At 33.9% G+C, this 140237-nt stretch overlaps 19 protein-coding genes and 1 long non-coding RNA gene across 29 annotated transcripts; 15 read left to right on the top strand and 5 right to left on the bottom strand.

Annotated features, from left to right (window-relative positions):
- The first annotated feature begins 1310 nt into the window (after positions 1 to 1310).
- Positions 1311 to 3551, top strand: LOC11407573 (rRNA methyltransferase 1, mitochondrial). Its single transcript, XM_003630661.4, has one exon. The coding sequence runs from the start codon at positions 1478 to 1480 to the stop codon at positions 3194 to 3196; it is 1719 nt and encodes a 572-aa protein (XP_003630709.1). The 5' UTR covers positions 1311 to 1477; the 3' UTR covers positions 3197 to 3551.
- A 3496-nt stretch (positions 3552 to 7047) lies between these two features.
- Positions 7048 to 10179, top strand: LOC11414374 (uncharacterized). Its single transcript, XM_024772612.2, has 8 exons — positions 7048 to 8017; positions 8271 to 8331; positions 8637 to 8753; positions 8865 to 8942; positions 9153 to 9215; positions 9290 to 9386; positions 9772 to 9850; positions 9923 to 10179. Exons 3-8 carry the CDS (start codon positions 8652 to 8654, stop codon positions 10158 to 10160), a joined length of 657 nt encoding a protein of 218 aa, XP_024628380.2. The 5' UTR covers positions 7048 to 8017; positions 8271 to 8331; positions 8637 to 8651; the 3' UTR covers positions 10161 to 10179.
- Positions 10180 to 17103: 6924 nt separating this feature from the next.
- LOC11414375 (uncharacterized) lies at positions 17104 to 24849 on the top strand. Of its 2 annotated transcripts, none has more exons than XM_003630663.4 (14): positions 17104 to 17386; positions 19143 to 19198; positions 19288 to 19462; positions 19894 to 19995; positions 20223 to 20294; positions 20600 to 20716; positions 20824 to 20901; positions 21259 to 21321; positions 21396 to 21492; positions 22132 to 22210; positions 22284 to 22495; positions 23076 to 23221; positions 24171 to 24293; positions 24388 to 24849. In XM_003630663.4, the coding sequence occupies exons 1-14, from the start codon at positions 17309 to 17311 to the stop codon at positions 24547 to 24549; spliced, it is 1560 nt and encodes a 519-aa protein (XP_003630711.1). In that variant the 5' UTR covers positions 17104 to 17308; the 3' UTR covers positions 24550 to 24849. The 2 variants fall into 2 exon arrangements, with proteins under 2 accessions (XP_003630711.1, XP_039684658.1); XM_039828724.1 differs by lacking the exon at positions 17104 to 17386 and adding an exon at positions 18321 to 18983.
- A 261-nt stretch (positions 24850 to 25110) lies between these two features.
- LOC11414376 (senescence/dehydration-associated protein At4g35985, chloroplastic) lies at positions 25111 to 27336 on the top strand. Its single transcript, XM_003630664.4, has 5 exons — positions 25111 to 25879; positions 26122 to 26252; positions 26366 to 26532; positions 26659 to 26743; positions 27053 to 27336. The coding sequence occupies exons 1-5, from the start codon at positions 25301 to 25303 to the stop codon at positions 27216 to 27218; spliced, it is 1128 nt and encodes a 375-aa protein (XP_003630712.1). The 5' UTR covers positions 25111 to 25300; the 3' UTR covers positions 27219 to 27336.
- A 2660-nt stretch (positions 27337 to 29996) lies between these two features.
- LOC11413684 (F-box/kelch-repeat protein At3g06240) lies at positions 29997 to 30674 on the bottom strand. The gene has a single exon (XM_024773155.1). The coding sequence runs from the start codon at positions 30672 to 30674 to the stop codon at positions 29997 to 29999; it is 678 nt and encodes a 225-aa protein (XP_024628923.1).
- A 3176-nt stretch (positions 30675 to 33850) lies between these two features.
- Positions 33851 to 36683, top strand: LOC11409612 (U3 small nucleolar ribonucleoprotein protein IMP3). Of its 2 annotated transcripts, none has more exons than XM_003630666.4 (5): positions 33851 to 33977; positions 34196 to 34338; positions 34444 to 34551; positions 35275 to 35349; positions 36296 to 36683. In XM_003630666.4, the coding sequence occupies exons 2-5, from the start codon at positions 34205 to 34207 to the stop codon at positions 36525 to 36527; spliced, it is 549 nt and encodes a 182-aa protein (XP_003630714.1). In that variant the 5' UTR covers positions 33851 to 33977; positions 34196 to 34204; the 3' UTR covers positions 36528 to 36683. The 2 variants fall into 2 exon arrangements, with proteins under 2 accessions (XP_003630714.1, XP_024627721.1); XM_024771953.2 differs by having other exon boundaries at positions 33857 to 33977; positions 34178 to 34338.
- A 929-nt stretch (positions 36684 to 37612) lies between these two features.
- Positions 37613 to 41328, top strand: LOC11412196 (uncharacterized protein C3F10.06c). 3 transcript variants are annotated; one of them, XM_039828813.1, is made up of 8 exons: positions 37613 to 38073; positions 38270 to 38433; positions 38864 to 39206; positions 39300 to 39497; positions 40050 to 40150; positions 40236 to 40344; positions 40733 to 40792; positions 40935 to 41328. In XM_039828813.1, the coding sequence occupies exons 1-8, from the start codon at positions 37776 to 37778 to the stop codon at positions 41114 to 41116; spliced, it is 1455 nt and encodes a 484-aa protein (XP_039684747.1). In that variant the 5' UTR covers positions 37613 to 37775; the 3' UTR covers positions 41117 to 41328. The 3 variants fall into 3 exon arrangements, with proteins under 3 accessions (XP_039684747.1, XP_003630717.1, XP_039684748.1); XM_003630669.4 differs by having other exon boundaries at positions 37615 to 38073; positions 38864 to 39497; XM_039828814.1 differs by having other exon boundaries at positions 37858 to 38073; positions 38275 to 38433; positions 38864 to 39497.
- A 226-nt stretch (positions 41329 to 41554) lies between these two features.
- On the bottom strand, positions 41555 to 49703 carry LOC11408102 (protein phosphatase 2C 56). 2 transcript variants are annotated; one of them, XM_024773524.2, is made up of 5 exons: positions 49073 to 49703; positions 44338 to 44373; positions 43893 to 44180; positions 43363 to 43468; positions 41555 to 42172 (listed from the first exon to the last, which is right to left on the bottom strand). In XM_024773524.2, the coding sequence occupies exons 1-5, from the start codon at positions 49697 to 49699 to the stop codon at positions 41847 to 41849; spliced, it is 1383 nt and encodes a 460-aa protein (XP_024629292.2). In that variant the 5' UTR covers positions 49700 to 49703; the 3' UTR covers positions 41555 to 41846. The 2 variants fall into 2 exon arrangements, with proteins under 2 accessions (XP_024629292.2, XP_003630720.2); XM_003630672.4 differs by lacking the exon at positions 44338 to 44373 and having other exon boundaries at positions 49073 to 49700.
- An 8982-nt stretch (positions 49704 to 58685) lies between these two features.
- LOC11416728 (E3 ubiquitin-protein ligase ORTHRUS 2) lies at positions 58686 to 64135 on the top strand. 2 transcript variants are annotated; one of them, XM_024773441.2, is made up of 9 exons: positions 58686 to 59376; positions 59675 to 60342; positions 60461 to 60560; positions 60684 to 60745; positions 60864 to 60966; positions 61216 to 61366; positions 61520 to 61737; positions 62321 to 62575; positions 63576 to 64135. In XM_024773441.2, the coding sequence occupies exons 1-9, from the start codon at positions 58963 to 58965 to the stop codon at positions 63582 to 63584; spliced, it is 1980 nt and encodes a 659-aa protein (XP_024629209.1). In that variant the 5' UTR covers positions 58686 to 58962; the 3' UTR covers positions 63585 to 64135. The 2 variants fall into 2 exon arrangements, with proteins under 2 accessions (XP_024629209.1, XP_003630722.1); XM_003630674.4 differs by lacking the exon at positions 63576 to 64135 and having other exon boundaries at positions 58687 to 59376; positions 62321 to 62890.
- An 870-nt stretch (positions 64136 to 65005) lies between these two features.
- LOC11426494 (2-oxoglutarate-Fe(II) type oxidoreductase hxnY) lies at positions 65006 to 67758 on the top strand. The gene is made up of 10 exons (XM_003630676.4): positions 65006 to 65183; positions 65307 to 65595; positions 65685 to 65736; positions 65976 to 66097; positions 66204 to 66304; positions 66387 to 66445; positions 66657 to 66713; positions 66882 to 66927; positions 67161 to 67240; positions 67482 to 67758. Exons 1-10 carry the CDS (start codon positions 65025 to 65027, stop codon positions 67564 to 67566), a joined length of 1050 nt encoding a protein of 349 aa, XP_003630724.2. The 5' UTR covers positions 65006 to 65024; the 3' UTR covers positions 67567 to 67758.
- Positions 67759 to 70852: 3094 nt separating this feature from the next.
- LOC11412374 (NADP-dependent malic enzyme) lies at positions 70853 to 75512 on the bottom strand. Its single transcript, XM_003630679.4, has 19 exons — positions 75252 to 75512; positions 74567 to 74687; positions 74393 to 74467; positions 74090 to 74241; positions 73891 to 73996; positions 73471 to 73536; positions 73258 to 73353; positions 73069 to 73140; positions 72899 to 72982; positions 72720 to 72818; positions 72528 to 72575; positions 72364 to 72417; positions 72162 to 72260; positions 71993 to 72082; positions 71818 to 71895; positions 71638 to 71712; positions 71465 to 71555; positions 71213 to 71341; positions 70853 to 71106 (listed from the first exon to the last, which is right to left on the bottom strand). The coding sequence occupies exons 1-19, from the start codon at positions 75401 to 75403 to the stop codon at positions 71018 to 71020; spliced, it is 1776 nt and encodes a 591-aa protein (XP_003630727.1). The 5' UTR covers positions 75404 to 75512; the 3' UTR covers positions 70853 to 71017.
- Positions 75513 to 78588: 3076 nt separating this feature from the next.
- Positions 78589 to 80009, top strand: LOC112417277 (protein MAINTENANCE OF MERISTEMS). Its single transcript, XM_024772709.2, has 2 exons — positions 78589 to 79313; positions 79435 to 80009. Exons 1-2 carry the CDS (start codon positions 78744 to 78746, stop codon positions 79924 to 79926), a joined length of 1062 nt encoding a protein of 353 aa, XP_024628477.1. The 5' UTR covers positions 78589 to 78743; the 3' UTR covers positions 79927 to 80009.
- An 8421-nt stretch (positions 80010 to 88430) lies between these two features.
- Positions 88431 to 91547, top strand: LOC11412880 (pentatricopeptide repeat-containing protein At1g10270). The gene has a single exon (XM_003630680.3). It carries the CDS (start codon positions 88520 to 88522, stop codon positions 91274 to 91276), a length of 2757 nt encoding a protein of 918 aa, XP_003630728.1. The 5' UTR covers positions 88431 to 88519; the 3' UTR covers positions 91277 to 91547.
- A 1782-nt stretch (positions 91548 to 93329) lies between these two features.
- Positions 93330 to 95359, top strand: LOC120577692 (uncharacterized). The gene is made up of 2 exons (XR_005643654.1): positions 93330 to 94207; positions 94815 to 95359. It is a non-coding gene; the product is annotated as an uncharacterized lncRNA (long non-coding RNA).
- Positions 95360 to 95671: 312 nt separating this feature from the next.
- LOC11412375 (uncharacterized) lies at positions 95672 to 96639 on the bottom strand. The gene has a single exon (XM_003630681.4). The coding sequence runs from the start codon at positions 96450 to 96452 to the stop codon at positions 95907 to 95909; it is 546 nt and encodes a 181-aa protein (XP_003630729.2). The 5' UTR covers positions 96453 to 96639; the 3' UTR covers positions 95672 to 95906.
- Positions 96640 to 105966: 9327 nt separating this feature from the next.
- On the top strand, positions 105967 to 110170 carry LOC11411146 (pentatricopeptide repeat-containing protein At1g52640, mitochondrial). 2 transcript variants are annotated; one of them, XR_005643680.1, is made up of 2 exons: positions 105967 to 108187; positions 108871 to 110170. XR_005643680.1 is itself a non-coding variant. In XM_039829564.1 (1 exon), the coding sequence occupies exon 1, from the start codon at positions 106461 to 106463 to the stop codon at positions 108021 to 108023; it is 1563 nt and encodes a 520-aa protein (XP_039685498.1). In that variant the 5' UTR covers positions 105967 to 106460; the 3' UTR covers positions 108024 to 108272. The 2 variants fall into 2 exon arrangements, 1 of the variants encoding a protein (XP_039685498.1); XM_039829564.1 differs by lacking the exon at positions 108871 to 110170 and having other exon boundaries at positions 105967 to 108272.
- A 10208-nt stretch (positions 110171 to 120378) lies between these two features.
- On the top strand, positions 120379 to 121752 carry LOC112417115 (uncharacterized). The gene is made up of 2 exons (XM_024772046.2): positions 120379 to 120511; positions 120833 to 121752. Exon 2 carries the CDS (start codon positions 120837 to 120839, stop codon positions 121551 to 121553), a length of 717 nt encoding a protein of 238 aa, XP_024627814.1. The 5' UTR covers positions 120379 to 120511; positions 120833 to 120836; the 3' UTR covers positions 121554 to 121752.
- A 578-nt stretch (positions 121753 to 122330) lies between these two features.
- LOC25502266 (uncharacterized) lies at positions 122331 to 123914 on the top strand. The gene is made up of 2 exons (XM_013591860.2): positions 122331 to 122487; positions 122975 to 123914. Exon 2 carries the CDS (start codon positions 122979 to 122981, stop codon positions 123600 to 123602), a length of 624 nt encoding a protein of 207 aa, XP_013447314.1. The 5' UTR covers positions 122331 to 122487; positions 122975 to 122978; the 3' UTR covers positions 123603 to 123914.
- Positions 123915 to 125108: 1194 nt separating this feature from the next.
- On the bottom strand, positions 125109 to 126953 carry LOC11408103 (pentatricopeptide repeat-containing protein At1g77170, mitochondrial). The gene has a single exon (XM_003630689.4). The coding sequence runs from the start codon at positions 126761 to 126763 to the stop codon at positions 125420 to 125422; it is 1344 nt and encodes a 447-aa protein (XP_003630737.1). The 5' UTR covers positions 126764 to 126953; the 3' UTR covers positions 125109 to 125419.
- Positions 126954 to 128950: 1997 nt separating this feature from the next.
- Positions 128951 to 133695, top strand: LOC11413686 (protein phosphatase 1 regulatory inhibitor subunit PPP1R7 homolog). 3 transcript variants are annotated; one of them, XM_039829285.1, is made up of 7 exons: positions 128951 to 129312; positions 129404 to 129634; positions 129718 to 129864; positions 132412 to 132554; positions 132644 to 132758; positions 133243 to 133367; positions 133478 to 133695. In XM_039829285.1, exons 1-6 carry the CDS (start codon positions 129022 to 129024, stop codon positions 133321 to 133323), a joined length of 1008 nt encoding a protein of 335 aa, XP_039685219.1. In that variant the 5' UTR covers positions 128951 to 129021; the 3' UTR covers positions 133324 to 133367; positions 133478 to 133695. The 3 variants fall into 3 exon arrangements, 2 of the variants coding, with proteins under 2 accessions (XP_039685219.1, XP_024629644.1); XR_003008153.2 differs by having other exon boundaries at positions 128952 to 129312; positions 133243 to 133390; XM_024773876.2 differs by having other exon boundaries at positions 133243 to 133695.
- The last annotated feature ends 6542 nt before the right edge of the window (positions 133696 to 140237 follow it).

Genomic DNA, 140237 nt, shown 5'->3' on the forward strand with positions numbered 1-140237 from the left:
GAGAGGATAGTTCATTTCATTTCATCCAGAATAATAAAGCCAATACAATAAGGAGGACGGATGAAAATACTGAAACTAACATGTAATATAATCACTCAAGCAAGATTATGAGCGACTCTATTAACTTGTCTCATAACATAAGCCAGAGCATAACTAGCATTAGAAAAAAAAACAACGCCATACAATTAGAGAGTAAACCTTCATAGTCATTAACATATGAGCTATTACTAAGGACAACATTCAAACTAACTAACATTTAATTTCAAAAACTACCCGATTGAGAGCAATTAAAGGGCTTGACAAACATGACACACTTCATCAATAGGAAATGGTGAAATTATAACGTGAAATCTAGGGATAATGCAACAATCTACTGACGACATGTGTTGACCTAACACATCAATAGAGATAGGGATAGCTAGAAGAAAATCTTAAACATATGATACTTGGAGACATCCTAAAACTATCTTCTACTCTTGTGGTCATGTCAAACACAACTTCCATATTTTAAACACTTTTACTCATAAAGGCACTCGTAAAAAAAAAATTTGTGCTTTAAAAGGGATGACGTCCTCTTACATATTCTCATTTACTACCTCCGGTAGAGACAATTTACTTTTTAGATACATTGAATAATTTATGTATTTGGTTTAGGTTCTTGACTAGATACATACATTATTCAATGTATCTAAAAAGTCAACTGTCTCTTGTAAATAGGACCGGAGGAAGTATTAATTATTAATTTTTAGACAACGTCCTCTTCCATATTCTCATTTATTAATTATTAATTTTTAGAAAATGTCAACGAGTGCCTCTCGAACACTCTTTAATAGGTTTAAATAATAAGTTTTTATAGAAATTTGTGCAATCAATGTATTGAAAATTGATTTTTTTTGACAAAAGCAAAATGATATTCATTCATTCAAATCGAGAGATTATTCAACACCGCTAAAAACGTAAATGATGAATTTGCGAACATACTCACAACATCCAAGTTAATAACATATAACGGCATAATGCCTACGAAAATATATGATAAAATTAAAGTGACCAGAATATACATGGCTTCCGGATCTGAAACGTTGACGCCCAAATCTTTGATTGAATAATCGATCTTCACTATGAATCAGATGAACACGCCAAGTCAGACATGAAGTGGGGTCAGTCATCTTTTTCAAACAAATACAAATTTTTTTCTACATGGATGTATTTCTAAGTTTTTTTTTTACATCGACGAAAATCAAAACTGGCCCAAAAGACGATTATCTTATTTAAGCACGATAATAATTAAAAAGAACGGAAGGAAACGAAACGAGGTCGTTTAGCTGAGTTCCATTGTTTCTGAAATCGATAACTACTCGCCGTCAATGGAGTCTGTAAAATGCCCTAATTTCACTTGAATGGAACGAAGATAAGACATTTCCACTGAAACTCTCATTTCAACAATTCATACTTCTTCACTTCTTCTTCTATCTCAATGTATACCAATATCTCCAAAACCCAAGCATTTCCACTCGTATCCAAAATATCTTCGCAACCCAAATGCTTTAATTCACTCTCCACCTTAAATATCCAATTTTCACCACTTTCCTCTCATAATAAATCCATCTTTACAAACCCCAGATATGGATTGATGCTAGAAATTGCTAGGAGGTACTGTGCCGCTAGAAGTGTCGAAAAACAACTTCCTTGGCTAGAAACGAATGAAGTTAAGGAAGATAAAAGGGTTGAGAGAGCAAAAAGGAACCATGTTAGAAGCTCTATTCAAGATGATTCAGTTAAGAAGGGGAGTGTTAAGTCCTCTTGGGAACAATCAGTTGATAGGTTAGAGATACCAGCTGTTTCAGAATTTAAGCCTAGATCACGGGAATCAGCGTTTTCTGCTAAAGGTGGTGTGTCTAATAGGGAAAGGAAGAATGGTTTGGCTGATAATGGTAGAGAGCCTAGAAACGATCGTGGTAGTAGATATGTTAAATTTGATGATAAGAGGATTGCTAGCAATACACGCTTTGGCAAATATGGTAAATTTGATGATAAGAGAAGCGCTAACAACACACACGCTGATAGATATAGTAAAGTTGATGATAATGTTGAAGAAAGAGTTGATGATGAAATGGAGGATGAGGTAGAGGAGGGTGTTGATGATCCAAGGTGGGATAACATAAAGAATAGGTTTAAAGGGGTGGTTGGAGGTAGAGGTGGATTGGAAAAACTGGAATATCGAAGATGGGATAGGAATGAGAATTGGGGTAGTAGAAAGACATGGCAAGAGGCAACTGAATCTACTGTGCCTAAGATTGTTGGTGAAGGAATTTATGGGGTTGGTCCGGTTTTGGCTGCATTGTCAGCTGGAAGAAGGGAATTCTATGCATTGTATGTGCAACAAGGGTTGGATTTGAGTAGCAACAATAGGAAGAAGAAGGATAAGAAAGGGTTTGAGAGGGTTCTAAAGATGGCTGAAAAGCTCAATTTAAGTATAAAAGAAGAATCAAAGCATGATCTGAATATGGTAACCGATAACCGACCTCATCAAGGTTTAGTTTTAGATGCTTCGCCACTCGAGATGGTGAAAATACAGGAATTGGAACCTGTTTCTACTGAGGAAGGAAAGGGTTCTCTTTGGGTAGCTTTGGATGAGGTGACTGATCCTCAGAATTTGGGGGCAATTATTAGGTCTTCATATTTTTTTGGAGCCGCTGGTATAGTTTTATGTGCAAAGAATTCAGCTCCATTGAGTGGTGTTGTTAGCAAAGCAAGTGCAGGCTCACTTGAATTAATGGAACTTAGATATTGCAAGAACATGATGCAATTCTTAGTGTCTTCAGCCGAAAATGGCTGGCGAGTTCTTGGTGGTTCTGTCTCCTCTAAAGCGATTTCATTGAATGAGATTGAACCTGGTCCGCCGACTATTCTTGTTTTGGGCAGTGAGGGCACTGGTTTGAGGCCTTTGGTGGAGAGATCATGTACTCAGTTGGTTAAAATTGCTGGTAATATTCCTTCAGACTTAAGTACCGGTGATGAATTAGAAGGTGAAAGTACCGGTTTAAATCGCGAGAGCCCTGGTAAAGAGTTCCTTTCATTTTTGGCTGTGGAAAGCTTAAATGTTAGTGTAGCAACAGGTGTGCTTCTTCATCATTTAATTGGTAAAAGGTCTGTAGATTCTTTGCCGGACGCGAATAGACAGATTTCTGAGTGAAACTACAAGGCCTGAATTTATTTAGTTTGTTTTCTTGGTGTCTCATGCACTGTAGTTTCTCCTTTTTTATTTTATTTTTTTTATTTTATTTTTTATCATTTGATCAAGAAATAATCATATTAACTTGATGGTTCAGTATATTGGATTAGTTGGTTCAATAATTTGACCGCATTTTAACTTGATGATTCAATATACTAGATACCAGTTTGCAAATCGAAGAGAAAGAATCACTTAATTTGTGAGTTGAGGTTGAGGCTTCTTTTGGTTATCATCAATTTGAAGTTCTATTGGTTCATGGATTTATATTGTGTTAAATTCTAGTTGTATTGGTTTAACTTCAAGTTTCTGATGTGAATTTTTTAGATTTATAACATGAAAATGCATAGTCTGTCGTTTTATTTATTTGTTGTTATTTAGTTTTATTGTGGTTACAAGATGAATCTATGTGCTGAAGTTTATTAGCTGGTTCTTTCTTGTCCTGAATTTTGGCAATTGCCTCTATATAACATGAATTTAGCTGCCTGCTTATTGTCCTAACTTTAGCTGAATCCCTTGACTCTATCTAAGCATGGTTTACTTGCATTTTTCCTGTTCAATCAATTGGCTACACTTAGATTTCTGAGTTTCGATAGTCAATAATTTGAAGGGTTGCCTTGGTGCAAGTGTTGGAGTTATTATTGTGTGATCAACCTGCCCTTTTTATGATAAATAATTTATTTGTTGATTCATTGAACACTGCATCGGTAGAATTGTGACCAGAAACCTATGTTGTCGATGACGGATAACGTAGAGAACACAGGAGAAACTCTAAGAATCGAACTCATGTTCTTATACAGGGTTGGTCTACATCTCAAATGACTGACAGTAAGAATCAAACTCATGCTCTTTTTTTGAGGGAGAGTCATGATACCAACTCTCCTAATTTTTGAATGACTTGTTAACTTATATAGGAATGATATCACAAGTGTTGTGTAGCCCATTTTCATTCCTGATCCTTAAAATAACTTTTAAAAACAACTTCTGCGTGTATTGAGCTACAGTACAAGCTACCCTTGGTGAATTTACACTTTATATTATTATGGAACTACTACAGTCTAAGCCACCCTTGTTGAATTTGTCTATATTTTTCCCCGGATAGAAGATTCAGCACCTTCACTGTCCATCATCGTAATAGAATATGACCTTTATCATCATAAATTCATTAAAATAAGCCAACATTTTCTGATTTTGCTGTCTCTGATTCAATCTCATTCATATTAAAATTACATTTTTTAAATGTCAAACTCTCAATGATAGTTTGTTGTCCATTTAGATCTCACAAAACTTGAGGTATTAGTCTTTACATGTGCAAATGATACCTTGTTAACACCAAAAAAGATCATACATTTTTCAAATGCCTCCTTGAGTCATTCCCCGCTGACAACATTTTTGCCTCTTTTTTTCTTTCTTCTTTCATGCCTTGTTTTTATTGCATTGTCGCTACGAATAAAGGCGAGTTTTAGCATGGGGCAATTGTGAAATTGCCCCATCTTAGATCAATTTTGTTTTATTTGCTGTTAGATGTACACCCTGCATTTTATATTCCAATTTATAGCCATACTCAATTATAATTTGATTCAAATTAATTTACTTGTACTTGACCAAAAGAAAAATAAAAAAATTATTTGTAAATACATTATTTTTGATTTTTTTTTTTGTCAGATTGCCTACTGACTAGAATTAAGATTTTTCAAAGTGAGTAAGTGGGGTGTTTGGGGTTTGAACCCCGACTCCTACATAATAGTGCATATCCCTGCCAACTGAGCTATGCTCACGGGAACTGTAGATACATTATTTTTTAATCTCCCGTTTAAAAATCTAATAGGTCCAACTCATTCTCAATAATTTTTTTAATTTGAAAACGTAGACATGTTTAAATTTGGGCTAAAAAAAAAATATGACGTAAATATATATTTACTACATTATTTAGAAAACATAGACATGTTTAAATCTGGGCTAAAAAAAAAATGACGTAAATATATATTTACTACATTATTTATAAATAAATAAATTTAGTTTGTATCTAACTTTGTAATATTAATCCCTTCCATAAAACTTTTTAATATTAATTAGGATTAAATATATTTTTGGTCCTTATAAATATAACGAATTTTGTTTTTAGTTCTTATAAAAAGTGACATGTTTTTGTCCTTTCAAAATATTTAGTCCCCATTAAATTAAAATTAAAATTGATATATTATAAATAAATATGGCTAGAAATTGAAATATAAAAATATAGAATGGACAACTAATAGCAAATAAAATAAAATTGATCTAAGATGGGGCAATTTGCCCCATGCTAAAACTCGCCACGAATAAACTTGCTTGCTCAGCTGCACAGGTGGTGTTATGGATGAAATATTCTTTAATATTTGCTTGCAACGATTTTTTATTCAATGATTTTCTCAATTTCTTTCTTGATATATATCATATCTATGTAAAATACATTTCAACAGATTCATCAGTTGTTATTCAATAAAAATATTGACATTACTGCAAATTTACTTTGTCCAAGGTCTTGGTATGAAAATTTCGGTTTTTGCTGAGAGGGTCATATGTTAGTCAAGATAAGTGGGATATTTGAAGTGGATAATGAGTGCAACAAAGAGTAACGCTCTAGTCCAGACCTCATGTTGTGAAGTTTTGACCAAATTGTCCTCTATTTATAGTTGAAATAACAATTGTTTGAACTTTGAACCCAACAAGTTAATGAATGCATCCATTGGAATAATTCGAGTTCGATTCTTAAATTGAACAATATTTATGCGATTATGAGTTGTTAAAAGCTGATTTTTTTTTAAGAAAACTAACAAACTAAACAAAATCATTTGCGTGTTACCATGTACTCATTCCGGTCACTATTATAAACAAAACATTACTTATTAGATACATTGAATAATTAATGTATCTAATCTTTTTATTATTAATTAGATACATTAATTATTCAAGTATCTAAAAAATGAAGTTTTGTTTATAATAATGACCGGACGAAGTATATCTTTTTAGCTATAAAAGAGGTCATAAAAAAAGTTACAAAAAATAATATCATAATTTGATTAAAAAACACATGTTAACTTTCTTTAATGTTTTTAATAATAAAATGATAAATTATTTTATACCTTTTGTTGTCAAATGTTAGATAGTCTAGTGTCTACAAGGGCACGCATGAGATGTGGAGAAGTGAAAAATTATGAGATTTGAATCCAAAATTAAATTAACGTCTTTGCAGTTATCAAGTGAATTAGACTATATATTTAAATGAATGAAATTATTCGAAATCATAATACACATTTTAATATAGGCCCAGTTTTCTTTCCAAAAAAATATATATATAGGCCCAGTTTGTTTTGGATTTTTTTTTCAAAATAAAATCTATTTTTTCTCTTCAAAAAAGTCACTTTTTTCATTTTTAAGTGTTTGTTTAGAATTTTTAGAAAAATCATTTTATAAAAAAAAAAAAGATTTTTACCCTAAAATGAAAAGCTATTAGGATTAGTTTTTCTTAATTTTTTTTTTTCTTCCAAAAATAAGGAGGTACCACATGTACATGGTAAAACTCATTTTTTCGAAAATGGATTTTTATGGGGTAGTAGGCAAACAAAAATAACTTCAGATTTTTTTTTTATCTATATTTTTTTTTAAGTTAAAACAAACGCACCCATAATAATAGTAGTAAAAAAAAATTGTTCAGGTCGGCTTCATAGGCCAAAAAAAATTGTTTTGTGGCCTAAACCTTGACTCTCTTTTAGCTAAATAGACTTTTAAAAAAGTCTTAGTCTTATCTAATCAATAAGAAAAAGTCTGAACTGGACATAGACCATGCCGGTCAGTCCGACCTATTTCCACCCCCTTCTACACAAGTGAAACTCTTGGGTAGACAATTTACAATTGTGTTTTTGGTTTGACAATTTGGGGTTGTTAGAGTACACAAATTATAGTTTCTTTCTAAATTCCTTTTGATATGATCGCTGCTTCCTTGAAAAGTTTGAATGAATGGTATTTAGCTATCCTTAAATGCAATGAGATTTAGCGTGCAGTCTCTACTTTTTAACTGATTTAACTCCCCATTTTATAGTTGATGTATCAGCTTGGCTTGCTTTGCTTCCCATCTGTCACGTGCACAGATTTGACATCCATAATTCTTGCATTGAGATATCATGATATACTTGCAACACAAGAAACATTGTAGGAATAGGGAAATCTACATTGTGTTTCCTTAAATATTGCTTTGTATTCCTTGGCTTTTGTTGTTTTTAGAGAAATATCATGATACATAATCATAAATCTGAATATTTTGTTTGCTCTGCAGGGATATTTTATTTGCTTAACACTTGCTCTTGGGTATGCTCTTGCTTCTTATTTTAGGTACTCATTACTTAATAATGAATGTCATAGAATCTGGAAACGCTTCCGTTGTCATGCGCCTATGAGAAAGACTGCATCTTCCCCCTTACAGGAACAGAGCGATCAAACAAATGAAAGATGCTATGAAGAATGGCAATAGCCTTTCTTTCCTTTGTCATGACATAAATGAGCTTGAGCACTCCTATCAGGCCAATCTTCCAAGAGTAACAGTAGTCATATAGGACACATTCCCCTGAAAAGGTTTGGTCTGTGCATCTCCTTTAAATAGGAAATTTTCATTACGATTCTTTTTCTTTTTTTCTTTTAAAAATTCAGATAACAACTCTTTATGGCGGCCCTATAGAATTTATTTTCGTGTTAGAAAGCACAGAGGATCCGGCTTACCATCCTATATCACGACTAATATCAGAATTTGAGGTATAATAAAGTCCATATTTCCTCCCATTTCTGCATTCATGTTTTTAATCATTTGCTATTAAGCTTTGCAACCTTAAACTCATTTTAAGTTTGGTTTTTTATACCCCGTTACCGTGATGGAACCAGCAAAACTTCTGTGTCAAAGTCTGTTCAGTTCCTTCTGAGCCCTTTCATGAATTTCTTCCTTTCTCAGGTTGTATATTCTAATCTTGTCGGCATCCCACTAAATTGGATTTATGCTTGATGTATGCAGGATGATGTTGATGTTAGGATTGTTGTAGCTGGTATATCAACAACTTGTTCACAATCAATTGGTATGGTATTTTACTGACGTATATTTTGATAGTCTTTTTAAATATAAATTACTATTTTATTGACAATTCCTTACATTTATTTAATGTCAATTTAAATCTATGTTGAAAATGGTGATGATCTTTGTTGTTTCATTGACTAGTGGTCAGATATAATTTCATTTCCTACCATAACACTTGCAATCTAAATAGAAATTTGAAGCACCTATCTTAACTTGTTGATAACTTGATATCGAAATCGAGTCATTCATATTCTTGCCTTGCTAAATGTGTTTAAACTACGCTAGTATTTATTGGCACCTTGGCAGGTTGGGGTGGAGAAAATGCACAAAGACACAAAGTATGTATTGTTTTCGGATGACGATGTTAGGATACATCCTGGATCAATCGGAGCGCTCACTCGTGAGATGGAGAAGAACCCTGAGGTGTTACTTCATTTTTGTTTCTTCTGTTATATTTTTAGTTAGGTGTTTAATGAGAATAATTATAATTCTATTTATCTGAATTATGTTTTTAACTGTTTTGGTGCTTCACAGATATTTATTCAAACTGGATACCCTCTTGATTTACCATCTAGAAGTTTATGGAGTTACTGCATCTATGAATATCATATGGTACACATCTACCTCTTTCTTTTTATTCTCCAATCTCTGTAGCAACATATGAGTTTGAGATAGTTTTCTTTTTATTTTCTAGTTTTTTTGAAACAAAGTGTGACAATGAAGCATAGTTAGCTATTTGAATTAAGTCACAACATTAATTAGAGAACTTTTCATTTAGGCTTTTGATAATGTATCATTATTAAAAAGGGTTTTATTGTACAGCCTTGTTCGATGGGCTTTGACACTAGTGGAAGAACATTCTTTCTGTGGGGAGGCTGTATGATGGCAAGCACCTTTTGCCTTTTCTTAGTTGTCACTTTAAAGAAAAACTTAATTTTAACATGTTAGTTTTTCTCCAGATGCATGCCGATGACTTTAGGCAAGATCGTTATGGTGTAGTCTCGGGACTTAAAGATGGTGGATATTTTGATGATATGACTCTTGCAGCCATAGCTGGTACATCTTTGGTTCTCTTATCAAATTTCTTTGATGCAATTAGCACATTGATCATATAAATATGATGAAGATGAACATTACGAAGGAGTCAAACAAACGAAACACGTGAAGGTTTTTTTTTTTTTTTTTGCGCGCCTACTTGTGAATTCCGCCAAATGCGTTTGACTTCTTCCTAGCTAACATTTAGCACTCCTAAATATTTAAACACAGTGATCATCATATTTAACTTCTCTATCTGCACCATTGAAAAACCGATTACTTGATAATTGATCCATAAAAAATCTGATTCTTCATAGGGATTACGCAATTGTAATTAGTAAGAGCACTTTCTTCTAGTTTCTTAATGCTTATTCATGTGCAATTACTATAATGCTGTCTTTTGCAGGGGCTCATAAAAGACTTATTACTTCTCCCCCACTTGCTCTCTTTCCTCACCCCCTTGCTACTGATCTTAATTTTGGAAGGTTTGTGACTATACTCATCCGAAAATAACACTTCATTTCACATTGGATGATTTAGTTTTAAAAAACATGTAGATACTGGAATTACTTGAGGAAACAAACATTCGCTCTGGAGTCATATACAACAAACATTAATTGGATGATGAACCGTGCATTGTCTGGTGTTCACTGCTATGTGTCATGGGCATTGGTAGCATCATTCTTGATGGCAATGATTCATCTTGCAGCAGTATTTAGATTTTATAGTAAGGGATACTCACTTGAAGAAATGGCCTATTCTGCTGCTGGTGAGCACAATAATTTTTCTTTTTAGGTAGGTTGTTAGTGTTGATTCATGTGAACATTTTGGCAGAATTCTGATGCTGAATTGGGTTATTTTTCAACTTAGCTGCAATGTTAGATTAGAAACTTTAATGTTCTATTCATGATTATGTTCTCAAGTTATCATTAGTGTGGAATTATATTTGTGTAATATGAAATTTGTAAACAAGTAGTTTGTATAATTTTAATCATGTTATCATCTTGAGGGATGTTAAAATAAAATAGACAAAACAGGTTTGTCTGTAATGATCACAAGTGACATATAAATCCAAAAATAAATTATATTCCGCATTGTTACAAGTTGCATCTCCACCACTGACATTTATGCGTCTAAGATGAATAGATATGATTTGTGAAAATAAACATTTTCATTTATCAGTTCTTTCATCTTGAAGTGTGGGTTATCACAAGTGACCTTCCTAGCCATATGTACTTTTGTGGTACTTCTTTCAATGTGGAACTTGACAAGGATAGAAGAAGTTCAACTATGCAACATGTTGTCTCCAGAAGGACCACAACTTTGTCTCGCTACCTTTAATTGGTGTCTTATATATATGTCATCTTGTACATTTCTTCAATGGCATTGACATTTGTATCCTTCTGAGTAAATCTTTCTATATGCATGGACTTGTGTAAATATGTATTTGAAAAACATGTTCGTAGAAAAACAAAATGTATTGAAAAAACATATATGGAAATATAAATAAAAATGTTATTCATTCCACCAGGGACTTGAAATGTGCTTGACTTCTGGTTGATTTTTTTGAGTAGGTGTTCATTGCATTGCTGGTGAATAACATTCTATACCCTCTGTCTGCGATTAAGTCTCATTTTTCTCAATCTATCAATTGGTCTGGTATTAGGTACTACTTAAAACATGGAAAAGTTATCAAGGTAAGTTGGTCATGGCTTTATGTCGTTATCTCTGACTTAATTTCTTTATATAGTTGTTTTCTCAACCAAAAAGTATTTGAATGTATACTTTGCAGATAGAAAGAACTGAAAGAAGCAAAGATATGAGTCCAATTTTCACAGATTTGGGAGGGAAACATTTATACGGGAAAGAAAGGGATGCCTGCCAGAGGTTCATTCCTCAGTTCTTTGTCCAGAAGTCTAGCAAAAAGCCAACAACCCAAGAAATTTGATAACCAGGAGAAAGCTTCAAGCTGGCAGCTTTCAAATTCAACCTATTTGTTGGATTACAAACTTGATTTGGTCCATTGGCCTAATCAAGTGTTGGATCCATTTTGGATTAAGTAATGTAGTCCAAAGAAAGTTCTAGAGAGGCGTAGAACAAGATTGGTAGTAAATAGTATTGCATTTTTTTTTTTAAGGAAGAAACGTTACTACAAAATACCTCCTTTAATAGCATTCATTTGAGCGTTTAATAGCGCTTATGAAGAGCTAAGAAAGCCCCCATTATTATAGGTCAGAATCTTATAATAGCGCTTTTAAAAAGCTATTAAATAGCAGTCTTTTAATAGCACTTTCAGAAAAGCGCTAATAATTTTTTTTTTTTTTTTTCTATTTTGAAACATATGTTTCTTAGCGTTGGAAAGCGTTAACTTAATTATCCTCTCTTTAATAGTACTTTCAGAAAAAAGCTAATAAAAGTCCTTATTTTTTTTATTTTAAAAATTACATCTACAACTAAAAGCATCATAATAAGATATTGACCAGACAAAAAATATATATACTTATGAGAAATACTAGTCATCCATTAATAGAAATAAAAATCAATAATGTATTGTTCAGACACTTAATTACAAATGACATTTAATGTACACTTGTATAAAATTCAAATTTTGTGAATATGTATATATATGAACGATGACAAACATAAAGTAACTAAAAAAACCTCGGCTTTTTTCTCCAATTTTCCATACTAATTGGAACCTCCCGACTAACGATGACCCCAATATAACTGACAAAACTCTGGCTTTCTTCCCCAACTGGTTGACCTCGAACATTCTAACGAACCTAAAGTAAGATTACATGATATACAAAATGAATTCAGGAATGCATTAACTGATAAAAAAATCTCCATAAGGAACATGCCATAGTAAACAAATTCCGTAAAGAATAAATTATTCACATGACATAGTATTTTTAGTTAAGTGACATGTTCACCGCTAAGCTTTTCACAATTGGCGTATGTATACTACCTAAGAAAAAGGGGACGAGTCATCTATGTTTCAAGGTACTGGGTCACTTAATTAAAACTTCAACCTTATTCACAACAAACCAAAGTAGACACGTCACTTAATTAAAAATATAATAACAAGCACAAATGTCTCTTTTTTTTCTTTGCTTTCCCACACCGTAGATAATGGGGAAAAAGTTTAGATAATTTAGTAGTTGATAACTAAGTCAAGCACAAATGAATGAAGTTATTATAAAACAAATATAGAAAAGACGTATAAAATTATATAGAAGTCAACTTTACTCTGAACTGTGTTACCAAATTTTTGTGTTAAAAAAAAAAAATAGAAGTCAACAAAACTGCAAACACATGAAGACAACAAAACTAAGAAAAATAGGTTATCTTATGTTCGACAAAAATCAAAATAGACAGAAGCAAATAAATTTTCGTTCAAAAATTTAATGAAAAAATAGTTGAGTGCATTATGGGAGTGTTTGGCCCAGCTTATTGCCGACATTTTCTACTCCTTAAGAGAAGTTGTGTCAAACAATTTTTGAAGAAAGCAAACTAGGCAAGGTTGGCAAAATAGATGAAACGGCATCAAAATATCCTATACGAATCAAGTTGAATGATACACCATATTTAAATAGTATTACATGTATGCAGGACAAAGAAGTATGTAAAATTCTCTCTTAAAGTGTGTAAAATATTATGTAATGATACGATCTAGAACTCTCTCTTAGAACCTATACAAAGGGGAGAGCTTGTCATTTGTAAATCAAACATGTAGAATGAAAAAAAAAAGAAAAAAGAATCAAAGCATTCTCTCAAGCAATAGAAATTGTACTTCTATCATACATTATCTCCTCCTCAATTCCTCACAAAATCTCACTATGGCGTTCTCCTTTTCTAACAATATTCCCCTCACTTTGGAAGCATGGTGGTTGGTAGATCAAATTGATCTAATTTATTATTCTTTGGTGCATTTTTGGTCGAGTGTTTTAAATGGTGGGAGGAATCCTAGTTCCATTTTTTCATTGCCCATTCAATCCATTTTATTTTTCAGTGCAAACCTTCCTATGGATTCATTGTAACAGTTATGTGATATAATTTGGGTTAAATATTCTAACTTTTTATTTTATTCTTGCTTAAAAACTTCGACTTTTATCCAAAAATTTTCAATCATCACTTTTATTTCATGCTTTTAAGCTACACATGTGCATCATTCAAAAATATAATTTTTTTTTTCTGTTTGCAATCATTTTTTTTTGTTTTGAATCTTTTCTATTTTCAATCATGTTTAGATTATTATTATAAGAATTTCCCAAAAATAAGAATTTTTTTAAAAAGATTTTGGCATTTAATAATTCATATTTTGTTAAAAAAATTCTATTTATTTTAGAGATTCTTATAATATTGTAAAAAAATTGCATCATTTAAACACATGAGTCTACTTAAAAGTTGCGATTCTTTAAAAAAAAAAAAAAAAACTTAAAAGTTGCGATAAAAAATAGTAATAATTTTTTTTTGAAGAGACCAAAAGTCGAAGAAAATTCTTATGAGGATTAAAACGAAAAAAATTGAATATTTTTTTGGTCAAAAATAAATTGAATATTTATATAGACCTGAAACATATTTAATCTTAAAATTTATGCAACAACATAGACGCAAAATGAAAAAAATTAAACGGAATTTCAAGAAAAACATGTAATTTCAATTTCACAGCTTGTTGGCCCTTTCTTCCATCAAGCATCATGACATGTTGCCTCCTTCCTCTTGAAAAGCATCATCAATTTTTAAGGTTGTTAATCACAACAGGTTCTTTCAACTACATAGCAGCCATTCATTTCCTTTCAGCTACATACATAACCACCATCCCTTTTCAACCCTCTGTCTATGTTACATGTTTCTTTAATTTAAGGTGTTTATCATTTATGTGCTGTCGACTTTTGGTTGGATGTGCCCATATGTTACTCCTTCTTGGGTTATTATTGCGAATAAACACGTGACACCTTGCATGCATGCTGTCATTCTTCAATCTTCTCTCCTGCTAAGCAACCACCAATCCAACGACTGACTTAATCATAAAGAAACAGTAAAATTCAAATTCAAAATTTCATTATAATCATAAAAAAGCGACATAAACCATATATAAAACAGAAAGAGAAAAAAAACATTAATTTTGTATGGAAAGAATACTTTATTATGCCTCTAAAAAAAGTACTTTATTATGAAAGGGAAAGGAAACGACTTTAATCGTTAACATGCACGTATATATCGTGGAGAATATTCCTATTAAATTCTTCAATAAAAGACATATGAGAGTATTTAGATCTTTTTCTTGTTAAACAAGAGTTGGATGACAGGATAAGACTCACTCTCCACTTGTATCTATTTGTCTACAAATAGTCTCAACATTTATAGTTTCAATCTAGACAGTAGAAAAAAAGTAAAAACAAATAGGTAGGAGGGAGCTTTGCTTATTCATCGAGCTCTTGTATATTCATAAGAATATGTCATACTCTATCCAATCTTAAATATAAATAAAAAAAATCAAATAATGTTCATGTATCTGACTCAAAATTTATTCAAATATATTAATTTTTTTTAGACGAAATGACAAAATCATCATAAACTCACGCATATAAAGTGGAGGTGTCGGAGTTCGAACCTTAGTATGACGTCCGACCTAACAATTTCGACGTTTCTGTCAATTGAGTTAGGATTTATAGGACTCCAAATACATTAATTTTATTTGACTTTTTTTGCTTATATTTAATATCATAGGGAGTTATTTAGGTAACACGAATGGACACAAACTCCTCTCGCATTAAATTGAATTGAGTTTGAAGTTAGGATTTTGTTATTGATAGATTGTATATTTGTATTGTAAATCATATGATAAGTTGAGTTGGTGGTTCTCTCATCTTTGTATCGTAAATATATGATTGTACGTCAGTAAAACCTGATTTTTTTAAGAAAACTAAACAAATTGAATGAAATCACATGTTACACTATAAATATTTTAGGTTATAAAAAGGAATAATATCATGTTTTGTTTATTTATTGATGATTTTCTTTAATTTTTTAACAATAAAATGATAATTTATTTTATATCTTAACATATAATTAAAGTATTTTTGAATTGTAGTACTAGTTTGTATAAAAAAAATCAAATTTAAATAATAAAATAACTTTTTGACCAATAATTAAGATTATATTTAACTTTGATGGGTTAATCTAATGATAAAAATACATGTCTATTTTTTTTTTTAAAAGAGATAAAAATACATGTCGTTGTCTTGTATGTTGATGTTTCATATTTGAGTCGCATATATTAATCTATGAAAATAAATGTAAATCTCTTTGAACCTTAAAATTTTTCTCTATCTTAGTTTTTTGTTTTTCAAGTTATCTATCTTAGTTTTTTAATGCAGTCCTATAGACTTTTTTTTGACAAGTGTGGAGTCCTATAGGCTGTGTTTGGTAACACAAAAAAGCTAGCTTATAGCTTGTTGGACTAGCTTATAAGCTTGTTTTGATAAAATGAGATGTGTTTGGTAAAAAACTTTTTTCACTAGCTTATAGCGTTTTTTAAGAAGTTAATCCAAATAGCTTTTTAGCTTATAGCTTTTTATACTTTCTTCCCATTTTAACCTTTTCTTAATTTTATTTTATTTTATTATAATAAAAAAAACTATCTACTATCTTCTTAAACTAACCACGTTTACCATGTATGACTTTTTAAATTTTCTTGTCAACTTTTTTGTTTTTTTTTTACTTTGCTCATAATTCATATAATATATAGTTTTATATAAAATTTATAATAAATAGTGAAGCAAGTTTAGTTAAATAATATTCATAAACATAAAATAAAAATTGTTAAATAAAAAAATTTGATTGAATTCATAAATACATTTATTATTTTGGAGATGAAAATAATTTGAAATATATTTAAATATTTAAAAATAAATGCGTTAAGTAATAAAAATTATATATATGATATTAAACAAACATGTCCTTTTATGTCATTTTATATTTATAGTCACTTAAAGAGCTAATTTTACCAAACACTTTTAATTTTAATCATTTTTAACTATAAACTATCAGTTATCAGCTAACTTTTTAACTATAAGCTATCAGCCATCAGCTATAAACTTGTTTTTCAGCTAGCTTATCAGCTATCAGCTAACTTATAGCTTTTTTTTTACCAAACACATCCATAGACTATAACACAAATTTTTTCTATTTTTTTTTTAAGGGACAAAAACTTCTTGTATTTCATGCTCCGCAAAGCCATTAAATACACCAATATCCCCTAAAATTAGGTTATACATAATTTATTTTATGAGACAGTTTAGTGGTTATAAATTCACATTCAAAATAAATAAATAGAATGTTTAGGATTTTTTTTTTTTTAGGGAGTAAAATTCTAGGATTTAAACATTGATCCGATCCGACTCATACAAACTGACTTAAGCTCACGGAGATACACAAATTTATTTTCAAATATTATTCATAAACTAAATACTAGATTTTGCATGATTTTTTTTTTTTTTTTTGACGAATTGATTTTGCATGATTGTTTGCTTAAACTGTGTGACATCAATTACGCCCAAATCCTCCAATGATCTGATCCTCGTTAGTCAAAATTAAAATAAAGAATTTCTAGAAAAACGAAAGACCTGCTATATTATTTATGTAAAAAAAAAAAACTAAATTGGAGAATATTATTAGCATAAACGGTAAGTAAATAAATTGAAAAAAATAAAGGTTTCGTGAAGCGTTACAAAATACACTCTGTTCTGGTCTGTTGTGTTGTGTTCGGTTTCTCTCTCTTGTGTTGCCAGCTTCTTTGTTTCTCTCACCGAATGCCGCTCTTGCCTATCTGAATTCATTTTCAACTCTTTAGAGAGAGAGAGAGAGAAATAAACGTTTCATATACGCACAGAATAGAACAACAACATAGAGAGGTTACAGAGTTGCACAATACAAAAATGTCTTCATTGGATATGTTCCTCTTCTCTCTCAGCAGAACTTTTTGTAGTCCCTTCGCCGTCTACGTTCAGATCCAGGTTTTTTTTATTTTTTTTATTTCTCTCTTCTTCATTCTATGCTCTCAATTCTTCAACATAATTACTCTCACTTCTACTCAAATATTATTCTATTCAATTCAATAATAGTACTACTAATTCCCTTTTTATTATATTCAATTACTGTAAAGTTTTGTTTAGAGTTAAATTCATTACTACATTGTAAACTTCGTTGCTTTTCACTTCTACTTGGCTGGGTTGTAGCTGCCAATTATACTTTTTTTTTTTTTTTGATGGGTAGTCAAAGTGGTGACTTCGTTGGGATCTGATGTCTGAACCAAGTACTAAAGGGGGGGTACTTGAGGTTGCTGGAAAGATGGGACCGGTGGAGTTGCGAATTCACCCACTTCCACACATTAATTTATCACTGCCGTTGATTTGATATTGGACGGTCCGTAATATACGGTTGGTTTTATGCGGTTTAATGATCTTTGCCATTGATTTAAAGCCGATGATTGACAAATTTGACTGTGTCATGTAGTTGCAACACCGAATCCAAATCCGAAATTATGCTAGTCTGAGCTAGGTTTTGCAAGGGCTAAGTCTAATCTGATCAAGAAACTCAAGGGCCAAGCCTTGTTTACTTGTCATAGGCTTATTTTATGACATGGGTCCGGTATTTTTGAAATCCTATTATTGCATGTTAGTTTACTTAAACACCTATTTCATATTAACCATTTTAAATAAGTAACCAAACCTATCTTTCGTGAGACTTACGAGCTAATCGGCCAATGACCATAAGTTAGATTTAACATGACATTTTAGATAGTTTGACTTTATATGACATCCTATTTCAATTATATTTTATAACAGTACATTTAAATGTGCTAAAATTATTGTAAGCTAATATGCTTAAATTAGGGAAAATGGTTCAACAGAAATCAAATTCTAATATAATAATAATGATAAAGATAATAAAAAAAATATTATTCACTGCTGAAATTGTTTTTCTGCGGCCTAGAGCTTGGTCCCTTTAGCTAAATAGGCTTCTAAAATGTCTCGACTTGGTTGGATATTGGTGAGGCTGTAGGTTCCTATCAGTCAGCTTGGCCTATTTCCATCCCTTGCCACACAAGTGAAGATCTTGGGTGGACAATTTGCAATTGTGATTTTGGTTTAAAAGCTTAGGCTTATTGGAGTACATTAATTATAGTTTCTTTCTGAATTTCTATTGATATGGTTGCCACTTCCATGAATTTTTTTGAATGAATGATTTGGCTTTGTAGGATATGCATATTTAACTATCCTTAATTAAATGCATGAGATTTAGCTGTTCAATCTCTACTTTCTCCCAGGGATCTTTTTAACTGATTTTATTCCCCAGTTTTATAGTTGAGGAGGTATCAGCTTGGGGTTGCTTTGCTTCCCATCTGTCATGTTCACAGATTTGACATCCATAATCATTGCAGTAAAAAATCTTGTAGGCTTTAATTCCACATATAGAATATACTTGCAACACAAGAAACACTGTAGGGATAGGGAGTTCTACAGTGTTGAAGGGGTTTTACTGATGAGTTGCATATCAAATTGAAATTGCAAAATTGCATGACTATTGAATGAAATGGAATTCATGAAGAAGGTAGTAAATCTCAAGTATCAGAATACAAGCTTTGTATATTAGCATGATAGTTATTAACATGTTCCCTTGAAATCTCGTTTTGTATTCCTACACCTTTGTTGCTTAAGAGAAATATCATGGTAAATAATAATAAATCTGAATGTTATGTTTACTTTGCAGGGATGTTTCATTTGCTTAACACTTGCTCTTGGGTGGGCTCTTGCTTCTTATGTTAGGTACTCATTAGTCATTACTCAATAGTGTCAGAATCCAGAAACACTTTCATTGTCACCCCTATGAGAAATACTGAATTTTTCCCTTACAGGAACAGAGAGATAAAACAAATGAAGGAAGCTATGCAGAATGGCAATAGTCTTTCTTTCCTATGTCATGACATAAATGAGCTTGAGCACTTCTATCAGGCCAATCTTCCAAGAGTAACAGTAGTCATGCCCCTGAAAGGGTTTGGAGAACACAATCTCCACAACTGGAGGAGTCAGGTAAGAACTCACAGGATAAATTCCTCTGGATATTATTGGATGTTTCTTTTTCTTCTTCTTTTGGTTTACCTGTCGTGCATGTCTTGTTGGTTCTTCCACGAATGATGCATTAGACTTGGAATTTTTAAATTTAATTCAATTGTATGCGTGTATATCTATTTCACATACTTTCTCTTTTATTTTCCTAAATTTCAAATTCTAATTTGAATTGTACGATTTCTTGGTGTTTTGGGCGTACTGTTGATTATTATTCACATTTGCTGCATAGTAAACAATAATTGCTTGTAATTTTGAACATCTATTTAAGCTAATACTTGAAGATTATTTTGTTATCAATTGTTCTACCATTTTTTCTTTTTGGTTTGAGCATCTCCTTTTAATAGGAATTTTTTATTACAATTCTGTTTATTTTTATTAATTTTTAAATGCAGATAACATCTCTTTATGGCGGCCCTCTAGAATTTCTTTTTGTGGTAGAAAGCACAGAGGATCCTGCTTACCATGCTATATCACGACTAATATCAGAATTTGAGGTATAAATAAGTCCACATTTTCCCCCATTTCTAAATTCACTTTTCTAATCATTGCTATCAAATTTTGCAAGTTTTAACTCATTTAAGTTTTGCAACCAGTGAACTTTCTGTGTCAAAGCTTGATTTGTTCCTTCTGACCCCTTGCATGAATTTATTCCTTTCATAGGTTGTATGTTCTAATCTTATCGGCATTTCACTAAATTGGATGCATGCTTTGATATATGCAGGATGATGTTGATGTTAAGGTTGTTGTAGCTGGTTTGTCAACAACTTGTAGTCAAAAAATTCACAATCAATTGGTATGTTATTTTACTGACATATTTTGATACTCCCTTCAAATACAAAGTGCAATTGATCAGGATACGGTGATGATCTTAGTTGTTTCATTGATTGGTGGTCACTGTCAGGACATAATCTCATTTCCTAGCATAACACTTGCCAGTTAAATAGAAGTGTGAAAGCACCTGTATTAACTTGTTGATAATTTGACATCAAAATTTCGAGTCATTTAAATTTTTGTTTAGTTGTTAGGCTGGTAAACTGTCCTTGCTAGATGTGTTTAAACTACACTAGTATTTATTACGTAGTATTGGCATCGTGGCAGGTTGGGGTGGAGAAAATGCACAAAGACACAAAGTATGTATTGTTTTTGGATGACGATGTTAGGATACATCCTGGATCAATTGGAGCGCTCACTCGTGAGATGGAGAAGAACCCTGAGGTATTACTTTGATTTTGTTTCTTCTTGTTCTAATTTTAGGCGTTTAATGAGAGTAATTCTTCTAACCTGAATTATTTTGTGGTTTTAACTGTTTTGATGTTTCACAGATATTTATTCAAACTGGATACCCTCTTGATTTGCCATCTGGCAGTTTAGGGAGTTACTGCATCTATGAATATCATATGGTACACATCTACCTCTATCTCCGATCTCTTTAGCACAAATCTGTCTATGAGATGGTTTCCATTTTATTTTCTAGTTGTTTTGAAACAAAGTGTATGAATGAAGCTTAGTTAGCTAATTGAACTTGAATTAAGTTGCAGTATTAATTAGATAACTTTTTATTTAGACTTTTGATAGTGTATCATTATTTAAAAGGTTTGGACTCGTCATTTATCTATTACATGCCTTTCCTTGCATTTGCAAGAGGCTGATTCCACATCAACGTTAACCTGTGTCCTCCAGTCCCTTAATATGTCAATATTTAATTTAATTATACAGCCTTTTTTCCTTAATCCTTTTCCTTCTGTTTTATTATACAGCCCTGTTCGATGGGCTTTGCCACTGGTGGAAGAACATTCTTTCTTTGGGGAGGCTGTATGATGGCAAGTAGCTTTTGCCTTTTCTTAGTTGTCGCTTTAAAGAAAAACTTAATTTTAACATGTTAGTTTTTCTCCAGATGCATGCCGATGACTTTAGGCAAGATCGTTATGGTGTAGTCTCGGGACTTAAAGATGGTGGATATTCTGATGATATGACTCTTGCAGCCATAGCTGGTACATCTTCGGTTGTCTTATCAAATTTATTGATGTAATTAACATTTTGATCCTATAAAGTTTAACCACATTGGTCATCGTATATAACTTCTCTAACTGTATCAAATGATTACTCGATGGTTGATCCATAAAAAGGTGATTCTTCGTAGATATCCGACAATCGTAATTCGTACAAGAGCTTTCATCTAGTTTTATTTTAATACTTATTCATGTGCAATTTGCAGAACACTTGTGTTTTGTGGAAGTAATTTTCGTTTCAGTAATAAAAAATTGTGTCTTTGATATTTGTGATCTTTGTACCTAAAGGTGATACAATGAGTTTCCAGTAATTTTACTAGAATAGACCAAATTTTTTCTTGCTATATACTTAATGCCCATTTTTTATAGTCTTTTGTTCCTATTTTGCATGTTGTTAATTATTGCTGAAATAATAAAGATAACATGGAATCCACTAATTGCCATATTTAATTATAATAATACTAATCTTTTGTCAAAAAAATAATAATAATAATCTGGTAAGCCACTATTATAGTGAATTTTATTATATTCTCAGCCTTATTAGACTACAAAAACAATAAGTCTCTTAAAAGAATGATAATCCTAATATTCTAACAATTACTATAATGCTGTCTTTTGCAGGGGCTCATAAAAGACTTATTACTTCTCCCCCAGTTGCTGTCTTTCCTCACCCCCTTGCTACTGATCTTAATTTTGGAAGGTTTGTGACTATTAATCATCTGAAAAATAAAGTTTCCTTTCATATTTGATGATTTAGTTTTTAAAACGTGTAGATATTGGAATTACTTGAGGAAACAAACATTTGTTTTGGAGTCATATACAACAAACATTAACTGGGTGATGAACCGTGCATTGTTTGGTGTTCACTGCTATTTGTCATGGGGATTCGTAGCACCATTTTTTATTGCAACGATTCATCTTGCAGCAGCATTTAGATTTTATAGTAACGGATATTCACTTGAAGAAACGGCCTATACTTCTGCTGGTGAGCACACTACTTTTCCTTTTTTGGTAGGTTGTTAGTGTTGATTCATGTGAACATTTTGGGAGGATTCTGATGCTGAATATGCGTTATTGTTCAATTTAGTTGCAGTGTTAGAAGCTCTAATGCTCTGTTCATGATATGCTCTCAAGCTACATATACAAATTGAAATTTGTTGTCGGTTTCGTTCGCTCAGGAATATCACTAGTTTGGAATTTTTATGTTATATAAAATTTGTAAATAGGCAATTTGTATAATTTTAATTATGTTACTATTTTATTACCTTCTGACCTCATGTGGGTTGTTAAAATAAAACAGACAAATCGGGTCTGTCTGTAATATATGGCATGGTTTGTTTGTTTCAATGATGTGATGATCACAAGTAAAATTTTAGTCCAAAATAACACTATTTTTCCCTTTGTTACAAGTTGCATCTCCACTACTGATATTTATGCATCTACGATGAATAGATAGGGTTTGTGAAAATGAAAGTGAAAATAAAAATGGGGTAAAATACTGAGATGAGCTTTTCCATTAAACTTGCATTTTCAGTTCTTTCTTCCTGACGTGTGCCTTTTTTCAGGGTTATCACTGGTGACCTTCCTAGCCATATGCACTCTTGTGGAACTTCTTTCAATGTGGAACTTGACAAGGATAGAAGTTCAACTGTGCAACATGCTGTCTCCAGAGGCACCACAACTTTCTCTGGCTACCTATAATTGGTGTCTTGTAAGTACTCTTTTCTTGCTTGTTTTTTATGTGACTAGATGTTAATAATATTTATCCTATGCATGTCCTGTACATTTATTCTATGGTATTGACAATTGAATCCTTCTGAGTAAATCTTCATTGCCTAGTATACCTATATCGTGTCGGTAATTATGGTGAGTCAAGGTGAAGAATGTATTGCTTTATGATTCCATATATTCTAAATATTCATAAAATGATTAAGGCTTAAATATGGTTTTAATCCCTGCAAAATTTTCTGACATTTTAAAAAACGACAACTTTCAGCCCCCTATAACTTTTTTAGGTTATCTGGCAATGACTTTGCTAATAGAAATACACACCATTGTATAAACGTTGAATTAATAATGCCATGTGTACAGAAACGACAGCAACTCATCACCATAACTCCTTCAAGTCTCCCATCTCCTTAGCCTCCAACTCTTCATACGGTCGACTCCCTATTATGGTGTTGGTTCAGTGTAAAAGTGAGTTGGAGTCCATATGACATTATTAATTCTGCGTGGTAACAATGTTGTGTATTTCCGTTAGCCATATAAGCATGAAATAAATGAAGATTGATGGTAGAGACTAAAACAAATGATTTAGTAAATGTTTGGGACCAATGAAGGGCATAATTTTGCAGGGACTGTAAGTGGAAATACCAGGATTTGCAGGGATATAAAAATATATTTATGGCAAAAACTAAATTGAACAAAACTTGGCAAGCATGAACTGACACAGGTTGTACATGGGATACCTACCACAACAAGGGTTGACATAAACATGTTGAACTCCTAGGTTAAGTGTAAATAATGCAGAGACTTGCGTAAATATTTAATGGAAAACCAATATGGAAATATAAATAAAAATGTATGAGAACAGGGAGGTGCAATGTGCTTGATTACGAGTTGCTAAAGTTAGAAAGTAAAATTTTATTTTTTTTTAACAGGTATTCATTGCATTATTGGTGGATAACTTCCTATACCCTCTGTCCGCGATTAAGTCTCATTTTTCACAATCTATCAATTGGTCTGGTATTCGGTACTATTTAAAACATGGAAAAATTATCAAGGTAAGCTGGTCAAGGCTTTATGTCGTCATCTGTGACTTGATTTCTTTTAAAGTTATTTTCTCAACCAAAAAGTATTTGAATATATACTCTGCAGATTGAAAGAACTGAAAGAAGCAAAGATATGAGTCCAGTTTTCACAGATTTGGGAGGGAAACATTTATACGGAAAGAAAGGGATGCCTGCCAGAGGTTCATTCCTTGGTTCTTTGTCTAGAAGTCTTGCTCAATGGCATCAACCGAAAAAATTTGATAACTAGGAGAAAGCTTCAAGCAGCCGTCAAACTCCGTCTCTTTCCCTCACTTTGGAAGCATGGGTGTTGGTAGATCAAATTGATCTAATTTATTCTTTGGTGCATTCTTGATTGATTGATTGATTGTTTTAGATGGTGGGAGGAATCTTAGTTCCATTTTTTCATTATCCATTCAATCCATATTATTTTTCGGTGCAAGCCTTCCCATGGCTTCATTTTGTAATTGTATGTAACAGTTATGTGATATATGCAACATTGTACACAAAATTTGCAAAGTTTATAAACAGATAGTGATTCACATCATAACGCTTACTCATGGACCAAACAAATCACTCAAGTCAGAACAGTTAAGAAAAAAACGTGAAATTTGGACATGAATTATTTCTGCTCCCAGACATGCATTAGTCCCATGCAAACAAGAAATTCAAACAAAATTCAAATGTAAAATTTTCAAAATAAAAGTCTTTGATTTCACACTGGGCTCAGTGCAAGCTGTAATGCTATTAGCCTCTATGACAATTATTACACACTTTTCAATAAGCTCTTGGTTTTATTTTACTTTTCTTTATAATACATTCCACCGAAAGTGATAAAATATCAACTTAACGCCATTCACTAGGAACAGAATAAAGCAAAGGACAAAAGAATCCATAGCAGCAAAAGCTTCCTTCTGGCCTTTACCTTTTTCTCCAGTTCCTCATTAACATTTCCACATCCACTCCGTAGAAAAAGAAAGCAACAGCACCAAAGCAGGGATATGAGTTGCTGTTTTCATGGTTCCACAGTTATGCAACCAATGGAAACCTCCATACCCAGAAGCAGTACTATTGAAGACTATGCAGGACACAAGAACCTTAGACAAGAAGTTCTGATACAAATACCAAGATGCAAAGTTCATTTGATGGATGAAGGAGAAGCTTTTGAACTAGCTCAAGGCCATTTCATGGTAATCAAAACCTTGGAGGAAAATGTTTCTCTTGCTACAGTTATAAAGGTAGAAGAAGATCTTCAATGGCCTTTAACTAAAGATGAGCCTGTGGTGAAGCTAGATGCTCTCCATTACCTGTTTTCGTTGCCCGTGAAAGATGGCGAGCCTCTTAGCTACGGCTTGACCTTTTCAGAAGATAGTTATGGAAGCTTGAGTTTACTGGATTCGTTTTTGAAAGAGCACTCTTGTTTTTCTGGCTTGAAGTTGAGTAACAAGAATGACCTTGATTGGAAGGAGTTTGCTCCGAGGGTTGAAGATTACAATCATTTTCTGTCAAAGCTTATTGCAGGAGGGACTGGTCAGATTGTGAAGGGTATCTTCATCTGCAGCAATGCTTACACCAACAAGGTTTTGTTTTACTGTCAAAATATTAATGGAGCAATTTTTTTTGTTTAGCTTTTCACATCTTGTTTTAAGAAGCATGAATAACATTATAATTTCCTGAGGCTACGAAATGCATACAATGTGTGTGTGACACTGGTAAGAAAGACTGATAATGTTGAATATAAGTGAAAACAGAAAGACCATGAAAAAAGTATCGTTTGGTGACACAGTAAACTAAGAACATTTAGGGATGGAAAAATCACCAGGTTCAAAAAGGAGGAGAAATGATCCTAAATAGTCATGCAGATAAGAAAAATGGTGTTGTGGCCTGGGAAAGTAAGAGCAACAAGAATGTCGGTGCCTCGAAGAAGAACAAGATCAATAAAAACCTCAAACGGTATACAAAAATGACACTGAAATGCACAAATATATAACGCAATAATTTATGTAGTGTACAAGTGGATGATGGTTATGTGTTAGTGATAATTGTCTTTTGTATTTGCAATGTAGTGTGCGGAAGTTGTCCAAGATGACAGAAAAGTTAAGCAAATCTTTGCTTAGTGGTGTTGGCATAGTTAGCGGAACAGTGATAGGCCCTTTGGTTAAATCCCAACCAGGAAAGGCATTCCTAAGGATGTTGCCTGGAGAGGTGTTGTTGGCTTCCCTTGATGCAGTCAGTAAGTAAAATAAAACCAAGTAAAAAGACTATGACAGTACCCTTTATGCTCAATGTTGTTGTTCTCATCTTGATGTTGCAGTAACAACATCATCTTGACTTTGCAATTTCTCTTCTGATGTTGCAGACAAAGTTCTTGATGCAGCTGAAGCTGCTGAAAAACAAACTCTTTCTGCCACCTCCAAAGCTGCATCTAGAATGGTCTCTAACAGGTAAAGGCTGGACTTAATCCAAACAGCTGATTCTACTTTTCCCTTTGTACCCCCTTTGAAGACAATAATTTAAGACACATAAATACGACAACATTTTACATGGTTAACGGAGTTCAGACACATGGCTAACACAATTCGTTGGGTGGTTAAACTGGTATCAATATTGGATAACTCATTAATCATCAACTAAATTTTATTATACACAAATTTAAAGGTTATTAACCATTACTCAGGTACTCCAATTCCAACTACATACACATAAGTTTGAACACCTGAAAATTGCAGTTCTTGACGTTTAAATTCGTGCAGGTTTGGGGATAATGCTGGGGAAGCTACAGAGCATGTGTTTGCAACTGCGGGACATGCAGCTAACACTGCTTGGAATGTTTTTAAGATAAGAAAGGCCATCAATCCAGCTTCTTCAGCATCCAAGGGCGTGCTGAAAAATGCTGTCAAAAATACCAAGTTTTATTAAATATTTAATTTCAATCAAGTTTCTTTGTACTTGGTTGTCAAAAAATGAAGTGGTGGAATTAATTAGTACTTGTTATATTCATTTCAGTTTCAAGCTTTCATCTTTTAAGAATCGGTAAGAACTATGCTTTGAATTTAACAGAAGGTGACTTCAAATTAAAAAACATCAAATGGAAATGATTTCATTTCATGTGGGCACATGAAAATGGAGGCAATGTTTAGCATGGGCAAATTGATATATTTCCCTAACTTAAGTCAATTTAACAAGGGTCATTGATTTAATATTACTAAATATCAATGGATATGATTGCTCTAGAATATTTACCTAAAACTTGAATGAGATTTTAATATTAAAAAACTAATGTACACTTTTTGAAATTGTATAAATCACCTAGTTTTTTAAAGATTTATAGATTTGTAACATGTAGAAAACGGTGTTATTTTATTTTCCGTTACTATGTTGGTAAAACAATATTTACTCATTCGTTCGAATTTAACTTTTGAATCTCCAACAAATTTAACTCTTACTAATGATGACCGTAATAACTATTTGGCTTAATTGCACTTTTCCCCCTATATTTTGTTAATTGTGCGATTTTGCACCTCCTCTTTTTTTTTTTGAGCGATTTTGCACCCTATCTTTTGTCAATTGTGTTTTGTTCAAAATCATCATTAAAAGAGGGGAAAAGGGGCAAAAGATGAGGTGCAAAATCGCTCAAAAAATATAAGTGAGGATGCAAAATCGCACAATTAGCAAAAAGATAAGGGACAAAAGTGCAATTGAACACAAAGATGGGGTGCAAAATCAGAAAGGGGACAAAAAGATGAGGTGCAAAATTGTTAAAAAAAAAAAAGAGGGGGTGCAAAATCGCACGATTGACAAAAGATAGGGGGAAAAGTGCAATTATTACCAATAATATGATTTTTTTGAAAGACTAATAATATGAATTTTGATGATGTAGATTTTATCATTTTTATGAACCAGGTGATATTCATATAAAAAAGTATAACCAAGAACGTGTTTTAAGAAAAAAAAATTATAATTTTCTAAAAACATAATATTATTTAATTATACAAAGATTACTGTTTGAAAATGGAATTGGGTAACAGGTGTTAGACTTTTCAACAGAGGAGGGTTAAAAAAAAAAAAAAAATCTACCTGTAAATGAATTAGCCAAACAATTGAGGTTAAATTATTATTTTTAATTAGGGTCTGATTGAAATATAAGAAAACAGAGGGTACAAATAATAACAGATAACAACACAGCGGTACAAGTAAATAACACAGATAAAACAAAATTGGTATAAGATGGAGAAATTTAACAATTTCCCCATGCAAAAACCCGCCGAAAATGGATCAATTTACCTTTGGCAGAAAAGTCACAACCTATAGTGCATTTCACGAGAGAGAGCGAACTAAAAGAAATATGACCATTGCAGTATACTCCGTGGGAATCCTTAAGAAATAGCGTATTAGCATTGCTTTCAATACTGACACATTGCAAAATAGAATAAATCCTTTGTTTAGGATCAACACTCATGCTTTAAATAAATAAATAAAAATCGTATACTAAGAAATATAAGTCCTTAAAGAGAAGGGAAAAGAAATAAAAGGGTTAGTAAGATGGAGCAGTGCAGTGTAGTTCAATGGTTTGCTACCTACCTTTGTACAGCAACGCATTGAACAGCCAGCTCCACTATCCAATGTTCAATAGTTCATTAAATTACTTATACGACGGCAATTTATTGAACAAGTCCTTGAATTACCAACACAGGTTGAAGTAACTTTTGCGTTGGAGTAACTTTTGCTAATCTAACAACGGCCTTCATATCAAAAGGAATCATCAGCTTAGGATTCAAAACATCACTAAATCTCACTGCACCAAAAACACTACATCACATCTTTCACTTCCAACATAATCAACCCTAACCAATAAACACCATTTTCCTTAGAACCACCACACCTCCCCGACCTGCTTTCTAATATTCATCATCCATCTGACCAACTATCCCTCTTACTAACCCCAAAAAATTCAAGTCCACAATCAGAAATCCTAGCACAACAAATTAGAGAACTTAACACAACCATATACAATATTTGATGAGTCTAAATGAAGCTAAGGTGTTAGTAACTAAACAGATGGAGGAAACACCCGCTTTTGCTTAAGAAACTGTGAAGAATCCTTTGAATGTTCTTTATAGTGAGGAGTGAAGAAGATATGGAAAAAGTCCTATATATACCTCACCTTTCATCTCAGGTCCCAATCATTTATGGATCCTCATTGTGTAAGCAACATAAGTTACATAACAAAGCCAAAATAGAACACGACAAGCATTCAAACATCTTACACAATTTCAACAAAGCAAACATAAAGAAAGCATTATCCATTCCAGCAAAATCAAACAAAAAACTAATCAAACAAACAACATTCAAATCAAATTAAAATCAAATGTTCAAGAAAACATAAATCAACAAAACATAGAGTGGAAGAGATTAAACAAACAACTGGAAATGAGTAAACGAAATTCATCTTCGCTAAGGAGCTGCAAGGAAGAAACGGCAGAGCTACGCGATTCGTGAACCAACATTTGAGCTGCTGATAAAGATCAACTCTACTCTCAATTATGTTATGTCTTCTTGCAATTTCACTATTTTGCCTATCACTTCACATGCTTTATGATTCCAACCAAGAGTTCATGATACAAGATAGATATCACTAAAAAGGTAAATATGAATATTTCACAATCAAATTCTTCTAGTTTGTTATCACTGGTCATCTTAAGCTTGCTCAGTGCCATCAGGGAGTGAAAGCAGAGATTCTGTATACACCGATATCTGCGATCTTACAAAGTGACAATCACCATAGGAGTGATACTCTAGCAGGCCTCCTTTGTCATCAAGCTTCGCTAATCCACCATCAGCAACTGGTCCAACAATATCACCACCATTTGTAAAGCATACTGGGGAAAAATCTGGAGCAGGATCAAAAGAAAAATCAAAAGTCTTGGTCCAAGATGAATGCACAGCGTATTCTTGCATTACCCATATCTTAAGTGTAGACATCTCCATATTCCATACGCTGATAAGTCCGCGAAGTACCAACAAATCATAAAGGTTGGGAGAAAAATCACTATAAAAATCATCTGGAAGAGCAATCTCTGACATTGTCTTTTCCTTTAAATCATAGGCAATAATAACATCTATTTCAGTCTCATAATTATAAACCAGCCAATGAATAGAACCATTCAAGAACGACCCGACTCTGGGAGCACCTTCAGGTCTTTCAGTATTCCAATAAGGCAAATCAGAATCAAACTCAATTTGTTCCCATTCATTAGCTCTCAATGAGAAAATCTCCAAGTCAATCGAACTAGATACCAATGGATGATATTCATAGGACCCCAAAACTACCGTGTAATCATAGCTTGACACATCGTATCCGAAACCATGTAGCATTTTGAAAGTATCCTTATTGGAATTGGAGACAGGTATTTGTTTGTGGATGCCTGTGGATGGATTCCATATGTAGAAGTCTCTGTAAGAGTTTAAAAACAGAAACCCTCTACAAATTCAGGACGAGTTTGGGGATGCAAAAACTCAGGCCTTGGTGAAAATGCAGAATCATCGTCAAGCCATGCATGAAAATCTATGGATAGGGTTTCAGAATCATGATAATCTATAAACAAAAGTCTGGGTGATGCTGCAGCAATTTGAAAATGTGAAGCTGCAAAATGAGGACCATAACTTACAAACACACCTGCAGCGAAGTAGAGTCTACACCGGCAACTTCAACAGGATCTCCGTTATTACTTCTACCGGCAGATGCACTCTCTTCTTCGTCATCTTGCCGAGGAAGATGCAAAGAACGAAGAGAGAGAGAGAGAGAGAGAGAGAACCTAGTTACTTTTTTGTTTCAATTTTGTGAATTGGAAAAAGGATGCACTCTCTTCTTCTTCGGCCACCTTATTTTTTGTTGGGTTAATTAAGTTTTTAATCCTTAAAAAATAAAATCACACTTTTTAGTTCTTAAGCATTTTAAGAATTAAAAATGCTAACAGAAATTTTTTAGGGACTAAAAAGTGTGATTTTATTTTGTAGGGATTAAAAACAAAACTGTGAATATTTATAGGGACTAAAAACTTAATTAACCCTTTTATCTTTAAGATTTTAAAAGATTGTATTGATTCTGTGAGATTTTAAAAGATTTTTTTATGTAAAAGACTTTATACACTCAAGATTTTAAAGGATTTATCACACTGACTTTTAAGGATTTCAAAGGATTTTATGTGATTTTAAAATTTCAAAGGATTTAATGAATTTTATGGAAAAAAGAACAAACTTACAAGCGTGAATGATAAAAATAATGAACAAATAAATTCTAGCGTTTCAATAAAGGAAAATAAAACCAATAAAAAATTCTTTTACTATTGATTTTCAAATTTTAAGAATTTTATGGATTTTATAAGATTTTAAGGGACTAAAAAACACTCTAACACATTATTCTTAATACACATTTTTTATTTGTTAAAAATGTTATTCCCACAGAATTCAATTGTACATATTTAAAATTATGTCAGCACTTACAAATCTTTCAAAAAAAATATTGTGTCAGCCATTACAAATCGGTCGGGTTACACGAGTTTACCGAGTGTTAACTCAGTCAAACTCGTCAAACCTTTCAATTTTACCAGAAACTTATTTTACCTCAGAGTTAACACGATTTTTGTACCTAAAAACGTAAACTCGGTAATCTCGAAAAATTAACACTCGATTTGCGGAACATTGATCACGACATACTCTCTATTATAATATTCTCAATACAATTTTTTATTTTTTTATGAGATGGAGAGAGGGAGATAGGGGGATGAGAGATGAGAGAGAGAGAGAGAGAGAGAGAGAGAGAGAGAGAATGGAGAGAGAGAGAGAGAGACGAAGAGAGAAAGGAGAGAATAGGGAGGGGGAGGGAGAGAGAGAGAGGAAAGAGATAGTAACTTTTAAAAGAAAACCAATCTCAAGAAATCTCATCTTTTCATGAAAAACTTTTTCTTGTTAAAATTACACAACAAAATCCCACAAAATCCATCAAAATCCAATTTATTAAACAATCCTTCGAAATTTGAATGATTTTGAATACCACAAGACTTTTTTAAAATGACAAAGAGTCTTGATTGAATACCACAAGACTTTTTTTAAATTGCAAAAAGTCTTGATTGAATACCACAAGACTTTTTCTTAATTAAAAAGTATTTTAAAATCCCATAAAATCTTAATCCAATACATTCCTCTTAATCATAATAGTGCTTTAGTGTGTCGAAATTTTACTTAATTTTTTTTTTTTTATAAAAAATAGTTTTTTAGTGTACATTTTTTTTTTAAGAATCTTTAATCGCACACTTTGTTAATAGTATGGTATAATTAAAATAAAATAAATTTTTACTTATACCAGTTTTTTTTTATCTAGAAGTCATAGCTCAACTGATAAAATGTCGAAATTGTAAGGTTTGATGTCATGATCGGGGTTCGAACCCCGATACCTCCACTTGCGTGTGTCAGTTTATAATGGTTTTGTCATTTCGTCTATCTACAAAAAAAAAATAATGCTTGTGTTCCTCCTTCCCAAACCTAGAATATGATCGCCTCTTGTCTTTTTTCCTCTTCTCTTCATCTTCATCTTCCAAAACCCAATTGAATGAAGTAGTATAGAGAAAGAGAGAGAAAGAAAAAAAAAAAGTACCCCGTAAAAATAAATGGTAAAGGTAGTGGTTTGTATATAAGTAAATTAGGATTACATATGCACTGAGTTTACATGTACACATTTAAACTTAGTTTGTGTTAACCTTATTTTAAGTAATGTAGTCATTCTTAAATTTAAACAACATTAACCTTCGGTTAACTTTTGTGCATACCAAACCTTACAATTTTTTGGAAAATTTGAGGATCAAAATTTGAAAAATTATAACAATGAAGAATTTTAAAAAATTTAACTTAAACAAAATACTTCATAAATTTTCAACATTTTGAAAATTCTTCAAATTATTATCTAAACAACTAAATTCACCTCAAAGTATTTGAATTCCTTTAAAACTCTCTTGTTAAGAATTTTTGAAGTATCTTGTTAAAGTAAATTTAGACAATTTCAAATGACACCTAAAAATTAACTATTTTGTTCATTGTTATATTTTTTGAAATTTTGTATTTTGGTTCTCAAATTTTCCAAAATTTTCAATTTCACCCCAATAAATTTCTAAAAAAAATGTAAATTCACCCCTCAAAAATTTTAAAAACTATAATTTGACCCCTCAAAAAATTTTAGATTTACAAATTGACTCCTGATTTCAATTTTTAAATTTAACCCAAAAAAATTAAAATTTATAAAAGTTGCTCAAAAACAATGACAATGAATTATTTTTTTATTTCATCAAAACAAAAGTATTAAGAAATGAAAATAATTTAATTAAATTATTTAAATTGTCTAGAATTCTAAATTCTTTAAAAAAATTCAATTGACTCATCCAAACACATTCTAAGAATTTTGTTTGTACCCTTTTCTAAAAAAAAAAAAAAAAAAAAAAGAATTTTGTTTGTACCCAAAAAAATGCAATGTTTTACCAATTAACTCTGAGAATATAATAGAGTAATTGAGAAAAAGATAATCATATAACGCGCTCTTCTTTGCTAGCTTTAACACATACACCTCCCGTAACCCTATATATTCTTCTCCGCCGTCTCCGTTCAGCCACCGTCTTCCCTCCCTCCAAGGTGCGTTCCCGTTCTCACTTTCTATTGCTATTATTCGCTTTTCCCTTTTCTTAATTTCGGACAATCCCTTACTATCCATAAGCTGTTTTTAGCTTATTTTCATAAGCTCTTCTTCATCATAGCTGATAAAAACAGCTTTTACCTTATCTGAAAATAATTTGATTTGAATTGAACATGACCTTGTATTTTTACCTTAATAGAATGAATTGTTATGACAGTGAATAACAATGAGGAAGCTAAAGCATCATGAGCAGAGGCTTTTGAGGAAGGTGAATTTTTTGGAATGGAAGAGAGAAGGGGGTCACAGGGAGAACATGGTTATGCAGCGCTACCATGTTACCGGTCGGGACGATTACAAAAAGTACTTTCATAATTCATATTGTTTATGTTGTTCTTGCATTTGGTTATTTCCTTTGTTTTAGTTTGGTTTTTAGCTGATTCATTTTCTTTGTGGAACTGGGAATAGGTATTCGAGTATATGCCGGATGGTTCAGAAGTTGGTAAACACGGTGAAACAGATGGATCCCAAGGATCCTTTTCGAGTTGATATGACTGATAAGCTTTTGGAAAAACTGTAAGTTCACTTTTTGAAGTTCAAAGTTTAAACATATTTGATTTCAGTAATTAATATTGTTTTCATAATTATGGTTACTGCTATATGTCATAATTATTCACGTTTTCCATCTTTCTTTTGACATAATTTATTGTTTAGTGTTGTTCCATGACACCCCCAAATCTATCTGTGCTTCTGTTTTTTTCATTTGAACTGAATTGATGTAGATATGACACTAAGAACTTTGGTTAACTTAATTCAATTACAAATATAGTTGAAAATTATATACAAGTTGCAGGGTGGTTTTTGTAACCATTCATGACATAAATATTGAATACAGGTGACCGAATGACACTAAGAACTTTGGTTAACTTAATTCAATTACAAATATAGTTGTAAATTATATACAAGTTGCAGGGTGGTTTTTGTAACCATTCATGACATAAATATTGAATACAGGTGACCGAATGGAATCTAATGAAGATAGGTGAACTGACTGCAATGGTTCTTCGTTTCTCTCGTCACGGGGACCATAGTTTTGTTATATAACTTACAAGTTTGTCTAGGATTTTTTAGAATGATAAATTAGACCTGCCATTTCAAAAAGGATGATTGTTCTGGTTTAGTGCCTGCTTTCTTTTTGCTTCTTATTGGTAGCTGATATTAGTTTGAAAAAGAAGATAAAAGTAAATTTTGAGATACTCGCACGTATCTGTTTCATTCATTCTTTTATTTTTATGACAGTTATAATATGGGTGTGATTTCAACCAGGCAAAGCATCACACTATGTGAACGCTTAACCGTGTCAGCCTTCTGCAGGTAAAATTAACGCATTGCTGTTTTTAATGCTTTAAATGAAAATTTAGTTATCAACTTTATCTGTTGGCTCATTAGAATGTATTTTCATATGAAAAAATAAGGAATAACTTCAGATTTTACCAACATGTGGTTGGTATGTCTGAGTGCTGAGAGGCTTGGTCATCTTAAACAAATAGTCCTGGAGTTCCAAATGGATTTGAAATTATCAAAATATTTAGTGGTCAAACAAGTGAAGCCAGGGCCAGGCTAGTTAAATAGGACAAGCAATAAAGAAAATCTAGAAATCAAGAAAGCGTCTATAGTTATGAATTTTGGGTGAGGTATTAATGAACATTTTAGGCCTTCAAAGTCTAGGAACAATCTAGAAACAGAAGACAAAGTCTAGGAATTTTGGGAGTATTGTTTACACAGTGTCCATGCTAATGTTAGATGTTTACTTCAGTTGTTTTAATACAGTTAAGGTAGCTTGAACATTTTGCTAAGTTATCTAGTTTTAAGGGTAAATTTTGTCACATGAAGGTCAACATATGGTTTATCATCGCTTTGTAGCTAGGCAAGTTCACTATTCCGAGTCGTATGAAAAGGGGTATATATACTGTAGTAAGGCCAAGGGTGCCATTTTATGTGATTGCAGTAAACTAAATTTAATACATGAAAAATAGGCTGACCAAAAATGAAATTCTTCAGCAGTTTTTTTTTTCTTTTGCGGCGTTAGTTGATTATAATTAAGTAATTACCTTTCTTCTAATGTGACGGCCAACTAAGTTTTGGGCTAGAAATGGACTGTTGTCAACTAAGTTAATCAAGTCGAAACATTGGTTATGGATTCTGACCCCTAATCTCGTTTTGTTAGTTTTATGCAGCAATAAAAAATTATTGATTTTTGTACCACAACTTTGCATTACATCGTCCTAATTTGCTCCAAATTTTGTTCACTATCATGCAGACGTAGGCTCTCAACTGTTTTGGTGAAACTAAAATTTGCTGAGCATCTGAAAGAAGCTGTAACTTATATTGAACAAGGACATGTTCGAGTTGGTCCAAATACAATTACAGACCCAGCTTACCTTGTAACTAGAAACATGGAAGACTTGATTACATGGGTGGATTCTTCCAAGATAAAGAGAAAGGTGCTTCAGTACAATGACAAGTTGGATGACTATGATTTAATGAATTAGTTGACTATTTGTACTTTGCTATTGAACTAATTTTTGTTGTAGACATGAATGAACCGAGACTGTTTGAATTTGTGGATGAATTTTTGACTTTGTATGGTTATCTTATCTCCTTTAATGCGAAATACTTTTTTAAAAGAAAAGAATCATTCCAAATTATGACTGGGGTTAATGAAATTTGGATGTAGGTTGTGTTTGAACTTTCTTTTAGATTTTTTTTAATCGGTGTGTGCACAAGAACAAACTAATTCTTCGAGTTGTATAGAGCCGCAATGGGTGGTAAAGACCTATAAGCAGTCACTTTAAATATCAGAAACTGGTTTCATAAAACAGGAGGCATGCAAGGGAAAGTCACCTTGTATAGACATCGCTCCATAATCAAACTCTGATGCATTTTAAATGATGGAAGTAGATTACTAGAGCCTTCTCGTGGTTAATGGCATGGTGATGATAGGAAACGAGTGTGAATGAATGTAATACCAAGTTAGATAAATTTTCCAAAAAAACTAGAATCAAACAAATTAGATAAGTCTTCATGATGATGTAAATAGTACTAGATTGCCAATATTTTTCACTTCTGAACACAAATGAAGAATTTCAGTACTATAATTTTAAGGCTAAGTTTATGGTGTACAAGTGAGACAACTCTTGCATCACAAGCAAACTTGTTTTCACCATTGAATTAATAAGTCTCATTGTTAGATCAAATGAGATTAGATAAGACTTATTGATTCAATAGTAAAATATAAATTTGTGTGTATTGTAAGATTAATTTACTTATACAAATTATACAAAATCTTGTTTAATTTAGATATATAATGGTACACTTTTTTTGTTGTCATGGTACACGTTTTGTTTACTTCTCCGGTGAATTCACCTTTTTAAGTTTTTTTTTTTAAACTTGTAAAAAAAAAAGGTGTTTTTTTTTGTACCAAACATAATTAATTCTTTTATACCTATAGAAATAAAAATACTGATAGGATCTTTCCAAAAAAAAACTTAGAGCATGAGGATGAGGATCCAAGTTCCTAGTACTAACTAACCTATTTTTTTTAACTGTGGTGTGGATCTATCTATGTTCCTATGTCGTTGACGAACATAGTACTTTTAAAACAATGATGACGTGTACATATCATGTCGTTTGTTACTAGTACTACCAGGTCATACATATATATGTTCGTGTGAGCCACTCTGTTGCGGCCGATACTCATTGTTTTGTAGAGAGAGAGAGAGAGAGAGAGAGAGATTTGGATGGAGGTTTCAGAGGAAGAATGGTCGAAGAAGCTAAGCATATACAAAGCAGCAAGAAGCATTAAAAAAAGAGACAACAGTTTGTACAACGCACTTAGATCTATCTATCAAGATTCTGTTTTCATTGGTGAAATCTCTCAATTATGGCCTCAACTTCCTCTTCTTGCAAACCTTCGTTGTGGCCTTTGGTACTCTTCCAATTTCCATTCCACTTGTTACTTCAAATCCACAGATGGTCACACCAACAATTGTTCTTTCTCCACTTCTCGTCTCAACCTTCATGTCGCTCATCTTGCCGGTACTATTCATTATTCAACAACAATCCTATTCTATTATACTTCCTATTCTAAACCATCAAATTCGTCCGTACGTAATCTCATATATATATATATATATATATGAGATTATGAATATTTCAAATTTGGTGGTTTACTCATTCTTTTACACACTTCAAAGGGCAATTTTTTTTTTTATACTTTTGTTCACATTGGTAGCACAGAAAGGTGGTTGTATGATTGTTGATTCTACTAGAAAAGGAAAGCGTTTCCCTGACAGCATGTCCAAAACCATACCCATATGGACTTGTGTTCTTAATCGTGCAATTGCCCAATTTATAAGAGATTTTCATATGGATGATACTTCAGCACCACAATTGAGTGTAAGAATCACTAGTCTTATGCTTCCTCCTTTTTTACATTTTATTTTGCAATTCTTATTTGTCTGTTTCTATGAAGGGTTACATATATTTTTTTTGTATATATGAAATGAAAGTACACTTTTTGTTTATAGTCTATGGTCTATGTAACAATTTTGATTGGTTTTAATTCATGTAAATATTGCATTTTTGCTAGTCCATATAAAATTTGTTCATGTGCAAATTTGTTTGTTAACAAATTCTTATGTAGCACATACTGGGTGGACATATTACACAGATAAATTTCAATGTAAACAAATATTTTAGGGACTAAAAACAAAGAAAAGCTTTTATAAGGACTAAATGTAGTATATTTGGAGGACAAATAAACATATTTAAAGCCTGTGTATATGAACCCTTTATAATAATTGTGCCGTTACCTTTCATAAAACAGGAGGACTCTGATTGGGATTGCTCTTTGCACCTACCACTTTGGGTTCCCCTAACAGAAAAGGCTTCAATTGAGGAGCACTTAGAGGAATGGACAGAACAATTGAAAGCAAGTGGGGCTGACATTGCTTCCCTCTCTGCTTCCTTGAAGAAACCATTACGTCCTCTATGGATTTCTCAGAAAACTGTCATATGGTTAAATGAAGTACCTCACCATGATTCATGGGATTTCACTCCAATCATACTTGTCTCTGCTTCTTCTTCGTCGAATGGTGTAAGCCAACACAACAAGACTAACTCCGAGTTTAGCTGGAATTATATACCAGGTGCAGGAGACGATGAAGAAAGTTGGTCTAGGGGTTTAACTCCACCTCTCTTTTGGAATCATGTTTATGATCTTATAAATTCAGGTCCTGATGTGTGTAACCAGAAGGTTGCAGATATCGTTGAAAAGGGTAGGGTGCGCCGTGTTTATAGAGGAGAGAGTGCTCCTCAGATTAGAGTTAAATCACTTTCACATGAAGAACCATCACTGGCTTCTGATGTTTCAAATATTGAAGTTGACACTAAGTCTTCTGAAGATTCTGAAATTTCTTGGTTGGGTTCAACTAATTTGGCAGTTGGTGCATCTCAATCTGGTATGCTGACTTAGTTAATGCTCTTTATTAATATTCTGATGTACTATAGTGGTACTACTTTGAATTCTCTTTGCCACATGTTTGGATTGATGGTGATATAAACAATCACAGCTGAGTCACCACAATTTTAGTAAAAGTTGCACTTTTAAACTTCAACAAAATTGTGCTGCCGCCATGATTTTGTTAAAACGCTAACATTTTGTGTACACCTACTTATGTACGAAACCGCTCTTTATATATAGATGTGGCTATCTTTTTTATTTCTTAAAGTATTAATTAAGAACATATTTAAAAATACATGCGTGCACACACACACATATAGTGATCTACATTGGGCTTATGTTTAGAGAGAAAAAATTTCAAAGCAGGCTTATAATTAGTACTAGAGCCAGAGGTAGTATTTCTTTTGATGAAGCATGCCTAGTCCTATTGACTTAAAATTATATTTTTTTGACACCAGAAGACCAGTCTACTTGTGATTAGCAACATGATTGAGCAGTAAAAAACTATTTTACTATGTTTTATGTGGCTGAGTGTTCATGTTTGGTACAGCTACAGATGCAGCCGATGTTGATTGCATATTGAATTGTGATTATGAGTCCATCACTGTCTGTCTTCCCAGTTCAGAAGCATATCTGCATCTTCCAATTGTGGTTAGTATGAAGTGGAAACAATGCTTCTTGTTGTTGAATGGTTGTTGTTAGAATTTTCGCACTGATTTTAATTTTTCACGGACAGAATTCAAAGTTTGATCGCTTTTCCTTATTAAATAATCTTCCTAAAGCTGTGAGCTTCGCCAAGTTCAACCTCAGCCAGGGAAAACGACTTCTGGTTTGTTGTAATGATGGTATACGCTCTGAATACTCTCTCAGTATTTATCTCTTTTTCTACTAATAGATGACTAGGATTTATGTGATATCAAATTGCATGAATTCACTACTTGTGTTGTGTTAAGGATTTTAACAAGTTTACTTTGTCATTGAATTTCACCAATTCAACTAATGATAAATTGCACAAAGTTTTTTTTTTGAACAAAGATAAATTGCACAAAGTTCATTTAAATTTAAAATTAGTAGTCGACATTTATATTTTAGTCTTTGTTGTGCTTGTCCTTAATCCTTCTAAATCATTCCGCTGGACGACCTATTTAATAGTGTTATGTGTTGTAAATGACTTGTATATTTGTATCTACAAAACTTATTTGAGTCTTTGATATTAGTATATGTGTTTTTCAGGGGAAGATATTAGTATATGTGTTTGCTTAGCAATTTTGATGTCATTATTCGATGAAAAAGGTACATGTTTATATAGCTTTCCTATTGTTACAAATATATTAATTCTAAATCCAATTTCTCACATGTGGAATCAATGCATTTCACTATGGATCCATCAACTACCATTTCTACTTAAAAAAATATATATCATGGTTATTTACAGGTACTTTTGATGATGGTAAATCCTTCAATACAACACATGTCACTAAATGGGATATGAGAAGACGGCTTGTATTTGTCTGTAAGTTTGCAACAAATGCTCGACCATGCAGAGGAAATTTGAGGCAAGTTTTTAACTTCCTTATTGGCGGAAAATGCATTCTTCAACCAGAGGAGGACGGTTGAAGTGATGAGTGATTGCTAGAACTTGTGTATATCATTAGTAATTCCTTAAGTGTCTAACTTATTATTACTAGTTATTAGACATGATTTTTGTTTACCTAAGTTTATGCAAATGTTCTGTCAAATAACATCAACTGTGCCTCAACATGGAAGGTCGTGAGATATGTAAATTGCCAGATTCATTCAAAATTTAACCAATTCAATTTTTCTCAAAATCTAATTCATAATAATTACACTCCGATCTCTGGTTTATACATCCATGTTGTCAAGGCACGATAGTCCAATTACTAATTTTGTGCTGAACATTTGAATGGCATGATATTTTTCCAGTCTGAATGAAATATGGTTATCCTATACCTCCAAGTTAGAAAGAAGATATTTTTGTACTGACAATATCATATTTCATTCCATTAGTATTAGTTTTTAGAAGTTCAACAAATGAATTGGTAAATTCATTCTATTTGCCCTTGTCAAGGACCAAAGGGGTAAAATGGGGTATCGATCAACACTTCACTGTAACAAACAAGGCCTAGCTAGTTGTTACTTGTCATGAAGCAACTTCTTTTTGCCAGTCAATTCTGTATATACAGGAGGTTAGGAGAAACACAATTGTTGAAGTGATAACTGAGAACCATCATGACAATGGATTTGTTCTGTTTATATTGTAAATCAACTCTAGGAGCTTCATTACCTTCTCATGGTTGAAAACTATAGAAGAGAATCAGTTGTATTCTTAGGAAATTGAAGGAGGCCTTTGCACACGTTTTCTCTTTGATTTCAGATCAACAACTATGATTGAAACGTTATCTGTACTATTTCTACCAATCGCAATTTCAGTGAGGCTATCAGCAACAACTTGTGTTGGAGATATTTCCTCTGTTGATGATAAGGATCTGCGGCGCCTTCTTAGAATGCTCCGCGCTACTTCTCCCACCTCCTCATTCGTCATTACATCCCAAAGTCCATCACTTGCCAAAATCAAACATTCATCCTCGTCAGTTCTAGCTGTAAAAGTTACCTCTGGCACTGGAATAATCCATGGTCTCAAGTACCGATCACCTGAAATAACACCATTATTAGGAATTTAAACACAAGATGAGGAGGTGCAAGAAAATTATCTTAGGAAGCAAGTGATTTTAGGTGCAAGAAGCTAATGATGTGTTATGCGATCAAATAGCTTGTGGGACAAGTAAAGATAAGAATCATTGGAAAAAAATTAACATCCATTTTTCACAAAACCTTGCACACACAACTTCAAAATCAATCTTTCATGTCTAGCTTTAGAATCAAAGTCGATACAATATTGAGGAACAGCCAGTTATTATGGATTAAATTAAATTACAGATACATTCATACATTTCAAACTTAACATACACACAAATACACTGTGAATGCTCCTAGTACCTAGGTAACTTGCAAAACCATCAACAAACTCCAAACATGAAAACATTAAGAATTTTTCAGTAAACCTAGGTATCCCCTGTGTGGAGACTATTCAATTGAGGTAAATGAAATTCATTTAAGGTGTTGAACTCTCCCAACATAATTTAATCTATAATGATGAAGTTAAAGATAAATGCTAAAATGTTCGCACATAATACTGTAAATGACAATGTTGCTAATTAAATTGCTATGCATAGTGTTTCAATCAAGTGGCGTATGAAATCACTCCTTACGATGCTTTGATCCCACTATTTAACTTCCTTTCTGCCACTCCATTTTCAGGCATCTAATGCAGCCAGTCTCTGTATCTCTTCAACTGTTACCTTTATTTTTAGAATTTGTTTGTAGTGCCACAAAAAAATGGAGTTATCATTGTACCAACTAGGAAAGATGGTTCATCTGTCCACTTTGTGGTTGTTCTTAGTTGTGTACAGTTTTATCTTGTCTTCCTCTCTCTCTTGATCTCCCCTTTGATTTTTAATTTTGATATTTACTTTTAAACCAAATTTATTGATCCAGTAAGGAACCGTTTGGAAGTTACAATTGCATGAAAGCGGAAAGATAAAAATCGAAAAATAATTGTATGGGTACTATTGAAATTCCCTGATATAGATAAAAGAGTGTGGATCGCTATTATAATCACAAAACCCTTTTGAGAAAGCCCCCCACTTAGTTAAAGATTAAGCCGTTTGCACTTTGCACACCCTAGCTCATAGCAGAAGACTATTTTGCATATAATATTAGCTCAAACAACATTACGTAAATTCTCAACCAAAGATTGGATATATGAAGATAAATCAAGATACCTATGGCCCTGGACATGGCAAGAACACCAAAAACCCTAGCTCCATTCCAGTTTATGACTTTTCCTCCTTCTCCTTCAATTCTCAAGAGTTCATCTTCTCTGTCAGGCTGTACAAGCAAGGACAATGGTATCTCAAAACCAACCCACTGAAGAGAAAGATATAATGTTTGAATATATGGCTGCATAATGGAGATGACCTCCTAATAATTTACTTTTCTTTTTTGGTCGTCCTTTTCTCATGGGTTACAAGTAATTCAGAACTTCAAAAGCATTATGTGTGAAATGTTTTATCTTTTCATATTATTTATATTATTATTGAGAATAGACTCATCATCTCCTAAATACATATACATGATTTCTAAATTGAAGTCCACAACCACAATTGCAGCCTCTGCAACCGTATCATAACTGTTGGTGTGTCGTAGTTTGCTGCAATATTAAGATTGGCAGCATAGCCGCAATTCGGAATCGGAATACCAAAACTAAAGAATACACAGAACAATAAAGAAGATAAATGGGTTATGACTAGACCTTCTGATCCACAGTCAATGGGACTGTTTGAGTCCTGCGGCAAAGAACCACCCTTGAGTCACCACAGTTGGATGTAATAATCTGGCAACCAGATAGAACAACCACAGAGGCAGTAGATCCAACCATTTCTGGGGCAACTTCGTCTGATTCAATTTCACTGTCAGTCCTCTCAAATCCATTAGCAAATACGGCCTCCCACCTTTTCTGCCATTCAGCGCCACCTGCTATTTCTTGCTCCCACTCCTCTGCTATAACATTGTGCATTCGCTTTGCACAAAATTTAGCAACCTAGGATTATATTAACCACAAAAGTTAGAAGAATGCACTTCTCACGATGATGTTTTCTGAATTCGGACATTTTATGCTATAAAGGCCATGTTGAACAAATGCATTCGACTATAATCAAAACTTAATAAGTAGTTATGTACTATCTTTCAGAACTCACTTTCCCTTCTTCATCAAGCTTTGATCTATCATAATTCTGAAATAAACAGTTGTGGTACAGGAATTACTTAAATAAAATAAAAAAAATCATCTAATGCCCCTGAAGAAATACTCAATTTAATATGTAAAATAACAATGTCATCATGTGGGTGGAAAAAAGAAAAATGGACGTGTAACATTATAAGCTACCATGAGTTCAAGTACGGTACTAAAGAACAGATAAATCTCAAGGGTGAGTTAATCAATGAGAGAATTCAGATAACCAAGTATTTAAAGCTAGGGAAATTATATTTTACACACAATTTTAACATCAAAATTAGACAATGATCTAGATAGGTAACGTGGTTTAAATATGTGATTGATTGGGTTTAGTTGGTTGTTAATGAATTTAACATGGAGCAGCAATTCGTTAATCACTCACTCAACTCAATTAACCATATTTTTTAAGAAAACTAATCACCATATTTTAGGTGTATATTTAAACACAAATTGTGGTGAATGAATTCATATGTACTTGAACACCCGATCATGGTTAATGATGTTAAAAGTCATGATTAATTGTCTATAGCGGATGGTTAAAGTGTTGTGATACCTTGATGTATCCATTAACCATCTACTTAACATAATTACTCACATATTTAAAATGTGTATTTAAATTATTGTCAAATTTTAATATCGAACTTGTGTGTGAAAATAATGTAACTCTTAAAATCCTCACAACCCCTGCACCCTCGAACAGTATGCGATAAGTTCTTGGACACTTTCAGAAAAGATAGGTGTTAGTTAGAAAGTTTTGAAAATGTTTTAAGTTTCGACAACTTTTGAGTTAAGTCTCCACAACTAATCAATCAAGATCATGAAAATGTTTTAAGTTTTAAAAATCAATTACAAAAATACTCACATATTACATACTGATAGTAAAATTGTCACTTTGAGAGTGAAATATAATACCAGACTTTGTGGGATCCTAATCACATCCTTATTAGCTTTTTTTTGAAGGATGTATATCCTTAGTAGCTTGACCAACTTACATTTTGACTAAATACTTGAATCTTTTTTATGATGACTAAATACAATCTTCAAGATTAGTACAACACAAATAAAATATGATGAGGTTGCAATTATCTTGTCAAATTTATGTGGCAGTATGAGAATTGAGAACTATAATTAGTAGTGACGGGGAAGAACAAAATGATTGTACAAAAGCAATTATCTTTTTCACTATGTACAATCATTTTGAACAAAAGAATAATGAAGAACAAAATATTGTTTTTGGAGTAACAAAAGTGAAAATATATAGAAATAAAAGAAATTATATTTGGATAACATTTTCTTTAAAAAAATTGTTTTAAATAACTTTTAAGAGTTCACTCTCATATTCTTTTTTTGAAAAAAATTTATCCTCGTGTTCATATTGTGTGTTTATCTTCTTTTTTTCTCTCGCACTATTGTTTGTATCTTAAAAAGAGAAAAGAATATGGTTATTTTATAAGTTATTTTAAAGTAGTTATATGAATATCCTTTCTTTAAATATAGATTTTAATATGTATTTCGTCCTTATAATTAAGGATCGTTTAATCATTTAAAATTTAGTCTTAAGCCCATCAAATTACTGACGTGGCTATGTTAACGCCCGTCTCTTCTTCTCATTCCCTTTTCTTCCTGCCGTATCTGCAATCACCAACACCATCCCTGTTCTTTTTCTCTTATTCGATCTGCAAACAACAATCACCAATACTTTGAAATCAAACCCACTTTTCCTGTGTAACTGATCTTCTACCCATCAAACGTCTCTGTCCTTTCCCGCCGACACCGTTTCTTCCCGTTGACAAGGCTTCCGCCGACGCCGTCGTGATGCTAGTAGTCATTCACCTTTCAACCCTGTCATCGTTCTTCGTAGAGCCGGTGATGATGGAGCCGGCGAAGACGGCGCTGGGGCTGGTGGTAGCGCTTTTGAACTTTTCTACGATGACGGTGGTGGAATATGGAGAATTAGGTTCCATTTACGTTTCTGTTGTTTTTGTTGTTGGGTTTGTTGGTTATTGGTTTTTGATGTTAGGGAGGGAGAAGAGGAACTGAAAAAGATGCTTACGGCAACATACATAACAACAACAACACATTGATTTCTGGGTTTTATTCTTCTTTCTCCAAAAAAAGAAAATCATTTGATTTGATTTATGGGTTTGCTTCTTCATTCATGTTACAGGAAGAAGACTTGATTTATGGGTTTGCCTTTTTTTATTGGTTTTGAGTGGAAGAAGATTAAAGATTTTTTTATTGATTTTGGGTTACAAAATGGTTGTGTCAGCTGGAATCAATGTTGGGTTTTTTATTTGCTGGGTTTGGATGAATATCATAGGGATGGTGATGGAAGATGAAAGTGAAATAAGAATAGGGTCATTTTACACCAATTCAAAACAACAACAACAGTGAATTGAATATATGCACAGAACCGCAGCAATAGTGAATTGAAAAGGAGTAATGGAAAATTGGTACTTTGGAATTGAATTCAATGGAAGAAGAAAATGAAAGAGGAGGGTATTTTAGTCATTTCCTGTTTAATTGAAAAACTAAGGGCATTTTGGTCATTTCGTGTGCGTATGAATCAATTAGCAGTGTCACGTCGTCATTAGATTAGTGACGCGACAATGATCAAGTTGGTCGAGGAACGAAATTTTAAATGATTAAACAATGTAAGGCTAATTTACAAGGATTAACGATTGCATGGATCAATTTTTAAACGATCCCTAATTACAAAGACGAAATACATATTAAAGTCTTAAATATAATATTGACTACCATTCAAAAAAGATTTAAAATTGACTGATGGGATTTTTTTGGCACAAAATAAAAAAATTATTTAAACCGTTGGAATTGAATAAACTTTTCCTAGAAAGGGCAGACTCAGCACAACAATCATCTCTCAGCCCTGTATAATATGCCAAAAGTGGTGAAAAGGTACATAATGAAACGTAGGTCCCACTATGTATATAATGAAACATTGGTCCCACTTACCCACACATGTCATGATATGAAAAACGTACCCTTTCTTTGGGAAAAAAGCTCATCCTTCCAGACACATGGCTCAACCTTTTCCTCCAAAACTCATTCTCCCCCAACAAACAGGACCACACCCACCCAAACATTATTATACTCGTAATAATAATAAATTAAGCACATCCAATCAATCCTTTTTTTAACAAAAAAATAATTAAATTTTATATTTTAAATATGTATGTCTTCAAAAGTTTGCCTCTTTGCATGTATAAATTTTATTGTAATTTTAAAAAGAAATATTATTTAAAATTGTATATTCAACATTTTAAAAGTTGAAAAAATGTATTTTAATTAGTATTTTAAGGGTTAACAAAATAATTTTTAAAAATTTACTGTATATAAAACACTATAACCTTGTTTCATTCATATATTCGATCGATCTTATTTAATAGATTAAAATTTTGATGTAAAACTCTCTGTGATTTTAACAAAATTTTTACAATAGTAAAAAATATGTTATCAACCCTCCTTCCCAAGAAAAAGCTGAAGATGAATAGGTAAGTGTGAACTTGTGATTGGTCTGTGAGGGAAACAACATGAGATCTGGGTAGTTCTAACCAATCTCTATGACTATTCCTTCCTAATACGTACGTACTGGTACAGGTAATAGTATCTGTTCTGAAAGAGAAAGAAAAGAAAAGGCCCACAATAGCCCTCCGTTCCTTTTTTTTTTTTCAAATTTTTTATGAAAAGTTATTAATGTAGTTAACGTGTCTATTTTATGTGTTAATATTATTAATTGTTCTTTATATATATGTGTATTAAATTTAAATTTTCGTATTTTAAAATAAATTAGTAGGATTAATTAGGGGTATGTTTAGAAAAAATAATTTATTATTATTAACGGATGGAGTATCATACACGGGGGAACTTCTATGGTACACTCACAATTTTAAGTGTACCGGTACTCTTGTTTCACAAAATATATAAATTAAAAACCACTTTAATGAAATAAAAAAGTATTTGTCAATATTTATATTTTAAAAAACATCATTTCATAAGAAAAATCATCATTTCATTATTTATAAGGATCATATTACAAAATTTACATTTTGTCATAGAAAAAAAACCAATATTCATTGTTATGAGTAATAGAAATTCTTAAAAATTAAATTTTATTTCGTCAAAGCTTTTGGTATATAAAATTTAATTATCTTAGTTGTCAATGATAGAAAATAATTATTTTTCTTAAAAAAACAACTCATTTATTATTAATTTTACGACTTGGTGTACCGATACATTCAAATTTATAAATTTATTGGATGTAGCATAGAATTTGCCTTATACACAATCGTATACAGTCGTATCTACAAACGTGTCACCACCGAATGAAACGGACCATTAATTTATCTCTTTTTGTGGACCACTCTACCTATAACACGTGGCCTTCCTCACAAACATACTCACCAACTACATTCCCGTTTCAGTTTAACCACAAGCAACAATTACGATTCTCCATTTTTATTTTATTTCCAGAAATAATATTAGTAAATATTCAGATTAATTGAACACCAGATAAATAAAAACAAAATAAAATTATAATCCAAACAAAGTAAATATATGCATTTATTACAAACACATAACGCCACACCACAATATACGATAATAATAATAAATAAAATAGAAACTGTTGTTTTTCGAAATAATAATAAATTAAAAAAATGGAAAAAGGTGTGTACCTGAGCGCCACCGTGGCCGTCGTAAACGCCGAAGAAATGAATAGGACTGATCTCGCCGGAGGATCTAGAACCAGGAGCAGTACAACCGCCGACGTGATCGCAAGTGCGTGACATGAATCCCGGAATAACAGCGACGGCGTCTTCCATCTCTCTCCGTCTTCCAATCACCGAAGTATGTCCCCAACTCACTCCCTTGTTATTCATTCCTACGCACTTCTCCCTTGTCACAGCCGTCACCACCACCTCCTCCGGCGCGGCAGGTTCGTTTTTGTCCGCTTCATTGGACATAGCTATCAACGGAGGTGCAAGAATCACTCGGTTCACCGTGCACGTTGGAATTTCGCCTGAACCGCTACTGATAGAGGAAATGTCGCCGTTACGGAAATCGTCAGTGCTGAAAACGGAGGAAATGCCTGAAGCGGAGCTAGTTGAAGTCTGATCAGAGTCGACTCGTTCGAGTTTCGAATCTGAATCGTCCAAAGGTTCCATAACGGAGCAGTGATTAAGTGAGAAAGAGAGAGGGGGAGGGAAAAAGAAGAGACGATAAAAGGAGAAGAAAGGACAGGTAAGAAATCGACACGTGTGAAGAAAATTGTTGCGAGTTTTTTTTATGGCACACGCATCCATTGTGAATTTGTAATTGATTTGTTGAGCAGGGAATAGAAACGAGGCAAGTAATTGTCTGTACTCGCACTCACCTGCCTTATGCTGTGACTCCACCTTTTCAAACGTATCTCTTGCGTATGATTGTATCACTTCCACGTTTTTGATTATCTGGCTTCGCACATGGTTTGATCTGCGAATTTTAAAAGCCACAGTTTGCTTATGATTGGACCGTCCCCACAGTGCAACATTGAATTACGCTGTAGTTAATAATTTCTCTGCTATGACGTGTGGGGAATTCATGTATATGTACGTAAGCAAAGGTACTCTGTTTCTCATTACTAGAAGGCCATGTGGCACTTGTATTATTTTGGGGACCCGCACGTTTGGTAAAATTTGATGTTTTGAATTAGTTGAATTTAATGAGAAAATGATACTCCCTCCTCCATTCTTTAATAAGTGACACAGTTGATCCAGTTACGTATATCAATGTGTAATTTTGAGTTTAAATATCTTGAATAATATATTGAAAAAAATTATGAAAAATTTGATATTTTGAAAATACTCATCGAGACGAATCTAACGACATCTTATATGATATTATTTATTTTTGTATATTAGTAGAAAAATATGGTCAAAGTAAGTTAGGTCAAAATAACACATTTTTAAACAGGTCATTTATTGCAGGATGGAGGGAGTAACTTATTTTTTTTATCAACTATTTATTTGGGTAAAAGTGTAAAACTAGGTGATCTTGTTTAATTTCACGCTCAAATTAAGGGAGGAGGTTTATTATATGCAAAGAATGTAAGTTCCTATCGTCATGAAGGGAGGAGTTCATGGGATTGAGGATGAGCTATTGAAGAGAAATTGAGGGAATGTTTAGGACGACACATTTAATGCAATGATTTGTTAATTGTTGAGGGGCATTTTAATAAGTTGAGACTTTTTGAGTTCAGGTAATTGATTCAGGAAAAAATAATGTTATGAAAATGAGTTGTAAGATTGTGAGGATTGAGTTTTAGATCAGTCCGCAACACTACGTCAACATTTATTAAGTATGATCCATTTTAATGGTCCTCAAATTTTTCAAAAATTTTAAATTGACCCCAAAAAATTGCAAATTGGTCCCTCAATTTTTTTCAAAGATTATAATTTGACCCCTCAATTTTTTGAAATTTACATTTTGATCCCTAATTTCAATTTTCAAATTTGGTCCAAAAAAATTAAAATTTATAAAAGTTGCCCAAAAATGATGACAATGAATTTCTTTATTACTTCATCCAAACAAAAGAATTGAGAAATGAAAGTAATTTAATTGAATCATTTAAATTGTCTAGAATTCTAAATTCTTTAAAATTTCTCAATTACCTCATCCAAACACACTCTAAGAATCTTAAGAAAGATATCACGTGTCGTTTTTTAACAGCATTGTAAAATGAATGAATATCCAGCAAATAATTTTGTCAATGTTTCTTATCTAACAAGTCAAATGAAGTACGAGGAAAGAAAGCGAAATTTTGATAGCAGTTGACCATGACAATTGCAAGGTGTGCACTCTTGATGGAAATTTTATCCATAGTGGTAACCAAAATACAGACAACACGTAGAGATTTCTTCGAGAAAATGGAGAGATCAAACGGACCAAATTGAACAAGGGTGGTTATTCAAGATAGAGGTTGTTACACGGCACGAACTAACCAAAAGGAGGAAGCATGATAATACAGTATAAGTCACAAGGCTATATTATTTGACATGTGAGGTGCTGAATTTTCTTGTTGCCACGAATGTACATAGCCCTTTTATAGTGTCTTATTTTATAATATATTGCAGCAATCGGAAATCTTTCAAAACAAAAAAATAACAACAGTCGGTGTTAAATTATAGAGTTCTTATACATCAACCACTTTAGGTGGCATATACTCTTTTACACCTGCACACATTTGTGATATGTGGCAAAAACATTGAAAGAAAAGATGAAAAAAGGTGATGATATGATATAAAATTACTCAAATGCCCCTAATACATAGGGTGTACATAAGAAGTGTATGAAAAATGATGTCTACCTATCTTTTTCCTAAATTATATTAACAATAAAACAACGTATTCATCAATATATAAAACCTTTGTATCTTGGGAACACCCTAATATATATTGGAAATGATATTTGTACAATTATTTTGTGATAATTTTTGTACAACTTTCTCTCTCATACTCACATGATGGTCTTATCCTATCTCTTCATTTTTCTCTCTCCATTGTTTTTGACCAATAAAAATAGAGAAACAAAATTGTCACTAAAATTGTTATGGAATGAATGTACAAATATCATTACTTAATTATACATCATTTGTCTACAGGACAGGTTGACAGTATCGGTTTTAGGTTGGATTCCAATTCCACTGTGGTTGGTTGAGACAATGAGAAAGAAAAGTGTTTTAAGGAGGAACCGAGGAAGGAAGGTGTCCTTTTACTTGTAGGCTTTTGATTTGTTAGGACGCCAATATTTGTGGAGAATGGGCCAGGGCCAGACAATTGAAAAGAGAAAGACTTATTAATTAAAAAATATTATTTTATTTAAGGATTGGTTATTTATTATTCACCGAAGTAAAAATATATTTATTTTCCTTTTACTTCTTTAAACAGTTAAATATTTTATCTAAAATTAACATGATAAAACTATATTCTCTCTTATAAGATATGATTCGAATCCGCGTGAGTTTAGCTCAGTTGGTAGGGATATTGCATATTATATGCAGGAGCCAGGATTCGAACCCCGGACACTCCACTTCTCCACAATTAAATTGTGTGAGCTCTAGCCACTAGGCTACTTGACCAAAAAAAAAAAGATATGATTCGAATCATCTGAACTTCTTCCTTTTTTTAAGAAGTTTTTTCCTTCATTTTTCTCTCCCTTGTTGAAAGAGTCATAGAACAAAAACAATTTTATTTTTGTATATATAATTTAACAAAATTATTACAGAAATGATAAATGGACACAATTTTTTAAGCATAATACAGACACCACTGTATAATTATACGGAATTTCTCATTTCTTTACACTGTTACTTTATAGTGTATTTTCCTTTCTATTTTTTCTTTTCTTTTTCATTTCCCTGCAACTAGTTCGCACCACTCCATTGTTGCTCCACTTCTAGTGTCATACACAACACCAAGGAATGCTCCACTGCCATCACCCACGGTGACATGACAGATACTTGTTCTTCTGCAATTTTATTTCTTTATTTTTATTTTTCTTAAAAATAAATAATTACAATCAATCAAGCATTGATCATCTAAACTCACACCAACCACATCATCTTCTCCTTCTGAATTTTTTCTTAGTTCTAGAAGATTAGAATTCAGATAATGAAAGATATTCATAATCTAACTAACATCTGCATTTAATGACTAACCGAAAACGGATCTAGATTTTCATGCCGATTTCGACATTAGTCACTGTTACTCTCTGCCGGAGACGTCCAGCAACAAAGGAATCGAAGTCTGACGGAGGACCATCACTCTGTGGAGAAACGGTCGGTGAAGTGTTGGCGGTGGCCTGCTGGCCTTTGTTGAAAATGGCGGACAGAGAGAGAAAGAAGACATTTCCTGACCTTGGAGCGTGAGGCTTTGACAAAACTGTCCCTGTTTTATGAGTGAAATGTCCAAACTATCCATGATGTTGAATCTGTGTCAAATATTTTGTGTTCATTTATCATTGCTCAAATTATTATGCCTCATATAATTGTGTGTGTTTATCTCCTAACATGATACATGAACGAGTATACTTAAAAAAAAAACTTAAATATATTTTTAGTCCCTATAAAATTAGAACCTTTTAAATTTAGTCCTTACGTAATTTTAAGAGAATTGTTGTTCTCACATTTGATAAGGCTGAGAAACACGAGTAAAATACGATTTTGCCCCCTCGACAGTTAATTGTCGAGGAATTAAAAATCCGGCTGGTAGTTAACTGCCGAGGAAATCTGAATATAATCACACACAAAAACATAAACATTACCATTTTCAAAACTTCTCTAAAATTCTCAATTTCTCTCCAATCTTCACCAAAGTCATTTTCAAGAATTGCAAGCAAATCAACTGCATATTGTCACAAGTAAGTTGTATCAATCATTTTAATGATAATGTTAGTTTGTTTAGGTTTATTTTTAAAAAAAAATTAGAGTAGTTTGCATGTGGTTATGGTTGATTTTAAAATTGACAATTTGATGATTGCATGTGTAGTTTAGGAATTAATAAATGAATGTAGTTGTTGTCTATGTTGTTTAAATCATAATGTGGCTTTGAATGGTGGCAAATGAACACGATTTGAATATGTTTTATACTTTGCATACAAAGTGTTTGATAAAATGTTTCAATGACAATTTTATTGATTATTTAGTTAGTTTATGTTATGGAAATGATATAAATGATGTTAATTATAGTTTGATTAAGTGTATATTGATTTTTTAGTTAGTTTAGGTTACGAGAATTATGATGGAAACAAATGATTAAGTGTATAGAAATGATTAAGTGTATGTTAATTATTGAATGATGTTTAGGTTATTATGGAAATGATGAACATAAATTTTATTGTAATGATGATTATTTTGAATGATTTTAGGTTATGAAAATGATGTTCATTGTTGTACTTTCAATGTGTTTGATTATGTTTATGTTTAGTTTAGGTTTAATGTGTTTGATTAGGTTATGAAAATAATGTTAATTTTTTAATTTTTTGTGAAGATATGGCCGATCAGGACTCCATTGATCCATCTAAGATGATTGGTGGTAGGCGTGCAATGACTCAGAGCCAGGGATGGAGAGGCAAAGCGGCCACATCCCAAAGAAGGGTAGAGGTCGGAGGGTGGATGGTTCATGGAATTCGCAGGAGGCTTCTCAGGCTACACAGCTTGAAGAGTCGTAGGTGATTGATCCGAGCCAGCAAGTAGAGTACCTGAATTATCAGGATCAGGTACACCACGATGTTACGGATGGTGGGTATGACCAGGATCATATATCAGAGCAGCAACATGTAGGAGATGATGATGACATTGCAGCAGCTGCTGCCCCGAAGGTGTTACATATGGACCCTCCCTTTCCTAGAGGATCGGGCGACCTATCTTTGTTGTAATCTTATGCCAATCATGTGGCGTTGTCGCTTTAGTATAATTTAGAGAACGTAAGTGTAATTTTTTTAAATGGTTTTTCTTTATGTTTAATTATTTCCTTTATACGTGTGTTTGTTTAATTATTATATCAACTTTTATATGTGTTTTTTTTTTAATTCTTTTCTTTATGTTTAATTATGATTTAAATTTATTTTGTTATGTGTTTTATTTAAGTTTTAAGGTTTACATGTGCTATGTTTTATTTTTGCATTTGTTAAGTTTAATTTTGTTTAGTTAAATGTTTACATTGTTTAATCTATAAATTGTTTAAACTATGTTTATTTTTCTATTATTTCAGGTTCGTAAGCTGCATGTGGTAAAACCGATTAATCATGGGGCTAAAATACTGAGTCTTGGACGCACAAACGAGAATCAGTATTGGTTTTGGGATCCGCTTAGGGAGAGCGGGTTAGATGGTTTGGTTTACCTGAGCTACACCACTGTGCCTAATGCCCTACTGATGACTCTGTGCGAGAGGTGGCATCCCGAGACCAGCACTTTTCACATGCCCTTGGGGGAGATGACTGTGACCTTGGATGATGTCGTATGTCTGACGCATCTTTAGATCGAGGGACGGATGTTGAGCCATGGGAAGAAGATGTTGAAACATGAGGGAGTGACACTACTGATGAGGCACTTGGGTGTAGCGCAGCAGGAGGCGGATAAAATTTGTGGTACGGAGTACGGTGGGTACATTAGGAGTGACATCTCTGACGTGATGTGGAACATATGTTGTACTCGTAACAAGTTGGTGTTTGATGGTATCCAACTGATACTCCTAACTACATTTTAAGTTGTTTGTGCGCAGTTTGCAAGTTTCACAGCGAGCATTTGACAGTATTGTTTCAGCCGCTTTAGTTAGACCCACTCATGAAGCATGTTGGCAACACAGTGATAATGATGCACTTGTTCTTAATGTGGACGACAATACTTTAAGTAACCTAGGTAAAGTATGTTATGGTGGATTGGTTAGGAATTTTGAGGTAAACTTTCAATTTGCCTTATATGATAGCGTGGATTTGTCCAATATTTTACATACAGAAATTCACACCCTTACAATCAGGATTAAACTCTGCTAGAAGGTTGGTTATAAGAAACGGACATGTTATTCTTATTCTCTTCGCGTAGTGCATTCAGTGTTAAATGAATTGTTGAGGCTTTCACCACTATGTGATATTTCCAATAGGTGTATTTGGTTAAAAACCGAGATACTTTCATTCATCACATTTTTTGGGAAGGAAACTACTGCGCAAATATGCTTGCTAAATGACATGCTAATCATTCAGATTCTCTTGCGATAATGCATCAACCATTACCACGTCATTTCTCAACCTTACTATCTGATGTTATAGGAGTGTCCTTTATTAAGACATGATTTTTCTTTGCTTTTTTTCTTTTCTTCTTCTTTCGCAAAAGTAAAAATAAAAACAAATCATTCAGAATAACATGAGTTTGATTTTCGGTAAAAATAATTATTAACCATACCTTATTTACATTCCAACCAAAAATCAAATTACCAGGGTTATTTTTAAGAATCAAAACCAAAAAAGAATTACTCAGCATTCACCATAACAAAAAGGTAAATGGTCATTGACTATTCATCTCGTTGTCAAAACGGTCCCTCGCTCAAGATTAAATACAAAATAGTCTCTGTATATGTACATCTGTTATCAATTTAGTCTCTGACGTTAAAATCTTTTGTTAACTGACGAGGTGACAAATGTTTTGGATTGACAAGGTAAATGATGTGGCATATGGACTAAATTGAAAGTAACCTAAAAATCACTTTATTAGTTACCATTGGATAAGTCTCATTCTCCCTCAAAAGCAAACTTTGTTTTCTCTCTTCACATTCCATCGGAAAACCAAAACCACCACAATTGTTGCGCACCCACCATCGCGCCTCAACATTGTCAAGTACCCACGTAACAATAAGTGTACAATGTCAGTGCCCAACTGACAGTAAGCATCCACAATCAAGGACCAAGTGAGATCTGTCAGTGACCATATTAATGTATTTTGTTTGATGCTCCCTCCGTCCTTATATGTAAGCATCCATTTGATTTTATTTTTGTCTCTAAATGTAAACTCCTTTTCAAATTACTAGATGCATTTTTTTTCTCCTAAACATACCCCTAATTAATCCTACTAACTTATCTTGAAATATGAAAATTTAAATTTAATACACATACAAACAAATGACAATTTAGTAATATTAACACATAAAATAGACACATTAACTAAATTAACATTTTTTCTTAAGAAATGTAAAAAAACAACGGAGGGAGTATATTAGTAGTATTTGCATATTAAAACACTATTGAATATGAGAGACTGATATAATGCTGCTAAAAAATCTAGACCATGCTGCATATTGTTTCGTTTTTTTTAAACATTTGGAATGTTGAATCAGAGCAACTATGATATGTTATTAGTTCGTACTAGTTGACTTTAGAGGCTTAAGTGAAGGGAATGTGTTAAAATGTGACTGATTGAGTTCCCCTGCTATAATGACATCGTATTAAAATACTGTGTGTACCAACAATGACTTTCACGACAATAAACTTCAGAGAAATGCCTTCAGTTTTATTATTTCTTCAATTCATTTGGGAAAAATGCCTTCATTTTTATCATCTTTCAGTTTCTTTGTAGAATTCATTTGAATCGTAGAAATGAAACAAATTGCTTAAGGTGGCATATATGAAGGTCACGAGACATAATATCTATTGATTATTGTAGTAATAACAATATGGATGCTATTGGTTGACAACATCTTTGACACTTCAAAACAAAACAAGGTTTTTTTTTTTACAAAAAAATATGATATCCATTCAGTCAAATCGAGAGATTACATCATTCAACACCGCTAAAAACATAAAGGATGAATCTGCGAACAAACTCAGAACATCCAAGTTAATAGCATATAACGGCATAATGGATACAAAAATATATGATAAAATTAAAGTGATCGGAATATTCATGTCTCCGGATCTGCAACGTTGACACCCAAATATTTGATCGAATAATCGATCTTTCAAAATGAATCAAATGAACACCACAAGAAGACGGAAAATCAAACAACGCCGCACAAGACGACGAACAACAAACCACCACACTTAGATGATGAAATCACGAAGAAAAAACCTAGATCTATGTAAAAACCACTTATTTAGATTGAAATAGAGAGAAAATGATAAAAAGAAGGGAAGGGTTCTTCCCCATAAGTTTTTGTTTAAAAAAAGAGAAATTGGAAACGAATTCAAAAGCCAAAATCGATAAAAAGATATAAGCAAGAACTCTCAAGCCAAAGACAATGAGACGTAACTCTCAAAACTACAAATAAAATCAGAATTCACAATGTACTTATTCTCTAACTAACTCTCTCATTTAGACATTAGCTATTGTTGACTTTACATAATTTATGGTATAGTAGTTTCTGCGTTCTTTAATTCATTTAGGAGAAATGTCTTCAGTTTTATTAACTCATTTTGCGCAGTTGCTGCATTGATAGTTTATGCACGTATGAATGTAGTGATAATTACCGTTAGTTATGGAGGATCTCTCTTTTTCTCTCTCCCATCTACTTCACATAAGATTAGAAGACAAAGTTTGCTTTCGAGGGAGAATGAGAGATATCCAACGGTTATTAATAAAGTGGTTTTTGGGTTACTTTCAATTTAGTCTTTGTGTCACATCAGTTCAAAATATTTGTCATCTCATTAGTTAATAGAAGTTTACAACGTCAAGGTCTAAACTGGTAATAAATGTTAACATTCAAAGACTATTTTGAATTTAATCTCGAGTCAAGACCATTGTAACAACCAGATGCAAGCTAGGGACGAGAGTTACACCTTACCAAAAAAAAAAAAAAAAGCAAACATTCACAAAAAAACAGTGAACATCGAAAAGGAAGAGAAAGGGAGGCATAGATGAAAATCACCGAAAAAGAGAAACAATTCAAAATCTAAGCAATTCCCTCCCAAGTGGAGTTAGGTCTTGAAAATTTCCCTCCTTATAAATAGGGGCATAAAAAAAAAATCAGAAGAGGAAAAGAGAGGAAAACGAAAACCTAACCAACCAATTACAAATCCAGTGAGTGACATTTTACCAACTCAAATGGCGAAGCAGCTACCTTGTGACGCCGATGGTGTTTGCATGGCGTGTAAAACGAAGCCTCTAGAAACTGAAACCCTTCATTGTCGAACATGTGCAACTCCATGGCATGTTCCTTGTTTACCTCTGATTCCAACCTCAATCCTCGATTGGGAATGCTCCGATTGTTCTCAACCCGTCGCCGGCGATTCCGCTGCTCCGTCTGTTGCCGGAGATCTCGTTTCCGCTATTCGCGCCATTGAGAACGATGTTTCGCTTACCGATGATGAAAAAGCGAAGAAACGACAAGAACTCGTTGGTGGGACTTCTAATTCACCTGCTGAAACAAACAATAGACGCAGTAACGGCTTGCTTGATATCTTCGATGGTAGCCTTAACTGTTCCTTCTGCATCCAGTTGCCTGAGAGACCTGTTACTGTTAGTTTCTTTCATTTTCCCCCTTTCATTTTCTCTTTAACATTTTAATTTTTATTATTATTTGTATTATTGATTCTCTGGTGATTTTTAGTGACATTGTTTGTTTTCTAAGATCAAATCAACCGATTGAATAACCTAACTGATTTTCTTTTAGTTAGGTTATTCGAACTATTAGATCTTAATTGAAGAGTATTTTGGTTAGGTTTTCTGAATAATTCGATGTTAAAACTTATTTTTGTTTTGTTAAAATAATTATTTTTTGAAATTGAAAATGAAGTTGATTTGTTGTTGGTTTCAGACACCATGTGGGCATAATTTTTGTTTGAAGTGTTTTGAGAGATGGATTAAGCAAGGAAATCGAACTTGCTCGAATTGTAGGACTGCAATTCCAGCAAAGATGGCGAGCAATCCACGAATCAATGCACAGTTGGCGATTGCGATTCGTATGGCCAAGGTAGCAAGTTCGCAAGGTGGTGTTGGAGGAAGTAGTGTTCCAAAAGTTTATCACAGTGTTGACAATGATGAGCGCCCTGATACTGCTTATACAACTGAGAGAGCAAAGAAAACAGGAAAGGCTAATGCTTGCAGTGGAAAGATATTTGTGACCATTCCGAAAGATCATTTTGGACCGATTGTTGCTGAGAATGATCCAACAAGGAACCGTGGGGTTCTTGTTGGTGATACATGGGAGGATAGGATGGACTGTAGGCAATGGGGAGCTCACTTACCCCACGTGGCTGGCATTGCTGGTCAGAGTACACACGGGGCTCAATCTGTTGCACTTTCAGGTGGTTATGTCGATGATGAGGACCACGGTGAGTGGTTCCTTTACACAGGAAGTGGCGGGAGAGATCTCAGCGGTAATAAACGTACAAACAAAAATCAGTCTTTTGATCAACAGTTTGAGAACATGAATGAGGCTCTCAGACTGAGTTGTCGAAAAGGTTATCCTGTTCGTGTTGTTAGGTCCGTTTTTATTGATTATGAATTCAATTCAATTGATTGATTCCTTATTTGGTTAATTTCAAATTCAATGTGATACTCTGTCATGAATTTTGTTTATGGATTTGTTTATCTGGTTCAGGTCCCACAAGGAGAAACGTTCTGCTTATGCACCGGAAGCAGGAGTGAGATATGATGGGGTTTATAGAATTGAGAAATGCTGGCGCAAAATTGGAATACAAGTAAGTATCATTCTTGTTTCTAATTACCAATCACTGCATTTATTCTACTAAGTACATTGAGTTATACCGAGTTGATTATCAATTGTTCAAAGTTTATTGTTGATGGGGATCTTTCTGTGATAGGGTCATAAGGTTTGCAGGTATTTGTTTGTGAGGTGTGACAATGAGCCAGCTCCATGGACAAGGTTGGTTTTAGTTCCTCAATTTTTATTTTTCCTTTGTATGTGTGTTTGTACTAATATATACAAGTGGACGTGTTACGTGTAGAACTTGATCACTTGAATTCATTTTGTTGCTCTGTAGTGATTTATCCGGAGACCGTCCCCGTCCACTACCTATAATTAAGGAGTTTAAAGGTGCAATTGACATTACTGAAAGAAAGGGTGATCCATCATGGGACTTTGATGTAAGTGGTGTTGTCTTCTGATCTGCTTTTCTTAGATTTCTTGAAGTGTTTCTTTCACTTTTGTTTATTACATTTCTTCATTGTTTTCTAGACATTATCATTGTACTCTGTAAGATATGATAATCACAATAGTCAAGTTAGATTTCGGGAAAATTATTTGCTAGGCAAATGTTATCCTTTTTTTTTCCAACTTTTCTGTTCTATAAGTTTTGTATGGACTCTCAATATGTTCATTTGTCTAAATTTCAGGAGGAAAAGGGCTGTTGGTTGTGGAAGAAGCCTCCACCTCGAAGTAAGAAGCCAGTGAACATTGTGGATCCCGTAGATGGAAGTAAAATAAAAGTTGTTAGGCCAAAGACAAAAAAGGTGTCCTTCAAAATCAAGGATAGGCTATTGAAAGGTATATGATCCCTGGTGATGAATATAAACTCGTTTCCTTTTTTTCTTTTCTTTTTCAGATCATTATTATTTGAAGCTGTTGTTATTAACAAAATATATAGTAGTGAACTTGTTCAATTATTACAGTGTTGCCTCCATGTCATTGTGTTTGCAGAGTTCGGTTGCAATATATGTCGTAAGGTGTTGGCTTCGCCTCTCACTACGCCTTGTGCTCACAACTTCTGCAAAGCTTGCCTGGAGGGTGCCTTTTCTGGCCAAAGTTATATTAGGAATAGGGCATCCCAAAGTGGCCGCGCTTTGCGGACACAAAAGAACATTATGAAATGCCCTACTTGTTCAACTGACATAGCTGATTATCTTCAGAATCCACAGGTACCTCTTCACATTTTTTTAAATAGATGTTTATGAAAAGAACTGCTTATTTCATTTTGAAGTGAGTGTTACCAGCCTTATTATTAGGTTTGGGATTGCATCGCTTATTTCTAACGGGATCAATAATTATATTGTAATCAGGACTTGTATTTGATCCAATCAAATAAAGGATTATTATCCTTCAAATTGAACCCTCATTGAATTCCTTTTAATTGTATTTCCGAATATAGTTATTATTATTCTCCAAATCAAATATTATGAAATGACTGGTATTCCTAATTTACCATGAAAATGTTCTTTTCGAAAATATGTAATTAACCATGGAATTTAGTGTTTACTATGATGTCTATGGGTACTTAATATTGACAGTGTCTATGTATTTGATAATGTTTGAAGTTTTGTTGCAAATCACAAGGCTGTTAAATTATTGACACCGTTTATGTATCTGACAATGTTCAAAGTTTTTTTTCAAGTATTTAGTGAAGCAAGCTATTGACTTTTGTAATTTCAATTTATTCAATATGAAGCTTTGTTTTGCTCTGCATGAAAAAGGTCTTACTTTGCTTATTTCTGTTCTTAATAGGTAAACAGGGAAATGATGGGTGTCATAGAATCACTCCAGCAACAGGCTGAACAGATGGAGGAGAGTTCTGAAGAATCAAGTGTAAAAAGTGATGAAAATCTCAAGCCGGATGAGGAGACGGAGGTTTCAAAGCCCTGTGATTCAAGTGAAAAAGTCTTGAAGGAAATTAACAAGAATGATCTGAATCCTCCACAGAAGCGGAGGAAAGGTACTGGTGGCAAGGCTGTGGCGAACACGGAGGAACATATTGACGAGGTAAACGTAGGAAGCAAAGCAATGGCTTTAAATAAGGCTTTAAATTAGGGGTGGGTGATGGATCGTGCTGTTTTAATTTGGATTTGCATTAAATTGCAATATAGACGATAGCAATTAAAAAAAATCTTGTGGAATTCTATTGGGTTTGAGAAGATATTTACTGGATTTAGGGATTGGTTTTTAATCGGCATTTTTTTTTTAAGATGCTATTCTGTATCATCTATCTATAAGTATGGGCGTCATCTGTTAAACTTGTGAAGGAATGAATGCATTTTGTAATTTCATATCTAAGTGCTGCCTATGTTTCCACTGTTATAATGTTTATTTACAAGGATATCACCTATCTATAGACTATAGGTGTCATATCTTAATGCTGCATATTTTATTCACACTTTTATTAAATGTTTATAAAGGTTATGGATGTTCTTTTAGGCTTTATTAAAAACTAAATCCAAAGCAGATGACACTTTTTTTGACCAACAAATGACAGTGGCACTTATTTGAGAATTGAACTTTGTGATCCTATGGTTGTGTTCTTGTATTATTGGGTTTAGGCTTAGCACCCCCCAATATCCCCCTTTTCTATTATATATTTTTGGCTTTATAATTATTTTTTTTTTGAAAATAATTGAGAGTGTAATAGCAGACATTTTATTTGAAAAAAATGATAGGCAGCACAAAATATTTTCCAGAACTGTTGCCATTTTGTAATACTTTGTTTCCATTTTGTTTGTATTTTTCCCATTGCACTCAATACATGTTTTTTTTTTTACATACTTTGGATTTATCTCTTGTGCTTCTTTTGAATATTTGCAATTAAGGACAAGGTAATTGACTAACCAACAATTCAAGTCATTCAGTAATAGTCAAACATCATACGTTTTTCACCCTCAACTAGTTTATTCATTATTTAAATATAAGCATAATGTTGAGTTGTATATTGGACAACTTTAGCAACTTATCTTTATAGTCATCATGCCTCTTAATTCGGTTTCAACAGCTTCCATAGATTTGGAAACATTTGATCTGGATGAGGCCCTTGCAGCGGCCGCCGAAGAACCACTCTGCAAGTTTGCTGCGTGGAAGAACTTTGTTTCAAGCTTACCGGCGGTTCTTGATGTCACTAAGGAGGATGTTTGCTCGGTTTGCATGGAAAGCTTTGAAGATTCACACAATTCAGAAGAAGGAGGAAATAAACGAGTTCCATGTGGTCATGTATACCACTCAAACTGTATCACTTTATGGCTCCATCGCTGCAGCTCTTGCCCTCTTTGTCGCCGCCATATCTCCTTTTAGTACTCATATATTCAATTGTACTTTTATCAGCTCCATCGCTGCAGCAATTGCCCTCTTTGTCGCCGCCATATCACTTTTATCAGCTCCATCGCTGCAGCTCTTGTCCTCTTTGTAAAATACCAGTGTATAAGTATATAATAATATGTAAGGAAATAGTGTACAGTTTGTTTGTTGGAGGATTGAGTAAACCAACAAAATGGTACAGGTACTAAATTTGCATGACACTCTGAATTTAGTCTCTAAGAATATGCATATTTTAACTAATGTTTCTCAAATTCATGCTTATGTTAATGCCAATTGCTAACTGTGGTTAAAATGGTCTATGCCTTTGTAAGCTGCTCCAAATTTAATCCCTTAAAATATGCATATTTCAATTTAGTCTTAGACTTTGTAAATTGTTACACAAATCCATTCTTATGTGATTCATAATTTAGGGGACCATGAACAAAACTCTAATATTTATATATAAACAACAATTTGGCATAATTTGCTGATATCTTAAGTCTCTTTGAAACTCTTAGTTTGAAAAAGACTCATCATTCTCTTTCAAGTAGCATTTAGTTGGGAAAGGGAAAGATTTTCTCAATTCTTCTAACCTAAATCCTAAATTTCATCTTTCTTTAGTTTACTTAGTAGTCCGCACTTATCCACATTTTTCATAACACATCACACTCGAGCTTCATACCTTGCTATAATTTCAATACATACAAAATTGGTTAGTAATTAACAAATCACATGACACTAAAATAATGAGTTAAATATATTAACTTTTCATTTTAATCTCTTAAAAAAAAACTTCGATTTTTAGTCTCCTAAAAGTTTTCAATCTTCATTTTTAGTCATTTCTAAACTCATTTAAAATTCACATTTTTGAGTTAAATTTTTCATAAAAGTTTATACATAATAATCTCTCAAAAAAAAAAAAAAAAAAAGGAATTTTATTTTTGAGTTGGTGATGGCGTGTCGGTTTAATGTACTATGGGCTGTTCCAAATTCTAGCCATAAAGGGGAAGAGATACTCCCTCCGGTCCTATTTATAAGAGAATTTTTGGTCAACAAAAGTTGATGTATCTAGTTAAAAATTCAGTCCAAATACATTCACTTTTGTTGACCTAAATTTCTCTTATAAATAGGACCGGAGGTAGTATAATTTATGTGCTCTATATCTCATCTCACATACAACAGAAGCAGCAGAGAAGACAGGTACTCCAAAATAAAAATGGGAAAGGAGATTCCTCAAACACAAGCAATTCTCAACTGTATCGACCTCTCCAATCCTAACATCGACCATAACGTTGATTTACTCAAACAGGTAAACACACTAAAACAAATTCATTCTCTTATCCTTTCTGTTTGTTATTACTACTGCTACTGACAAGTAAGAAGACACTCATAAATTTCTTTCTAATTTACGTTCCGTGGCGAATAACTAAAGTCTTGCACCGATTCTGGTTTTTTCTACCTTATCAATCATGGAATAAGCCAAGACTTTATGGACGAGGTTTTTGCCCAGAGCAACACATTTTTCACTCTTCCTCTCAATGAAAAGATGAAACTTCTCCGTAACGATAGCCATAAGGGTTATACTCCTGTTCTTGATGAAATTCTTGATCCTCAAAACCAATTACATGGAGATTACAAAGAAGGGTACTATATTGGTGTTGAAGACAATGACTCTCTTCATCATAAGCCTTTTTATGGCCCTAACCAATGGCCTGCATCAGGTACTTAATAATTTGAGTCTAAGTTCTTTGATTGAATTGAGTCTTTTTTGTTATGTTCTCAACAATAAATTTTAACTCTGCCCTTTGAGATGTTCTGCCTGGATGGAGGGAGACTATGGAAGAATACCAACGCCGAGCATTGTAAGTTTTGCTCAACTTGTCTACGCTGAGACTGATAGTGTGTAGTTATTAAGCTCCAAATGTATGCTCCCTTTGTTTATATAGAAAGTAATAGATCATGCAAAACTACATCGGTTATTCATTTGGACTAAAATTATTTAGGACGACTGCTATTAGCATTGTAAAAGAGGGAAAATGGAAGAGAGAAAAGCTTCTTATCAAATATTTGTCCATTTATTGTTTGTTTATGATATATACAGAGAAGTGGGAAAAGCACTTGCAAGGATAATAGCCCTTGCACTTGGTTTGGATGCTAATTTTTTTGATAAACCAGAAACCCTAAGAGAGCCCATTGCCATTTTGCGCTTGCTACACTATCAAGGTATTGAATTAGTAATCTCTTTTGGTCCCTTACACTTGGTACAATTACAAACTACACAATTTCTACTACTGTGTTAATAAGTCATCGTTGTTGTCATGACATGAAGATAAAGTTTCAGATCCCTCACAAGGGTTATACGCAGCTGGAGCTCATACTGACTATGGTCTGATTACTCTGTTGGCAACAGATGATGTCCAGGGTCTTCAGGTAAGAAAGCAACTCATTTTTCTGTTGATATATCACACTAACATTTCACTAGTTAATTAAAGGCTAACATTTTTGTTTGTAGATATGCAAGAATAAGGATGCTAAACCTCAGATATGGGAGGATGTGACACCATTGAAAGGGTTAGGCCTAACGGTGCTGTCGCTTTTATTGTTTAAAAAAGGGAGTTAAAAAAGTTGCTTCTTGCAATATATGCATTATTATTGAGATTTATCTTTTGTTTTTAACCCTGAACTACAACCAGTTTGCGACAAAACCTTTTTATGTTTAATTGCCGTAGTTAGGTTGATCCCTAAACTATTTCATCATTAATCTTATTGTTTATGTTTGTAGAGCATTTATAGTTAACCTTGGAGACATGCTAGAGCGCTGGAGCAACTGTACTTTCAAGTGAGAAACTTATCTATCCAGCTATGCTGTTCATTTTCTTTAACATATATTTCCCTCTCCTTTTTGAAGTACTGTTATAGCAAATGTTAGTTCTTTTGTCAGCGTATCCTTTTTAATTCAGATTGTGTTCAGCATAAAATTCACAACTTGCTTTGCATTCAAACTCAGGTCTACATTGCACAGAGTTATAGGAAATGGTCAAGAGAGATATTCTGTAAGTCCCTCTCTCTTTTTTTCTTCAATAGCTGATTGCAAAGCTTTGTTACATTTGTTAAGTGAGTTTGGCAGCTTCAATAACATTTTTAAATATTTACTTTCGGCTATTCCTCAAAACCCGGTTTAATTTTCTAATCGCTGCCTCCATGCTTCTTTCTACAATTTTCAACATACTAAACTTGTTAAAACTCAATGGTGATTTACTCATTCCTACGCTGTTTCTGTTTACAGATTGCATATTTCTTGGAGCCTGGTCATGATTGTCTAGTGGAGTGTTTGCCAACTTGCAAATCAGATGAAAATCCTCCCAAGTAAGTGAACACTAGTATCTGATTTAACAGCATATTGTATGCTAGTACTTTGTCAGTTTCATATTACTTTCATCCTAAGTTTTATTAATTTTGACACGGAGGACTCAAACATGCAATCTTTATAAGGTTAAGTTGCATGAATTTAATTGCACCTGGTATGGTTAATAATTGTACATGGATCTTTCTTTCTAACTCTAGTATTCTTTACAAGTCTTACATCCTTGCTTGTATCTGTTTTCAGATTTCCTCCAATATATTACCGGGACTACTTCAGTCAGCGCTTCAAGGAAACACATGCTGATCTGCATGTATACAGCAAACAATAATCTTGGAGCTGTGCGGCTTGGAGGGCTCTTTTTTTAACTCTACTTTCTATGATTAATTATAAGCTTAATTGGACTTTTGATCCCCTAAGTAATTTGTTGTTTTCATTTTAGTCCCATAACTCGTAAAATCAACATTTTGGTCCCTCAACGTTTGCACCGTTAGTCAAAAAGGTCCCTGACCGTTAATTTTAACCCCAAATATCTATAGTGGATCAACCTTAAGAGTGGTCCACCATAGATCCTATTAGTTATTTAAATTTAAACTGTTTGATTTTTTTTTTTTTAAAAGAATGACCATTGGATTATGCAGGTGTATTCTATCTTATGGTGAGTCAACAACTAATTAATTTTCCCTTTCTTCATCTTCTTCCTCACTCTTGTTCTTCATCTTCAACATCATATTCATCAACACCATCATCATCTTCATCATTTACCCAGAAACATAAACCATAATCAACAACAACATCATCATCATCATCATCGATTTCTATCAATTCCATACACCATTAATTCAATTAAAACTCATCACCATTATCAAAGACACCACTAATTCAGCAAGCTCATGTGCCACGGTATTCCAAAAAAAATGGGTCATGCTGAGAGAGAGAATGAAGAAGGAAATGGATACATCTCACATTAAAGGATCCTCCTTCCTGCATCTATTTCCTTTGATTTTCCTACATCTCATGTGCCACGTTATTCTTCAACAAACACCAATTATCAAACACACGGTCAATTTAAGAAATAGAAGGGAAATTTAAAAATCCAGTCCCACTCCTAAATCAATAACAACCCCAAATTCTCCTTACGTTGAATCTGAATCATGAAACATAAAATGAAAAATTCAAATCAAAATCAATAACAAATTAAATAGCCACCGACATTTTTTCCCTCTGTAAACACCTCTTCGTTTTCTTCTTCTCTTTCCCACTCGAATCTCTAACATATCTCCCTCCGTGTTTGATAGAAAATATGAGTTTCTGAATTTGGATCTGGGTATGGAAGAAAGAATGGGAAAAGTAAATTATGTGAGTGTGATTATGGTGAGATAGAAATTGATGGTGTTGATGAAAGTTATGTGAGATGATGAACAACAAGAAGAGAGAATTTCTCAAAAACAAAAAAAAAACCGAGAAGATGATGAAAAGTGAAAAAAATTAGGTGCTGATAGTTCACTTTTAAATACAATGGACATGCAATCAAATGTTTAAAATTAAATCAAAAAATTTAGACATTAAAAAACTAACGGAGGGGACCAAATTGACTGACGGAGCAAAATAAGAGGGACGGAAATGTTGATTTTACGAGTTATGGGACCAAAATGAAAATAACAAATTATTTAATGGACCAAAAGTCCAATTAAGCCTTAATTATATAATTAATGTAAATACCAGTTTAATCGTACTATATTAGTTCTTTATGTTAGTTCAAAAATAAGCTCAAAAGTAAGTGAATACAAACGGACCCTTAATTGTACAATATTAGTTCTTTATATTTTTTTTTCTTCTTCAAGTCTTTTACCGACTGTTGATAATTTTTTTTTCCCCTCCCACAATGCCTGTGACTGTTTCGATGTTATGTGGCCACTGAAATTATAATATAATAACTCATTATTTTACTTTTTCTGTATGTTAGAAAAAACATGTTATAGATTGTATCTTTTCAAAGAAACCAAAGTTTGTAATAAAAAAATATCCACGACTCATCTATTTCTTTGTTTGTAATAAAAAAACATGTTAGATTGTATCTTTTTAAAGAAACCAAGTTATTTTAAAAACCTAGAAGTTGTCCAACACCTTATTTTTATAATGATGTCAATTTAATAATAATTTTTTTCTCTTTAATCAAATTAACACTTACTTTAACTGTATTTCTTCAAAAAAAAAAAACACTTACTTTAACTATTTTTATAGTGTAATTTTTTTTATACGTGCGTCCAACAAAAACATGGCAAATGTGTCCATAGAGATATTTTAGAAACTAACCTACAAAAGTGGCATATTTGAGTGGTTTGACGGGATGCATATAAAAAAAATTACATCGTCGATGCATACAAATTAAATTCATTTATGTATCAAAATATCATTCCCCATATCTTAAGGGTCCATCTATCTATACATGGTATAAGAGACCACGTTACACCAAACCAAAGTTGCCAAGCAAATAACCGAAGCTATAATGCTTTCTCAAACCGTTTCCTTAGGCTTTGTTTGCGAGTTGGGTTTTGGAGGGGAGGGGAAGGAAAGGAAAGGCTTATGGAGTGGTAAATCCTTGTTTGCGAGTTTTAAAAAAACAAGGGAAAGGTTTTGGGGGGTTTTGAAGGGTTTCATTTGTCCAATTTTAAAGTTCCTCCAAATTGAGGGGTTTTGGGGAGTTAAACATACAAATTGACATTTTTGCCCTCTTAATAATTCAAAATTCTAATTTTAGACATTACTAAAATTATTACAATCTTTTTTAAAAACAACTTATTCAAAACAACTTATTTATAAAAAACAGCTTATTACGACCTAATTTTCAAAAACCGCTTATTCAAAACAACTTATTTAAACAAAACAGCTTATTATGACCTCATTTTCAAAAACAGCTTATTCAAAACAACTTATTTATGCAAAACAACTTAATACAATCTCTTTTTTCAAAAACAGCTTATTCAAAACAGCTTATTTATACAAAACAGCTTATTACGACCTCATTTTCAAAAATCGCTTATTAAAAACAACTTATTTATACAAAACAGCTTATTACGACCTCATTTTCAAAAACCGCATATTCAAAACAACTTATTTATACAAAACAACTTATTACGATCTCATTTTCAAAAACAGCTTATTCAAAACAACTTATTTATACAAAACAGCTTATTACGACCTCATTTTCAAAAACAGCTTATTCAAAACAACTTATTTAAGCAAAACAGCTTAATACGATCTCTTTTTCAAAAACAGCTTATTCAAAACAGCTTATTGATACAAAACAACTTATTACGACCTCATTTTCAAAAACAGCTTATTCAAAACAGCTTATTGATATAAAACAGCTTAATACGATCTCTTTTTCAAAAACAGCTTATTGATATAAAACTGCTTATTCAAAACAACTTATTTATACAAAACAGCTTATTACGACCTCATTTTCAAAAACAGCTTATTCAAAACAGCTTATTGATATAAATCAGCTTAATACGATCTCTTTTTCAAAAACAGCTTATTCAAAACAGCTTATTACGACCTCATTTTCAAAAACTGCTTATTCAAAGCCTTAGGCAACTTGTAACACACATTGCTATTAGAATGACATGAGATGAAATAAGATATCATAATGGAAAGAACATATTGGTTCAGATAAAGCAGAAAATCGTTTATTCTTCACAAGCATAAAAGGACACCATACACCAACAACATCCTTAATACGTCCAAAAGCTTCAGAGTCAATAGTAAATTGCCCCTGTTCACCTATAGTTGCGGTACAGAGGGGAATACATGCAACTCTCAGCATACTTGACAAGATTCTCAGGACGAGGAAGATGTGTAGCCAAGCCTACAGTGAGAGAGAAATCAATTTTGTTTAGTTTAAAAGGAAAAAAATATACATGTCTGGGACTGAGATAGCTATCTAGTATGAATGAATAAGTTAGAGTTCACACCTAGTTCATATGCCTTGGCAGCAACATTTGCAGCTATGTTGGCCGAAATTTTTCTGATATCAGAGAAAGGTGGATACGTCAAGCCCTTTTTGTAGTTCTCCTCTGTCACTTGCTTCGCTAAGGCTTCCGCTGCAACCATAAATGAGACAAATGTTCGTCATTCATTTGTCAACTATACAAGATCTAAAACCATTGTTTATGAGCAAGTACTGTTGTATGTATCATGCAAAGTTTCTCATATTAATAACTTACAGGCTGCTAGAAGCATATCATCATGTACTCGGATTGCTCCCGACATCACTATACCCAAACCAAAGCCTGGGAAAATGTAAGCATTGTTGGACTGCACTGACAAGGAAATAGTTAGATACAGTGATTTGATTAAAAGAGAGAAATAGTAATGAATGTGAGGAAAGTTTTAGAACCTGGCCAGAATAATAAGTTTTGCCTTTGTATTCAACAGGATCAAATGGACTCCCGCTAGCGAAAATAGCACGACCCTTTTTACGGAAACGAGCAAACAAATTGCAGAAGTTAATATTGAATCAAAGAAGACCAATTCTTAACCGGGTCTACAGAAAAGATGTGGTCATCTGTTACTTTACCTCACTCCATGTGTATGCCTCCTCAGCTGTACACTCAGACTGTGAGGTTGGATTGGAAAGAGCCAAAATGAGAGGAATCTGCAGGCCAAACATGATTGAGATATATTTTCTAACTGTCTGTTTGAAATTATATGTATAAATACTCATTATGAGAGCGAGTGAGATAAGATTTTACTTTATTGATTTCTGTCATAGCCTCAACTACTTCCTTTGTAAATGTTTTTCCCACTCCTGATGATCCAATCAGAACCGTAGGCTTGATTATCTGAAATTTAAGATGGTTATAGATAAGAACATGTCTAAAGGAAACCTACTGCGAGTCATCGAAGGACATATTTTGATACCTTAACAGCATCTAGGAGAGTGCTAACAGGCTCGTGTTCATGAGCCCAAGGCTTCTTGAAGTGTTGAAGTGAATTCGCTCGTGAACTAACAATTAAACCCTGTAAGAGAATAAATTAGTTAAGAAAAAAAGAGCCAATTTGAAATTTTGAAAAATGAAGTCTTCAACATAAAATTTTCCATGAAATTTTATCATGTTCTTACCTTTGAGTCTACAAGCCATATCTTCTTACGACTCTCTTCTATAGGTGCCTTAGTCTGCAACAGAAACAGTAGAAATAAACAGAAGAACATCACCATTTGTAATTAAAAAAATGAACAAAAGAAACCAGTGTTACTGGTATATGAACAACAAATAGCTAATTCACCTGCTTTGACATCTCAAGAGCAATTAGCTCAGCTATACCAGTTCCTGCCTGAAATCATAACAAAAAATGAGTTAGACAGACTAATGTAGGGAAAACAGATTATAGTCTTACTTCATCTGCATGGAAAGAAGCATGAATATCACTTGTTACTTATCAAGTACAAATGAGAAGGAAAACAGATTATATTCTTACTTCTCCAGCACCGAGGAAGAGGAATGTATGCTCAGGTAGGGTACCACCAATCAACTTCAGGGATGCTACAACTCCAGCTAGAACAACAGCTGCAGTCCCCTGAGAAAGTGCATTAATTAATAATTTAACATACTAAAAAAAATTAAGAAATACATGCTGGTATGTGCAAGACATAATACCTGTATATCGTCGTTGAAAACAAGATGAGTTGTACCGTATTTTGCAAGCAATTCAAAAGCATTGTGATTTGCAAAATCTTCAAACTGAACAAATCATTCAAAATAATAATCAGACTCCGAGAAAATAGGTTCAAGAGCCTCATAAATTCAAATTTGAAATTTTTAACAACCTGTACTAGAACTTTTTCACCATAGTTTTGCTTCACTGCAGTCATGAACTCGTGCAGAAGGTCATAGTATTCCTAAAAGAAGAAACCAATAAAATGTAGCCTCATATATAAATACAAGTAAAATGATGCAGATAATATATGCTGAAATAATAAAATGATTTTGAATAAGGGCATATATGTTATACAAACCTTCCCAGTTGCCCTCTTTTGTCTAAGGCCGATGTAAAACTCATCATTCAGTAATTTCTCATTATTTGTCCCCACATCGATTGTAACTGGTAAACACTAGCCACCAGAAAAAATGGAAATATTAAACAAAGGAAAGTAAGAAGAATGAACAACAAAAATCATGTAAGAACACAATGATAGAATGAGAAGAGACACTAGATGGAAAATGCTTACTGCTGAAGGACGAACTCCACCTAGTGCGGAGTACAGAGCCAATTTACCAACAGGAATTCCCATACCCTGAATTTACAGGCAGCATAGTTAAATCTAGTGTTAGCATAATATCATGGTGAATTATAAGGTCTTAGGGTCTATATGAATTGACTTATTTGAACTTATCTACTGACATACACACTACTGAGACTGTTTGAAAGAGCTTATAAAAACAGCTTACGACAAGTCGATAAGCTCTCTAGTATAACTTATGCAAACAACTTATAGTAGTTTATATGATTTTTTTTTTACTTTATAGTATCTTGTTATAGAAATAGCTTATACATAAATACTTATATGATGAACGTTTATACTATAAGCACTTAATTAAGTTGTTTATACAAACAAGGCTTTAGGAGTTTAATTCTCCTTTAGAAATACCTGGCATCCAAGATCTCCGAGTCCTAAAATCCGCTCACCGTCAGTTACAACAATAACTTGAATACTTCTCTCAGGCCAGTTTTTTAAAACCTCAAGAATTTTTCCCCTGCAAAAGGTAAACAAAAGCTATATATAAGCCTGCAATGAATGTAGTACTTGAAATTATATACAAACGAATGTAGGAAAAATAAATCCATACTTCTCTTTCAAACTAATATATAGACCCTGAGGACGCTTGTATATGCTCCCATATTTTTGGCAAGCCTCACCAACAACCGGAGTATATACAATTGGGAGCAATTCCTCGACGTTGTCAATAAGAAGTTTGTAAAACAATCTTTCATTCCTCTCCTGTTGACCACAACAACAGGATTCTGTGTTACTTTTCAAATTTCATATCTTCTTTTTATATAAGTGAAACGTATTAATTGTCACAAAATAGATGATATAAGTTGATGCTGTTAATTTAATGCAAGTGCGATGAGTTGGAATGCATGCATACCTGAAGGTCCATCATGGCCACATACTTTTGCAAAGGAACCTCATATTGGCGGATGTTGTGCATAAGCTTCTTCTCCTGTAGAAAATAAGTAACATATATTGAGAACCAAAGAAAGGAAAACAACATCTTCATAGATTGACTTGATTTGTGGATAAAATTCAAACAAACTATAACCTGAAGTTGCTGGCTGCTGACAGTGGGAGGTAAGAGGCCACGCAAATAATGCGCATCCCTCTCTTTCTCGGTGAAAGCAAGCCCTTTGTTGTATTGTGGATCCCTCAGCAAAGAGTACCCACTGCAGTGTAGACAGACACAAACAACAAACTCAGAACAGAGAGGAGACAGATAGGTAGTTATACAATATGCTAATTACACTAAGAAATAATTCACTCTCATAGAAGAAATAAATAGTTAATTAGAGCTAGAACAGACTAAGCTCTAAGGGCCTGTCTGGATTGATTCAGTGTTGTCAACTCCGGATAGCGGACAATAATGGTTTATTCAAATTTTGCCGTGACATAGCGCCACTATTTGACAGCAATACTTCGTAGTTTGTACTACATAGTGTATCGCGGAACATAGCTGTGACGCCGCTATAGCTTATGCTTGACTTGACATCTTATGAGACCGTTTGAGAGAGTTTATGGTTGTCATCACATGTCCATAAGTTATTTTCAGCTTATTTTCGCAAACTCTACCAAATAACTTGTAAAAAAAGCATATAGTCTAACGATTTGACTTAATTATTCAATAAATCCAAGCATTCATTAAACGTTGATGATAACATATAAGCATGCATGATAATGAACACAACCAGTTAAAAAGTAAATGAAGTTATTATGTCATGTGATGTAAGTACCTGGCAACAGAGAAGGTCCAAGGGGTGACAAGTTGATCCTCAGTAGCACAATCTTCACCGTAGACATCCTCAACACCGCCACCAACGGCGGATCTTGGGCTGAGGTCCAGCACCGACTCACCATCTCTAAAGGACTTAAGTGTGCTCTCCATCTTCTTCCAAAATGATTGATGATAACAGTAGTTTGTTTGTTTGTTTCTTTCTTTGTCTGATATTTTCTTTGATCACAATAACATATGGCACACCAATTATGAAAGCTATGCTACTAAAGTCAAGATATATAGATAGAGATTCAAAGATATTATTGTTAATTATTATTAGTATGCAAGTGTGTGTCGTTTTCTATTAAAAGAAAAAGACCAATTAGTGCACTACTACTTTTCTTTATTTGCATTATTAGATTAGCATACCAACAGTATAATCTATAATATTAGAGATCAGGTCTTTTTTTACTCAATTAGTGATCAACTTGGAGCTTTATACTTTAAAAGAAGAAGGCACGTATTAATAAATATTATTCAGCAACAAAAAAATATACCGTTAAAGAGCCTGTTCTTGAACACAATATTGGTTCATAGCGATATGAATAATTAAAGAAATTAACGAAAATATATATATAAAAGAAAGGGAAATAGATTGAAAAAGACATAAACTCTGTCTTTGGGTGGAAAGACATGAATAGGTGGCTCACTCTCCTCTCATATGTCACTGCGAACTGCGGTCCATGTTGTCACGTATATTCTATATTCTGTCTTGTTGAAGGTACTCTTTTATTATTTTTCATGGAGACAATTTTCTCTCTAATATTTTATGTTGTATTTTTCCTCTCTCTATCGTTTTTAACTAACGAGAATGGAGAAGAAACACAAAAGTTATCATGAAATAGTTGTTTAACCATCGTTATTTTATGTTTCGTTTCACCTTTGTTGGTACTAAAATTAATTATAAATTTGTTCATAAAATATGGCTTTATTGACGAATAACGATATTATTAGACTGAATAGATACACTCGAGTTGAAACTCGAAACCTCCGAGTTGTTTGTGTGGGTTTCTCGTGGTGGTCGCCTTATATTTTTTTTTGTAAGGGTTTAAAATTGATTATGTCAAGTTTGGTTGCTCTTTTAAGAATTGATTCTACCTAAAAGTTAAAATTGAAGCTTTTGATCTAGACATAATTTTAACACTTAAATTATTGTTTTAATCCATTTTACATAAATGTATTCAAACATAAATCAACTAAAAGAGGACTAATATTTGTATTTTAGGATTTTTTTTTTCCTATATTTTCCCAATCATTCTATACTTCTTGTATGGATGGTTCAATTAATAAATGTGATGTTAAAAAAAAAATAAAAGAGGTCAAACAGAGTGACCAATGACTGCATTAACATGAGACAAATCTATACTATATATAAAGAAAACAACTAATTTCCCATATGACATTAATTCCTTCAATATTGGTAAAAAAAATGAAAATTATTTGATGCATGTTAGAGAAGACGTGATAAACATGAGATGAGAGAAAGCGATATGAGAGAAATGTTAAGGCAGGTATGGCAGGTTGTGGTTTGGTGAGAGTTCACCTAAGAATTTTTTAAAATGGCAACACTTGAATATACAAGTCGTGCGGCATTAACAGTGACATAGGCCGATACCATTTTTGACTTGTCAAAGTTGATTTTTGCATTTTATTTGGCTTATGGAAAAAAATACGTTGACACCCTATTTCCATCCACCCCTTTGTGAGAATTGCTGCTGTTCCCACATTTGGTTCGGCTGTGCCACACGAGTACTTTACGAAAATGCCCTTCGGCAGTTTACTGCCGAAATTTTTAGTAAACCGACGGCAGTTAACTGCCGAGGAAATCTGAACTAAACCAGAACGTAGAACCAGACTTCCCCATTTTTCAAAACTTCACAAAATTCACAAATTTTCTCCAATCTTCACCAAATCTTCTTTCACGAATTGCAAGCAAATCAACTGCACATTACCACAAGTAAGTTGTGTCAATCATTTTAATCATAATGTTAATTTGTTTTGGTTGATTTTTTTAAAAAATTAGAGTAGTTTGTATGTGCTTAGGGTTGATTTTAAAATTGACAATTCGATGATTGCATGTGTAGTTTAGGAATTGATAAATGAATGTAGTTGTTGCCTATGTTGTTTAAATCATAATGTGGCTTTGAATGGTGGGAAATGAACACAATTTGAATATGTTTTATACTTTGCACACAAAGTGTTTGATAAAATGCCTCAATGACAATTTTATTGATTATTTAGTTAGTTTAGGTTAAGGAAATGATATAAATGATGTTAATTATAGTTTGGTTAAGTGTATATTGATTTTTTAGTTAGTTTAGGTTACGAGAATTATGATGGACACAAATGATTTAGTTGTATAGAAATGATTAAGTGTATGTTAATTATTGAATGATGTTTAAGTTATTATGGAAATGATGGACATAAATTTTATTGTAATGATGATTATATTGAATGATTTTAGGTTATGGAAATGATGTTCATTGTTGTGCTTTTAATGAGTTTGATTATGTTTATGTTTAGTTTAGGTTTAATGTGTTTGATTAGGTTATGAAGATGATGTTAATTTTATTATTTTTTGTGTAGATATGGCCGATCAGGACCCCATTGATCCATCTAAGATGATTGGTGGTAGGTGTGCGATGACTCAGAGCCACCGGAGGGAGAGGCAGAGCGGCCACATCCCAAAGAGGGGTAGAGGTCGGAGGGGAGATGGTTCAGGGAGCTCTCAGGCTACACAGCCTGAGGAGTCACAGGTTGTTGACTCGTCACAGCTTCTTGACCAGTCTGGGGTGGAGTACCTGAATTATCAGGATCAGGTACACCACGATGCGACTGATGGTGGATATGACCAGGATCATATACCACAGCAGCAACATGTAGGAGACGATGATGACATTGCAGCAGCTGCTGCACCGGAGGTGTTATCTGTGGACCCTCCCTTTCCTGGTGGACCGACATACTTATCTTTGCTCCACTCTTATGCCAGTCATGTGGCGTTGCCACTTTGGTATAATTCAGATAATGTAAGTGTAATTTTTTAAAATGTTTTTTCTTTATGTTTAATTATTTTCTTTAAATGTGTGTTTGTTTAATTATTATATCCACTTTTATATGTTTATTTTTTTAATTCTTTTTCTTTATGTTTAATTATTTTCTTTAAATGTGTGTTTGTTTAATTATTATATCCACTTTTATATGTGTTTTTTTTTAAATTCTATTTTTTATGTTTAATTGTTTTCTTTATATGTGTGTTTGTTTAAACTATATTTATTTTTCTATTATTTCAGGTTCGTAAGCTCCATGTGGTTAAACCGATTAATCATGGGCCAAGATCCTCACTCTCGGACGCCCAAACGGGAATGAGAATTGGTTTTGGGATCCGCTTAGGCAGAGCGGGTTACATGACTTGGTTTACTTGGGGTACTCCACCGTGCCTCATGCCCTGCTGATGACTTTATGCGAGAGGTGGCATCCTGAGACCAGCACCTTTCACATGCCCATGGGGGAGATGACTGTGACATTGGATGATGTTGCATGTCTCACGCATCTTCCGATTGAGGGGCGGATGTTGAGTCATGGGAAGAAGATGCCGAAACATGAGGGAGCGGCACTACTTATGAGGCATCTGGGTGTGTCGCAGCAGGAGGCGGAAAAGATTTGCGGGCAGGAGTACGGTGGGTACATTAGTTACTCGAGGCTGAGGGACTTTTATACCACGTACCTTGGTAGGGCCAACTTATTGGCTGGTAAGGAGGATCCAGAGGAGCTTGAGGAGCTGGCGAAGGTTAGGACTTACTGCGTCCGGTGTTACCTTCTCTACTTGGTCGGATGCTTGTTGTTTGGCGATAGAAGCAACAAGCGCATCGAGTTGATATATCTGACGACCATGGAGGACGGCTACGCAGGGATGCGTAATTATTCCTGGGGAGGGATGACAGTCGCTTACCTATATGGCGAGTTAGCTGATGCATGTAGGCCTGGAGACAGAGCTCTTGGGGGGAGCGTGACACTACTCACCGTAAGAAAACTTATATTTTATTTTTTTGTTAACTTTATTTCTTTGTTAACTTTTATTTTTATTTTTTGTTATATTTTCCGTGCGTGATAATTTATAAATGTTATTTGTTTGGTTTGTGCAGGCATGGTTTTTGGCGCATTTTCCTGGGATTTACAGTGTTGATCCCAACACTGACTACATGGAAAACTATCCGGTTGCAGCGAGGTGGAAGCTCCAGAAGGGTCACGGGGAGGGGGTCACGTATCGGTCACTGCTTGATCGTATACAGTTTGATGACGTATGCTGGAGGCCTTACGAGGAGCACAGGGAGATGCAGGACTTTGAGGAGGTTTTCTGGTATTCTGGCTGGATTATGTGCGGTGTCCGTAGGATGTACCGTCACTTGCCCGAGAGGGTTTTGAGGCAGTACGAATACGTCCAGACCATCCCCAGACATCCGACTGATGTTGCAGACCTCCGACCGCCTTACATTGTGCAGGCGTTCGTCGACTTCCGCACTCACACGCTTAAGGCGAACGATTGGGGTGAGCAGACATGGCGGATGGCTATGTCCTATGGTACACTAGGGTGTCTCACCCTCAGATCTTGCCACCTCTTCCAGGAGATATTATGAGGCCTGCAAATGAAGAGCAGATCATTGCAGACCAGTGGGAGCGGTATGAGGCGAGAAGCTCGCCTGATACCTATGACATGGTTAGTGGCGCTGTTGCCTACGCTGATGCGCAGTTAGGCCAGGAGGAGGTCATGAGCATGACCCCTCAGCAGTGGTTTGAGGCCAAGATGAATTCAATATGAAACTTTAACTCACATATGACACATTAACATAACTCTCTTTAGTGTGATTTAATGGATGAAGGTTTATGTTCATTTCTTTCATGAGGAAAGAGAAACTAAATTAAAAAATAAAAGAAGATAAAAAAGAATTTGAATATGAGAGAAATGATAATAAATATCTCCACAATCAATAAATATTTAATAAGATTTAATTATTTTTATTGAGAATAGCTAAAAAAAATAATTTTATTAATTTGACCTAATTTGACCTAATAACATGTATTATTATTTATTTTTTTTGACAAAAATACATGTATTATATGATTTGAATAGTTTTTGAATATAATCTTAAATTCAATTGGATTTTTTAAAGAAAGTTTTGACATTGTTGAAATTGATCTATCTCATGAGATATCCCTAAACAAAACAAACAAAAAATATATCAAAAACTAAAGATGAACTCTCAAGTCTTTCTATGTTATACTACCTCATTTGGTCCTTATTATAAAATAAATTTCAAGAATTGAAGATGAACTTATTTCAAAATTAAAAATTGAAGATTAACTCTTTCTATTTATACTTCCTCTTTTTAGTGATTTATTAAGGATGAGAATTTATTGCCTTTTAAATTTAAATTTAACCATCATATTTCTTTATTTGCATTCCTATGTAGTTCATCTATCGGAAACCATTTGTTTTATATGTATGTGTATGTAACTCTTTTTTCTTTCCTGAAGGAAATCTATGTTAACTCATTTATCATCCATCATATCATTACCTTGATTTAGCAATCATTAAAATATCTAATAATCATGCATTTTGTCAACTCAACATAACATATTAGCATTTTTTTTTCATTGTTAAATACCACTAAAGACCAAAAGTGATCATGAGGAAGCCTACAATAAGTTGGATCATTACATTTGTCTAAGAGGAACCCCATAAATGAGATTGACACTACATTTTCATTCAAAACCGTAAGACATTAAGTATATTGGACATCTCACTTATATGTTGCTTAATATTTACTCTTGCATCAAATGTAAAAGGTTAACTCACACATGTCACATTAACTTCTTCTCTATAAGTGTGAGAATCTTGGTGTCTATGATTAGACGAAATAGCCAAATAAGTTTGAAGACACAACCTGGTAAAAAAGATGGGTTGGTGACGCTTTTATTAAGGGGCGTTTTTAATCATTTCCTTCATTTATAGAGGGGTACTTTTAAGAGAAATTACACAAATGAGATTGACACCACATTTTTATCCAAAATATTTAGACACATGTATATGAGTCATTTACTTATATGTTATTCATCATCTACTCTTTCATCTATTGTAAAATTTTAACTCATATTAAACACATTAACATCTCTCTCTCTCTCTCTCTCTCTCTCTCTCTCTCTCTCAAGTGCGAGACTCTGTGTCCATAATTATGTGACAAGCAACATAGTCAAATAAGGTCAAACGGAGGCACAACATGGTAAAAAATGTGGTTTCTATTTCTATCTTTCACGAGAATAGAGATAGAAAAGTAAAGAGGATCATGAAAAATAAATTCGAGATTAAGAGATATAATAGTGGTAAAAAAAAGAATTGTGTGTTTTGTCCATGAGATTATAAAAAATAGAGCGAGTTTCTGGTAATTTTATCGGTTTGTTGAAGGAGTTTGAGATATTTGGGCAATTAATTTACCAAAAAATTAAACTCAATTAAAAAAATGCCACAACATTTAAAAATGCCCAATAAACATGTACCCCCTCCGTCCCAAATTATAAGAAAAAAAATCACACTTATTAAGAAAACTAAAACATAAGAATTTGGAGTATAGTTTTTTGTGTTTTCTTTGAAAAAAGTTTTATAGGAAGATGTAAAAACAATTTTCATTCACTATTGGTTATGGAGAAAATGAAAGAGAGATAAAATTAAATGTAATTTGCATTTAATTTTATGAGAATAAACAAAAACAATTATTGGAAAAGATGATTTTTTTTTAAAAACAAGATTAAATAGGATAAAAGTTTTTTTTTTTTTTTTTTGCTTATATTTTGGGACAAAGAAAATGAATTTTTTTTGCTTATATTACGGGACAGAAGGAGTATTTTGTCAACTCAACATAACACATCAACATTATTCTCTCGTGAAATCCCAACGAAGATCAAAACTGAAGGAAATTGAAATAATAGAGATTGATTATAAAATATTGCATGAAAGCGAAAAACATAAAAAAAGTTCAACTTAATATAAAAGTTTACAAACAACGTTGAAAAAACTAACAAAATAATTTATCAAAATGTTTAGAGTTTCAAGGGAGCCTGCAATGAGAGTTAGATCATCGCAAAACACACAACTGAGATTGTCACCACATCATCACCCAAAATCTTAAAGCATTATGTATATTGATCATCTCACTTATATGTTTTTCAAGATCTACTTGCATCCAATTTAGAACTTTGAGTCACAATTGACACTTCAACATCTCCCATAAGTGTAAGACTCATTAAAAAAATGTAACGACAATTTTCCCTCAACAAAAAAAAAATGTAACGACAATTTAAAATGTCTAACAAACATTTTTTTCTTCCTTATTTTGGCATTTCTATTGATTGACGTTGATTCCGATCTGTTTTGGCTGAAAATAAAGTGGACCTTTTTCAGCAGGTCTCTAAACCTTTTCTTTACTCGGGTTAGGTTTGGGGGTCCGGACACCATGTATGTATTTTTTTTATCTCACATCTACATTTTTCTATTGTAAGATCTCACCAAAGATCAAAAGTGAATGAATCAGATATAACAGTGGTTGAATAATTTTTTGACATTTGAAAACTAAAATTAATTTAAGATAAAAAAATTAAACAAAACGACATTAAAAAATATAGAAATCAAATTATCATAATGTTGGGACTTCTGTGAGATTCTAAATTGAGTTGTATGATCATATTAGCCTAAGAGCAATCACACGAGTGAGATTAATATCACATCTTCATCCAAAGTCTCAAGGCATTACGACGTGGATCATATTATTTATATGTCGCTCACAACTACTCTTGCTTACAATGTGAAATATTAACTTACACTGAACACATTAACATCTCTCCATTAAAGTCACTCTTCGTGTTCGTGATCCACCACCTAAAACACTCCCGCTCCCCTAAAACGTTGAACCAAAATATCATAACACCGTTGGACTTTCTAGATGAGCGAACACTAATGTGGATCGACGCATTGGAGAAAGGGCAACCACATGTGAAACCGAGACTACATTTCCATCCAAAATTTTAAGGCTTAAGCATGAGTTTTTTCACTCTTTTGATGTTCAACTTGCACTATTTCATCTGATGTTGGACTTTAACTGACTTTTGCTACATCGCAATTTTATCTCCTTTAAGTTTGACGGAATTCTAGCTCGTGCTTGGCACGGGTTTCCATGCTAGTTTCATTAATAATAAAAGAGTTTATACAACGAGGTACACGATAATAAAAAGTGGGACTAGCGGTTAATGCGGCAACCTTGACAAGGGTGTGAGCTACCTCATTTGCTTGTCGCCTGTTGAACTCGACCTTAGAGTTTGAGAAGTGTGTGTTGAAAAGACTCTGGCATGCTGAAATTACTTGTCCAAATTCTGTAACATCAACCTGACGATGATGGAAGGCGTCTATTGTAATATTTGAATCCAAGACGACATCGACGTCGTCAAATTGCATGTCACTTAACCATTGTAAGGCGTGGAATAAACCCAAGGTTTCTCCCACGACAACAGAATACACAGGAGAGAACGAGATAGTTTGAGCCAACACGAAGGTACCTAGCTTCATCATCACGGATACATATTCCAATACTTGTTCTATTCAGCTGATTCGAAAATGAAACATCAACATTACATTTCAGATGGACTCGCTGTGGACGTTGCCACCTGTCTGAAGCCATATCACTTGTTGTTGTAGAAGAAGAGGACATTCGAGTTGTAACTGAATTGCCTTGTCTTATCGGTGTTATTGTTGTTGTATGATCATTATGAACAGAATTTATTGAAATGTTGTTTCGATTAGCTACCAGAAGAGTAGCATTAGCTGCATGCCAATCCTCTATGAGGTGAAAAGCCCGATCTACTACAAGAGCATATGTTTATGTGGTCTCTTGCCAAAGTTTGAGATTTCTATGCTCCCAAAGGCTCCAAAGGGTAGCTGCAAATCGTTGACCAAGTTCTTGCGAGAGCTGATGTAGCAATTCGAAAATGGCATCAACTGCTGAATTCTTTTCGAGAAACACCTCATGAACCACATTCCAAAGGCCAATCTTACGCCAAACCTGCACAGTAAAAGGACACTCAAAACAAATATGTGCAAGGTCCTCATGCAGGCAACAACAACTCACACAACTTGTGGGACATTGCAATCCTTTATCTTGAAGCCGAACTCGGGTAGGCAAACACCCACGAAACATTCGCCAAATCAAATTCTTTACTTTAGGCGGAACTTTCAGTCTCCAAATAACAGACCAAAATCCTGGTCTTCGAAGGTGAGAAACATCTACCAATTCTTCCACACACAATCTGTAAGCAATCTTGACGGAATATAAACCATTTTTCTCAGCTTTCCAGATTAATCTGTCATCCACCACCTGATCAAGTAACCTTGTTCGAATAATAGAGTCGGCTATATCAGGACTAAACACTTGTTGAATAACTTCCTGGTTCCAACCCTTCGTCGAGACATGCATCAGACTACTCCCATAAAAATCCCTCACAAAGTTTGCACCCATAATATTTCCATCAATGCGGTCCCCATTCAACAACCAAGGTTCATCAAGTATTGATATAGAGTGACCCGTACCAATACACCAACGCGCCCCACCGCGCACTATGAAACGCGCCTTCAAAATACTTCTCCAGGCATAGCTAGGATTGTGACCCAAATTAGTCGTCAAGTAACTATGAGAAGGAAAATATCGAGCCTTGTAAATGCGAGAGACAAGAGAATCAGGTTCTGTCAGAAATTTTCAACCTTGTTTCCCTAACATAGCCAGATTATAAGCAGTAAAATCTTTAAATCCCATGCCTCCATAATTTTTATGCACTAGCAACTTCTCCCAAGACATCCAATGGATAACCCGGTTATTTGGACCTCCGTGACCCCACCAGAATGAGTTCATCATCTTTTCAATAGTAGAAATAATAGAAGTAGGTAATATGAAAATACTCATAATATATGACAGGATAGCCTGTAGTACATATTTAATCATTACCTCACGACCTGCTTTAGATAAACATTTACTGCTTCATGAATTTATTTTCTGCCAAACACGGTCCTTAATGTACGAAAATACCGCAGTGCGGTCCCTCCCGATCATCGAAGGAGGACCTAAGTACTTCCCGGTGCCAAGAACAACCTGAACTCCCATAATATTAGTTATAGAATTTTTTAAAGCATCGGGGACATTTCTACTATAATATATCTCAGACTTGGGTAAACTTATGGCTTGATCAGAGGTCGCTTCATACATTGTGGGAATATTCTTCATCACTTGAGCCTGACGCTCTTCTGCTTTAAAGAAAAGGAAACAATCATCAGCAAATAGTAAATGAGACACTTGTGGCGCACCTCCACAAATGGTCGTACCCCTAAGGTCTCCTCTAGCTTCAGCACTTCTAATAAGAGAGGAAAGACCCTCCGTACAAATGATAAAAAGATAGGGAGAAAGTGGATCTCCTTGTCTCAATCCACGACCTGGAATAATAGGCCTCACTGCTTCATTATTAACTAGAACTGAATAATCAACTATCTCGACACACATAGACATCCAATGAATCCACTGATTATTAAAACCCATCTTAATCATGACCTCCTTTAAGTACTCCCAATTCATTCGATCATACGCCTTGCTAATATCTAGTTTAAGCGCAACACAACCATTGGTTCCCATCGTCTTCGTCTTCATGTAGTGAATAACCTCAATAGCTACCATATCATTGTCAACAATCGACCGACCCGGAACAAAAGCAGATTGAGTATCAGAAATACACTTAGGGAGGACAATTTTCAGTATGTTAGCAAGCACTTTGGAAATAAGCTTATACAATACGTTACACAATGCTATATGTCTCCAATCCTTCATAGTGGTCTGGATGTTACCCTTCGGAATAAGAGCTATATTTGATGAATTCAGAGAAGTCGGGAACTGGCCTGTTTCTAGCCATTCACAACAATCCTTAAATATGTCTTCACTACAACTACTCAAAAAACGTTGGTAAAACCCCAGATTATATCCATAAGGGCCAGGGCATTTATCTGGGTGCATTGAAAAAATAACATCTCTAAACTCTTCCTTTGAGAATGGTGCAATAAGTGAAGCATTATCAATGTCAGTAATAGAATTACGAATGACATTGACCACAGGTGCCGTATTACTGTTTTTTCTTTGAAATGAATCCAAAAAATAATTCTTTGCTAGAGTGCAGTAATTTTGACACCTTGATCATCTTCAAGAGAAAGAATACGATTTACCTTTTTCCTAGCAGTAACTGATGCATGAAAAAATTTCGTATTTTGGTCTCCATCTCGGTACCAATGGGTTTTTGCCCGTTGACGCCAATACACATCATCTTGCATAAGTAATTTGGCCATTTGTTTTCGCAAGGACATCAGTTGAACTTCATCCGCGCCTATATTGTTATTTCGAGAAAGACATAGTTGTTTACGACAGGCATCAATATCTTTCTTCAAAGAATTACAATGATCTCGACTCCAAGAATAAATATCTTCTGCGCATTTACTTAGATGGTTAACGACTGAATGATCATGATGTAACATCCAACTTTCTTTCATCATATCCTCAAAGCCCGGTTCAAACTTCCAAGCATTTTCAAATCAAAAGTTGCGTTGGGATCGGGGAGGCCGAACCACGAGAGAGCGATCAAGCAAGATAGGATAATGATCTGATGCTGGAGCTGCAAGATTTTCAAGTTTGGCACTTGGGAAAAAATCAAACCAAGCATTGTTAGATAGTGCTCTATCTAACCTTTCTTCAACAGCACGTGGTGTACCTAAACTCTTAAACCAAGTAAATGGATAACCTTCAACATGGACATCAGATAATCCAGCATCCATGACAACCTGACGAAAACCATTAATCAACCGGTTAGAACGGTTTGTCCTACCACGTTTCTCACTAGCATCCATGATGTCGTTGAAATCACCAAAAATGCACCAACGACGAGTGGACTGTTGAGAAAACTGTCGAAGAAAATCCCAAGCAGCCCGTCTTCTACCCACATTAGGATAACCATAATAACCTGTTAGTCTCCAAATACCTTTTTCATCATCTAATATCTCAACAGTGACATGATTGTTTGAATAATCGAAAATTTGCCAGTTAATAGAAGAGCGCCAATAAAGAGCTAAACCACCACCTCTACCAACACGATCAACCGAAAAACAAGAATCAAACCCAAGGATATAGCGAAATTCCTCTATTTTGTTTCGATGGACTAGTGTCTCACATAAGAAAAGGATAGCCGGATTGTAGTACCGAACGAGATATTTTAAATCAAAAATTACGCTCGGATTACCCAATCCCCGACAATTCCAACTAATAATACTCATTAAATTGAAAATAGACGTAACCAAAATCTCAATAAGCTAAAACTGCCTTTTGTCTCTTTGTTCAAACAAATTAAATAAAGAAAAGACCTTGAAACCTTGCCGAGCTTCAAAAATCAACAACCGATCAAGACGTAACCTTTTGTCTCTCGAGTATGTGTGCTGATAAGGGAATATATATGATTATAGGATGTAAATACCTTTTACTGTATAATGGATTTACGGGGGCAACTTAGAAACAATTATGTGAGGATATATATGATAATAGCACAAAGGTCAAAAAGAAACGCTTCAGGAAGAAAAAAGCAACACGTTCAGGGAAGAATAAATCTAACCGAACGATAACAAAAGCTAACCCTAGCAGATGATGACGGCGATCAATATGAATCGCAAAAATTACGCTCTCAATTTTCACATCGTAATTTTCAATAGCAATCCCTATCACACTGCTCCTACCTTAACAAATTTATAAATAAATAATACATAAAAAAAAAATCAAACAATCGTAATTTTTTTTTATTTTAAATAATATATAAAAATTTATTTATTTACATAATTTTTTGACATAATCAGAAAAATAAGTCAATCCAAACGACTTTAATACAAGATATTTTTCGAACGGATTTAAGTGAGTCCTGAAAATACAGTATTAAGTGACATTTTAACATACCCCACATTTAAAAAATAATATTGATTTATTTATAAAAAAATAAAAATAAAAATAACAAAGATTTTGATCGCGTGTTAATGTTAGGGCTTAAGTTGAAGGGTTTAGAAACCGTAGAAGAAGCAAGAGAACTGAATTGGTTCTCAGTTCATTCATTTTCACAATCATGTCACTCTGCCGCCTTCTCCTCCGCTCTCTCCGCCGTCCCACCACCGTCTCTCCAATCTTCATCACCACCCGCTCCTTCGCATTCTCCTCCGCCGAAGAAGCAGCGGCAGAGCGACGCCGTCGCAAACGCCGTCTTCGCATCGAGCCTCCCTTGAACGCAATCCGTCCTCCTCCTCAACACCAGCCTCGTGACCCTAACGCCCCTCGCCTTCCAGACTCCACATCATCGCTGGTCGGACCTCGATTGAGTCTTCACAACCGTGTCCAATCCTTAATTCGCGCCGATGACCTAGACGCCGCCTCCGCCGCAGCTCGTCACTCCGTGTTCTCATCAACTCGGCCTACGGTGTTCACGTGCAACGCCATCATCGCTGCTATGTATCGGGCCAAGAGGTATAGTGATGCTATTGCACTTTTTCACTTTTTCTTCAACCAATCTAACCTTGTTCCCAATATCGTTTCTTACAACAATGTTATCAACACTCACTGCGATGAAGGCCGTGTTGATGTGGCTCTTGAGGTTTATCGCCACATCATCGAGCATGCTCCTTTTGGTCCTTCATCTGTAACTTATCGTCATCTCACCAAAGGTTTGATTAGTGTTGGTCGGATTGATGAAGCTAATGATTTGTTGGTTGAGATGTTGGCTAAAAATCACGGTGCTGATTCAATGGTTTATAATAACCTGATATCAGGTTTTCTTGAACTTGGTAATTTGGATAAGGCTAATGAGCTTTTTGATGAGCTTAAGGGAAGGTGTAGTGTTTATGATGGTGTTGTAAATGCTACTTACATGGAATGGTTTTTTAAGCAGGGAAGAGATAAGGAGGCTATGGATTCGTATAAGTCTTTCATGGATCGCGAGTTTAGGATGACACCTGCAACTTGTAATGTTCTGTTGGAGGTTTTGCTTAAGCATGATAAGAAAAAGGAGGCTTGGAAATTGTTTGATCAGATGTTGGATAATCACACTCCTCCTAATTTTCAAGCTGTTAATTCCGATACTTTTAATATCATGGTTAATGAGTGCTTTAAGCATGGTAAGTTTGATGAAGCCCTTGATACTTTTAGGAAGGTTGGTACCAAGATAAATTCTAAGCCTTTTATAATGGATGTTGCCGGGTATCGTAATATTGTCTCTAGGTTTTGTGAGATTGGGATGATGTCGGAAGCTGACACATTGTTTCAAGAGTCATTGTCCAAGCATTTGAGTGCGGATGTGCCTACTCACACTGCTATGATAGATGGATATTTGAAAGTGGGTAACATTGATGATGCTTTGAGGGTATTTAACAAGATGGTGGATCGTGGTTTGAGGGTGACTGCTACCTTCGGCAATAGGGTTTTTGATGAATTGATTAAGAATGGTAAAGTTATTGAGTGTGCTCAGATTTTGAGCAAAATGGGTGGACAAGATCCTAAGCCTGATCCCACCTGCTATGAGGTTGTGATCAAGGGACTGTGTGCTGAAGGTTTGTTGGATAAGAGTCGGGAGTTGTTGGATGAGGTTATGAGGTATGGTGTTGGGGTCACTCCTGCCTTGCGTGAATCTGTGACCAAGGTTTTCAAAAATGCTGGGAAAGGCGAAGAGATTGAGAGGCTGCTAGATACGAACCGAATTGGATACAATTCCCGTCCAAGACCTGCATACCGTCCACCACCGGCAAGGTACCCTTCTCAATTGGATAGAACACATAACCCAACTTATGGGCATCCACAACAGCGCCCACCACTGCCTTCTGCTCAGATGGCTGGAGTGCACAGCCCACCTTCTGAGTTTCCATCTCAAATGGCAGCACCTCAGAGATACCAAACACGTTCTTCTCAAGTTGCAGGAACACATAACCAATCTTCTGGGTTTCAAAATTCCCCTCCACACTTTGATACTCGAATTGGTGGAACACACAACCCGCTTTCTGAGTTTCCTTCTCAAACGGCAGCATATCAACGATACCAAACATCACCTTCTCAAGTGGCAGGAACACATAACCAACCGTCTGGATTTCAAAATTCCCCTCCACACTTTGATACTCAAATTGGTGGAACACACAACCTGCTTTCTGAGTTTCCTTCTCAAACGGCAGCACATCAACGATACCAAACATCACCTTCTCAAGTGGCAGGAACACATAACCAACCGTCTGGATTTCTGGCCCAAATGGCAGCACAGAATTCCCCACCACACTTCGATACTCGAATGGCTGGAGCAGATAACAACCACTTTTCCTCGGGATATCCACCTCAAATTTCAGGGCAGCAACGCCCACCACTGTCTCCTCAAATGACAGGAATTCACCATCAAACTCCATGGGGAGTTTCTCCTCCAATGAATAGGTCTCAAATGCCTACAACTGGACCTTCTCATTTAACAGGGCAGCCTCACCACCCTCAATACCAACATACCCCTCGTATGCAAAGGGCATCTCCTCAATCAACTGCAAAGCCTTATACACCATATGGGCCTTCACCTCAAATTGACGGATATCAACCTTTTGGCCAACAATCTGGGCCTCAGCAAACAGCAGAGAAACCTTATCAACCATCAAAATTGACTACTCCAATGTCAGGGCAACACCATCCAATGTCGGGACCATATCCTCCAATGTCAGAGCCATCTCTTCCATCACACGGATCATCGGGCCCAGGAACATCTTCTCAGATTACAGGACCATATCACCCATCATCAGGAACCCCTCCTCACTTTGAAGAATCACATCAACAGCAACTAGAAGTCCCTGAACAAGTTGCAGTCTGATCATTGAAGTTTAGGCTAATTCTTAGTTTTGCTGGTTCTCTTCAAACTTGTATAAGAGTTTGCTCTATCATTTTATATTGTTAGTGTCTTACGATGCTTCTGATGTTCAGAATACTAGGTATTTATGTGTTTGTTTATACAGGAATAATTTTTTATTTATTGGTCAGGGACATGTATTGCATGTGTCAATGACATGCTATTTTAATTTATTCCTGTAATTGAACCAATTAATTATTAATACAGCACAACATGTTATTGAATCTTCTGATAAGTTGTTTAAAGAGGTCTAATTTTGCATTGGAATGTAATTGATGCTATATTACCCCTTCTATGGTGGTTGAGTTATTAAATTTTGTTCTCTTGCTGTATATGTTTTTTTTTTTTTTTTTACTTTCAGCAAACTATCAATTTCCTTTTAATCAATTTATTGTCTTGTTCTCATGCTGAGATTTTACCAATTTGATTGTGGTTCATCTGGGTGATAATGTTATTTAAGGCTCTGTTTGGGACAATTGTTTTGGAACATTTCCTGGTTTAAATTAGTGGATGAACAACTGAACAACAGATATCTTTCTGGATATATAGCAGTCTGTGCCCTGTGGGGTGTGTTTGGTTGGCTCACTATGCTTGAAAAATAGTCAGGGACTTTCGACTTCTCTTGGTTTTTAGCACATCAAGGGAATGGGGTGGATTCAAATATAGGAAGACGTAAGTTGCTGAGTCAATTGCTTATTTTGATATAAATAAACTGTTTTGGACCGTGCAACTGCTCTACAATGCACATTTTGTGTTCATGTCTGCTTCAATCACACCTTGTGAGTTGTAATTGCTACCACACAATTATATTGTGGGTAACCTGGTTTTCTAAAGACACTGTGTATCAATTCTTAATCTTCTGTTTAGCTTTCTGTTGTGGTTTGTTTTTGTAGACAGGTTTCTTAGCCTTGAATGTATGGCAACCAAAGGTTGTTTGGGGTAGGCAAAAACAGAAGGTGGAACAACGACATGCGCTTAAGATTTAACCTAACTTTGTAAGCAACATATTATGAGGTTGGAGATGTTCTATGATGTAAGTGTTCATGTTTGCATATAATGTGTTATCTATAAAGGATGATGAGATGTTGTTACTTATGCAAAATTGTACCTGGAAAACTAAAATGTGTTGGCTTAATGCTGCAATGGTTGTGAGCCTCTGACATGAATTCATTCAATATTTGTCTAAAAATCAAAATTATTTGTTGCCTAGCATGAATTCATTTTATATAATTTCTAATATGAGATGATGTCTTCTTTGTGTGTTTAATCATGATGCTTAACTGTGTATTTCACCTTTTTTTGTTACTTATGGTGGTTGTTTTGGTTTTTGTTCTTATCATGGCAAATAATTTGAATTTGGTGTTACAAAGTGAGCTTGAGAATATATAGAAAGATGCTATGAGAACATTGAATTCACTTGATTTTTGAATCTCATTGAGTTTGGTGTTCTATGTTAAAAAAATTAAAACTACTACCATAGGATGAAGCAAGAGTTTTAGAATCAAGTGTTCTTTGACAGGAAGATATCTCTATAGTTGAAGACATGTTACTTGACGTAGCGTGTTTGTTATTATGTTATATTACTTTATCAGATTTTATGGATGGTGGTGTGGCTATGTATGAATTATGTTATTTTTTTCCTTATTTTATGGATGGTGGTGTGGCTAGGTTTGAATTCATACGTTGAAGATGACAAAGAGTGATGCTTTGATGACAAATTTGGCCAGGTTTCTTTCCCCTTCACGTGTTTCACTTTTCCCTTTTTTTCGTTTTTTAGATCATTTTGTCTCATTTTGTTGTGAATTTATGTTAGGTATTTCATTTTGTCTCACTGTTTTTGTTAGGCAAATTCAACATTGTGAAGCTTGAAAGAAGAATGACTATGCAGCTTGAAAGAAAAAAGATACAATTGGAAAATAAAAGAAGAATTATGTCATATATTTTAGGCTTTACGTGAAGTTCATGAGATTGATACCGAGGTCTGCAAAATTTTATGTAAAGTTTCTAAACCTTTGCTCTTTAAACTTCATGTCAACTATTTCTAAATCATTGCTCTTTAAACTTTCTGTTTTTCTACTACTTCGTTAGTTATTTCATCTATTTCTTGCTTCATTTCCTCTATTTCTTGCTTCATTTCCTCTATTTCATGCTTCTGATTGATACCTATTTTTGTTGAATTATGCATTAGCCTTGGTTAGCATAACTCCAAAATATATGCTTATGGAATATGTGTTTCTTTATTTTCATATCCAGATGTTTGTGCTTAACTATTCAGAGTTGGTTCAAGGTAATTTTCTGCATAATTTGGAGTGAGATCGGGGTGATTTTCTGCATAATTTAGAGTTGGCTTTCGGCATGTGGACTAATGTAGTGCAGCAGCAGTGTTTTTGCACTGCAGCTTCTACCTGGTGGCGTTTTTTCCTCCCTGCGTTCTGATTTGTCTCTGTGTTCCAGCTGCAACATATCGGTTTTACTTTCTTCTCTTTGCCTTGGTCTTCGTGTGTTTTGGCTCAATTTACAAAAAAAATACTGTCTTTTTAACTGGCTGTTTGTATTGGTCTCCTGTTGCTTTTTTAGAATAGGTTGTTGTAGTTTGGCTCTTTAGTGTAGTTGATTTTGGTTTGTTTTCTTTGGGATAGTTTCTTATGTTCTCTTGGTTCTCATTTCCTTGGGTTTCTTTTACTGCTACTGCATAACTACTGTATGTCATGTTTGTCTTTTTATAATGTTCATATAAATTTTGTGTAGTCTCAAAACTACAGGTAATCCTTACAAAAATAAGTTATGGACCTTAGTGGATTAGTTGTTGTGAGCAGCATGTCAAGGAAGCAAATTTAGGACATAGTACATGGCCATTGAAGAACTGCTTGGGGCTGCCAATCGCATGCTTAATTTGTGAGTATAAGTTTGGAACTATTTTTTTATTGTAATTTTATTAGTGTAAGTCAACTGATAAAGGTTAATCAATAATCACTCTCTTTTGTCTATGATATTTTTTGAAAAGTCTACAATTTTTTTCTTTGTTATAAAGGTTATTTGTTGTTGTCAGCTTCATAATATTTATCAAAGATTATATGCTATGGATTTTGAACAACTCAGTTGGACCAAGCATGGCTCATACCATATCAATTTAAGACTACAAGTATCTTTGATTTTTAATTTATCAATCTAACAATTACAATCTTTGCAAAATCACGGATCTCATATTCTGCAGCGCGCTACAAATGTATGTTGATTGCAAGTTGCAACTATATCAGTTTGTTTTGAGTTGTAAGTAAACATTATATGATGGTATTGTTGACATAAGTAAATATTGGGGGTTTTGAGTCTATTTTGGCCATTTTGATCAATTTGTAAGGTATCAACTACTGTTTGAAAGTTCTTTCTTTGCTTGGTTTCATGATTTTTCAAGGAGCATTACTTTGTGTGGCTAATTTAGATTGATTTTTTATATCGAATCGTTGATAGAGCTATTCTTTTGTTGTTGCACATGATTTGACAGATGTGGTGTGTATTTATATACGTTCGGGACTGGTGTGGTGCCAATATGCCTTCAAAATTATAGGTATCTCAACCAAGAATATCCAATAAGGAATTGGAAGAGCTAAACACTTCAACATGCAAGAAAGTACAGTTTATGGCATATGTTGATGGAAGTGGTAGAGATTTGATGATCACTAACGGCTTAGGGGAGTTGTGTTGATATTTACTGTGACAAAGGTTTGTAGTATGACGATTTGTGAAAAGTTGTAATGAGTATTGTAATCGGTAGTGTTGGCACTATTGTGTTGTCTCCATACATCATTCATTAGTAATATTAATTTTTCATTAAATAGCCAGGTTTGAATGCAAACTTAGATTATTGTTTTACAATCAAACAAATGCAAACTTACAAGGATGAGGCAAATATAAGGCTTCATAAGCAATAGTAAGTGCAATTTGCCTGGTGATAACTTCTTTGTAAAAATAAAAATCTCTAGTGTATGATTTTTAGGATAACTTCTTTGTAAAAATAAAAATATCTAGTGTATGATTTTTAGGATTTGATATTCTTGCATCAAACATCCACCCTACCAACATAGCTCTAAAAGTTGGATCTACTAACTTGATGATAAAAAGCCAATTTTCTTAGAAAACAAAAAGGCTTAACGCTAGCTTCCATCCAACCTACGGACTCCTTTCAAACTCAAGTTCGATACAAATTTAGAGCGAGATTTCACAATTATTCAGAATACAAAAAGGCTTAACGCAGCTAACAATTATTCCTTCTTTGGCTAACCCCTGAAAAATCCAAAATACAGAAGGGGGAAAAACGTTGAACAACACTATTGCTAGTATAGTGAACTGAAACAAAGTTAATATTTTGACAGATACACCAAAGCAATACTCAAAACAAGAATCATAACAAGCATATCCACAATCCCTAGCTAGTAAACCAGTCCTGAAAGTTACTATAGGCTTAAAAGGTCACTGCCGTATCAAATTCCAAACTTCAAATTAATTTAAGTTGCATATCAAAGAGATCGATTAATCTGAAACTGTAATTTTGATGACATAGCAAAGAAAAATATTACTCCTATGTACAAGGTAGAAGTTAAGAAGCAATTGTTCTGTTTTGCCTATTGAGTTCTTTATAGAAGTTGTTAATGAATTCTTCAGCTGCGATGTCCACTTGATGACAATTCCCTTCGTCTTCGAGCGTGAAAGGCGCCAAAGGAGAATTAGCCACAGCCTCTACCTTTTCATTATTCAACATCATTTCAATAAATACCTTTTGAACAGCAATATTATTATTCATGATGGAAAAATCGTTGTGTCGTTGGCGCCGTGACTTGGAGAAGCGGCGGCTAGAGTGGCGGAGAGGGTTGGCAGGAGTGTTTCTGCAGCTGAATTCGTATTCGCATGGAGAGATGAATGAGTTGTTGTCGGAGCGACATGTGAAGGAAGAATGATAAAGTTGATGGTTGAGCATGAGAGTATTGATTAATGCTTTTCCAGCAAGTTTCCCACGTTTGAGAATCAAATTGAGGTCTACCATTGTTTTGCTCTTGGCTATGCCTTTTCTTATAATGAACAATAATACACGTACCATGTTCCATAGCTTCTTTGCCACCACGCCTTGCCTTGCTTCAATTTCCATTTTCTGAGACTACGATGATGAGTATGTTATGTTGTTTCTTTTGTCTGCGTATAATTGAAATTAAAATTAAAGAAACTCTTGGAAGAGGTGCGTGAGGGAGATAATGATTAGAGTTTGTTTTGGTGTGTGATGGGGTTTGAGGGGGTTGGAAGCTATTTAAATGAGTGGTATGCAAGCAACATGTTTTTTTTTTTTGTGTGTAGCAATTCAAGCAACACGGTTGTTTTTTAATTGAATAATCCAACTGTTATTTTTTTATTAGTGGAGAGAGTTACATTACCCTTTTTTTTTTTTAAAGGAAGTTAAACCTTCTTACCTCTCAAATTCTGTTATTTATCTTCAAACCGCCTTATCAAAAATAAACATAAATTGGAACATTAAGAAAATCATTGGAAGGTCACACACGCCCTATAAGAGAGGAAGAATAAGTGGTTGAAGTTGTTTATGCATTACATGGAATTTAAGTTGCAGTGTAGTAGAAGGTCTCCATGAAATTGATGGGTAGGAGCTCATATTTAATTTACTACTAAATCAATCAATTCAATTGTTAGCATATAATTAATTGAAGAGATGATTTGGGTGGCGCTGTGTTCTTGTAGTCAAAGATTAGCATTTGCCGTAGAGACTAAGCTACAATCAAATGACGCATTTGATCTCAACCGCGTAATATTAATTTACCCACAATTTTCATCACTATGATCAACCATTTTTTTATAATTCATATCATATCCAAAGAATTTCAGGTAAACGTGATACATTTACTAAAAAAACGGTAAACGTGATACATCAACACATTGAAAATTTTAAAACCCAGTGAAAATAAATATAAACATATAATACTTGGTGAGACTTTGATTTTTATTTTACTTTATGAAAAATAAATTGTATTTTATGACTCATCAAAATAATAGCAAGAAATATAAATTTTAGAATTCACTTTAGTGATCCACGAGTCCTTGAAACAATCCTCATTCATTGCAACTCATTGAAAAAACAACATTGATATTTCGAGATAATTTTGACACTTTAAAATTTTTATCGTGTTTGAGTTCAGAAGAGAGGGAAAATTGATATAAAATTTAAAATATTACAAAATGTTCTTGGGGTAGGGTGTTGTGTCTGATGTCTAAAAAATATTTTTGATGAAAATATCCCTTTTGAAAGGAAAAATAAAAATTCTGAAATGTCACATAATTCATGGATATATTCAAACATAAATGTTCCGGTCATGATCAGTTCAAGGACAAAAAAAATCAATAGGATAAATAGGAAAATGCAAACAATTGTTTTTAGGATTGCATAATTTGCTTGATCCATAATCAAACCTTGAACATGAGCAAAATTTGCCTTTTTTAATAAACCTTATGTTATTATTTTTTTATTGGGTCATGCTAACAAATGTTTTTAAGATATTTTGAGTCGAATTTCGAATTATCAGTTCCACTTTTCTTGGGAACCATAAGCTCAAAAAAGTAGAAATTTTGCATTAAAAACAACAATTTTTAAATATTAAAAAATATTGAATATACATTTTTTTCACTATTTCTGAAGAGAATATTTCAATTTTAGCCTTTTTAACGAGTGTTTTGAGAATACTCTTTAACATTTTTTTTCTTATTTATTTTAGAAAGAATATTTCTTTTCCGACATGCCGTTTTTCAAAACCCTACAATTTATCCCGATTTTAAAATCCAACGTGTAAAAAATGCATGTCAAGATTTTAAAATATGACAAATCATAGAGTTTTGAGAAACATAGAAGTTGGAAAAGAAATTACCATTTTAGAAAGCATGATTCTAACGTTTGTTTATGTCTCTAAACATGTTGGTCCGGTCATGTGGCTATGGTCTATACTGATCTCATTCCTCAAAGGACAAGAGATCCATAATCATCTTGCAATCCCTTTCACTACAATTGTAAGAGAGACATGATGGCTCCAACATGACTAGCAAGATACCCCATTGTCAGATAAAACTAGAAGTTCTTGCTAGTCGTGTGTTTGTCTGTTGTGCACCAGCACTGCATTTTGATAAACATGATAAATCTTAGGAAAAACACAGTCACGCCAATCTTTCTCCTCAGGTTGTATATGGTACCATGTGTCATTATCTCACGGTTGCAAAGCATTCCAAATGGAACACCTACAATAATTCCCAGCTATCATGAGACATGAATCATAAATAGCAGCGACTACTTTTAAAACCTGGCATTCTCGTAAGATCGTGCAGATGCCTGAGTCATCAAACATCAACCTTATCCACGTATCTAAATCCAAAGTAATTTGATTAAAAAAAGAGCACTGCTATATACCACGAAGGAATTTCCCAAGAATACAACTGTGTCCTATTTCACAAAAATAAAAAAATATTAACTCCACCTTTCACACAAATCATGATCGTGTGTTTGTGTTAATCTACGGCACTTATCAATCCGTGGCTTTCGTATTTATACCTTTCGTTAGATGAAGCATTATCCTTAAAAAAAAAAAATCGACAGAATATAGCGGCTAGAGTTAATGCGTTTAAAAAATAAAATAAAAAATAGATAGCTAACGTATAATATTTTTGTTTAAGGACGAACATAGTGGTATTTGGTCCTCCTCTCTTCCTCTTATCAATTCTACAGTTAATTTTGTATCGGTTGTATTTGCTTCTTTATAAGATCCAGATGTCCGTCAAAAACAAATTTTGAAGGCAATTTTGCGGAGTATTTGAAAGCATCGAAATAATAAGATTTGAAACAATACCGTTTAATATGTTTCGATGATTTGTGAATGGGCGAACACTTTTTTCAATAGTTGGGTCAAGCCCAACTTATGAGGGGACCACTGTTCCTACTTAGACCCATTACACTGAGATGGTTGTATAATGCAAACCAAGTGCAAGTCGTTATAATTGTAATATGGATGTCTCTTTCTATCATGCTTTAAACAAAGTTGACCTTTATATTTGTATTTAGGATGGTCGTTTTGTGCTGACTAAAATGGGGTGATTATCACCGTTACTTGTTGTTGGTTTGGGAGAGGCACTCAGACTGTTGTCTGCTCTTCAATGAATACATGGCTTTTAGCTGGTCAATGTGGATTGTGAGATGGACTCAAAGGTGGTTGTAGCCCGTATCTATGGTCATACATTCGTTGTCTCATATTTTGCTTCAATTATTATGATTGTCGGTACCTACTTTATTCTGATTTAAAAACCTCTAATGTTAAGTATATTATGAGACAAACTAATGAAATTGTTCATAGTTTAGTTCGGGTAGTAGCTTAATGGCATGCTAATTTCTGTAATTTCATTCAAATTTCATCTTGTATCTCTACTCTTATTTTAAATCAAATGCATTAAGTTTTTTGCTGTTAAAAAAAAGTTTAACGACGAAATAAAGACAAATTCAATATTTTTATATCTAATTTTCTTCATTAATACCTTTTTGAAAAATTCGTCCTTATAGTTCATTGTTTTCTTCTTGGTTCTAATTTGGATTATCTTTTCTATGTCAAATCATCTATTATCTCTATCCATCACACTCTTAGAGAAGGAAAACAAAGCGCCGATTTCTTGGTCAAGCTAGGAGCTTCGTCTAATGTTGGTTTCTTGGAGCATTTTTCCTCTCCTCATGATCTCATCGACATGCTTAGGAATGATGCTATGAAAACTCTCTTCGTAAGAGCTTGAGTTTTTCTATTTTCTTTTTCTTTTTCTTTCTGCATCTTTTTTTCTCTGGTTTGTTTTAGCTTTGTAACCAAAAAAAAAAAAAAATCATCTATTTTCAACTTATATTGTTGTCAGAAATAATTGAAGACAAGTGGCATATATTGAAAGTCATAAATCTCTTCGGTTGTAGAACGGATGCTCCAACTCCAAGTATTTGACAATTAGCATAAGAGAAATGATATTTGCACTTCTAGACTGAAAACTTCGTGCATTTTTTGTACTCGTGCAAAAAATTAGGGTAGTTTTGTTTTTGCAATATACCACAAGTCCACAACGACGTACATACACGCACACGCACCATTCTCTTGATACATACTTTGTTTTTTTCTAAATTTTTTTTTCAAGTTTATTGAAATGTTGTCGAACAATGAAAACTTCATATGATGGAAACATCATTGTGTTGTTGGCGTGACTTAAAGAAGTGGCGGCTTGAGTGGTGGAGAGAATCGGCGGGGGTTCATATTCACAATGAGATAAAGTTGTTGTGAGAGTTTATTGGATCGGAGTGACATGTGAGTGTTGATTAAGGCTATCCCAAAAATAATACACTTACCATGTTCCATAGCTTCTTTGCTACGATGTCTTGCCTTGCTCCAATTTTCATTTTTCTTAATGTTTATGTTGTTTCTTTTATTAATCTATCTTTTTTTTTATATATAGAAATTTATTAATCTATCTATATAGTCCATAGATATGACTATAAACAAACACACTCTAGGAAGAGGCGAAAGAGAATGAGATTGATTATAATGTTTTTGGTCTAAGATGGGATTGGACAATTAAAAGCTATTAAAATGGAGTGCATCTTTGCTCCATTTACCAAGCCTCCATTTATCCCTTTTCACTTCATAGATGTGTGATACATGGACAAAATAAAACTAAGGGTTAGGATTAAAATGTTCTCCTCATTCTATTCAGCACAACTCAAACACTTTGTTCTTCCCCCTTCCACCACCTCCTGCTGCAACAACAACCTCATCTCTCCACCGCCACCATTTCCGCTTCCGCATTCAACAGTTTCAATTCTGAGATCTCGTTTTATTTTTTTGGGTTTTTGGATTATTCTTTTAATTTTTTGTGTTTTTTTTTTTTTTAAAATTGTTGAGTTTTTGTTGCGATGGAAATAGAAAAAGAGAGAGAGAGGGTTTTCTATTGATTTTTGGAGGAGACACAAACAAAGAAACCCAACACGGTTGTTGGAGGAGACGGCAGTGTCGCCGGAAGCGGCGGTGGAGAGATGAGGTTGTTGTTGCAGCAGGAGGTAAATGCGGGAAGAACTAAGTGTTTGAGTTGTGTGGAATAGAATGAGGAGAACATTTTAATCCTAGCCCTTGGTTTTATTTTGTCCATGTGTCACATATCTATAAAGTGAAAAGAGATAAATGGAGGCTTGGTAAATGGAGCAAAGATGCACTTGCTATGCAATTTATTTTTTTGGTGGAAATTCAAGGAACATTATTGTCTCTTAATAGTAGCAAGACTAAATAGTTTGCATCTCTAATTTCCCAAAACACTTGTAAAGCGAAGCCAACAGTAGAGAAGAATTTTGTACCCCACCAAACAACGAATCAAATGGCTGAAAACTTTTTTATTTTTAGGGAGAAATGGCTGAAAACTTGAGAAGAACATATCTGGGTTTTTCATTTAAACACAAAAGCCCGACAAAATTCAAACACAACAAAGCAAGTGCAATAAAATAAAATAAAGAGAACGGACACACAATTTTTTCAACAGAACCAATAAGCAAACACATCCCCAAACTTTTCGAATTCAACAACGAAATGACATGTAGTTCATGGTGGATCAAACCATGCTCTGATACCATATTTAATATAGAATCAACAACAACAAAATTACAAAGGAGGGTAGGGCTTCATTACAATGAGAAAAATTTATTGAATACAAAATGTACTCTGAGAATGTATAGTGAAATATAAATAGACTAAACTATTGTTAGCATGAATACAACCAAAAACCCCATTACATACCGTATAATTGACTACATGTGAAAAAAGTAAACTTGAAATTATGCGGACTCCACTTCGAATAAAAGCAACGGCCATTTCACAGCCATCAATTGAGTAAACAACACATGTGAGGGTTCTAATACACTTGGAAGATCAAAAGGATCAAAATGAATCCATTTTAACCTATCAAAACTAGACTCATGTGTCAATCTCAGGGTGGAGAATCCAACAATGAGAATCATTTTTCCAGCTTGTTGTCCTCCATCCAATATTTTGAAGTTTTCACGTAAAGCCTCCTATGCGAACGGTTTGGGGGTCCAAAGTGGACATTAGCATTCCGGCAACAAAGGGGTCCATTTTAATCCTTTTGATATTCCAACTGGTCTTAGGACCATCGCACCGTGAAATTGACGTTGCTTTTCTTCACGGAGGAATGTTGGATCAAAGCTACCCCTCATAGTGTTAAAAGGATAAATCCTACAAAAAAATTAGACAATACTCCTCAAATTAAAAAATTAAATCAAAATGAAAATAATAGTGAATATGAAATGAGGCTACCCTATTAAAAAATTGAAAAGAGGATACTTGCATAGTTTTTTTACCTTCATTAAAAAGAATACAAATTATGTCGTCTTCCTTGTTCTTGGTTTTAATCGGAGAAATTACACTCGTTCGAGAAAATAAAACTTGATATGATAGTCCTCCAATCGATTGTTGTTGCATCGCTTGTAGATCTAATAGAGGCAAAATAATACAAAAATTTAATAGGAGAAAAAAAAAACCACACAAATTTAACTAATAAATTACAAAATCAAATGAATAACATATTGCTCGAGTACAATAAATTTTACTTGATAAACCCCGCCTAACATATCATTGTTATAAATTCAATCATTCATGTATACATGTGTGCGCCTTTCAAAACAAATTATATATGTGTTTGAACAGATGTTACATATGTAATAGTGATAAATAAAAAAGATTTATAATGAAAGATCACTTTACCAATTCTCTGCAAATGCAAGCTAACAAGGACAAATAAAGATGGAGTTTTACAGAAACGGCGCCGCTGGCTCAATCAAATTGTGAAGTGAGCACAACTCAACTTTTACAAGGGTTTTATAGGGAAAGAGTCGGTGTTAGGTTTAGTTTTTTAGATAAAAAGAATCACACAATTTATATTTAATTCATTATCCCAATGCAAATTTCACATGTAAAAGTGAAATAAAATTACATCTCGAACATTTCTTCGACCAACAAAAACAAAAACATTAGAGTATTTATTATGTTAAAAATTTAGTTAAATTTTTGATTTTATAATTTAAGCCGACCCATTGCTTTGATTATTTTTTTAAAAGGTTGAACTAATCCACTTAAATTATTGACATCGAATAGAATTGAACCTGAATTTTTAAAGATGTGAATACTTCAAGATTCTAAACCAACGTTACCGGACCAATCTAAGTAGATTTAATTATTGCTTTGATTATTATTATTATTTATTAGGAAAATGTTAACGAGTGCCCTAAGTGCACTCTTTAAGAACTTTAAATAGTAAATTTTTATGGAAAATTCTACATTTAATGCATCGAAAATTGAAGTGTTAAACTTTTTTAAGGAATAATTTCTTAATTGAAAAACCTTAAAGAGTACCCTTAGAGTACTACTTTTTTTTTTTTCAAGGGAAGATAATGTCAAGGCCATCGACATCGAGGCATGTGCTTAGGCCCCATTCTATATAATATATACTTGATACTAGTTTTTTAAGGAGTACATGAAGTTAATTGTTAGGCCTCAGATTTTTTCAACATATATTAATACTTTATGAAAAAAAAAATCAACATATATTAATATTTTTTAAAAAAAAATAAAAGTAAAATGACATGGAAAAAAATGGAAGACATTCCAATTAATTATTTGTTACGTGCTTGTATATATTTTTGCAAAAAGGGAAAATATGTAAAAATTGGAGTCATAATATTTGACCCACTCAATTCAGGTGAATCAATCGTGACATGTAATACAACAATAAAAACAACACAATGGATCTAACTCTAATCAATTCTAACGAACGAACACCAAATGTGGGATTTTGCAAGTGCCAACCGGGTCTATAATGTATTTTTTAAAGAAATAATCGGGTCTATAATGTGGCAACTGAATTGACGGTCAACTTAGTAACGGATCGCATACCATTAACTCCCTACTCAGAGTCCACTCAATCACTAGGCCGATAAAGCCCTTCCTTCAGGCTCCAAATTTTAATTTTTTTTTAACTAGTGTGTGTAAACTGGTAATGAGATAGCAACATTTTTATTTTACATTTGGAGTTTCCACGAAAGTTTGAATTTTGTGATTCAAACTCCTTAATTATGATTAATATTAATATGTTGACGTTTGTATGCATTGCAATTTTCTACAATTAATGTCTGTAGTTTTCTTTAGTAATATTGCGGTTGACAGTTCTCTTTTAATTGGGATGACAATTGGTACTCTATGGATAGGGAACTACAATGTCATTCCTCATACTCGCGTTTGTAAAAATTAGCCGTATCCGAGCCCGTATCTTCGTGGGCAACAACTTTAGTGTTATTCCCTATTCTCTATGGACATCTTAGTGCTTATATCCACACTCATTACCTGCACTTTAACTATGAAAAGATAATAAAAATATCACAATTGAACTAAAATTATGGTTCAGAAAATTTCAAACCAACTCATAAAATAGTACGAATTGTGGTATTTAACAAAATAAAAAACATTCAAAACATCTTACAAAAATTGTATATTAGCAGGAGGGATAAACTATTGTATTAAGTAGTTTTTAGGTTTAGGGTTAGACTTAAATTGCTAAACAAATTAATTAATTATATACCAAAAATAAATAAATTATTTATCATATATTATATAAATATGTATATGCGGGTGCGGGGTTGGGCAGTATTCTTAAGTGCGAGTTTAGAGGGGAAGGGAGGGGAAGGCTTGTGAAAAAAGGAATGAATAAGAGAAAGAAATAGAGGAAAATGGGAGGGGAGGGCTTTATGGGGTTAACTTTTCTTCATAACACAAAAGCCTCCTCATTTGGGGAATTAAAAAATTGTATTGGATGAGGTTTTTGAGGGATTTTGAAGGGTTTATATGAATTCTTCAAATTTAATCTATGTTGATATAATATTTTTAAAATAAAAAATATAGTAATCATATGCATTAATTTATCATTCTGAAAAAAGAGGGATGCTATTTCTAGCAAAAAAACATCCCAAAATTTTCACGAACCATTTAAAAAACTACTCTTTTAAAAAAATTGAAAGATTTCTCCATTTTCCCTCATATTTTTCAACCTTCAAAACCTTCCATTCCCCTCCAAACTCTCAAACAAAGTCTTACCCCGTACCCATGCCTAATTAAATTTGCGGGTAATTCCTAGATCCAAGTCCGGATCCATGAAAGCGGGGTTTTACCCTACTCATTACAGGTATTTTGTACGAGTATTCATCAAACCTTGGTCCAATTGCCATCCCTATCTTTTAACTTTTGTGCACTATCTTTTTCTTTGTCTATCTAACTCTCAGTTCGACAATTATCTCTTGATTTAGTGTTATTATTTGTTGAAAAAAGAAATGTTAAATGAAATTGATTATGATAATTTAATAAACGATTTTGCATTTTAAAAAGCATGGAAAATAAAATTTAATAACTAGATATCGCAAGAATTCAGTCTCTAACTAAAGTTCCTCATGAGCCTCAGTTGGTTTGGACAATGCATAATATATGCAAGATCCGGGTTCGAACTCCGGCCACAAAAAAAAAAAAAGTCTCTAACTAAATAGACATATGAAACTGGAGAATGGAAAAACTTTCTCTCTCTTCGTATATATCATACTCAGCCAACCCGCCAACTCGTTTATTTGTGAGATTTTAGATTCAGTCGCCTAATTTGACTCGGCTCTTCTCGTCAAGTTTTAAACGACTTATGCGGGACAACCAGACCTGCTTTGCCATCCCTATTGACAACATCAACAACAAAGATTAACGACTCTTTCGAGTTGCGTGTCAAACAAAAAGAATAACTAGGATATTGGAGCTCTGTGAATTCGTCTCTAACTAAAAGACATATGAAAGTGGAGAATGGAAAAACTTTCCCTCTCTTCGAAAAACTCAATTCAAAGCATAAGCTAAATTTCTCCGATAAATCCCCAAACGTAACCTATCCGATTCCTAGGTCAGTATTTAATCCTGGTTCTACATTTTCAACTTTCACTTTCTTTACAATTGCAGAATTTAGCTACTGCTAATATTGCACCCAAGGTGTTTGAATAAAGTCCTGAATGGCTTTCCAATCACTTTTCTCTAAGCATAAACTCCTGTCCTCTTACCTTTTCCCTCTTGTTCAACACAAATTCATTCATTCTTTTCCAACCCAACAAATTTCTGTGCCATTATTACCCGAACTTGTCAATGAGATATCGCGTATCGTAAGTGATCACCGCCACCCTCGCCATGACTTAGAACTCTCTCTAACTCCATTTTCAACACAAATATCAACAGATTTAGTTGAACAGGTTTTGAAAAGATGCAATCATCTTGGATTTTCAGCTCACAGATTCTTTCTTTGGGCTAAATCAATTCCGGGTTTTCAGCATAGTGTTCAAAGCTTCCACATTTTGGTAGAAATATTAGGAAGGTCTAAACAATTTGCCATACTTTGGGATTTTCTTATAGAAACGAGGGAGTCTGACTCTAGTTGTAAAATCACTAACGAAATTTTCTGGATCATTTTCACTGCATATAGCCGAGCTGATTTGCCAGACGGTGCAATTCGATCTTTTGTTAGAATGGATGAATTTGGAATCAAGCCGAGTATTATTGATGTTGATCTGCTTTTGTACACTTTGTGTAAAAAGAAACATGTCAGGCAGGCTCAACAATTTTTTGATCAAGTGAAAAGCCATTTCTTGTTAACCACAAAAACTTACAGCATTCTGATTAATGGATGGGGTAAGATTGGTGATTCGGGGAAGGCCCGTGAGCTGTTTGACGCAATGCTTGAGCAAGGATGTCATGTGGATTTACTTGCATATAATAATTTGTTAGAGGCTCTTTGCAAAGGAGGCCATGTGGATGAAGCTATGGATTTTCTTAATGATATGTTGTCAAAGAAAGTTGAGCCGGATGCTTTTACTTACTCAATATTCATTCGTTCTTACTGTGATGCAAATAATGTGCATTCGGCTTTCGGGGTTCTTGACAAAATGAGAAGATGTAACCTTTTGCCAAATGTGTTTACATACAATTGTATTATAAAGCGACTTTGTAAGATTAAAAAGGTGGAAGAAGCATATCAATTGTTGGATGAAATGATTTCTAGTGGATTAAAACCTGACACTTGGAGTTATAATGCAATACAAGCTTACCATTGTGATCATTGTGAGGTAAATAGGGCTCTGAAGTTAATATCTAGAATGGAAAAAGATGTCTGTTTTCCCGATCGCCATACGTATAACATGGTGCTAAAATTACTGATTAGGATAGGAAGGTTTGACAAGGCAACCGAAGTTTGGGAATGCATGGGGGATAAGAAATTTTATCCTTCTGTCTCGACATATTCCGTCATGATTCATGGTCTTTGCAAGAAGAAGGGGAAGCTAGAGGAGGCATGTAAGTACTTTGCGATGATGATTGATGAAGGAATACCACCTTATGACACTACCATCGAAATGCTAAGGAATCGGCTCTTGGGCTTAGGGCTTTTGGATAACATCGAAATACTTGCTGCTAAGATGAGGCAGAGTACATCATGTTCAATCCAAGAATTGGCAAATATTATGATTGGAGCTAGATCTGCTCAAAATACTTGGAGACGTGACGAGTCGGACATAGAAAGTGATTGAATAAGTGGTTATTTGTTTCTCAATAGGTTGGAAGCATTTTTTCTTTATGAAAATTGCTTCATGTTAGTTTATGTGGAGTTGCGTATCTTACATCAGAGTTTGCAATGAAGATTACCGTTCTTAGTGCAATGATTAACTGATGTGATTAATGGTGCTGAACAAATGTAAGTTTCAAGTATCTTTGGACAACTAGTAATAGACTAATGGTAAACATCAATAATGTATTTGTTGTTGTGGCATTGCTTTTCTCATATCCTCTTTTTAAGGCTATGTTTGATTGATGTATTGGAAGGAGTTATATGGGATGATATTCTGTTTCATTATACAGGTTATTTATAATAATAATAAGATGGAATGATATAGAATATAGTAAGATGCATTCTAATTCATTTCATCTAATATCTTGCATTTTCCCCCTTCAATTAAGGAACTTGGGATGATTCTTTTTCTTTTTCTTTTCCATTCTCATAAAAACATCCAAACAATATAATGATAATATGTTTCATTCCATTTGATAGGATTACATTTCATTCTAGTCAAAAATTTCCTGCATAATGCATTAGCCTTTGTGTTCCCGATTAATAAATTTACATTTTCTATTATAGAAATTAGTCAAGCCTGCTCCCTAGGAAACAACTATATTTTCATTTCAGACTTGTGTTAACTTTATATTATAGCCAACGCATTTTATTTATCACTATCAGCACTTGTTTAGATTTCCCTAAATGGATTATAATTCATATTTACTATTCAGTTTATTTCCATTGTGTCTCCTCATACTATCAATGTATGGCTCCAGTGAATTATTAGATTTTTAGTGTGCTTTTGTGTTATTCATTTGCACCAGTATCACAAACCTTACATTGGTGCGTTCATTGAGAGCTTCTCTCCCACGGCTTCTCCAATTTGGGCTGAACTGTACCGAATAATCACAGAGGCACTTGCGAGAATGATCGACATATTGCCAGATGAGACTGATGCTTTAGAACAGAATTGTCGGCTGTTGCTCTTCCGGCTCCGAATGATTTTCTTCCTTTCACGGAACAAATAGAATTGATGTTCATCATTGAGATGAATTCAATAGTCGATGCGGAACATATTGACCTCTGCCAACTGATACCGATGCTACAGAGAATCACCAAACCTTAGAAGTATTGAAGCCGATTAGTGATTTCAACGGGGTTGCCTAAACAGCAAGACAAAGCTCTCGTCGTTCTTAATACCTTACCATCGCAAGAGGTACAGCTTGCAGACAGTGCTTTCACGAAGAAGGTGGGGCCTTCAATTTAGAATACAACCAGCCTGCTTTTTCACCAGGTTGTTGTGCTTCAATGGACAGTGCCACCGAATTGGTGGTCAATTTCAGATTGGCAGCATACAACATTCCCCACTGATTGACTTGAGGTGAACGGGCTCGCAGAGCAGTCAGCTTTCTCATGTTCAACGTAACATCCCAACAAAGTCACCATCACCGAAACCAACAGATTGGAACCATGACGAAGTAGCACTCCCTCCAACACCGCCAGAGCCACCCAATATGTGTTGTTGCAGAGTTTCCGCCATGAGGTTTTATCCCCCACCTGTTTATAATCCTTTGCATATTCATAGTTGTGGGAACTCTAGAGCAAGTTCATCGATATGATTGTAAAACAAGAGTTTTCCAATTTAATTCAGCCTCGGAGACATCGACAATGAAACAATATGGCCCCTGCTGTCTTAAATTTGCTTTTACTGTCACCGGGATTGATTATATACACACAACATTACTGAGCATAATGTTGGAAATGCTAGTAGTAGACTGGATCCTTCTTCAGTCCTTGCTGTTTTCAAGGCTTTGTATAAGGGATTTAGAGGATTTATTGTTGTTGTAGTTATTGGCCAAGTAGTTAAAAACAGGGTGAACATAGCATGCGTTTTAATCACTCTTAATACATGTCCTTATGGAATTTGTTAGGCGAAAACTGGTGAACCTGATCTTGGTACCTTGCACCATGCAATTCCCTTGGTCTCTGACTGTCGTTGCAGGCTAATTAGTTCATACAATCCACCCTTTTTTTTTAACCTTGCCACACTATCTTTGTATGTGTCCTATTAATATACCAGTATTTCACCCCAAAAAAATATACCAGCACACACACCCTCTGTTTGACCAAGCTAGTGTTGTCCTAAAAGATAGTGTGCTAAGGGCTATCTTTTAAGATATTGTCCTAAAAGCTCAGCAATGCCCTTAGCACACTATCTTTTAAGATAGCAAGAGAAAGTATGCTTCCATGGTCTTTTTCCTTATTTTTCTGTTGATTTTTTATGGCACAAGACTGGATGTTGAACATTATTTTAATAGCGTCTTCATGATTCTAATAGTGTCTTCATGGATGACTTTTAGGGTATACAAATTGTTAAATTTGTGTACCCATACATAAACATTCTTTTAGCCTTTGATATATCATTTGAAAAATGAATGGTTAGGATCTCATGTATAGGCAGGCATACTTTACATGTGGTCTACAAAAGTTGTTTACTTTCTGAATTGGATCTTAAAAGAGATATGATTTTTTTTTTTTTTTTTGACAATCTAGATATGATTTTTTTTAGGATGCATTTATTCATAATATCAAAAAAGATGCATTTATTCAATGATAAAATATATTTAAACATAAATAATGTTTTTTGCCAACTTTGTTTTTTTTTTCTCTCTCAATGGAGTTAAAGTCAATTAATATTTTCTTTTGAGGAATTATTTAGATTTTTTTTTTGACAAAGAATTATTTAGATATTTATTTGCACAAAAAAATAAATAATGCAGGTGTTCAATTTATGGAGCTTATATTTGCTTTGCGAGTCATTTTTTTTTAACTTTTTATGATGAAAAAAAAGTATATGTTTTATCTTACTCTTTACCGGACATTACGTGCACCAATAAGCCTACAATTACTAAACTTTCTATGGGACTTTATTTTTTCTTCCAATTTTTATTAATTATACTTAAAATATAAGTTATTAACTAATATTAAATTCCAATTGTTCGACTTTATCAAAAGAATTTAGAGTTTCACAAATCAATTTTCAAATCTCATATAAAAGATGTGTTCATCTTTAATATCCGACAATGTCTCACATATGATTAAAAAAATTAATATACTTTTTATAAGAAAATTAATAAATAAACACAGCACAATCCCAAAAAAAAATCATTTTCATTGAGACTATCTTATAAACAACTTTTGTACATGTAGATCATCACCACATCCAAGCCATTCAATTTCTAAATAGTAAATCCAAGATTAAAAGTTTGTTTGTGTATGGGTACACAAATTTAACAATTTGTGCACCCTAAAAGTGACCGTCTTCATGATTCATTGACTTCATGATTTGTGATTGGCTTAATTGCACTTTTTCCCCCTATCTTTTGATAATTGTGCGATTTTGCACCCCCTCTTTTTTATTGAGCGATTTTGCACCCCATCTTTTTGCCCCCTTTCTGATTTTGCACCCCATCTTTGTGTTCAATTACACTTTTGCCCCTTATCTTTTTGCTAATTGTGCGATTTTGCACCTTCTCTTCTTTTTTTTTTGAGCGATTTTGCACCCTATCTTTAGCCCCTTTTCCTCTCTTTTAATGATGATTTTGAACAAAACACAATTGACAAAAGATGGGGTGCAAAATCGCTCAAAAAAAAAAGAGGGGGTGCAAAATCACACAATTAGCAAAAGATAGGGGGGAAAAGTGCAATTAAGCCTTGTTTTAAAAGAAAAGTTCAAACAAATTAAACTAGCCCTGAAGGAATGGCATGAGTCTCATACTCGTAATTTACCTGCATCGATAGTCAAACTTAAAGACCGTATGGCGGTGTTGGATGGGAAAGGGGAAGTGGAGAACCTGTCAGACGTTGAATGTGATGAGTTATATAGTATTTCGGCGAAGATTCATTCCCTAGCTTAATACCAGTATTTGTTGGCAACAGTCGCGAAACCATTGGCTCCGAGAAGGGGATATGAATTCTAAATTTTTTCATTCTCTTATGTCTTCCCGTCGACGTTTTAACACTATTTGCTCTGTGTTGGTTGAGGATGTGCGGATCGAAGGAGTGGAGCCTGTTAGGAATGCTATTTTCACTCATTTTGCTCAACATTTTATGTCGCATAATGTGGTGAGGCCCAGTGTTTCTAACCTTCAGTTTCAGGCGCTGTCTGTGACTGAAGGTGAGGGTTTGATCAAACCTTTTTCGGTTGACGAAGTTAAGGAGGCAATTTGTGACTATGACAGTTTTAAAAGTTCGGGTCCTGACGGGGTCAATTTTGGTTTTATTAAGGAGTTTTGGATTGTGTTAAAAGATGACATCATGCAGTTTGTGTCTGAGTTTCATCGCAATGGTAAGCTGGCAAAAGGTATCAATACAACTTTCATTGTTCTTATTTCGAAAGTGGATAATCCTCAGCGTTTGAATGATTTTCGTCCGATTTCCTTGGTGGGGAGTATGAACAAAATTATTGCGAAATTATTAGCTAATAGACTGAGATTAGTTATTGGCAGTGTTGTCTCCGAGACTCAGTCGGCTTTTGTGAAGAAGCGACAAATCCTTGATGGTATTCTGATAGCTAATGAAGTTGTTGATGAAGCTTTTAAGTTAAAGAAGGATCTCATGCTGTTTAAAGTGGATTTTGAAAAGACTTACGACTCCGTTGATTGGGGTTACCTTGGTGAGGTTTTGAAGTGCATGTCTTTTCCTGTTCTGTGGAGGAAATGGATTAGAGAATGTGTTGGTACCGCTACAGCTTCTGTGCTAGTAAACGGTAGTCCTACCGATGAATTCCCGCTTAAAAGGGGACTCCGTCAGGGGGACCCTCTGTCCCCTTTTCTGTTCCTTCTGGCAGCTGAGGGACTGAATGTTTTGATGAAAGCTATGGTAGACAATCACTTGTTTTCAGGTTATTCTGTTTGGACAATTAATTCGATGGATGTCTCTCATTTACAATTTGCTGATGATACTCTGTTGTTAGGTAAGAAAAGTTGGGCTAATGTTCGGGCTCTTCGTGCCACTCTTGTCATTTTTGAGTCCATGTCGGGGTTGAAGGTGAATTTTAATAAAAGCTTGTTAGTGGGTGTTAATATTTCTGTGTCGTGGTTGAATAAGGTGGCTTCGGTGTTAAGTTGTAAAGTGGGCAAGATTCCTTTCATGTACCTTGGTTTACCTATAGGGGGTAATCCGCGTCGTCTTTCGTTTAGGGACCCTGTTGTGAATATAATTTGAAGGTAAAAAACACAAGAAGGGGGGGGGGTTGAATTGTGTTTTCTTTTTCTCTTAAAAAATACTTCTTCTGATAAAACTTCTGAAGCAGTTTGATTGCTCCTGATGAAATGATCAGAGTCAGATTGCAGCGGAAAAGAACAGAGCAGAGAAAAGAAAGACAAAGACACAAGCAGTTATCCTGGTTCCTTCCACAACACGGAAGTAGTCCAGTCCCCCTTGCACTTCCAAGGAGATTTCACTATAATCACAAAGATTACAACTGCTCAATACTTTCTAAGTATGAGACTTCACAAAAATGCTCAAGCACACACGCAAGAGTCTTCCAATGCTCAAGCACTAAGCAAGAGACTTTTAATGCTCAAGCACGCAGGCAAGAGACTTCTAATCAAACAAAAATACAGAGAATTGAGTTTGACTTGAACACTTGATATACAATCAGTGGTGTTCACAATACAATACAGTAAAGACTCTAGACTTTGAATTTCTAAGATGTATCAAATCAGTGCAGAAATTCAGTGTGCTTTGTAGAATCAAATTGACAGAGTTTTGGCGCTTTTGAACTTATGTATCTCTTTTCTCAAATCTTCAAGCCTTCACTCCTTTATATAGAGGCGTGAAAGAGACGTTGAGATAATCAGCACGTCTAAAGAGTCGTTTGAAATCCTTTGATTATCCACCAGTGATCCTTTGCCTGATTTGGGTGTAGTCCTTTGAAGAATAAGCTTCAAATTCATTCCCATCTTGAACGTACAAATTCTGCAGGCATGGCTGTTGTTTTGTCTTGTAGCGTAGACAGAAAACAGAGTAGTGGTTGTACACTTGTACTTTGTCAACTCTATTAACGAGAGACAAGTGCTCAGTGCTATCCATATATCCGTTGATACCTCCCTTTCAATTCTTCGTTCTTCTTGGATAAGACTGAATTGAGAATCAGCTACTTTGAATCTTCAGTTTGATTAAAGGATCAAACGTAGCTTCTGGTGAAGATATTGCTTCTGATGAAAACTTTTGCTTCTGATGACCTTCTGCTTCTGATGACGTCATCACTTCAGAAGCACTTCAGCTTCAGGAGCAGTTTTCTTCAGATGCTCAGAATTTCTTTTTCTTTCCATTGTTCTTCCAAGACCTATTGAAATAACTTGAGTAGCCTTTGGTCCTGTACACTTGAACAATTATTAGTAATAACCAATTGACGATTTTTAATACCTTGTTATCATCAAAACTTAATAAGGTTAATTGTGAAACACATTTTGTTCCAACATAATTAAATCTAGATTGTCAGGTTGGAATAACCGGTTTCTCTCGTTTGGTGGTCGCTTGGTCCTTTTGAAAGCAGTTCTGAATTCTTTGCCTATCCATGCTCTTTTCTTCTTTAAAGTTCCATCAGGTATAATCTCTTTCATTGAATCTTTGTTGAATAATTTTTTTTAGGGGGGGAGTGAGGACCGTCGGAAAATTACTTGGATAGGTTGGAATACTTTGAGTTCTTCAAAGGAGTCTGGAGGGTTGGGGTTAGGAGGTTGAGAGAGTTTAATTTTGCTTTGTTAGGTAAATGGTGTTGGAGGATATTGGTAGATAGAGTAGGGTTGTGGTATAGTGTTCTAGTCGCCCGCTATGGCGAGGTTAGAGGTTGGGGGCCGGAGTTGTTCTTTTTGGTGGAGGGGGTGGGGAGGATTAGAGATGGTGATGGTGGAGTAGGGGGTAGTTGGTTTGGTGATAGTGTGCGTAGTGTAACACCCCGTTTTCCCAACGTGAAAATTTCATTTATTTAATCAGAGTAATTAACAAAAACGGAATGTCACACTTCTTTTCTTAAAATCATAAACTGTATAAATAACTATTTATCCTTTAAAATTCAATAACTAAAAAGTCTTTAATACTTCGCAGCGGAAATTATTCAATAATCAAAACAGTCTTTGGCACTAAAGCCTCTTTACAATTATGTCATAAAAATCCATTCTAAAAACATAGTCATAACTCTTCAGAAACAATACGTAAGGATTAGAAAGCAATAACAAATTCCCATCCCGTTACGTATCAGAGCACCTAAGGACACTTGAGCCACCACTCCTACTAATCATTAATACCTGCAAGTTACTCATACGAAGAGCAACATTTTCAAGCAGAAGGGGTGAGATTTCACAAAACAATAATATCAAGCATATAATTCAATAATTATATTTAACAACATAAATAACTTCATCTATTAGTAATAATAATTCTTCATGTAATAATTCTTAATAGTTCAACCAACTTCTAATTATCATTTACTTCATATTCATCACATTATAAACATCATCATATAACACATAATAATCAAATCATAACCAACATAGATCATCACATCATAATCATAGTTCATATATAGCATAACAACATCTTAATCCTAATTCATATACAACATAACAACATCATTAATTCATAATAATAATTATTCATCAAACATCTCATTATCAATTCATTAATAAAAGACAACTTATCAATTTAACATAAACATCATCAAGTACACTTAACAACTCATAGATATCATCATGTAATCATCATCATTAATAACTTTAAAACAACACAATATAATCATCTCTTATTAATAGTAATAATTATCTACATCATAACATAAACATCTTCTTATAATATAACAACAACGTAACATGATATTCACTTAATAATAATAATAATTATATATACATCATCTCGTCATAATATAATAATATAACAAGATAGCATGATATTCACTTAATAATAATAATAATAATATATACATCATCTCGTCATAATATAATAATATAACAACAACATAGCATGTTATTCACTTAATAATAATAATAATTATATATACATCATCTCGTCATAATATAATAATATAACAACAACATAGCATGATATTCACTTAATAATAATAATAATTATATATACATCATCTCTTCATAATATAATAATATAACAACAACATATTCATCTTCTTGTATTAATATAACAACAACGTATTCATCATCTTATGAAAATATAATCAACACATACTAACACCAAAATCAACATCATAAATCTTCAACATAAACATCTTAAACAATATCATCTTAAACATCATAGCATCTTTGATAAACAATTACCAAGTAATCACAACATTCGATCATCATCAATAACATAACATAATATTCATTTAATAATATTAATCATATATAGAACAACATATTCATCACTTAATAGTAACAATTATACACAACATCATAACAATTTAACAATATCATAATCATTATCTTAAACAACATAGCAACGTAACAATATCATAATCAATATCTTAAACAACGTAGCAACATAACAGTATCATAATCAACATGTTAAACAACATAGCAACATAACAATATCATAATCAATATCTTAAACAACGTAGCAACATAACAATATCATAATCAACATGTTAAACAACATAGCAATATTTTAGTCAACATCATATAATTCACATCGTACAATCTTCGTAGGTACTTCTTTAACAACACATGGGTAGAACACAACTCGACAAACTCATGGATGATAATTCATCGACAACTTAACAACTCATGGATGATAATTCATCAACAACGACCTTGACTCGACATATGCGACAATGCAACTTAGACACTTATATGCATGTGGTACCAATCGTCATCATAAGTATTAATATACTTTTATCGTGCGGAGGACAAAGCTCCTAAAACGTGCGGAGGACAAAGCTCCTAATCGTGGTGAGGACAAAGCTCAATGAAATGCTATGCATGGACTCTTAACAACAAAACACCGTAATCATCGTAATCAACATATCATCATGCATCCAATAATTTGGAGCTAAACGTCATCATTTCATAATATATATATATAGACATCATGCACTTAGTTAAGTAACAGCAGTAGCACAGTCAAATCACACAACAATAGAGAGATATCAATATATCAATTGCAATTCACAACATAACAATATTAATGTGAAGCATCAACAACTTAAACATCAAACATCTTCCACATAAGGCATATAAATATTTCACATAACCAACAACAACAACATAGGCGACACATAAACATCTCAGGATATAACAATATCAAATGATAATCAACAACAACTCATGCAACTTAGTTAAATAACAATAACAGCATAATCAGATCATATCAACAGCTTAATATCAATTCATTTTCAACAACTTCCTAATCATTCAATAATAATTCAAGTAATGCAATCAATCAATAAATCACATTATAAACACTTAGCATTTCAATATAGCTTCACAATTCACAATCATTATCTTTAATAGGTCACGCTATGTACCTAAAGTTCATTTCTAACCAATCCAAGCAACTCAAGTCTCACAATGCACTAAAACACTCAATTCTGGAAGTGCTCGCGAGGCGAGAGCATCTGCTCGCCGTGGCGAGTACAAGCCAACTTTCCAACTAAGGTTGTTCTAGGTTCAATCTCGTTCTAAATCATTCTCTAATCAATAGTAGGCACCTAAAGGTACTCAAAGGAATCTAAGGTTCAACTCAAAAGGTCGAAACACAAAATCTAACATGCTCTCTGCCTTAACTCGCTATGGCGAGTAAGGTTGCTCGCAATGGCGAGCAATACCAAAACACTCGCGAGGCGAAGGGGAAGGCTCGCGTGGCGAGCGATGAAGATCATCACTCGCGAGGCGAGGATCATAGCTCGCCGTGGCGAGCGATGAATCTAGGCTCGGACATGATGCACTTTCTACACGAAAATCATCATCTAACAAGGTTCTAAGTCTAATTTCAATTCCAGAATTCATCTAAATCATTATCTAAGGTCTAAGGACAGTTTCTACATCTTTTTAACAAGTTTCCACCGTTTAATCATCAATTCTATCAATTTGACCTAATTTCCGATTCTTCTTAAACTCATCCTAATTCATGTTAGACTTAACCATTGATTCACATACTTAATAGAATTGCAAAGTTAGTCCCACCCTTACCTTATAATCAGGAAATCGCAGCCCCTCTAGGTCTCTCCCTCTTCTATTGGCTTTTCTCCCTTTTCTCCAAAAGCAGTCGTACGTACGTTATGTTTTTCTAAACTAGGTCTCTCCTATTTATATAAATCTTTAACCTACTTATTTTTCTCTTAAATCCAAATATTAATATTCTATTCTAATATATACATATATATAAAATATTTCTATAACAATAATAAATAACAAATATATCTCTATGACATATATATATTTCCATAACAAATCATTTATATTTCCATAGCAAATGACATATATTTCTACAACAAATCATGTATATATTTTTATAACAAATGACATATATTTCTAACACAAATCATACATATTTCTATAACAGATTATATATATTTCTACAACAAATCATACATATTTCTAAACCAATTAACATATATTTTTCTAAAACATATACATATTTCTATGATAAATAATATTTATTTCTATAACAAATCATGTATATATTTCTATAACGAATCTTATATATTTCTGAACCAAATAACATATATACATTTTTAAATCAAATAACATATATATTATATTAATAAATATATAACATATATCATAACAAAATATCACTTATCAAAATAAATCATATAAATCACACAAATAATATAAGTATATTCTAAACTCATTTAAAATAATCAAATAATTAGAGAGGGCGTTACACGTAGGAAGGTGGGTGATGGTACTGATACGTTGTTTTGGTTTCACTGGTGATGTGGAGAGGCGCCTCTTAGAGAGCAGTTTCCCAGGTTGTTTGATTTAGCTGTAGAAAAATATATTACTGTGGCTAACATGTTGTCCTTGAGGTTGGCGCGGGGTGGGGAGGGGTGGAGTCGGAGGCGGAGGTTGTGGGCGTGGGAGGAGATTGTCTTAGAGGAGTGTAGGACTTTACTGCTTGATGTTTCTCTGTTTACTGATATTTCAGATTCTTGGATTTGGCTTCCTGACCCTATAAGAGGTTATTCAGTTCGAGGTGCTTATGAGGTGTTAACAGCGACTGTCAACTCCAACACGGATAGTGCTGTGGATTTGGTTTGGCATCATCAGGTTCCTTTGAAGGTGGCGATATTTGCTTGGCGTCTCATTAGGGATCGGTTATCGACGAGATCAAATTTGGCAACAAGAGGTATCTTACAGTTAGACACTGCTCTTTGTGTCACAAGGTGTGGTTCGATTGAAACATCAGATCATTTATTTCTTTCATGCCCGTTTTTTGCGGATTTATGGGAGCAACTGCGGCTCTGGATAGGTTGTGTGGGGGGTTGACTCCAACATTATTTCTAATCACTTCGTGCAGTTCACTTGTTTGTCAGGTTTTGCCAAAGCTAGGCGATCGTTTCTTCAGTTAATCTGGCTTTTGACTACTTGGGTGATTTGGAGTGAGCGTAACAATCGTTTGTTTAAAAATGTTGTAACCGAGGCTCCTAGATTGCTTGATAAAATTAAATTGTTATCGTTAGTGTGGCTGAAAGCTAAAAATGCCACTTTTGTTTTTGGAACTCAGATGTGGTGGTCAAGTCCTTTGACTTGTTTGGGCATTGGCTAACCACCGGAGGGTTTTTCCTCTTGTTTTTGTTTCCTTGTATATTGGTAGTAGTCTTTTAAGCACACCTTTTGCTAAGAGATTGCTATTGTTTTTGGTAATATAATTTCATTTTGGCTTGTTCAAAAAAAAAATTTATTGGTGGTGTAAAAAGTTTCAATGCATGAGGTTAGGTTATTTAAAATTTGATCAACTACTTAAATGAATTTCATTTAACTTTAGGATTAATCTATGCAGTTACGCACGGATGATACCTTAAGAGGAGAGGATACCTTTGGTTATTAAAACTTGATCAATTCACACACAGCCAAACATGACATAAACATGTACATTTTAGTCAATTATAGAGTGTCATAATAAATGTTTAGTCGATAACTTGCATTTGCATGTTAAAACTTTGAAGAGTTTGCCTAATCTTTGGAAATTAGGCCCATCGTTCGTGGGTCAGCACTGATGCAATCTTCATTCAAAATATCAAATTTGCCCTTGTTGACTTCATTTGCCACTCTTGTTTGCCTCGTTGTGTGACGGACACTCTTAAGGGGTATTGTGGAAATGACAAACAAAAAAGTAACCGCTATATTGGGGAACTTCAACGACCCTGTTGTACTTTCAAAGTATATTTTTCATAATTTTTGGTCAAAGAACAAACACAAACAAGAGAGAACACCGAACACCAAGAACGAGAAGAGGAGACAAAAGGTAAACTTGCTCGCTAAGAATCCAGTCCTTCCTCTTTATTTTTTTTCCTTTGTAATAATCTTGATTTTTTATTTTTTGTTATGATAGTTAAGTAAGTGTAGTCGAACATCATATTTAGGACTATCAATGGCCAATATATTTTTCTATTTGATTTGTTGATTAACTTTCTGTCAAAAAAAAAAAAAAAAATTTGATTATTGTCCTCTCTTTTGTTGCAATTGAAAATTTATTACTTGTCAGAATCAACATGTTAAAATACTCACCTTATATGTATCTTTAGAATCCTCCGAATATTAATTTGATATGTTGAATCATATGCAGAGAAATGGAGTATCAATCTTTTGGAAGATACCAAAAACCAAAAGGGTCTAACATAAAACAGGTATTGAAGTTGATGATAGTTTTGGCTATTTGTGTCTGGTTGTTATATCAGATCAATCACACAGAAACAAAAAACTATAGCAGTCAAACCAAATTTGCTGTAGGAAGTGGAGCTAAATTTTTTGGACGGAAAGGGATAATGTCGCAATCAGATGAAAGAGCTTTTCCTGACTCAGGAAAGGTAGATTCTGTTGGAGAAGTAGCAGATGAGTTTAAGAGTGATGACAACGAAAAAGAAGTACAACTCAGGGAGCTGCAAAATGATATGCATGTTGGAATGAATGCTAAACCAAAATTCTCATTGAAGGTGAAGGACGAGGATATTGAAGAAAACGGAATTAAAGAGAAGGGAAACATCAAGATGCAGAAAAATGTGGTGGAGAGTGGCGTAAATGATGACGAGGAAACAAATGCAGTCCAAAGCTTTCGTGATGAAAATGGTGTTCCGCCTGACGTTACAGAAGAAAACTTTTCAACTTTTAGCAAAGTAAATTGGCTTAAAAAGATCAATATTTATGAAGTCGCATATGGAGAAGATAATGAAGTTGATATGAATTTGGATGAATTGATGAATTCTGCAACAGTCGATGAAGAAATTAATGCAGGAAGTACTACTAATGTTTTTACTTCAGGTTTGCAATCAAGAAATAAGTGGAGATAATTTAGGACCTAGAATTAGAGTGTCTTTTTTTTCTAAATGTAAGAACATGTATGATGTAATTATCCACAAGGAATTTTAAGGTACATATATTTATCTCAAAAGATCACTAGCTGCATGATTTGCAGCTTTCTTTGCATCGGGCCTAAAAAATTGTATAGGCTGATAAAGTAATAATATCAATGAAATTGTTATGTTTAAATCTTTCCTTTCCAATACTTTTCAGTTTTATTTTTTTACTAATTTTCTTTTCAAAACCAGTACTGGATGATTGTCAATTTGCACTCTCCATTATTGACAACATTTAGTACAGATATGTCACACGCCAATACATGTGTTATGATAATAAAAAAATAAAAAAAAAAACCAAGAATTGAGAAAACCTGATATGCTGCTGATGCAATGCTCACTGATGAGGGTAATTCCATTAGTTCAAGTGTCTAAGGTTAGGTTTGTTAATCATAAATATAAATTTTTTTAAAATATTTAAAAAATTGCAATACCCACTAAGCAACACATGACATAAACACTTTCATATTACAGAGGCATTTGAGTCGATGACTTGTATTTGCATGTTGATATTTTTAAGATTACACCTAATCTTTGGAAACTTCCCCCAAGCGTCGTGGGTCAGCACAGCAGTGATGCAATGATAATTTGAAATATCCAATTTACCCTTTTTGACTTCATTTGCATGAAGACTCTAAAAGGGTATTGTGGAGATGAAAAACAAAAAAGTAACCGCTATTTTTGGGAACTTCAACGACCCTCTTGTACTTTCCAAATACTTTATTTTTTTCTTCATGATTTTAGTCAAAAAGAATAATTTAAAACCACAAAAGAGTGAAAGACCAAACACAAACAAGAAAGGATAACTGAACAAGGAAGACAAGTAAGAAACCACTTTCTCCATTGAGAAAACGAAACAAAACAAAAGGTAAACTTGCTCATTAAGAATCCAGTTCTTGCTCCTTATTTTTCCATTGAATTTTCTTTGTAACAAGATTGTATGTTAATTTATATGCTCAGAGTAAAGATTGTGTGTCAATTTTCTTCTCCAATTTCCCATCAATCATCATAGCTACAATCGTTTCTTGAATTTTTTTATTTTTGTTATGAATTATGATAGTTAAGAGTTGTTGGAAATCATACCTGGAAATCAATATGCCAACATATTTCCCTATTGATTGGATTCTTAGTTTTCTGTCAATTTTTGTCTTGATTTTTTTTTCTTCCATGAAAGAAAAGTCTTTGTTTGACTTTTTTTTTAATCTAATTATTAACGCGCTAGTGTATATATATAGTCTTGTCGCAAATGCAAAATTTATTACTTGCCAGCCAGAATCAACATGTTAAATTACTCACTTGACTTCGTAATCCTCTGAATGTTTATTTGATCCATGCAACATGTTGAATTAATGCAGAAGAATGGAGTATCAATCTTTTGGAAGGTACCAAAAACCAAAAGGGTCTAACGTAAAACAGGTATTGAAGATGATGCTAATTTTGGCTGTTTGTGCCTGGCTGTTATATCAAATCAAGAAGACAGAAATAGAGAAATATGGCCTTCAAATCAAGCTTGTTGCTGGATGTGGAGATAAATTCTTTGGACGGAAAGGGATGCTATCACATCCCGATGAAAGAGCTTTTCCTGACTCAGGAAAGGTAGATTCTGTTGGAGAAGTAACAAATGAGTTTAAAAGTAATGACAAAGAAAAAGAAGTACAACTTGGAGTTGAAGAGAAGGGAAACAAGATGCAGAAAAATGAGGTGGAGAGTGCTGCAAATACTGGTGTAATAGATGAGGTCCAAAGCTTTCATGATGAAAATGGTGTTCCGCCTGACGGTGGTGAAGAAAACTTGTCAACTTTTACAATAGTAAATTGGCTTAAAAAGATCAGTATTTATGAAGTCACGTATGGAGAAGATAATGATGTTGAAATGAATTTGGAAGGATCGATGAATGTTACAACAGCCGAAGAAGAAACCAATACAGGAACTACTGCTCATGTTGATACTTCAGGTTTGCTATCAAGAAATAGGTGGAGATAATATCGTTTTTTTTTTTTTAGATTTTAAATTAGTTTATCATCATTGTAAACAAAAAGCTGTAGTCTTGTAGATGCCAGCTACCATGACAAAAGAAATAAGTCCTAAGGAGGTTTAGGTCTAGGATTAGAGGATCTATTTTTTTTGAACATGTATGATGTAATTAACCAGAGGGAATTTTAAGGTACAGATCTTTTTCTCAGAGATCACTAGCTGCACAATTTGCCGGTGGCTTTCATTTATATATGCAGCTTTCTTTGTCTTGGACTTGAAAGATTCTATAGGCTAATATCAATGTAGTTGTTACATTTGACATTTCTCCTTTCCAATAATTTTCACCTTTGTTGATGTAGCTTAACTTTCATAGCTATCCAGTGTTTGCATATCATAGTATTAGGCTATTAGCATAAGATGATTGTCAATTAGCAGATCTTATAACTTGCATATCATAGGATATGTCAGCACGGTAATGCCGGTGTTGCTATAATATGCTGCATATAAGCAAAACGGTACAAATATATGCATTTAGAAGTGCAATTATAACTGAGCAAACAGTCAAAGCCGGATGTTTTGTTTCAAGTTTCAACCACAAGTATCGAGTTCCATAACAAGAAAAAAACCAAGTATTGAGCAAAACCTGATATGCTGATGCAATCTCATTGATGAGGGTGATACACTTTCATTTCCTTTCAGGTAACAGGAAATACTCTTTTTTGTACACTGGAATTGTGTTTATAAGCCAGGGCGTCATACTTCATAATGATAATCAGATAAACACACAATTGGCTTAGGTAAAATCTTTTTGTTCATTCAATAATAATCGAAAAATCTGAGAGAAAGACAAACTGAACAGGGACACTTTAAATTCATTCAGCTTTAAATTTTGGTACGGTTGAACATCCCAATGCCTATGCAGCAATACTTCCTCCTTCAGTATGCAGTAGGACTCTAAAAAATGAGAGCCTAATGATTGAATTGATTTGAAGTTTTAATGAAATTGAAGGAACAAGATAAAGCCAAAATCCTCTATCTTGGCAGCTTTGAATTCCAGAAGAAAATTCAAGAATTTTGCTTCAGGCACAATAAATCACTCACATGGAGATAAAGTTTTGGGCTAAAGGAAAAATTAATCGGGCTTAGTGTTCTGTTTTCGAACCTCCCAGGTACCTGCCATGCGATTTCCACATCTTATACCTATTCTCCTATATCACTTCTCAGGTAATAGAAGTTAGAGAACTCCAATTTTAACCCCCATAAAATGACCTCAGTACAAAAATTTCAGACAGAAAATTAAAATTTAGCCTACGGAGTACTAAGTTCCTGAGATAAAAAGTCAGTACTCAGTACATCAAGTGGCAAATAAAAGAGGAAATAGCATAAGGAAAAACATTCAATTACAACTATGTTGAACTGTAATTGTTGTCCGGTAAAAGCATCATTTCCTTACATCATAAGCCTGAATGCTGTATATCTATAAATTCATGGTTTTGTAACAAGCAAATCATAATCTGATTCTGAATTCTTTGTCACTAGATTTAAACATTTCCTTACAAAATCATAAAATTTAAAGGAGTGCTTATTCTTTAATTAGAGAAGCTAATTTACAAATCATATTCCCCTACTTTCTTATAAGCTACTTGAACCTAACTTCAGTCTTCAACTCTTATCCAAAAATATTGATTTTGGAAATATATTCTGTTTATGGAGTGTATATATAGCTGAATAGCAACATTGTAAGTCAGGATCGATATATATGCATAAAATACAATTGATTGTAAAATACCGAATGCTAAAATAAATTATTATTGAATCTTCATTCTTCAATCTGAATTTGTTGTGATGCTATAGGCAGGAATCTTAGCAAGCCTTCCTTCTTTCATAAAGGATCTTATTCTCTCCACCTCCTTCCACAAGCCTTTATTGGCATAGATATTTGACAATACCACGTAAACCCCTTCATTCCAAGGTTCCAATGCTTGCAAATTCTCAGCTACCCACTCTGCCATATCCACGTTTCCATGTTTCTCACATGCACCCATCAAACACCCCCATACTACTGAATTTGGCTTCATAGGCATCTCCTCCACCATTCTCCTGGCATCGTCAAACAATCCCGCCCGACCTAGCAAATCTACCATGCATCCATAATGCTGCAGTTGAGGTGTTATGCCATAAATATTCTTCATCATATCAAAGTAAAATCTTCCTTCTTGAACAGTCCCTCCATGCACACAAGCACTAAGTACTCCTATAAAAGTCACATAATTAGGCTTCACACCCGACTCCCTCATACAATGAAAGCAACCAAGTGCCTCCTTTGCATGTCCATGCATTGCATAACCCACAATCATAGAAGTCCACGATGACACATTCCTATCCTCCATCGTCGCAAATACTTCGTAAGCCAAGTCCATCCTCCCACACTTTCCATACATGTCAATCAGTGAATTCGACATCAAAATGACAGTCCATTCATTAGTTTTCGCCTGAAAAACATATTTATGCAATTGAAGCGCCAGGTACAAATCACCAATACTTCCACAAGCAGACATGACACTAACCATGGTAATCCCATCCGGTTCAAATCCATGCCTCTTCATATCAACAAACACAACAATAGCATCCATAGCAAGTCCACCTTGTGAAAGCCCACTTATTAAAGCATTCCAAGAACCAAGCTTTGGTTCATGATTTTCATCAAACACCTTATGTGCACTATCAAAATCACCAGCTTTACAATACAAATTAATAAACCCAGATTCACAATACTCATTGGATTGTAGTCCAAGCTTAATACCATATGAATGAACCTGTTGTCCAAGCTGAATGGCAAAAGATTGTGACACAGCTTTGAGGACAATGGGAAGAGTGTAACGGTCGGGTAAAACCCCGGCACGCAACATGGAAACATAGATACGAAGCGCATTTTGAGGTGATTCTAGTCTAGTGTAAGATCTTATGATATTGTTCCAGTTGAAAGAAGCAGGATTGGATTCAAGAAAGCGAGTTAGAAGAATGTGAGCGTATATTTGGTTCAGGTCGCGTATACGAGTAGTGTTAGACAACAATGTAGCTATCACTGTAACTGGGTCATTTCCACTCGTAATGGAGTGTTGGGGAACGGAACAGAAACAACGACGCCATGTGAGGAAGAAGCGGGACATGAGCCAACGTTGGTTGCTTCAATCATCGACTCACCGCCGGTGGCATGACATGTGACAATCACCACTCCCTCTTTTAGACAGTTTAAGGAGCAATTTATCAATTTATGCATTTTCTTAATTTCCCATTCTTACCTATTTTTCGATAAAACTAATTAACATTCTCTAATTAGATTTTTATTTTGTTACAAGGCTAAGAAAAAAACGACAAAAAGAGAAAAAAAAGAAAGCCTAGAAGAAAATTCCCATGGCGTCGTTTTTGATCAAAGGGAGAAAGTCGCTTGGAGGAGAAATATGAGTAGAATATTCCTCATTCGAGGTGGTTCCAAGCTTAGCCAAGAAGTCAGCACATTGGTTTTCCTATAATAATGGTTTAATGAAAAGTTGAAATTCTTTAAATAAAATGAGTAGCATTGTTAAAATTTTATGTGCAAAGAAAAAAAAAGTTTTAATAGAAAAAATAAAAGACTTGGTGAATATTAAAAAAAAAAAAAAAATAGTGGAAGACACAACGGTAAAGACATACTCTATGTGAAAAAAATAGAAATGTGAATTTGCTTGAGAGATGAAGAATAACTATTGTTTGTTATGTAAGAAAGATATCACGTTAATTTTTATTTTTTTTTGAACAACACGTTAAATTTATTGAAAAGAGATAATTTGTACAAAAAAGCGATTTTTTTGGTGGATTAAAATTAGAGTATAATAGAAGAAAAAAACGATTTTCTCAGTGGCAATTTTTTTAAAATCAATCAATTTGGTCTTTGAAAATTTTCTGAAAATCAATCAATTTGGTCCCTGCTTGCGTGACATCAGACGTGGTAAGCTTTGTAAGAGGTTAACGGTAGATGTCACCCGTTAACAGACCAACTTAACGGAGAGACTGATTTGATTGACATTTTGTAAATTCGAGGACTAAATAGATATTTCGCAAAATTTAGGGTCGAATTTAGCTGATTTTTGAAAATTTAAGGACGAATTTGAGGTATTAGTCAAAAAAACGAGGTATTGACACCAAAAATAATTGAAAATAGAGAATGAAAATAATAACACGACCATGAGAGAAAGTTATATAAAAAATGGTTGTTAATTTTTTTTTTTTTAAGGATGCTTGTTAAAATCTTAGAGAATTGTTGTTCTCACATTACATAAGGCTGTGCCACACGAGTAAATGACGTTTTTACCCCCTCGGCAACTTCCGAGGTATTTGAAATCCAGCTGCAGTTAACTGCCGAGGAAAACTTCGGTAGTTAACTGCCGAGGAAATGTTTGACTGTTTGGCAATTTTATTCTTTGAGAATATTCCGCGGTCTTTATCATTTTTCATTGATTTTTCTTAATAATTCGTTTTTAATTTTATTAATTTGTCTTCCTTATTTATTTTAATTGTATTACTCCTTTGATCTTCTTCTTTCTTGGTTTTAACTGCTTTGATCTTCAACAATAGTGAATATTTTATTTCCAAAGAACTTTCACGGAATTTTCTTCTTTTATTTCCTTTTTACGAAAATATTCACAATTATTTTAATTGTATTACTCATTTGATCTTCTTCTTTTTTCCAAAGAACTTTCACGGAATTTTCTTCTTTTATTTCCTTTTTCTTTGTTTTAGGCTTTACATTTAAGTCCTCAAAAAACATTTCAATAAGTGTAAAAATTAAGTATTTGAATATTGTTTTGCAAATTACTTAAATAAAAAAAAATCTTTGTGCACATTTATTTTAATGTAGAAAATATAACAACATATTATACCTTAAAAAAAAATCGTTGTGCACAATTATTTTAACGAATTTTTTTATTATTATTTGTATTTAAGTAATGTGCAAAACAATATTCAAATGCTTAATTTTTACACTGATTTAAATGTTATTCTTATTAAGATATATACGCATAAGTATAATACTGCAATTGTTTGAAACACACCAAAATAATGATTGAAACAATCAAAATCAATAAATATTAATAATGACAAAATATGATTTTTGTCAAAAAAAAAAACAGGTTTGTTATCAATGACAATTTATGGATTTTGTAAAAAAAAAAAGTTTGAGGTTTCTCGGCTTGCAGCCGATTTCCACAAACTTTTAACTGTCAAAGGACATTTCAGTAAATTACGCCAAACTAAATGTGTCAAGCAAATCTTAAATATGGCTAAATACTAACTAAATAGGATATTGAAGCTTAAAAAAATTATTTTTTTGTCAAGAGAAACAAAAATTAATTTTCATTTTGTAACAATAATAATCTGGGAGAGTGAGTGTATGGAGAAGGTAGTGACAATGGAATCATCAACAACAACAACGGCTACTGATCTAGAAGACGACGAATCATCAACCCTATTGGATCTCACCAGTTACCAGCTTCACGATCTCGACTCAGTCGAATTACCTTCTAACCTCACCGAGTTAGACCTCACCGCCAATCGTTTATCCACTCTCGACCCTCGCATCGCCCAACTCTCCGATCTCAAAAATCTCTCTCTCCGTCAAAACCTAATCACCGACGCCGCCGTTGTTCCTCTCTCTTCCTGGAACACCCTCTCTTCTCTCGAGGTACTTTCCCTCTCTCTTCTCTTAGGTTCTGTTTGGATGCGTTTGAATTGCTGAAATGAAACGTGTTTTTTTGTTTGTTTTGATGATTCAGGAATTGGTGTTGCGTGATAATCAATTAAAGAATATTCCTGATGTAAGCATATTTAAGAAGCTTTTGGTTTTTGATGTGTCTTTCAACGAAATCGCTTCGTTACATGGTGTGTCTAGGGTTTGCAACACGCTCAAAGAGCTTTATGTGTCAAAAAATGAAGTTACCAAAATTGAGGAGATTGAACATTTTCATCAATTGCAGATTTTGGAACTCGGATCCAACAAATTACGGGTTAGTTAATGTTATGGCGTTAATTAACTGTGTCTATCCTTTTGCTATTGTATTTATAATGTTGAGTTTTTTTTTTTTTTTAGGTGATGGAGAATTTGCAGACCCTGGTGAATTTGCAAGAGTTATGGCTTGGACGTAATCGAATTAAAGTTGTGAATCTATGTGGTTTGAAATGCATTAAGAAGATTAGTTTGCAAAGCAATCGTCTTACTTCGATGATAGGATTTGAGGTATGCTGAGTTTTTACTTGCTTTATTACATTTAAGAATTGAATAAGTAGGAAAACAAATTCAAATTACCATTGGCTAAATATGGAGGTAGAAAAAACAGATTGACATCTTTAAAATAATTATATAGCTACAACAGTTTACTTCAATTCAATCATGTAAAATCATTTACCCTGTATTATATGGAGAATTTCAAAATTATTGGAAGTTGTGAATACAGGGAATAGGGATATTATTGAATTTCGTTTATTCAATTACTTTCACTTGTAAAATTATTTGTTTGGAGGAATATATGCTTGCGATTATATTTATTGTATGAAAAGCTACTGGAATTTAAATTATACTAGCTTATAAACTGCGGTGATAACATGAGCTTTAAATTAATCCAAACCGTCCTTCAAAAAAAAATTAATCCAAACCGGTTAACCCCTTTGAATCTAAACATGAACATATGGGAAAAATTTGGAAGCCAAGCACTGCCAGTGCTAACTAATGTGAATCCAAATTTGTCGTGGTCCTCAAGTTCATATCAATCTCAACTATAAGGACTGGTAAAAGTTGAGGTATGAAATTGTAGGCAAATCTACATCTCATTCCTGCTATATATAATTACTATTTACCACCACTTAGAAAATATGCAGTGAAAGTATTAGAACCACCAAACCCACAATGTGGGGATTTATTAAAGAAAAATAAAGAGGGAAGAAAGGAAATGCTGATGTGGCACAGGGTGAGGACTGCGTGTGTTATCCAACTTAGGGGAGTCAGCAGTTATATAGGGACTGAATAGAGAGCGAGAAGGGGGATCATTGCGGAAATTTCAATTTCAACCTTTTTAAGGTTTGGGCAGAGAAATACCTTTCTCTGAAGGAGCTTTGCTCTATGGGTAGTTAGGGATCTTCTTTCCTACTGCATTGTCCTTTTTTATACTATGTGCGTTGTTGTCTCTGTTGTCAAAGCGGAAACGCGGCGCGACGCGGCCACCCCAAAAATTGACGCGGCACGGTATGCGGGCGCGACGCGGGCGCTTTTACATGACGCGGACACTAATATATTTAATACTAAAATACTATAATGTTGAAAAAGAAATACTAAAACAACTTAAATATTACTCAATTCATAATTTGAAATAAAACATGTCCTAGGCAAAACATAAGAACATACTTGCAAGAAATACTAATAAAATTCAAGGTAAACACTTTAAGCCTCTAAAGCTTAAAGTAACAAAAGTACTAACATGAAATAAAACTTCGAATTCAATAATCATGAAAATCTTCATCATAACTTCCACTTCCACCATCATTCATGTGCTCTGCTTCATCCTCTTTCTCTTCATTTTCTTCCTCTTCATCCTCTTTTTCTTCATCCCCCCAATCAGTAATAAACTCAGGATCATATTCGTCAACTACTACCACTTTCTTTCCTTTTCCTTTAGAAACTTGTTCCCCTTGCTTTCCCCTTTCCCCTTGATATATACAAAAATTGGAATTAAAAAAGAACAAAAACAAAAACAAAAAAAGATGAAAAAGATTGAACAAAAACGGAAAAAAAAAAAAAAATAGAAAGAAAGAAAGATGGATGGAAGAACAAACCTAATAGAGGTGAAGAGATGAGCAGCTGAGATATGATGGATGAGGTGAAAGATCTGAGCAGCTGAGAGATGAAGTGAAGAGATGATGGAATGAAGTGAAGAGATGAAGTGCAGCTGAGATAGTGTTGTACGATTGAATTGGGAGAAGAGGAGAAGAACTTTGTGATGTACGATTGAATTGGAAGAAGCGGCTGCTTTCTGTGCTGTGCGATGGATGGAATGAAGTGAAGAAATAGGGCTTTGAAAATTACAAAATTAACCCTTCTAATGTCACTTAAGTGAGGGGTAATTCTGTAATTTCGCTTCGACCCGAAAACGCGCCGCGTTAGACCCACTCCCGCTCCACGAAAAGCGGCCGCGAAACCCGGTTTTCAGCCGCTTTTGCCTAACGCGCGATGCGGTCGTGTTCTGACGCGCTAGGCTGTTTTCAGCCGCTCCGCGCCGCGTTAGGCCGCTATTGACAACAGAGGTTGTTGTGACGCAGGCACGTGACAGAAAGAAAAATACACCGCTGAGAGTTAAAAGAGTCATCATTCTGATGATGCAGACAGAGATAGAGAGATGCAATACACGAGCAAGAGGAAAAAAAAGTGATTTAAAGGAACAGTCTGATGAAGTATATTACCAATTCTACCCATTGAAAGATCATTTAACATTTCCAATTTGTGTGAGTGATAAATACTTGATAATTATACTTTGGAATATGAAATTCTTGAACCAAATATCCAAGCAAGAAATAAATCACCATTCTGTTGAGGAAATATTTCAAGTCCTCTTAAAACTTACAGTCCTCTCATAAAATTCATCATTCTGACACACATTTCCAGAAAATAGCCATTCATCAATTGAAATTAGAGATTGCTATCAATTTGAACTTATTGGTAAATAGGGCTAGGGGTTTGTGCAAATTTTCATTTCATATTAATTTCATTTATAGCTGATAAATTTTTGGCATACAGGGTTGCATAGCTCTAGAAGAACTATACTTGAGCCACAATGGTATCACAAAAATGGAAGGCTTGTCATCTTTAGCCAATCTCCGGGTTTTAGATGTATCATCAAATAAGCTAACCTCTGTGGATGACATTCATAACCTAACACAGTATGTTTATTCCTCTATTTCCCTCATTATAAATAAACATTTTCCGGCCTTGAGTTGATAATTTCATTGTCTCGTTCAATCTATTGCAGATTAGAAGATTTGTGGCTTAATGACAACCAAATAGAATCACTCGAAGGATTTGCTGAGGCTGTCGCTGGTTCAAGAGAGAAGCTTACCACAATCTACCTAGAAAATAACCTTTGTGTACGGATTTTATTTTGCCTTTTGGTGGAATTTTCATCAGTTTCAACTGAGTTTTTTATTTTATTTTAGAAAGTTTCCACTATCAGTTGATCTAGTTAGGGAATTTTTAGCCATGAAGTGTGCATAATCTTGCACTGTCATTCATTTAAAGCATATTAGTCCCCATTATCACTAGCTACGAGGTCGATGGCAAACTGTTTTTTTCCCTTCATCTTTCTGCTTATCATGAATATGGTTTTTCTCAATGCAAAGCGGCACTCCTTAACTATTACGCCCGGGGTCTCGCTGGAGAAATAAATGTTTTTTTAATAGATAATAAATTACGGTTTTGTAGTGGAGTCTTGTTTGTTTAAATGTTGTATACTATATTGGTTGATTCTGTTCATAACATGCCTAAATTATCACGATGATGTTCATTCTTAAATATTCTTCAGTTACTTGATGTATTTCCTTTGAGAACTAATCCAGACTCTCTTTCCTGCAGGCTAAGTCACCCAACTATACTGCCATCTTAAGGGAAGTCTTTCCCAACATTCAACAAATCGATTCTGATGTATTTTCTTAAAAGTATCTTGGCTCCATCTTTTCTGATAAAACAATAGCTTTGAAGTATTGACTTTTCATATCTATTTGTAAGTTTTATATAGATCTTTGCACGCTTTAATCTCTGTTTTAGGTTGCACTTCAATTAATTTCTGCAAAATCTGCCATGCATGCAGATTTCATTTTGGGAGAGCAATGAAGGGATGTGATTATAAAACCACCGGAGAATATTATGTGGTCTAACCATTGCTTACCAATCCAATGAATATATATACTTGTTGCATGTTTCTTGTTTTGTAGCCAACACTATGTATTAATTATGTCCTATCGGCAACCAATTTTTGAAGTAAGCCATTCTTGTGCTGTCTTAATGCTATTTGCTCTTGCTCTTTAATTTATCCCATATCCATCACGTTTTTCAGTAATAAACCTGAAGATTAATGGTATGTTAACCAAAGACTAAGTTGAGGTGGGTTTCATACCTTCTTTCTTCTTTCCTAAACTGAAAAAAAAGCACAGATAAATCTTACTCTTTCAATTTTCTTTGCTGTCCTTGTTTTTATGCAAACAATGGGGAGTATAAATTTTGTTACCAAAAACATTTTGCGGAGTATTTTTTTTTTTTTTTTGAAGAAGCATTTTGCCCAGTATTATCTTGGTAGAAGAAACAATAAGGTGAAAATGAATATATATATCATGCATGTTGGTGAGAACTCTGTTATTGTAAGAAACGATAATTATTAACGACAACCGTGTAAGTAATATCGCTTGTGTTTGTCCTCCTTTTACGACTTACAGTACGAATTATTTAATATTTTAGTTTTTGCATTTTCAAAAGTGACGATTATATTCACATAAAAAGTGGACGATGATTAAAATCTCTAATTTTATAGAAAAAAGAGTTAAAATGATGAAAGAAGATATCACCACCATTCTAGTATTTTTAAAAAAATCACATGGAATTCATTCACTGCTGGAATCGTTATCAAGACGTTTGAATTAAGGTTGTTAAAAAAAAACTAAATATACTTTTTATTAGTTAGTTAGTTAGTTATGACTTAATTGGAGTTTGATATTATTAGTATTAGTTGGATAGTTAAGATTAGTTAAAGTTAGTTACTCCGTTAGTGTAGTTGAACTTTAAAAATAGGACTTTCATGTACACAAACCCCTGTATTTTATCAATCATTATGCTTTCTGATGAGCTTTTATGCAATGAATATAGTTATGTTGTTTCTCTCTCTCTCTAATGTATGATCCTATGATTCTTCAAACAAAAATGATAAACAAACACAAAAAATCAAACACAAATACGACATCATATACCGTATTCCACTGTTTAATAATACCTTTTTTTTTTATTATTATTTTTCTTTCACGCTCACTCTCTTCCTCTCTCTGTTATTCTCTCATCTTCCTGTTCCTTTATTTTCTTTTTCTTATTTTTTCTTACTCTCTCATGTTTCCTTTGTCTCCCTCCATTCACTGTTGTTTCTCTCTCATCTCATCTCACACCACTACCATTTTCCATTCCGGCAATGGCGACCATCAGCTTTCAACTCCCCGGATCTTGAACCCAAAAGGTGCAACAGCCGACGAACCCAAAAATCGCAAATCTTGAACCACAAAAGCGCAACAACTCAGCGGCCGGCGAGAAAGAGAAGAAGATGGTCGTGGTCGGTGTGCGGTCGACGTGAGGGAGGAGAGGACAATGGCAGTTGACGGAGGGGGAGACCTGGACAGTTGAGATGGGGAATTATTGAGTTGAAAACGGTGGTGGTGTTGGTCTGAGATGAGAGAAAAATGGTGGTGGGAGGGAGAATGAGTTCTGCAAACGGGAAGAAAGGAAGAAGGGAGGTGTGGTGGATTTTACAACAATGCCCCTTCTTTAAGGCTGAAAAGTCTAAAATGTCCATGGTGTCTATTTTGTGTTAAGAAAAGTGTGTTCACTTATCATTGCTGTTCTTCAAATTTAGATAAAAAAAAAACGATTATTGCATTTACATGACAAAACCTTGCCTTATATGATGCGTAAAATTTTATATGAATAGTTCATATGTAATAAACTTTCAATCTAATAGTAGATTTTACAAAATTTGTATTCGTTAAAACATTATTGAGTGGCATACCATTATTTTTATTTTTATTTTAAGAAACAAAAATGGAATATATTACTATGAACACTGTAATTGTTGAAGCACAAGACGTGTCATAACAATTACGAAAAGATCACAACCCTGTCAAAATTACATCAAAGATAATCGATGCTCATACATAAAAGCGGACTCGACCACCAACCATGTGTACCAAAAATAAAGACTATGTTACTAGCTTTCAAACACCACAAGGTATGTGATTTTACTTTATCTAGCAATAGTGGTATAGAACTTTGACGGTTCTGAAATAACATGTCATTCCGTTCATTCCATAACACCGAAACACACTGAAGCCAAATTAAATGAAATAAGGAACGACGAGATTTCAAGCCACCTGCATATTCAATAAATTGCACAAAATGATCTGAGATAGCATGAGAATCTACCCCTTCGACACCAAGCCAAGCCCGCACCATAGACCACAATGCACCAAAAATTGGACAAGACAAAAACAAATGATTCACATCTTCAACCTGCCCACAACCCGTTACACAAAACCGAGCTTCCACAGATAGAATCTCACGTTCTACCAAATTTGTTTTAGTAGGCAAACGATCCTTCAACAGTCGCCAAGTAAGGATAGAAACTTTTAAAGGAACCTGTTTATGCCAGATGAACTCCATATTTTGATGAACATGAGGTTGTTCAATATGTGATGTCAACATGTCATATACACCACGAACAGTATAACCTTTAATATGATCCGGCAACCACAACCACCTGTCTGATTCTGTTTCCTGCAAAGAGACTGTTAGTAATAAATCCATACACTCTACTACCAGGTCCTCCTTCCATACCCATAAACGACGACGCCACTGCCATGCCCCCCACCATCCTCCACCCCCAACAAGAACATGTTCCTCACCATAATTACTTTATTGACAGCTAAATCATATAGCCGTCTAAAACGCACACACAACGGAACACTACCACACCAACAGTCTGGCCAAAAATCGGTATCGGCTCCATCCCCTACCCTCCTCCTAACACAACCTGCAAACCAGCCCTCCCCACCCTCGCCTATCCCATCTCTAATCCTAACTATCTCCCTCCACCACGAAGAACAACTCCGGCCCCCATCCGCCACACCATACCTAGCCATCAACACCCTACACCACAAACCACCCATATCATCTAACAACCGCCAACACCATTTCCCCAGTAGGGAAATGTTAAACTCTCTCAACCTCCTAACACCCAACCTCCATACTCCCTCCTCAAACACAAAAACTCCAACCAAATAAAAAGATACGGTTAATTTTACTACTCGATAAATTAAACTGTAGACATCACCTGAAATAAAAAAAGATACTTAAGCTATAGACATATATTTTCAAACTCACGATCAAATCGAAATTTATATCCTAGATTCTAGGTACTCGATCATTATCGTAATGGTACGCCAATTACCAATTTTTTTTCAACTGCCATGCATACGTTGCCATTTATTTGTCGGTAGGCTAAGATTTCCAAAAGAGAAGTGATTTTCAAACATCGCACATTTTAGTTTTAGTGTGTATTTTTTCTTTTTCCATAGATTCATTCCATTAAAGATAATCATATTTGAGACACCATTAATCACTAAAAGCAGACATTCATAATAAAAATTGAAACTTTGATCTACACATTGTGAGTTTAGTCTCTTTGCTTAACCAACCCTTGTTGGTAATTTTATCATGTATTTTTTCAAACCTTGTTGGCAGTTTTACTACCACATTTGCCAGTTTCCTAAGAAATCATTTGGTTGCAAAATTCACTCTTCAACCATGTAGTTCTTGGTTCGAGACTTGACACATATTATGTTTGTAATTTGACGTACAAGTAAGAAAATGATTCCAAAATGATGCTCTCGTATTTTGTATTCATTCAGTTACATCACCATCTATCTCGCAAATTGTAGTCCATGACTTGTTTAATAAGGGACCGCACTCCTGTCTCTTTTCCTAGTTTCAAACATGTGTCATATTACATACCATTACAATACGTGATTTTGGCCACACATGCCATTTTAAGTAAATCATTATTGCTTTTTTTTGTCAACAATAAATTATGGTACTTTCTTTTCAAGGGTCACTCACAACTGGGCTTTGGCCCATTAAGTAGAATAGGGCCCACTAGGTCCAGTTCCTCTCGTTCTCATCGACAAACAATTTTGGAAAAGCCGCAAAAATTGAAAAACTAAAATTTGAGATGAATACAAAAAGTGGTCTTCTAAAAGTTATACATTGATTTGTTTGTGATGCGAAAGAACATATAATCCAGAGGTGGTGTTCGTTGATGGCTAAATACAACAAAAGGTGCTGAATCCAGTCTACAACCAAAAAGGAAAAGGTTGGATCCGGGGGATAAATTATATGTAATAGATTATTATATAAAAAAAAATAAGTACACAATATGTAATTTGTGTGAAGTAGTGGTGTGAATTTAATTTGAACAGATAATTTTAGATTAATAATTACTATAATGTTTTGGTATTTTTTTTTTTAATAAATGTTAAATTTTACGATTGCATTTTTGTTATTGACGGACCCAAGACGTGAACCTTCGACACATGCCTAAAGTACACTGAGGTTTGAATACATTGAGTGAGGTCCAACTCATACGGCCTTAGATTCTTTCTACCATGTAACACCTCGACACGGCTACTTCCGGATCTTCATCATTCCTTATCGCCTTTAACGGCTAGTGATTGTCGTGGAGTTGAACATTGATGATTGTCGTCTGTAACGAACATGTTATCACTCTCCAATGGCTCCTTATCGATGATGCCTATAAAATACTTCCTTCATCCCAAATGCAACATACACAACTTCTACAACTTTCAATTTTTGTTTTCATACTAACTTGAGCGCTAGGGTGTTTACAAGTACCTTTAACTTCTCGATGACAATTATTCAATACCGGCTAACTCATCTCGATCACTTAAAGATCAAATTTTATTTGGAAATTACATTTTATGAGTGTGAAATTAGTCTTGTAAAGAAATTCAAGGATGAGGAGAACGTTGAAAATTGAGTAGGCAGTCTGATAGTGATAAAGAGAGTGCACATGGTGTGACCTTATCAGTGCCGACAGCCGCTGTTTATTACTCACACGGTGTTTCACCGGCCTCTGTCTGTCATCCTATTCCAATATTTCTTGATTCATCTCTCATTAAAATTTCAACAATAAAATTTAACTGCTAGATCGAAGAGCGAATATTCTTTTTAAAACTAAAGTATAATTTCTTTGTATATTTTTTTCTTTGAAGTATATCTTTTTTACTAAAGTAAAATGTTTTTAAATGAAAAACAAGAAAAAGAGTCAAAAAGTGTAATTCCATTAATCATCACGGTGCCACAATAGTCTTGATAGATATGCTATGCATAGTACTACTTATGTTTTACTCATTGCTTGATTAATTTTCCTTTTTTTACTCATTGCTAGATTAATCTTAAGCATCATTAATAATAGTAGGCTTAAATGTTATTTTGGTCCCTTAACTATTTAATTGATATCGCTTTGGTCTCTTAACTAAAAAAAGATTGTTTGAATACTTTAAGTTTTTTTTTTGTCTCGTTTTGGTCTCTTCTGTTAGGTTTCCGTTAGGGTTTAAAAAAAAAAGTTAACTCCTGAACACGTTTTGGTTATGAGTTTTTTTTTTTTATAAAAAATCCCAAAGCCAATGACAAAGTGACACGTGTCACCTTGTCATTGGTTCTCAGAATTTTTTACAAAAAAATAAAATATGTATATTAAAAAATATTTTTTATTTTTATTTTTAAAAAAATTTTTTTTTTTTTTGTAAAATAAAATTTCTCAGAGTCAATGATAAGGTGACACGTGTCCACACTTTACGGAAACCTACATAAGGGACCAAAATGAGATTAAAAAAAAATTAAAGTATTCAAACAATCTTTTTTTAGTTAAGGGATCAAAGCGATACCAATTAAATACTTAAGGGACCAAAAGAGCATTAGTTGACTTTGAATTTTTTTTCTTCATGGATTCCAAAAGAAGAGTAAATAAATAGTTAAAAGAGTAAAAACAAGGTGTCTACTAGCTGCAGCTATCTTCGTCCACAAACATGCCTTCCACAAATAACAAAAGCAAGTGGGGCCTTTGTTTTTTTCAGTCTACGTCTGCATGAAGTTAATCAATCCACAATACAATCCAATATAAAATGATTGAAAGCATAAAGCAAAAGTAAGTTATTTGTTTTCTTGTTCTTACTTTTAGGCTGATCAATGTCTCGATCAATTGAATTACTAGCTTGTTTCATGACCCCCAACAAAAATATAAGTATTCTTCATAATGCCTAATAAGAGAATTTTATCTTTTAAACCATCATTAGAAAAGGACAAGTTAAAATTATAATTGGTGCAATTATTTTTATTTTAGGCTTCCAATTTATTTGCAAAGGATGATCAAATGCTAAGTGCTTGTCATTTTCAATCTCCTCAAAAATTGGTTTCCACTATCGCAATTATCAAGTTCCCCTAGTCCATGATTTAAGCTTATGGACTATGACGTATGTATGTCCTCGTGGAACTTCGACACGTGTTTAGTTTATTTTTTTATTTTATTTTAAATATTGGTATCTAATCTAATCTAATGACCGAATTACTAATTCCAAAATTATTTTATTGTTCATTAATGTAAAATTCAATTAAAGTCTCAACAAAGTCAATGAGTCAATCATGTTGGGTCACTGTGGGAGCTCGGGGGACCGTCCACATCGAGGCTGGAACAACCCCATAAGTAAGAGAGACACCACACTCATACCCAATGTGAGATATAT

Source organism: Medicago truncatula, chromosome 8 (genome assembly GCF_003473485.1).
Source record: "Medicago truncatula cultivar Jemalong A17 chromosome 8, MtrunA17r5.0-ANR, whole genome shotgun sequence".
NCBI lineage: Eukaryota > Viridiplantae > Streptophyta > Magnoliopsida > Fabales > Fabaceae > Medicago > Medicago truncatula.

What these genes read in the sequence shown, in the direction of transcription:
- LOC11412880 (XM_003630680.3), top strand. Translation starts at nt 88,520, where the DNA reads ATGTCACTCTGCCGCCTTCTCCTCCGCTCTCTCCGCCGTCCCACCACC.
- LOC11412375 (XM_003630681.4), bottom strand. Translation starts at nt 96,452, where the DNA reads ATGGAAATTGAAGCAAGGCAAGGCGTGGTGGCAAAGAAGCTATGGAAC.
- LOC11408103 (XM_003630689.4), bottom strand. Translation starts at nt 126,763, where the DNA reads ATGTCCCGCTTCTTCCTCACATGGCGTCGTTGTTTCTGTTCCGTTCCC.
- LOC11414376 (XM_003630664.4), top strand. Translation starts at nt 25,301, where the DNA reads ATGAGTTGCTGTTTTCATGGTTCCACAGTTATGCAACCAATGGAAACC. An exon ending in GCAATGCTTACACCAACAAG is followed by an intron (nt 25,880 to 26,121) that starts GTTTTGTTTTAC and finishes AAAAATCACCAG; the next exon opens with GTTCAAAAAGGAGGAGAAAT. An exon ending in ATCAATAAAAACCTCAAACG is followed by an intron (nt 26,253 to 26,365) that starts GTATACAAAAAT and finishes TTTGCAATGTAG; the next exon opens with TGTGCGGAAGTTGTCCAAGA.
- LOC112417277 (XM_024772709.2), top strand. Translation starts at nt 78,744, where the DNA reads ATGACTTTATGCGAGAGGTGGCATCCTGAGACCAGCACCTTTCACATG. An exon ending in GGAGCGTGACACTACTCACC is followed by an intron (nt 79,314 to 79,434) that starts GTAAGAAAACTT and finishes TGGTTTGTGCAG; the next exon opens with GCATGGTTTTTGGCGCATTT.
- LOC11409612 (XM_003630666.4), top strand. Translation starts at nt 34,205, where the DNA reads ATGAGGAAGCTAAAGCATCATGAGCAGAGGCTTTTGAGGAAGGTGAAT. An exon ending in GATAAGCTTTTGGAAAAACT is followed by an intron (nt 34,552 to 35,274) that starts GTAAGTTCACTT and finishes TTTTTATGACAG; the next exon opens with TTATAATATGGGTGTGATTT. An exon ending in ACCGTGTCAGCCTTCTGCAG is followed by an intron (nt 35,350 to 36,295) that starts GTAAAATTAACG and finishes ACTATCATGCAG; the next exon opens with ACGTAGGCTCTCAACTGTTT.
- LOC11411146 (XM_039829564.1), top strand. Translation starts at nt 106,461, where the DNA reads ATGGCTTTCCAATCACTTTTCTCTAAGCATAAACTCCTGTCCTCTTAC.
- LOC25502266 (XM_013591860.2), top strand. Translation starts at nt 122,979, where the DNA reads ATGGAGTATCAATCTTTTGGAAGGTACCAAAAACCAAAAGGGTCTAAC.
- LOC11416728 (XM_003630674.4), top strand. Translation starts at nt 58,963, where the DNA reads ATGGCGAAGCAGCTACCTTGTGACGCCGATGGTGTTTGCATGGCGTGT. An exon ending in GAGCCAGCTCCATGGACAAG is followed by an intron (nt 60,746 to 60,863) that starts GTTGGTTTTAGT and finishes GTTGCTCTGTAG; the next exon opens with TGATTTATCCGGAGACCGTC. An exon ending in CAAGGATAGGCTATTGAAAG is followed by an intron (nt 61,367 to 61,519) that starts GTATATGATCCC and finishes TTGTGTTTGCAG; the next exon opens with AGTTCGGTTGCAATATATGT.
- LOC112417115 (XM_024772046.2), top strand. Translation starts at nt 120,837, where the DNA reads ATGGAGTATCAATCTTTTGGAAGATACCAAAAACCAAAAGGGTCTAAC.
- LOC11413686 (XM_024773876.2), top strand. Translation starts at nt 129,022, where the DNA reads ATGGAGAAGGTAGTGACAATGGAATCATCAACAACAACAACGGCTACT. An exon ending in ACACCCTCTCTTCTCTCGAG is followed by an intron (nt 129,313 to 129,403) that starts GTACTTTCCCTC and finishes TTGATGATTCAG; the next exon opens with GAATTGGTGTTGCGTGATAA. An exon ending in ACCTAGAAAATAACCTTTGT is followed by an intron (nt 132,759 to 133,242) that starts GTACGGATTTTA and finishes TCTTTCCTGCAG; the next exon opens with GCTAAGTCACCCAACTATAC.
- LOC11412374 (XM_003630679.4), bottom strand. Translation starts at nt 75,403, where the DNA reads ATGGAGAGCACACTTAAGTCCTTTAGAGATGGTGAGTCGGTGCTGGAC. An exon ending in GTGAAAAAGTTCTAGTACAG is followed by an intron (nt 72,983 to 73,068) that starts GTTGTTAAAAAT and finishes TGATTTGTTCAG; the next exon opens with TTTGAAGATTTTGCAAATCA. An exon ending in CTCTCCTAGATGCTGTTAAG is followed by an intron (nt 72,083 to 72,161) that starts GTATCAAAATAT and finishes CTTAAATTTCAG; the next exon opens with ATAATCAAGCCTACGGTTCT.
- LOC11414375 (XM_003630663.4), top strand. Translation starts at nt 17,309, where the DNA reads ATGTCTTCATTGGATATGTTCCTCTTCTCTCTCAGCAGAACTTTTTGT. An exon ending in AACGGCCTATACTTCTGCTG is followed by an intron (nt 22,496 to 23,075) that starts GTGAGCACACTA and finishes GCCTTTTTTCAG; the next exon opens with GGTTATCACTGGTGACCTTC. An exon ending in CTACCTATAATTGGTGTCTT is followed by an intron (nt 23,222 to 24,170) that starts GTAAGTACTCTT and finishes TTTTTTTAACAG; the next exon opens with GTATTCATTGCATTATTGGT.
- LOC11414374 (XM_024772612.2), top strand. Translation starts at nt 8,652, where the DNA reads ATGCACAAAGACACAAAGTATGTATTGTTTTCGGATGACGATGTTAGG. An exon ending in GCATCTATGAATATCATATG is followed by an intron (nt 8,943 to 9,152) that starts GTACACATCTAC and finishes TTTATTGTACAG; the next exon opens with CCTTGTTCGATGGGCTTTGA. An exon ending in TGTGGGGAGGCTGTATGATG is followed by an intron (nt 9,216 to 9,289) that starts GCAAGCACCTTT and finishes GTTTTTCTCCAG; the next exon opens with ATGCATGCCGATGACTTTAG.
- LOC11426494 (XM_003630676.4), top strand. Translation starts at nt 65,025, where the DNA reads ATGTGCTCTATATCTCATCTCACATACAACAGAAGCAGCAGAGAAGAC. An exon ending in ATGGTCAAGAGAGATATTCT is followed by an intron (nt 66,928 to 67,160) that starts GTAAGTCCCTCT and finishes TTCTGTTTACAG; the next exon opens with ATTGCATATTTCTTGGAGCC. An exon ending in TCAGATGAAAATCCTCCCAA is followed by an intron (nt 67,241 to 67,481) that starts GTAAGTGAACAC and finishes ATCTGTTTTCAG; the next exon opens with ATTTCCTCCAATATATTACC.
- LOC11413684 (XM_024773155.1), bottom strand. Translation starts at nt 30,674, where the DNA reads ATGCTACATGGTTTCGGATACGATGTGTCAAGCTATGATTACACGGTA.
- LOC11407573 (XM_003630661.4), top strand. Translation starts at nt 1,478, where the DNA reads ATGTATACCAATATCTCCAAAACCCAAGCATTTCCACTCGTATCCAAA.
- LOC11412196 (XM_003630669.4), top strand. Translation starts at nt 37,776, where the DNA reads ATGGAGGTTTCAGAGGAAGAATGGTCGAAGAAGCTAAGCATATACAAA. An exon ending in TCATGTCGCTCATCTTGCCG is followed by an intron (nt 38,074 to 38,269) that starts GTACTATTCATT and finishes TCACATTGGTAG; the next exon opens with CACAGAAAGGTGGTTGTATG. An exon ending in AGTTGGTGCATCTCAATCTG is followed by an intron (nt 39,498 to 40,049) that starts GTATGCTGACTT and finishes TGTTTGGTACAG; the next exon opens with CTACAGATGCAGCCGATGTT.
- LOC11408102 (XM_024773524.2), bottom strand. Translation starts at nt 49,699, where the DNA reads ATGGATGCGTGTGCCATAAAAAAAACTCGCAACAATTTTCTTCACACG. An exon ending in ACGGCCACGGTGGCGCTCAG is followed by an intron (nt 44,374 to 49,072) that starts GTACACACCTTT and finishes TGTTTATTTCAG; the next exon opens with AATTATGATAGATCAAAGCT. An exon ending in AGCTTGATGAAGAAGGGAAA is followed by an intron (nt 44,181 to 44,337) that starts GTGAGTTCTGAA and finishes ATATAATCCTAG; the next exon opens with GTTGCTAAATTTTGTGCAAA.